The sequence below is a fragment of the Podarcis tiliguerta genome, assembly GCF_965153285.1.
Source record: "Podarcis tiliguerta genome assembly, chromosome: 3".
Taxonomy (NCBI): Eukaryota; Metazoa; Chordata; class Lepidosauria; order Squamata; family Lacertidae; genus Podarcis; species Podarcis tiliguerta.
In genome coordinates, this window is record NC_139536.1 from 54,236,112 (window position 1) to 54,380,290 (window position 144,179).

Sequence of the window (144,179 nt, forward strand, 5' to 3'; positions counted from 1 at the left end):
TAAAGGTGCTGAGAGTTGTTAGAAGACCCCCATTTCCCTCACAGAGGACTGGAAAAATTCATTGGAGGATAAGCCTTTCAATGGCTACAAGCCATGATGGCTGTGCTCTACCCATCCTGTCAGAGATAGTATGCCTCTGGGAGAATCAGTAGGTGGGGAAGGGTTAAGCACTCCTTCCTGCCTGCCAGCTCTCCCTTGTCCTCGGGAACAAGAGGAGAAATCCTTATACCCATCTCTGGTACAGCAGGCATGTGGAATAAAGATTCACTACATTTACCATATCTAGGCAAGTACGAATACTGTAAGCCTAAAAAAAAAAAGTGTTCTGTAAACCTGAACTTGGAACAACTTCAAAGAAACTATAAAACTATTGTTTTCTTTCTGCATCTCCACAATGAAAAATGCTGTCTGGGTAAGTTTCAAGAAATTTACAAGTGTTTGTCATTCCTGGTTCAAACCCTGAAGCCCCTAGAGCTAAATGAACATCTTCTTTCAGTAAGCACAGGTGCCTGTCTCCTCCCTGTTCAGCCTCTTTCTGCCCACAAGGACAAATGCACAGAAAGGGTTAACCTTGGCACTTTAGGATGAGCTCCTTGCAATTATGAAAACTGCTGGGGATACAGCAAGAGGTAATATAAAGAACAAAAATCCTATTAACTTCAACGGGGTTAGGGCTGGTCGAGCACTTTGAGGATCAATGGGCACTTCAGGGCTATTATTCAGTCTGAAGTCGTTGACAGCAAATGATATTTGCCTGAATAAAAATTGATTAAAGATCAAATAAGGGCCTAAGAGCCTGGCTCTGGAATCTTGAATTATTTGGTTTAATAGCCACTTGCCATGCACAGATTGCAAAGAAGGTTCGCCTTTTTTTCTTTGCAGAATGAAATTATAGAGCTGGAACAAGATTTGGGGATATTCTGAAAAATGAATGACCATTAAGAATGCCAAGCATGTGATAAGGCAGAAAGATCTAACGGCACAGTTCCCCATTTCAAATTTCATTATAAAGTTGGAAGTATTATGTAAATGAAACGCTCTTAAAAGTTGCAAATATTAAACGGAGGCTTTGGATAATCTGCTCTTGGCCTGTACATTTGATGCAGCCAGTTAGGTAAGACACCCAGTGCCTGAACATTCCTGTCTCTCTGATGAATGGTCATGGCTCGTTGATAGTTTGCATGCAAGAGGTCCCAAGTTCAGCCCCAAAGATCTACAGGTAGGGCTGGGGAAAGGCTCCTTTGAAACCTGTCTTGAAGTCTGCTACCAGTTGGTATAGACTTACATAGAAAATGATCTGACTCCATGTAAGACTTATTCTACAATGAAAGACAAAAGAAGCAGTTCACCAATATCAGAAAAAGTGAATCAGAAAAAGCTGATGAGGTGCAATTTTAATTTAATGAAGACTACCCAATGCATGTTCAGCAGAGGAAACAGTTGACCATATATATATATGGAAAATGGGCTTCTTTTGCCCAGAGGGAACAAGTCAGATCACTGCTCAGCCTTCTTCTTTATCCTATCAGCTCCAACCAGCATGGTCATTGGTCAGGAATTCTGAAAGTTGCAGCTCCAGATGTCTTAACAGTGCCACGTTGAGGAAGGCTCAATCATATGAACTTCCTGAGGTGCTACAGTTGCAAGAAGGCTGAACTCAGTGCAGTGTGCTGCATGGTGCTTCTAGATGGGCTGCTCAGCTCTCCTCTTAGCTTGGGGCATGAGACTGCCAATTTCTGTTGCAAAAACAAAAATTTAGCACATCTACAAAGCTGCAAACGAAAAGCAAATATTTAATGAGAAAGCTCATTAAGACGTGTTTTTGCTTGCAAATAACTTGAAGGTCACGTTTCCTTTGCAACACATCAGAAGGGCTACATGAAAATATGCAGCGGGTGATTTTGTTATTTGCATGGAATCGTTCCATGCCCTCCCCCCCCCCCCCCCCAAATACTTTCTGTCAAATTGTCATAGGGTTTCAGGGCTATTTTTAGCATCCAGGAGGCTCCAAAAAAAATTTTTTTACAGGTCAGAGATTCCTAATGGAAGTAATTGGATTTTTAATTAGTTCTTTCAAGTTTCTAAATTTGGCATTTCCAGCAAATAGCCAGTTGCTATACAAGCAGAAGAAAGCAAAGCAATAATTATGAACAGTTTGGACCCCTCTCTGCAGGAAGCATGGTTCACTTCCTAGTGTCTTTGCTGACCCTTGGAAAGAACATGAATAAAGCAGTTCAGAGTGTTCAGCCAATTTAAGGGCTTGGTTGACTGAATAGTCAAAGCCCTCTAATTGTGAATTGCAGATACCACATATTGTGTGGGGCTTTCTTTACCATGGTGTATCGTATGGGGGGGGGGACACATCCTAGTCAATTAGTGGTGGTTGGAATGATAATAAAACATGCACCCATCTTTAAAAATAATTCCCCCGTCCATTCTGATTGGGAGTAGTCAGGGACTAATTTGAGATAAACTTGAGTTTCCCCCCTGATTGGCACATATTTCCAAAGCCCCTGTTTTCAGTGCCAGGACAATGTCTGGGAACATGAGAAGTGATCACTGAATGTCTTTCAACATCTACAAAGCTCCTTCCTCTTTTCAACCGCCCCCTCTCCCCAATTCTGGTTTTGAACAATAGGATTTGGCAACAGGAGGCATAAGCTCCAAGTGAACTGGAAGCCCAATGCCCCCCCCCAGTAGAAATGAATCATTGTGGATTTATTTCAAATTTTTGCTGGGTGTTTCCTCAAAATACCATGCCTGAAAGTCAGGGTTGGCCTTCCAGATGTTGATGAAGACCAAGTCCCATGAGTCCCAGGCAGCATGGCCCATGGTCAGGGATGATAGCCATTGTAGTCCAACATCTGGAGAACCATGTTTCCCACCCAGCCATGAATCTTGAACTTGTACTACAGCAGCCTGCCAGTGTGAAGTTCTCCTCTGCAGCCCTCTGGCGTAAACTAGATCACTAAGCCTTCTTAGTCGAAATATAAAATAAAAAAATAAAATAAAAGATTGTCCAGTAGCACCTTAGAGACCAACTAAGTTTGTTCTTGGCATAAGCTTTCATGTGCATGCATACTTCTTCAGATACACTGAAACAGAAGTCACCAGACCCTTATATATAGTGGGAGGGTGGGGTGGGGGTTTTCTCAGGAGGGTAGTAGGAAATGAGTGATTGACTCAATGGGTATGGTAAACCTGTTGACGACTGTTAAAGGTAAAGGTAAAGGGACCCCTGACCATTAGATCCAGTCGCGGACGACTCTGGGGTTGCGGCGCTCATCTTGCTTTATGTGGCCAGCATGACTAAGCTACTTCTGGCGAACCAGAGCAGTGCACGGAAACACCGTTTACCTTCCCGCCTGAGTGGTACCTATTTATCTACTTGCACTTTGATGTGCTTTCGAACTGCTAGGTTGGCAGGAGCAGGGACCGAGCAATGGGAGCTCACCCCATTGCGGGGATTCGAACCGCCAACCTTCTGATTGGCAAGTTAACAACTGCAATTAGTCCTACAGGAAAAAGCAAGGGGTAGTATGCATCCAATATGTCTATGAAGACCAGGTCTCACCATAGTTTTCAGTTTAGTGATAAGTTGTAATTCAGCAACTTCTCTTTCAAGTCTGTTTCTGAAATTCTTTGTAATAAGACAGCTGCTTTGAGATCCTGTATTGAATGTCCTGGGAGATTAAAGTGTTCTACTACTGGCTTGTCTGGCTTGTGATTCCTGATGTCAGATTTATGTCCATTTATCCTTAAGCCTTCTTAGTTGTAGCCCCCTGGGATAAATGCCTTTCCGGAAGAAGCTTGCCCCGTGTCAACCCTGATGTCATCCTAGAATCAGGTGGTCACCTTTTTAAAAATAATTTGTCTGGGCATGTGATGTAAACTAGTTTTAATTCTGGTATTATATACTCTGTTGACTTCTGTTGATGTTCTGTTGGTTGATGTCAGTCAACAAGGCAGGTTCAGAGAAAGCGAGAGAGAACACAGCTCTAATTTTTCATATATATGCTGTCCTGAAACTCTTGCACTGAAGAGTGGCATAGAAATTTTCTAAAGAAACAAATATTGGTTTATTGATTTAGGTAATTTATAACCCACTCTTCATTAAAACTAGCCCTGGAGCAGAGTACAACATAATCATATATAATACATAATAAAAGAAAGCAACCTGAAATATCAGACCACAACATTTCAAATTTATCAGGTATCACGAGAGTGACAAAACAGCTCCTGCAGTCAACTAACCAAATGCCTGAACAAATAAAAAAACCTAAATTTAAAAGACACCTAAAATTCATTGCAGTTGGTAATGACTATCAGGGGTCAGATGGAATCTGCCCAAGTTTATCTTATCAGAATTCCTAGCACAGCAGAAGGATTAGATCAGACATAGGCAAACTCGGCCCTCCAAATGTTTTGGGACTACAACTCCCATCATCCCTGATCACTGGTCCTGTTAGTTAGGGATGATGGGAGTTGTAGTCCCAAAAATCTGGAGGGCCGAGTTTGCCTATGCCTGGATTAGATAAACCAGAAAACTTCAACTCTTGGTGCCAGCAGGAGACGGATGGGAAAGAAGCAAAGCTTGCTGCAATTGCTTGCAAACCACACACATTTTAATAAATGTATCTGATGCAAAGCTTTATTAATGGTGAGAAAATACAATTGAAAAGGGATGACCATGTGCTGAAAACTTGCCAGGATTGGGCTCCGGGTTAAAATGCACCACCCTCAAAAAATTATGATATTCACTTTGTGATTATTAACATTTATTTATTCAAAGATTGATGTGGGACGCGGGTGGCGCTGTGGGTTAAAGCCTCAGCGCCTAGGGCTTGCCGATCGAAACGTCGGCGCTTCGAATGCCCACGGCGGGGTGCGCTCCCGCTGTTCGGTCCCAGCGCCTGTCAACCTAGCAGTTCGAAAGCACTCTCGGGTGCAAGTAGATAAATAGGGACCGCTTACTAGCGGGAAGGTAAATGACGTTTCCGTGTGCGGCTCTGGCTCGCCAGAGCAGCAGTGTCACGCTGGCCACGTGACCCGGAAGTGTCTTCGGACAGCGCTGGCCCTCGGCCTCTTTGAGTGAGATGGGCGCACAACCCTAGAGTCTGTCAAGACTGGCCCGTACGGGCAGGGGTACCTTTACCTTTACCTATTCAAAGATTGATATGCCACTGTTCATAAAACATATCTGTTTTGCTTGGGGTTTTAGTTTTCCAAAGAAGAACCTCAACACTTGTTGACTATCAGAAAGCCACCGTTGTTGGGTCTGTGTGTCTTTGAAATACAGCAAGACAATGTTTTCATATAATTTGTAATGGTTTAATAGTGAGCAACAAGCATGGCTCCTTTCCCACAAAGAACAAAGGCCCTGGTTGGTATCCTTATCTCCCATCCACAAGGCTCCTCATCTGCAAGAAAACAAAAAACAAACATGCAGAAAGCAATATTATTACAGGAGGAAGAAACCCAGAAACCACAGCAAAAAAAGAAAACAAACACAAAAGCATGTGAGCAAATGAACAAAAAAATGATAAACATGGAGATGGACAGAGACACAGAAGAACAAGCCAGGAAACAAGCCAAAGGATGAAAAGGAGGGACACGATCCTCCGACCTACTAGCTCACACCTGCATGGGACATTTGAAGGGAATGTGTTTATGTCATTTCTAATGGCTTTAATGTCTTTGTCCTAAGAAGAGGCCTTTCTTCTGTGGTTCTGAGTGCAGCGCGTTAGTCTCACAACAGCTGTGTGAAGATATGTGAGGCTAAGATGTTCGGGCCAGTTTTTACAGATGTACAAATATCAACAGGTTTCTTCTCCATGTTGTGATTGCTCTCAGCCAAATGTGCCGTGCCGTGCTGTTAGGGATGCTGCAAGCATTTGGAAAGGGGTGCTCTAAAATGCAGATTTTCATATTACTCAGGGCATGGAGAAACTGGACCGAGGAAAGCTTTCCTCCCTCTCTCACACCCTTAGAACTCATGGATATCCAATGAAGTCAGATGTTGGAAGATTCAGCACAAATAAAAGAAAATGCTTCTTCACACAGCACATAGTGAAACTCTGAAACTCACTGCCACAGGAGGCAGAGGTGGCCCCCAACCTAGATGGCTTTAAAAAGAGGATTAGACACATTAATGGAGGAGAGGGCTATTCATGGCTACTAGCTAGGATGGCTATGCTCTTCCTCTACACTTAAGAGGCAGCAACGCTTCCTCTAATACCAGTTGTAGGAAGCCACAGGAGGGGAGAGCGCTCTGGTGCTTGGGTCCTGCTGGTGAGCATCTGTTTGGCCATTGTGAGAACAAGAGGCTGGACTACTAGACAGGTTATTTGTTTGTTCAGATGTCCCTCTTGGAAAGCCCACATGCGTTTGCATGGCAAATGCAGCCTTGATTGTTGTCTGATATGGAAGCAGTCAGGCTCACTGCTGCTCACCTTGCAGCCACATGCCACAACCATTTGTGCCACTACCAGGGAAAAGGCCGTCTGATGTTCAGACAACTTGTGCTGTGCTGCTGTATGGGATGCAAGGTGGCAATCATATATATATATATATATATATATATATATATATATATACACACACACACACACACACACACACACCATATTTTTCCATGTATAATACGATGCTTTCTGCTTAAAAAAATTAAGCAAAAATTGGGTGTCATCTTATACACAGAAAGTGAATGCGGGGGGGGGCATGTGATTAATGGCAGCAGCAAGCAAGAGATTGGCAGTGGTGATGGGGCGGGTGATTGGTGGCTGTGGCAAGGCCTGCTGGTGATTGGCTGTGGCTGCGGCAATTGGGCAGGCGATCGGTGGCTGCGGCAAGTGTGCAAGTGGGCTGTTGGTGGCAATGAGCAGGCAGACAATTGGTGACTGCAGCGAGGTGTATGATCGGCAGTGGCTGTGACTAGCGATCAGCAGTGACAGGCAGGCAGGTGAGCAATTGGTGGAAGTGACCTTCCCCCCCCCCAAAAAAAAGCTAAACAACTTAATTTCTTAATTTTGGGTTAAAAAAAATAGAGGTCATCTTATACATGGGGGTGTCTTATACACGGAAAAATACAGTATATCACATGTGTTTAATAATCATGAAACAAGCATGATGAGATGGCTGTGCAATTTCTTTGCCTGTGGTTGCATGAAAGAACAAGGTTATTTGGAAGTCAAAGTCATTTTGGAACTGACTTCCTATGCAATCTACTTAAGAAGAGAACCCAAATGCTTTTACTTGAATTCCACTGGAATTGTTGTAGCCACAATTTCACTAGTTATTGCTATAGAGTTTTAGGTAACTTTGGTTTTTTAACCGCATTTTTTTGATCTTCAGTTATAACAGGACTAAGGAAACCACAATAATGTTATTACCATTCATCCCACTCCCCGAGGTACGGAGACAGCATTAAAGGATAGTATATTGGAATCAAGACTTTATTTAATAAAATGGATATACCACCTGATTGTTTTTAAAAAGGGGGAAACCCTCTACAGAGTTTACAGCCGTATAAAAGAGAACAAGGAAAAACTATTGATAAAAAAGTTAAAAACAGGAATTAAAAATATTCAAAAGGAGCTAAAGATATCAGCAGCAGCTAAAGAAATAAAATACATGTTTGGGTAGGCTTGCCTAAACAAAATGTTTTAAGCGGAAACCAAGACTGCAGTGGAGGTGCCAGCCTGATGTCAATAGCCAGGGAGTTACAAAGTGTAGGTGCTGCCACCATTTCTTACAAATGTGGAATGGGTATTATTGGCATGTGTAACAGTGTCAGTTCAACGCTCTGTAAGAAATCTCTAGTCTGCCTCGTAGAACTAAATGTATCATTACTTCCTCAGCCTTTGTCTTCTAAATCAGGGATGAGCAGCTCAACTTGATATTCAGGGTTTTCTAAAATCCATCATTTCCCAGGTGGATCCAACTCCAGCCTCAGGCACAAGATGGAAGCCCTTGCTGCAAGTGCTGCCAGAATGCGACAAAAATATATGTGCAGAAATGTATGGTTGATCATAAGGATCTAATATCAAGATTTGTTAGCCCATGGTTACATTATTGCTTAATATATTGCATTATATTATGCTGTTCATGTTTTATTTTACTCTTCTTGTAATTTTGTGTGGTGGTTCATTTTTAATTGTGGTTGCTATCACTTTCTGGCTGAGACAATAAAATCTATATCAATTCCAAATCACGGTCCCTGTTGAATCTTCACCTTGGCGTCAGACAGAAAACATAATTTTTGTTGTTTCCTGAGTGGCATTTTTAAAAATGCCTTAGAAAGTCTGGTGCTGGGATTTCCAGCCCAGGAAGTATCTGTAATTGAGAGTTTGCCAACCTGTACTCAACATAGATTTTTATTTTTATATGGCTGTTTTTGGTTTTTCTTCAACAATCAGGGTGTTTATTTAAAAATAACAAATAAGAGGCATTTAATTAACAGCCTTTCCTGTCTCTTCCAAAGGCTTTCTCCAAGTTTCAGGCTCCGCTCCCTTTCTAAATTACTAGGATAGAACAATGGGGCATAATTAGAGCATGCACAGGACAGTTTATTAATAAAGAACCCAATCTATTCTTTGCAGAACACAGCAGGTCTGGAGGCCCTTTGTATAAGCACTGTGTGTACAGAAGAGGGCAGCATTATGTGGCATGTACTTCCCATGAGTGCAGTGATCTGGATATTATTGCACAGGTGCCAAAGCGTGCAGGATTTTCAAGCACACTGCAGCCAACACTGAGTAAACTGGGTCCTATCTATGTGTGTCCCCTACTGTACATTGAAGCCTCTAGGTGACTTATAAAAGGATCAGAAATGCAAGAATTAAAATACATAAATGCATCTCATCAAGCAATAACTAAAAAAACCACCACCCTGTATGTAACTGTATATAAGAAGAGATTTCCTCATGCCAAGAAGGTCAACTCCAATGATCTGTATTAAAACTGTCTACTGAGGGAAAGTGTTCTCTTTTAAACCCAAGCACTGTTGTCACTTAAAACTAATAAAACACTAAAAGGCACTAAAACTGTGGGGCAGGGAGAGAGAAACCTATTCGAATGGCACTGTAGCAGGGCTGCTACCAAAAAGGCCCTGTCTCTCATCACTACCCTCTGGATTCCACTCAAGAGGGCACTTTGAAGAGGTCCTCTGTAAATAATCTTAGGCACACATGTGAACCCATGACCCCATGAGTTCATGATTGTTGTTGATTTCTGCAGGAATAGCATGGAGGACTTAATCTGCTGGTCACCCACCACAGACACTACTACTAGCCTAGTGTATCTGAATGCACTAGCATGGCTTGCAGTGCCTGGAGGACCAACAAATGCAGGAAATTTCCATTGCAATATCAGTCCAATTGAGAGTGCTAGTGATAGCTAGCAACAGCTAGATTCTTTTCATTTAAAAAATTGTAAAATAATTCCCATCAATATTGTTGAGTTGATCCATTGAACTGCACCATTGATTCCACATGTATGAACTGCCCATACCCCACTCCCAGCCTTCCTCTGTGTACGAACCATTAATGGACCAATATTATATTCCACATCTATGCACTCCTCCTGCATAGCCTGGAAACACGTCCATGATTTCTTAGGGCCGAAAAAGGAGCAACAGAAAAACAAATCCATGTGTTGGAAGCGGTTCTACCACCTCACCCACTATAAAGCAGGGAGGCCACTGGAAGCAAGTGTCCTGTTTCACACAACAGCTTCAGCAGTGCAGGGGATCTCTGACCCAAGTGGAGAGCTCAGGTTCGGGTGAAGAGCAAGGCAAAGTAACATTAGGTCTGGGACTAGTGTTGATGCCAAGTAAGGCACCCTGGACAGCTCCATGCTGGGCTCGAGCTGCAGGCTCCATAAAGGCACCACTGAGCAGCCCACCTTATCGTAGGCCCTTCTTTGTGTGCCTCCTTGAGAGGTCCAGAGGCTGGCAATACAAAAACGGGCCTTTTCTGCAGTTGTTCCCCGTTTCTGGAATGCTCTCCCCAGGGAGGTTTGGCTGGTACCTTCATTATACATTATACACAAGGTATGTCCCTGGTCAGATCATGCCACCATGATGTCTGGAAATCCCCTTGTCTGACAGAACACAATGGGAAAGATATGGTTTTCTCATTGAAGGAAGCACACCCTGCCCCACCAGGAAAAAAGGAATGGTATTGTAGCCAACGCATAAAGAAGCACAAGGGGTGTGTGCATCTCATTTTCTGCAACCCAGCAACCACTGCACGGTCTTGCTTGCAGTGCCTTCGGAACAGAGCTTTTCTATGAAGAGACTGGAGCTGGAGCTGAGCTGAGCACTCAGGAAGAGGAGCAGAGCTCTGAAGAGCGAACTTCTACCATTCTATAATATTTGTGAACTTTTCAGTGCACTTGGGGCCTCATTTGATTTTAATTCTAAATTACGTATTGAACTGCCTTGCATCCACCTACCTTTAAAGCACTTCCAAGATCCTTGCCTATCATAGGGCAGCCACAACTGATAACAAGGGGGAAGAGCACAGCTCAATAGCACAGCACCTGCTGTGCATGGTGAAGGCCCTGGAGAGCCACTGCTGCTCAATACAGACAATACTGAGCTAAATGGATCAGTTGTCTACATGGTTTAAGGCAGCTCCCCATGCCCCTAACTTCCTTCAGATGCAGATATACATGAATGCTAGTGCATATCATAGAGCTAGGAAGAAGTGAGACACAGTGCAGTTCATTTCCGACTGCCCATTTAGACTTTACTCAAGCAAGCATCTTCTCATTACTTTCCCGAGACTTTTAAACAAAGTTTATAGCTTACTTGGGCCAAACTTAAATGCTCTTTCTCTGTTTTCTGCTGCCAAACTGCAAACAGAGCTATTTCCCTGTTTACTTTCAGTTTAAGTGTTTGTGTTCCCTTCATGTTTAATCTTCCTTCTCTGGTGGTGCTCCTGAGTCATGTGTTAAGCCGCCTTATGAAGTTTCTCCATTAAACGATCAGGTCATGCATACATACATAATTTTATGTGTATGCTGCCTAAATCCTGCAATTTTTTGACTCTGAAGATTACACACAACCAAAATTACAGTGGTACCTTGGTTTCCGAACTCAATCCATTCTGGAAGTCTATTCTACTTCCAAAACGTTTGAAAACCAAGGTGCAGCTTCTGATTGGCTGATTGGCCCCAGAAACAATGCCGACAGCCGAAATGGGCATTCAACTTCGCAAACCGGAACGCTTGCTTCCGGGTTTGTGGCATTTGGGAGCCGACTTGTTCCTCAACTAAGCCATTTGGGAACCAGGGTACCACTGTATGCAGATAAATAAAAGAGAAGAATATGTAACATTACATAGCTATTTATTATTAGACATATTTGCATCCTATCAGTCTTTCAATTTGCTGAGGACAATATGCATGAGATAAACAATCATTTTATTATTTGGGGGAAGTCCCCTCAGGTGAGGGCAGCCTTTGCCAACCTGGTGCCCTGCAAGTCCTTTGGACTACAATGCCCATCAACTTGAACTAGCATGGTTATGCTGTTAGGGGCTGATAGTTTGTAGTGCAAAACATCTAGGGTGCACTAAGTTGGCAAAGACTGGCCTAGAGGTATTGGTTAATATCCAAAGCTCCCTCTCCTTGGATTTGTCTCTCCTCTGTAGCTCCCAACTCAACATCCAGAGGGTTGGGAGACTTTCAGGACCTACAAGGAGAGGAGACAGAAGTCCCATCATGTGAGTGGACTCCTTGCATGCAGTGCTGGGTGCACCCTATGTTCCTACAGCAGGACTCAAGCCCTTCTCCTGGGCTCTCCATGCTGAGCCTGTACTTGCAGTACCATTGTAATTTGGACAGGTGGTGTAGTGCTATCATTACTGGGTTGTAAATTGTGCATGGAGTATAGAGCTAGGTGACTCCATGGTGTTGTTCAGCCACTGCTGCGCATTGATTGATGCATGGGTACTGTGAGCGTAGTGTCAGTGTGCAAAATCATGATTGGTGACAAGAACTTCCAGGAATGATGTGGGCATGTCTATCAGTGTTGCTAGGTTGACTTGAGTTTCTTCTACTCTTTGTAGTTTTGACCTTGTGGCAAGCTGGGCAAAGGATGAAGATTATGTTGCACTGGTGTTAGCTATCATTATTGAGCCCTATGTTATAAATGAGCCACAGGATCGCCCATCCTTCTATCAAATGCTAGGTGCTACTCTGGCTAGAATACAGCCATTATCAAAGGCCCCGCTCTCCTTCATAACCACTTCAGAAAACGCCTGCTCACAAAATGTGAAAATGAAACTGAACTATACCAAGGTTTGTTGGAGGAATGTGAATCTAGATCCATTTTTTAAAGCCATTGACCAGCTCTCTTTAACATTACATTGCACTAAATGCAGAACACTCCCAGAATGTTTTTCTCCCTAACAAAATTGTCACTTGATTAGCCCTGGAAATTAATCTCAGCTTGCTGAAATGCCCCCCTGTATATATTTAATAGCAGCTCTTGAGAAGGGACAAAAATGTAACTCAGTGCTTCTCCATACTTCGCCAATGTGCAGCTGGGTTGGAGCAGTTTCCGTGTTTTGGAAAGTGCACAGAATATCGGTCACAATATTTTCTTTTCCTTCTGGGGTTGCTACAATGAAAATCCGCAGGCCTCTCACCACATCAGGTAAAAAAATAACAGCATATCCATTTTCTGGTTGACTTGCCAGAGGCAGCTTCACAGATTTTGACTGTGTGAAACATCATGGTTATATTTGGATTTCCTACAGCTGATATGTAGCATATGGACATCACACAGATCTGCAACTGGTACCACTGTATCAAGCAGTGTTGAATCGATTAAATTAAATACTTTAAACTGAATTTCAAATAAATGTGCAATTAATTGTAACTGTTTGGAATTCTATTCTGTTGTTATCTTCCTTAGTGGACAATGCTTTTTGATAGGGTAGGGAGAACTGGTTCATGCAACCAAGGGTGGCCCAAAAAGCTTTGGGACCCACTGGACTAGGTGGACCGTAGAGCATTCAGTCAGAGGCTGCCCCTGATGTCGTGTCTGAGGGGTGGTCTGCTCTTTATTCCGCGGAGCCATCCCAGCAGGAGAAGCTGCCGGACTTCTCAGCGTCGTCCGGGCTCCGGAGACAGCTCCTCTTCCCGACACGGCCGCCCGCTGCGCTCGGACGCCCAAGTCCGAATCTAGATCTGTTGCCCCACCCCACCCCCCACCGGAAAAAAGGCAGCTCTTCTCTCTTGCTTGGCCGAAACTTAGCCGTTTCCTCTCTCCGATATGAAACAAATCAATGAGCAAATAAATCTGGAGCGGCTCCGCGCTCCCGCCACCTCACAGGGGCGCTCACCTGGACGCGCGCGCGCCCCGCACAAACACGTGGCCCGCTTGCCTGCTCGCGGGGATCTTTTCAACGTGCCGCCTTCTCTCCTCCGGAAAACTCAGTCCGAGGGTGGAGGGTGTACGGTGGGGGGGGGGGGCTCGTCTGGGTGACTCCCCTCCCTCCTCCCCCGCTCGCCAGACAGCCTCCTCCCCCACCTCCCCGGAATCTCCCCTGGGAGGGGGGAGGCGGCGCGTGGGGGGGGGGGGACCGTGGGCGGCGGCGTGTGTGCGGGGGAGGGGGGGGCAGCGAGGAGTGAGTCACGCTCGGGAGAAGCGGGGAAACTCCAGCTGCTGTGCCGGGGCCAGCGCTGGCGGCAAGGCGCGTGCGCAGACTGAGGTCTGGGCTCTCCACCCTCCTCCTCCTCCTCCTTCCCTTGCTTTGCTCCCTCTCTCTCCTTCCCCCCTCTCCCTCCCTCCCTCCCTTCCTCTCTCTCTCCCTGCCGGCTGGGTGCTGAAGTTGGGCGGATGGCAGCCCAGCAGCTCCGCTAGGGACCAGCGGCGCCAGCCTTTTTCGCCGGGATCGCTCAGGGCGGAGCGCGCGCAGCCAGGCGGGGGCGGGTAAGACGCCGGAGCGCTTTCCCTTTGGCAATCTCGGCCGCGCACGGAGCCCCGGCCCCAAAATGTCTGCTTTTGGAGGGACCCAGATGCATGCAGGGGGGAATGGCGAGAGCTCCAGCAGGAGCTTGGCGAGGGGAGAGGGAGCTCCGCGCGGGCGGAGGGCGACAGGGGGGCTGGCGGCGCCTTCAGAGGTGCGCGCCTCCGGGTGTGTTGGGTGCCGGCGGGGGGGGGATGTTGTTTCTCTCCAGTGATGCAGAAAGGGGTGGGGAGCGAGAGAGGCTCGCCGGGGTGTCTTCCCTGGACCGACTGCCACACGCACACACGGGGGCTGCAGATGGAGGAGAAGGATGCTGCCGGGCTTGGCGAGCGAAGGGTTGGAAACGGAGCGAGTCAGGGAGGCAGAAGATGGGGTTGGGAAGAGGAGATTTATTTTTTTCCCGGGTGGGTGGGAAGAAATTTCGTAAAAAGGGGTGTAGCGCTGAAAAGAGGGGTGGCAGAGCTCCTGAAATGTGCACATGTCCGTTTTTCAGAGATGAAAAGACGCTGGGTGGTTTGGTTTGGTTTGGTTTTGTAATTCCCTCAAATGCCTCCCAGAGAGGTATCTGGGTTGATTCACACCCCTCAAATCTCTAAATCATAAAGATCATTGCAACGTGTAGAGCCATTTAAGAAAAATGTTGTGGGGTTTTTTAAGCGCTTCCAAATCTTCGATTAGAACTCTTTCCTTTTAAATAATCAGCATCAACCCCTAACGGAATTTAACATGCCACCAATTTCAGAAAGAGGGAGGGGGGTGGAAAGAGGAGAAACACCCGCTGAATCTCTAGTAGCTGCTTTGGTGTGAAGGGGACACCACGGAGGGATGGGAGGAGGGGTGAGAGGGGGTGACAGACAGCCTCTTTGCCTTTCAGAGGGAGAGCCAGGCATGCTTCCCCCCTTTCTATACCAGGCAGAGCCTCTCCTGGCTGAACGCCACCCAGCCACCCTCTTCATGCATTCTGCGGCATCAGCAGGGGGGCTTGGACTTGGCCAGATTCTTCTCCCCATTTCTGTGAAAATGTTGGGGGGGTTGAGACTGGAGGAAAGACACACACAGAGAGAGAGAGAGAGAGAGAGAGAGAGAGACTAGGCTACAGCTAGCAGGATCCTTGCCAGCCTGCTTAGGCTAGGAGGGCAGCAGAGCATCTCTGCCCAGGTAGAATATGCCCACCCACCCATAGCTGATACGCTGACGGAGTGATTGAAATCTTCAGTTTTTGCTTAGAGTGTCCTGGCGGAATTGCTGACTCTGCCAATAGGCATGTGTGTGTGTAATGGGGGGGGGGCAACGACAATACACAGGGTAAGGAGAGAAGGGTGGCAGATTGTGATGGATGGGATCTTCCTTTCAAAGTCAGCTCTCCCTCCATCTTTCTCTCCAGGAAGCCATGAGATCTGATGTCTCAACACTCTTTTCTGCTTACCTCTCAGCTTCTAGGATTCCTTTCCTTCCAGTCAGCTTCTGGTCTCTCTGGAGAATTTTTAGGTAGATGGGCTACTCAGGTCAGGACCACTACTTCTATGAGCTTTTAAAATTTGAATTAATGGGATCCTTCTTCAAAGAGTTGTAAAATGTTGCAGTTTCTTAATTTCCATTATAGCGTTGTATTAGGAAGGTCTCCAGGGGAGTAGTGAAGGGGTATTTTGGGCACTCACCCAAAATGTTTCCTACAAACCCCAGCATATATTTGTTTGTAATTTGTGTGGCAAAATCCTTACTCCCTTCATAATGGCCTTTGTACTTCTTCACTCCCCCAGTCTAGCTTTCCAGCATTGGCCCTGACAAGTAGGCAACCTGCCTTTGTGTTTCTGTACTTCATTCATACTATGTATGTTAAATTGGAATCAATCAGAAAATTATTATCACAGGGATGTGGTTATTCCATAGCATTCTTCATTGCCCAATCTCTGCACTACTTCTGCTCCACACCTCCTTTTTGCCATTCATAGCCTAATCCCTACGCATAGTTAGTCAAAAGTAATTCCCTATGAGAACACAGGAGAGGAGCCTCCTGTGATCATTTGCGGAAAAGGAAGGTCTGGATTTAAACTAAACCAAAAGCTGCGCTCAAACTCCTAGAATACTTCAACTTTCAGTTTATGAGTGGGCAGTCTGTTGTAATTCTTTGGTGATGGAAATACACTGTATACATATTCTGAGGCACTCTTAGTTCATATGTTCAAGGGCCAAATCTTGGCGTGGTAAATAGATTCTGGGTTCAGCCCTGGTCAGGCTAGTCTCAAACTAAACTCTCACCCCTCTTACTCAGAATATTATAAGTGTCAGGGGACTAATGAAACGTCAAACAAAACTATAATCTGTTCTTATCAGTTTTTTTCTTCTCTCAATAACTTCCTGGCTCCTGTATCATGTGTTGCAGCTGAATGGGTGAAGGAACCCCATATGTCTTGTTTGAAAAGCAGAACATGAAAGATGCATAAAAATAAAGCAAAGCAAAGCTGTGTGTTGGAGGTGATGTGGAGGATATATGGAAGTTCTAACATACTGCATGAACCAGGCCTATATTTATGGCATGCCAAAGTATTGTCGGTGTGGAATGGATCAGAGAGCGAGGGATTTTTTTAAATTTCAAGAGCCACATTCCCTGAGTGGTAATTTATCTGAGGCTGTATGCCAGTAGTGGGGAAGGAACCAAAAGTGGGAAGAGGTTACAGGATTGCATGGTCCGCACACTCTTTCTATGCCACCTCTTCTCTCTCCTCTGTCTTTTTCTCTTACACGCACATGCACATGATCTGTAAGAAGAATCAGTTCTAGGTATCCATCCACAGCATGCATAAGAATGTACTAAATAAGTCGGGGGGGGGGGCATCACTGCCCTAAAAATTCACTCCTTTATACTGGGTAGCAAATAAAATTATAACACAGAAATGACTTGAACTCATGTCTTTTCAACAGGGACAAACATCTCTCTTTTGCGGTTTCCAATCTTCCTGGCATAACTGCCATGGTTTGTACATAAGTAGCCCCATTTCTGTGTGTGTGTGTGTGTGTGTGTGTGTGTGTGTTGACATTTTCATGAGCTTCCTAAGGAAGGACTAGTTTAACTTCCCCTCTCATTCCTACCTTGAAATCAGAAGTATTGGGATTGAAAGGCATGTCATGCATTCTCTAAATATAGGACATGCCACAAAGAGGAAATAGAATGCCCTCCATGTTACCTTGGCCTGCTCCTTTGCCCCTAGCTGTCAGGGAGACATGCTACTTATCTTGGATGTTGGCTGGAGCTCTGGGCTCAGGAAGTTATAAGCATGTGGTTGAACCTCTGGTTGGCCCACTTTGTTGATAAACTGCTTGGCACCCTTCTTCCTCCATTCCATTCCGTCAAGATGGCTTCCTCCAGACAGTTCTAGCATCTAAGCAGAAAGAACTAAGTTGTGTGTCAGTGAAGGAACCCAACGAATCTTCACCAGGTGGAGGGAGAATGGAGTTTGAGGAAACAGTAGAGAACAATGGAAGGAAGAGCTTCTAATGAAGATTCAGGAACCATATTTTCCAATCAATACAGTGGTACCTCAGGTTACGAACTTAATTCATTCTGGAGGTCCGTTCTTAACCTGAAACCATTCTTAACCTGAAGTACCACTTTAGCTAATGGGGCCTCCCACTGCCGCTGCCCCACTGCCGCGTGATTTCTGTTCTCATCCTGGGGCAAAGTTCTCAACCCAAGGTACTACTTCTGGGTTAGCGGAGTTTGTAACCTGAAGTGTTTGTAACCCGAAGCGTTTTTAACCCAAGGTACCACTGCACTTCATCAAACTTCCTTGGTCTTCAGCTTAGTTTCCTGGTGGTCTGCCCTAGAGCAGGGACGGGGTACCTGTCATCCTCCAGATTTTATTTTTTGTTGGACACTGGCATGACACCCATCAGCCCCAGCTAGCAAGTTTAATGGTCAGGGATGAAGGGGGCTGGTATTGGCTATGTTGGTTGGAGTTGATGGAGGCTGCTCTACTCTAAGAGTCATCCATCTTCCTAGCTCTCATATATTTGCTTAGCTCTTGTCTTGCTGATCAGCTCTATGCTGTGATCGTCTACAGAGGAAACCCCTCACTAGAAAACAAGGACAATATTTTTTTACAAATGTGTAAGAATAATGATGTAGCTGCTAGAATAGTGACATTCAACTATAGAGACCCGAGTACAAAATCTCTGCTCAGACACAAAGCAAAAATGAGAGAATTTGGTGGTGATTTTGGGTCTGAGTGATTGGCATCTGCAATGGAATTTTGTAGAAAGGAGACTCCAGAATACTTTTGCCTTGAATTTGGCTTCCCATTACACACAGCTATGCTAGGCCTATTCGGCAGGGTCCAGGCTTTGGTGTGTGGTAAAGTTATCATCAGTACTTGCCTAGAAGTCAGCATTCCTCATTCATGGTGCCGATCTGGCCATCCCTGTCTAGTCATCCAAGGCTCTTGTCTATGCCATGCAATCTGCAGCAGGCCCAGGAATGCCCCAAATGTGCAAGGAGGAGGCTTCTAATATTGTTGTTGTTGTTAAAGAGTAAATAGGATACTGTAGGCAGCATCATCTGTGTTCTGTAGTTTCAATCCACAAATGCAGCTTTTTTTCAATAATCAGAAGGTTCAGCACATCAGCTTTTTATTTAAAGTATTTTAAAAGCAAGTTTCTGTCTTTTAAGGCCACAAAGATGTTTTCAAAAACATGGGGTGAACCAAAATCCCAGCAACTCGAGAAAAGCAGAATTTCTGTGAACGGTCAGACTGGTTTTCAGTTATCCTCATAGCTCTTGCCCCTTACCATGGCTAGCAGAAACAAAATATATTTGGTAAAACATATAAACATATGAAGATGTATATGGGATGGAGAATCCAGCTTTTATTGGAACAGAATTGAAGGGAGAATTTAACTTTTTTTTAAAGAAAGAAAGATAGAACACAGTTATCTGATAGATGCATTGGCAATGATTTTTCAAAACATCCATGCAAAGCTATCAGCAGCCTGGTCCTATTGATCATTTTTACCTACCATAGCACAAAAAGTGGTTTGCGCCATGTAAAGTGAAGCAGTGCCTTCTGCTGAGCCTGCTTTTCTGAGTATCTACAAATGGTGACCCACCAAACTAGCATCAGCCCACCAAAGACCTGATAAACCTTCTGTTTTTTGCTGCTTGCCTGACATTACTAAAACAGGATTGTCAAGCAGCTGCCAAGCTATGTGTCTGATGGCAAGGATGCATTTCTTGGCACAATGGAAGAACCAGATAGATGCCTTCTTAAAACTTTTCACTCAGGCATTTCCTTTGGGGTGATCCAACTATATTGATTTATTAATCCAATCTACAGGCTTGTGATGTATTTTGTATTTATTTTCTGGGTGTTGTTTTGTTGTTTGCTTTTCACCATCGTGACATTTTCTTGAAGTTGGCAATGTAGACATTTTTGCAAATAATTAAATAAATAGGAGGGAGGAAGAGTTCTTCGTTGCCATTGCTGCAAGGAGGCTGCCGGCAACCAGATTTTTAAAGGCACCATTGGCAGTTAGGTTCTTGGATTATTTCAGTGCTGGCTGGCGAGTTGTGTTTCAGTTGGTGGCTTTCAAATTGTGCAGACCGTATGTGGAATCTTTGTGCAAATGAAAATAAGGCTTGGTTGGCCTATGAACTAGGACAGAGATGAGCGCCCCCATCCTATAATGTGAGGCTTAGTTTAAATACTTCATTAATAGGGCTGTGAGACTTGAAGTCTCCTGTTCACAAAGTAGTTAATTTAGTGCACTGTATTAAAGCTGCTTTGGTACCACTGAATTTGTTTAATCTAAATTGGCATACATGGCTTGCACTGTTTGCCTTCTGCCTTCCACCCGTCTTCATGAAGACTGAATCTGAAAGACAAATAAGAATCCGCTTTAAATATTAAAGAATGTCTTAAAATGGAGAATTTATGTGTGAACTCTTGACAGAAAATAGCCTGATATGTGGGGTTAGAACTATTGGAAAGGTGGCCCATCAGTATCCTTTCACTTTGCTTTGTCTCCTCAGGGATGTAACTGGTGCCTTATCCTGAGTCAGACCATTGGTCAATTTAGCTTGGTGATGCCTACACAGGCTGGAATCAGCTTTCCAGGGTTTCAGGCAGGCAACATAAGAATATAGAACATTAGAAGATGCTGCTAGTTCTAGTCAAGGGCCATCTACTCCATCATCCTGTTCTTGCAGTGGCCAACCAATTGCCTGTGAGAAATCTGCAAGCAGGACCTGAGCACAAGAGCCCTCTCCTCTCCTGCTGTTTCCAGAAACTGGTATTCAGAAGCATTACTGCCTCTGACTGTGGAGGCAGAGCACAGCCATCATGGCTAGCAGTCAGCCTTACCTGAGTATGGGACCTTCGACATACTAAGCAGATGCTCTGCCACTAAGAAATTGCTTTATAATGGATTTAGCGTTGAAAAAACCAGACCCAATAAAGCAATTTATTGAAAAGGAGTGTTCATGCCAACAAATTGGAATATCTGGGTTAGTCTGAGGCAATGAATGCTGGCATTAGCCCTGTTCAGATATTCATTAAGCAACAAATGAGCATATGGTAATGTCTCGTGAGAGTTGCATCCCCTGAGCCTATCCTGCACTGAGCCCAAGCATATCCACCTACAATCTGGACTTGGCGCCTTTAACGGCTACTGATATACCACCCTCTCTGCTGCCCAGTGGCTTCCCTTACTAAGCTGGCTGAGGGGGTCTCAGGTGTGATATTTGACAGACTCAGGGTCTTAGACTTGGGGCACTTCAGTCCCAAAGTCCAGCCCTACTGTATATGGCGAGGGAAAGGCTCTTGGCATGAATTTTGGTAGAGAAGAAAGCATGGTCGATAGTATAATGGAGATGTGTGGAGTCCTAGCATAGGGCTTCCATATCCTTTGATCATATCCTCAAACTACAGTCATACCTTGGTTGTCAAATGCCTTGGTACTCGGACCTTTTGGCTCCTGAACGCCGCAAACCTGGAAGTGAGTGTTCCAGTTTGCGAACGTTTTTTGGAAGCTGAACGTCCGACGTGGCTTCCGCTTGAGTGCAGGAAGCTCCTGCAGCCAGTCTTGGTTTTTGAACCATTTCAGGAGACGAACGGACTCCCGGAATGGATTAAGTTCGACAACCAAGGTACCACTGTATATTTAATAAGTGGCTTGCCACTATATTTAGCGATTCCTCCTGTGTGATTAATTTATACTTAATACTGAGGTTCAGTTGGCTGGATCAAGCTGGGCCATTTTTGAGAGCTAAAGGAACTTTCCTAAAGGTGGTTCAAGCCATATCATTCCACCTTAAACATCTGTAGCTTTCCCCAAAATCCTGGCTGGGGACAGTAGTTTGTTAAGGATGCCGAAACTCCTATTCTCAATCCAGAGCTACAGTTCCCTGGAAAGAGGGATTGACTGTTAAACCACTCTGAGAATTACAAGTCTGTGGAGATGAAGCCTTCCTAGGGAGTAAGCCCCAATGAACACATGCCCATTTCTTAACTTGGCTAGTGTTGTTGTATATAATGAAATTCTGACTGTATTCAAGTATGAGTGAGTAACATAGAGAATGAGAGGAGCAAATAACAAATTAAGACCCTTCAGTATAGTGTGTGTGTGTGTGTTACATCTTTCAAAAAATTGTGGTTCAGCATGCCCCTGAACCTTTTAGTAGTGGATTACTCATATATCTCATGAACTGCTATATTATTCTTTCCTTCATCACCATTTAACATGAAGCCTGTCCCTATTTTCCTTGTATGTTTCATTTGAATATGACCTCCAATAGCCGGCCGGCTTCGTCCAATGAACAAATTACGTTGCATGATTTCCCCAATTCATTTTGTCCCTCTTTTGTCACTTTTAAAACACTTTTAAAATTGGAGAGAACAACCCCAGTCTGCATCTCAGCGAAGGCAGCAGGTTCAACAGATGTTGCTGAGTTTGTTCAGTCGGGCGTTCTCAATAACCGCAAAACTGCTAATTGTGACAGGCAGCAGATTTTATAACCTTGTGCTGGCATCCAGTTACAGTGTTCCCTGCCTAAATCAGCTTTGCCAAATGTATTCCTACGGCTGCTGCATGCTCAAAGCCCACAAAGACTGGAGACCGACAAAAAAAATCTTATTTATGTAAAACGTTACTTAGCTGCTCTTCAGCTGTAGCTCCCTAAACATAACTTCTTCTTATTATTTAAAAAAAACTAATATCCAGATTTTCTTCCATCATGAAACCCAAGGCAGCATATATATGAATATAAGGCAAGACTGCTGGATCAGAACAGTTGTCCACCTAGTCTAGCATCCTGTTCTCACAGTGGCCAACCAGATGCCTGTGAGAAGCCTGCAAGCTGGACATGAGCACAACAGCACTCTGCCCACCTGCAGACCCCTGCAACTGGGATTCAGAGACATGGTGCCCCGGCCGGTGGAAATAGAGCATAGCCAAATGGTTCTCTGCTCAGCATAGTTCATAGCTTCTCTGAGTTCTTCAAGCCCCTTCGCCACGGCAAGGCAGTGATCCATGAAGGGGTACAAACATGAAGTCTGACCAAACTGTGGGAGGCAGTGGAAGACAGGAGTGCCTGGCGTGCTCTGGTCCATGGGGTCACAAAGAGTCGGACACGACTGAACGACTAAACAACAACAAAATGGTTCTCTTGCATACACCCCTCCCTTCTGAGCTTACCTTCTACTTGCATTGGGGTAAAAGCTCTATTTACACCAATGGAAGTTTTTCTTCTAACGTGAGTAGCAGGTGTGAGGGACCTCTGCGTGGTGCAAATGGACCTCTTGCTCCACTTGCTAGGGTCGTGATCCAGACTGATAACTGTATGAATGGTGTCTAATCTCAAGGACCGCCTCTTTCCATATGAACCAACCCAGACCCTGAAATCATCTTCTGAGGCCCTCCTTCCTATACCTCCTCCTCGAGGGGTCTGGAGGGTGGCAACATGAGAACGGGCCTTCTCTGCAGTGGCTCCTCATCTGTGGAATGCTCTCCCCAGGGAAGTTCGCCTGGTGCCTTCATTATACACCTTTAGGCGCTAGGCAAAAACTTTAATTTTTAACCATGCCCTTGATTGACCTGATTGACATCCTATACCCATTTTAAAATGTGGCTCTTTTTGGGAGGGGGTGTTTTTGGGTTATTATTCTTATTTTAATTTTATATATTGTGATATTTTCTGTGAACCGCCCTGAGAACTCTAGGTATAGGGCAGTATATAAATTCAATAAATAAATAATCTAGCTTTGCCCTGATCAAGGCGTCCTCAATTTAGAAAATTGTCTGTTGTATATTTTTCAGCAGAAAACCTCCTGTTTTTATCAATGTATGGCTTCATAATATCAATTAAAAACATAATGCAGCTCCCGTACAAGACAAGCTAGGTGGCTGGAATGGTTACACAATACCAGCGAAATCCAAAATTAACTTTTAATTAATTAACTTTTCTCAAGTTAATTAAAGACAGGCACAAGAGACAGGGCCTTCTTAGTGGTGGCCCACTGCTTATGGTACTCCCTCTTCATAGGAGTATTTGTGGCCACATTGATACCAGACTTTTTTAATTTTTTAAAAAAAGTCTTGAAGACCCACTTCTTTCACTTGTCTTTTGGTTCAGACTTGGTTTGGCTTGATGCTGTTTTAGAAAATATTAGTTGCAATCAGTTGAATTGAGGAAACTGGCTTTCTATTAACTCCCTAAAATTGTTGCACTTCATGAGGTTTGGTCACCAGGGGGATGTATTGAAGATCAGGCTACCACAAAAAAGCAAAGAAGTGCCAGGAATTATAGACCCAGGTCATGTTATCTTTCACACAGCCCTGCTGGGCCTGGTTGTTGCACTTCCCAGCAGGGGATTCCCCCAAACAGAGCCTTCTGGCACTGAATCTGCTCTGCCATTCTCAGGGGAAAAGGAGCCGTGTTTTAGACTGGAATGTTCAAGCGACAATTCCTGAGTCTTTGTGCACGCACTGATAGGTACGTTAATATCTGGGTGAGGAGAGGCGGAAGAGAAATGCAGACTGAATGAAAAATTCAGTGATGAGCCATGTTTGCTGTAATGCTGCTTTTTGAACTCGGGAGAGGTTCATCTAGTGTACGTTTTTCTTCATGGCAAGATCATCACAGGCTTCACACTGCTACCGTTTAATTCCTGCCATGCTCAGCCTCAAGCAGATGCAAGCAGACAATCGGACTGATGCTGATTTGCCTCATTTGAAGAGCGGATTCGCTGCACGGAGCTTCTCTCCATCAGTAAGTCCCATTGTAACAGGCACAAGCGAGAAAGCAGGTTCAGTGCATTTATTTAGTGCATGCATTAAGTACCTAGATACTTGGGCAAATCCGCTGTTTGATTTTGTTCCAGAAATGGCAAAATGCTATATATTAGCTGGCAGTTCCTTGCAAAGTGAGATCGCGTTTTAACGTATCGCTAATATAATTTTGTTTGTACGGCAGTTCCAAACTGTTATACTGGTCGGCATTCATGAGGCAATTTAGGGCGTTCAAAGCATTTCCTGCACATTCTCTTGTTTGTAATCCTGTAATCTTGTTTGTAATTATATGGCAAATAATCCTGTAAGGTAGATCAGTTTTATTCTTCTCAGATTGCAGGGGAGGGTCTGAGTTTATGAGAATGTGGAATGCCTATAACCATCCACTGTATTCAAGGCAGAGGTTTGCTTCAAACAGGGTGGGGGAGGGAGGCTGATGCTTCCTGATTTGCCACTCAAATCTCTCAGGGTGCTTCCAGATGGGGGTTTAATATTTCAAACACATGAATCAAATAGATCATTAGATATATAGAGATAGGTAGAGATAGAGAGATATAGTTGGATTTTCTGACAAAAGGGTATATCCAAATTAAATCAGGGGCGAGGGGAGGGATACAAACTGGAATTTTGATACCAATGGCATTATGTGGAGACTGAATAACTGGCATGCATGAGAAGCACCAACCACACAATAAACACTGATTTTGAAGCACCCTTAACTACATTGGTATTTGTACAATATGTTGTGAGGGCATCTGAATTAGCGTCTCTAGGAATTCAAATAGCCTGATTATAGCTTCTTAAAAACCAATGTGGAGCAGTGGTTAGAGTGCTGGACTCGAATATGAGGGACTAGAGTTCAAATCCTCACTCACAAGGAAGCTCACAGGTTGACCTTTGCCAGTCACTGTCTGTCAGGCTAACCTACTTCACAGGTTTGTTGTGAAGATAAAACTCAGAGAGGGGAGAAACATGTATGACATTTTTATCCTTGGAAGATAGGTGGAATATAAATGCATCTTAAAAAAATAAATAAATCACCTCTTAAATACCCAAAGTGTGAAGGGAAGATGAGAAATTTCAGTCCTGTAGGAATGTGTTATTCTGTATCAGGAATAATCCCTGGTAGATTACTCTCACTTGGCTTACTTTTTTTGCATTTTGAAATGCCTTATTAACATGTTTGTTAATGTGAGTTACAAGAGTTACCAGAGTCGGCATTCTTCAGTCCTCTACCCTGTCCCAGAAGTCTCCAGAACAGGAGAGGGGCCCCTGCAGATCTTGTTGGACTGACTCCAACTCCCATCAGCCCCAGCCAGCAGTGATCAGGGATGAAGAGAGTCATGAGTCAATCCGACAACATCTGGGTGTCCACCAGTTCCCCACCCCTGCTCTGTAAGTTAAATATCTGAGTGAAGACTGGATGCATCTCGTCTCTAGTCCACATCCATGTGACTCAGGTGTGGGAAACCTTTGGCACATGAGACCTCATTGTACAACAACTCCCATCATTGTTGGCCTTGGCCATGATTGCTAGGACTGATGGGAGTTGTAGTTGTGCAACATCTGGAGGGGCAAAGGTTATCCACTCTCATGTACAGCCTGCTATATGTGTTTCCCAATAGGCAAATAAAGAGGCAGACACATAAACTAGGCCACTTTTATATAACCTTCAATTAAAATCGGCAGAAGGGGGTTGACTGTGGGGCGGGAACTGACTATACTGGATAACTATAGCCTTTGGGAGACCCAGCCTTGCCCAAGGAATTAGGGAACAGCTCCCTAGCCTACTTGATTTGAGTATGGTTTCAAAGGAGGCCCCTACCTCCTTTTTAACCAGGCCAGCCCTTTGGTTGATCTTATTGACATCCAACACCATTTTAAAATGTGGCTTTTTTGGGAGGGGGTTATTGGATTATTGCTTTTGATTTGATTTTATATGTTGTGGTCTTATTGTGAACTGCCCTGAGACCTCTGGGTATAGGGCGGTGTATAAGTTCAATTACTATTATTATTAATAATAATACCTCACCCTCTGAACTGTGGAGTCCAAAAAGTGAGCCTCCGAACTGACTAATCTCCTGAAAGGTGCTGAAAGGGTATCACCAGGCTAAACCGAATTATTTCTTTCCCCACATCTAAACTGCCAAAAGTGACAAAATCAAGCAGATTTACCTATTTAAACAACACAGTAGTCTGACTGGCACCCTGTCAAGTGTGAATTAAGCAGATGGGGGAGGAGGAATCCTACATAGTCTCCTAGTGGCGACCCCAAAGCACACTGGGAAGCTGCTGCAAAACGGAGAGGCTGGAGGGAATACAGGCTGTTCCTTATATAGGGATCAAGCCCTCCCTCCCTCCTTGGACCACATTTGGAATGTGCCAGTCAATGCCAAGGGTTTTCCCACGCTGCCTCTCTTGCATGCCGCTGTCTCAGCAACATCTGGGCTGCTTGGCGGAATGTTCTTCAGATGCTGCAACCGGTGATTTAGATTTTGAATGATTGAAAACACTTACTTTGTTAAACCAAATGAACAAATGCCCCCTTAGCTTTTAAATGAGCATTGGACACAGGCTCTTTAACAAATATTGCTCACAGCAAGCAGAGTGGAACCTACAGCAACAAGTAACGGTGGTGGATGGTGGAGGAGGAAGCGTTGGGTAGTGGCTCCCAGTGTAGGAATGCGTGCAGGAATAGGGTCCTTGGTGTGTTACATTCAGGCTCCTGCTCTCATCTGTGAAACATTGCAGGGTGTGTGAATGCCTTTGCTGAATTTGCTTTCTTTTTCTTTCATTTTCAGACCAATTACCCAGTTTACCAGGATAATTATGCACCCTCCTGATAAACTCAAAAGTATTGGCGATCCTTCCAGTTTAGCACAGTGTACTAATTTGATGAGCACACTCGCTCTCTGTTCCTGAGTCCAAGTCATTAATAAAAATGATGATCAAGCCCTGGCCTGGGAATGATTCCTTCGGGACCATGCTTAACTTCACTTAATTATTACTTGATAAATACTCAATTGATAATTGCACTTTAAGAATAGCTTGTCATCACATTATGTACATACCTGATGGTAGCTTCCTTTCCTGCCCCAACCACAATCACTTAATCAAAATTTATTTTTACTTACAGAGATGCCCTTTAGAAAAATTAGCAAGAAAAATAGAGAGTCAACAGTAGGTATTTTAGGATGCAATCCTGCACAAAATTAGGCTCCTTGAATCTGGTACATGAAATTCATGATTGTACTTCATGGAGGGGCGTCTGTGATGTTTACTTTCAATTCATTAAATTAGGAAAGGAATTCATGAAATTCAATTCATGAAATTCAATTCATGAAATTAGGAAATGAGGAAATTCATAAAATTGGGAAAGGAGGTGTGTGGCATTTGCCTTCCTAGGTGTGTGACATCATACTGGGTTCATGGGGAAAGGGTTAACTAATTGTAAAATGACTAACCAATGGGAACCCAGGGGGCAGAGTTAACTGTGTATAAGGTTTAAGCACAGAGGGTTTTTTTGGGGGGGGGGGTTGGAGTTAGAGTTAGGGTGGTAGAGAAGACAGTCTGGAGTTAGAAGAGACAGATAAGTCTGTGGGTTGGGTTGGGCTAGTCTGGTGTGAGAGAGTGAGAGAATTTGTTAAGAGGAGTCAGTCAAACAGTTGAGATAATCAGTCAGAAGGTATCAGGAAGGTATAGGCCGGTAAAGAAACTAAAGGTACTGACAGGAATATTATTGGAGAAACAATAAACTGAGTCTGGACTCAGTGTTTTACCAGAGAGTAACTGGTTGGTGGCAGCGGGGAAGCAAGCACAGTGGCACAGGGATCAATAGACCGTTAAACGTCCGGGGACCTTGTGTGATCGCCACAAGGTGTTAACTCTTTTATCCTTGATTACAATAAAAATCACACACGCACACCCCTCATCTAAGTTGCTGTTGCTGAAGGATTGAAGCCACAGGGATTAACTGCAGGTCCACAAGAGTTTTAGATTTATTTGATCAAATTGCTGAATTAAACCAAATTAGTTTATCCACAAAAGTAATGGGGACCACATTGTGATTTTTTTATGTTTATCTATTGCATTTATATCCCACCTTTTCCTCCAAGGAGCTTAAGATGACACACATGGTTCTCCCCTTCCTCGTTTAATCCCCACAACAACCCTGTGAGGGAGGTTAGGCTGCGAGGCTGTGACTGGTCATCCAGTGAAATCCATGGTCTAGTGGGGATTTGAGCCCTAGGCTCCCAGGTGCGAGTCCAACACTAACCACTACACCACAAGGGCAGGTTGCATCTGGTTCAACAATCTTGTCACTGTTTACAACATATTCCTCAGTGTCTTCACACATTTCCCAGACACACATGGTTCCACTTCCCAGAATTTCAATCTCTGGTTTTAAATTTTGGTTTCTCTCTTTTCAAAGGAAAATAAAAGTAATAAGGGATGCAGCCCAGCCAAAAGCACCAGATTATTTTAAGGTGCAATAAATTAAATGGGAATCGGAAAAAAAATAGGTTTTTGTCACTTACTGGAAATGTATGGAATTTTGCAACTGCGGTTATTACTGACTAATTTTGGCCAGTTCTGCTTGTGGTTCTTGTGGCTATCATTGCTGGGAGGTGATGTTGGATTTCAAAAGGTGTTGAAAAAGTCTGAAATTGTGTAAGTCTCCTTTTCAGACATGGGCTGAAACTATTGAGTTTCAGAGGCCACAGGCACGTGCAGTTCTACATGCGTATATCTTCCTAACATGCAAAAATATGATAAACATTGACATTGTTGTATAAACACTGACAAATCCAGATGAATTTTTGGCTGGCTGACAATAGATACATCTTTCCTCATACATATATTTGTGATGTAAATTTAAATACGATATTGTAACATTTCAACACTTGTTGTAACATCCAGTGCTTTTTTCTGGGGGAAAATGATCATTTTCCTACTCGTATTGAAATACTGCCCTCAGTGAGGCCAAACTTAGATTCACAAAATGTTTAAGGGTATGCGTACCCCAGCGTACCTCCCAGAAAAAAAACACTGGTAACATCTATTTTCCTAGTCCATGTTCGTTCAGAATACATTGAGGTTCTACCATCCTAAACCTACACAGAGACATAGAAGCATAATCTGACTCAGTGTAGGAAGCTGCAGTGAAAGTTGGTCCATTAGAGCAAAAGAGACATAAGTCTGCCCCTAGCCAGACGCTGCCTGTCTGCCTTTTTGCTTGCAACCTGATGGCCCAGCGATGGCCCAGAGAGGAGGATGGGGACAAAACTAGAATTACCTTATTTTTCTGTCTATAAGACACCCCCATGTATAAGGTTTTCTCCGTAGTGATGTATGGAAGTGAGAGCTGGACCATAAAGAAAGCTGATTGCCGAAGAATTGATGCTTTTGAATTATGGCGCTAGAGGAGACTCTTGAGAGTCCCATGGACTGCAAGAAGATCAAACCTATCCATTCTTACGGAAATCAGCCCTGAGTGCTCACTGGAAGGACAGATCCTGAAGCTGAGGCTCCAATACTTTGGCCACCTCATGAGAAGAGAAGACTCCCTGGAAAAGACCCTGATGTTGGGAAAGATGGAGGGCACAAGGAGAAGGGGACAACAGAGGACGAGATGGTTGGACAGTGTTCTGGAAGCTACCAGCATGAGTTTGAACAAGCTGCGGGAGGCAGTGGAAGACAGGAGTGCTTGGCGTGCTCTGGTCCATGGGGTCACAAAGAGTCAGGCACGACTAAATGACTAAACAACAACAACAATATGTATAAGATGCCCCCTATTTTTGGAGATTCCAATTTAAGAAAATGGGGGGAGATGGCCCCCGTGTATAAAACGTCCCAAAATTTTGGACATTATTTTTTAAGGAGAAAACCTAGTCTTATACAAGGAAAAATACGGTACTTGGCTCTGGCTCCACCTACAGTTGGTCCCCCTGCCTTCTGCCCTTCCAACTGTCATAGGCACATTTAAAACAGAACTAAATCCCTAGCAAGTGGACACACATGGTCAGCAGTGGAGGAAGCCACTTGGGCACCTGGGGCAGGGTGAGCCGCGCATAAGGGTGGGGCACACTGCAGGACCTCTGGGGTCTGCCTGCCTCCTCCCACTCAGCCGCCCTACAGCTGGGTGGGAGGCAGCGGGCGGACCGTTTGTACAACGTGAAGCTTGTTCGCACCCAAGCCACCGCGTCACTCACAGGAGAGACGTGTGGCTCAGGCGCACTGCAGGCCCCACGGTGACTGCCGCCCCACATTTTGTCATCCCCCCCCAGTGGTGACACCCGAGGCATACCTCACCCACCGCACCCCCCCTTCCTCTGCCCCTGCACATGGTGAAGGCCCATTTATCCAGCTGGGAAAGCCTGTTGGAACAAAAAATGTCTTAAATTGTTTCCAGAAAGGGCAAGTAGTGAGTGCCTGTCCAATCTCAACAGGAAGGCTATTCCACAGAACAAGGGCAGCCACACTAAAAGCCCTGCTCCAAGTTACTACTAGGTGTGGGTGTGTGGGTGTGTAGTATTTATATGCTATGTTGATGGTTTTCAACATAGAATGCCCTCCCATCAGATGTCAAGGAGATAAACAACTATCTGATGTCTAGAAGACATCTGACAGCAGCCCTGTTTAGGGAAGTTTTTAATGACTGATGTTTTAATGTACTTTTAATCTTTTGTTGGAAGCCGCCCAGAGTTGTTGGGGAAACTCAGCCAGATGGACGGGGTATAAATATATTATTATTATTATTATTATTATTATTATTATTATTATTATTTATTTATTTATTTATTCACACTTTTGTGAAGAAGGCATGGTTATGAAATGCATTAACCGATGGCTCTCTCCTGCCTCTGCTTACAGATAACTATAATTTTGTTTGCTTGCTTGCTTCTATTAGTGTAGTACAGATGATAGGATATAGGGATTTTTGTTTCAAGGTGGACAGCTGAACTAGATAAATGTGGAAGATCATTTGAGTTGGCAGTGCTGTGTGCTGCTACACACACACAAGGAAGAATTTGGTAAGAAAGGGACATTTTCTTGTCACATAATGATACGTACAATAAGTGTCCAACAGAGCAGAGAAAGAAATGATGGTGACAAATAGAAAACTACCTATTTCTGTGTAGCTTATTTGCTACTTTTAAGCCATAAAATGGAAGTCTTTAAACAAAGCTTCTGGCACTTGTCTTGAAAAGAGAATGTGTTATTAGGCTTCCTTGATAAAGAGATCCCGCAATTTGGCAAGGCAAATAACTCTTCATTAACTCTATTACACCGGCAGCTCTCCCTCACACCTTCCTTTTGATCAATGAACCAGGAACTTCCCTGAGAGATAGATCACTGGATTCAATTTAGGAAGCTTGTCAGTAGCATAACTCAGTGATTTGCTTTCAGCAAAGAGCTGGGGCATACACACAAGTGACCTGTTTTCCCTCACTATCACTTTTGTGAGTTCACAACTATATGGAGAACTGTTCCTGCTAGTGTGACCTCAGTTTGACCTCCTCACCCCTAGCTTAGCCTAACATATTTTTGCACATGGTTATTTATCAGCCCAGCATCAGCCCCTGACATCCTTGAGGTGCACTTGCTGGGTTCACAGCACAGGTGTCTGGTCTGGTCCTGAGTCCATTCCTCTGTTTGGATTTACCTAGTTACAGTGGCAAGTGGCTATGAATGATCTGCCATTTTAAGCTTGTCACAGTATGTCAAAACGATGCTACATCAAGTACCGTATTTTTCCATGCATAAGACGTCACTATGTGTCAGAGCTGGCTCCTGGTCCCAGCTCACCAAGGACCAACGCTAGCCGGTAGTAAAGTATCAAGTCTTTATTGAAGAATAGTTTCCATTTCAAAGCCTCAGCGTCCCAGCTCTACATCTGGAGTCTAGACCGGCGAAGCTCCGTCTGAGTCTCCGCCCCCTGTGCACCAGTTTAAGACTCTAATCTTACTCCACCTCTTCCTTCTCTCTCTCTTCCTCTGGATCCTACTACCCCCCGGGGTCTCCTCCCTCCTGGACTCTTCTGACGCAGACGTTGACCCCTCTGACTCCTCCCCCTCTCTTCGGCGGGCTTTAGGACCTGGCTCCCTACCCGGGCTGCCCACCTTGCCGCCCTCCTGTACATTTGAACTTGGCGCGCGCGCGCGTTTAACTTTCCTGATGACCGTTTCCTCGCTCCCTGACGAGGGTGTGGTCACTCCTGCCTCACGTTCTCCTGCTGCCCGCGCGCCACCTGATCCCGATGCCTGGGACTCCTCCCCCCTACTGCACTCTGGGGGGGACGCTGGTCCGGATTTCCAGCTGCTACTCTCTGAGTCCCCTCTGGCCCCTTCTTCCCGAGGTGCCCCCCTGGGCACTCCCCTTGCCCTGACTATGGGGGCCCCTTTCTGTGAATCCTCCGAGTCACTGGAGAGACTCAGAGACCTCGGACTGCTGTCATAGCTGACATTTCCTTCGGACTCCTCCCCCTCGCTCTCCATTTCCTCCCTCTCCTGTGACTCTGCTCCTGAACCCCTGACACTATGTATAAGATGACCCCTATTTTTTGAGCCCAAAATTAAGAAATAAATATTTTAAACACCAAACAGAACAACTCTGATATTTTATTAAATATTCAAAACACTGGTATATTTAGTACCGTATATTTAAACATCAAACAGAGCAACTTTACCGATATATTTAGTATTGTAATTATGGTAGGTAATTTTATTTTTTATTTTTAGGGAGCTAGTTAGCATTATTATAACGTGCAGTATAAGAACAGTCATAGGGCCAGCAAGGACTATAATGTCTCATTTGCCTACGCAGAGGCATAGAGAGTCAACAGAAGGCAAAAGCAAAGCAATGGAACCTTCACAGAGGTCCTAAGTGACGGTAATACGGTAGTTAGTGAGTATGCATGTAAAACTATGACTGCAGCAAACATGTGCACAAACAGAAGAGTGCATACAGGTAGGTAACACTAAAAAACTATACCTCACTCTCAGTTCCAGACATATCACTTTCTTCAACCTCTACTGTATCACTTCTGTCTTCTAAGTCACTGTATTTATATATGAGATCATCCTCAGTTCCATACATGGCATTGCTGCTTCCACATTTCTTGAAGGATTTCACAACCACCTCTTCTTTGACTCCACTCCATGAGTTTATGACCCATTTGCAGACCTCAGTAATGGGGTTTCCCCCCCACTCTTCCCGCTGGTGTCAAGTTATTACCTGCCCTTTGCACCCATTTATTCCCTTCTTCTTTCATCAGTGCTTTAAATGGCTTTTTGATTGAAACAACGAGTGGCTGTAGCTGACCTGTAAGTCCACCAGGAATAACGGCTAGGTGTGTTCGCAAATCCTTTGCAACCCCTTTTTGTCTTTTCCATTAAATGGGCATGGAACTGATCATACATGAGCAGAGCTGGCTTCTTCAAGAGCCCTCCAGGTCACCTGCACCAAATCTTTGCAAACAAAATAGCCATCAAATCTTCATTTATCCAGCCCTTCTCATGAACTTGGACAAAAATGCCAGGTGGTATGGTCTCTTTAGGATACGTTTTCCTCTTTAAAATGAGCATAGGAGGCAGTTTGGTACCATCTGCACAACATGAAAGGACAGCAGTAGAGTAGGTCTTTTCATGACCACTTGTTTTGATTGCCACTGTTTTGATCCCTTTCATATCAACATTTCTGATGGAAGGCACATCAAAATTGAGAAGCACCTCGTCCATGTTTGTAATCTGACTTGGTTCAAAAGCATATGTTTTCCGGAGTTTTATGACATAGAAGTGAAATGCTTGAATTTTATCCTCATAAGCAGGTGACATTTTCTGCACTAACTTGGTTCATGTTCCCATAGCCAAGCCTTCTCTCCTCCTGAAGTTGTAGCACCATTTTGCCTTTCCTATGAAGTCAGCAATGTTCATTTCCTTTGCAAACCTTTTTGCCTCGTATTGTATCATCTTGGTTGACACACTTATCCCACTTTGACATTGCGCCATAAGCCTCTGCTCCAAGTTTGGCCATTTTGCTGGTTTTTCTCTTAAGGCCCTTTTCTGTTTGGGCATTTTGAGTAGACGTTCTTCCTGTTTTCCCCACTTTCTGATCATGCACTCAGTGGGGGGCCAGTCCAAACTTTCTATCTGAAGCTTTATTTCCATGTTTTTTTGCCTAATTGATGACTTTTAACTTGAATTTGCAGAATATGTCAATCTTTTTTATTTTCTGACATTTTTATGGGCTAGTGCTAAAAAAACTGTTAATGCATTACAGTGGTACCTTGGGTTACATACGCTTCGGGTTACATACGCTTCAGGTTACAGACTCCGCTAACCCAGAAATAGTACCTCAGGTTAAGAACTTTGCTTCAGAATGAGAACAGAAATTGTGCAGTGGCGGTGCAGCGGCAGCAGGAGGCCCCATTAGCTAAAGTGGTGCTTCAGGTTAAGAACAGTTTCAGGTTAAAAACAGACCTCCGGAACAAATTAAGTACTTAACCTGAGGTACCACTGTACTCTGAAGTTACAGTAATGGCTCCACAGTGCATGCTGGGAGACAACAGGTCCCACAATACAGCAGGTGGTGTGAGTGCATGCTGGGATATCACAGCATTATTCCCTCTGATCCCCATTTCAGCCCCCATAAACATCAGAAAGCCAGACCTTTCTCATTACAAACATTACAACCTAGAGCATGGATTTAAACTTGATTTGATGATTCCAGAAATTCTGTTCTAAAATCCACTCTTCCTTTTTGCTACTCTTTTTTCCCCCTACTATTTTTATCACTTTTAGATATGTTTTATTTTGTATTATATATGAAGTTTATTTGACATTGTGGGAAATTGAGGCAAGCTGTGTAAAGAATAGCAATTCTATCAACTAATACTAACCCATTTTAGAAAAGACGTCCTTATAATCATGCCTGAGGATAGTGGAAATGATCCAATCTAGGAGAGTGTAAACAACCCCTAGGAAAAAACATTTCCTTAAGCATTCTTAGCATTCCCAGAAGTCCTGTGGGGATGACACACACAACATATACTATAGTTTCCTTACCCTTATTAAATCAAATTATATAAATGCAGTTTTGATTGTCTTTCCTTTGATCATACAATAAGAGGCATCACTATGTCCATGGAAGCAGCAAATGCTGAGGAATGATTGTGATTGGAATCTCTGGAAACTGGAACGAAAGGTTTACCCGATGATTTATTATCATGAAAATTTGTCTATGGAACCACAAAGAAATAATTCCTTCTGTGTCTGATGTGACGTAAGCTTATTTCTTTGCTAACTTTTCAAGCAATTATAGACTTCCATGTTACATTGTACATTCATTCACAGTCCGTCTTTCTCAGCATCACTTTTAACCGCACTAATAATTTATCCTCACGGGATAGGTCAAGAATCCCTCCTTATCTTTCAAAAGCTAATTTTAGTGAACCAGAGAGAGAGAGAGAAAGGGAAGGAAGGAAGGAAGGTTGAATTCCAGAGTCTGATGGATGGTACACAATTTTAGTTGATAGGATTATTGCACAGATAATGCAGAAATATGAATGGAGGGTTCTACTACAGTCATACCTTGAAAGCTGAACAGAATCCATTCCGGAAGTCCATTGAACTTCTAAAACATTTGGAAACGAAGCCACAACTTCCGATTGGCTGCAGGACGCTCCCACAGCCAATCGGAAGCCATGCTGGATGTTCAGCTTCCTAAGAACGTTCGGAAACCTCCAGGTTTGTGGCATTCGGGAGCCAAAACGTACAAGTGCCAAGGCATTCAGCTTCCAAGGTATGACTCTATTTGTAAGATCATTGGAGAGACATTGCTTTTCTCAAACTTGACATACACAAACAGAAGATGTATCATTCATACATTTCAGCATCTGAAAGAAGAAATATTTAAATGCTCCCCTTATTAATGTCTGGACCCAATTCAAGATGCTAGTGCTGATCTTTAAAAAGCTAATACCAAAGGGCAAATATTATTAGTAGCATTAGAAAAATCTTTGCCTGTCACGTAAAACTAGATAAAGTTGGTGTCAGGTGTACCTCCCTAGGGAGAGCATCCCACAAGAATAGCCAACATGCCTTATAAGAAGGTCCTTGTTAATCTGGCCCTGCTGGGTTCAAGGAAACACTGGAATCAGCTGCAATCTTAAGTCTGTGGTCCTCATCTGTGGTTCAGTGTTGTCCAAAAATTCAAGGTACAAATCTGAAAGCAGACATTGCACCTACAGCTTCAAAAAGCAAATCTGATTGCTGTGGTAATGTAATAATGATTTAGGAACCTTAAAAAGAATACTACGGAGAAGAAAAAATCCAAAATTTTGTCACTGGTATATTCCCCTCCATATAGAGCTACAAATGTTCTAGTTTTGTGGTTTTAAATTTTCCCATTTCATTGCATAGGATTCTGGGATATATTCTAGTGTCCCCAGACCAGTGGCCAGCCCTGCTTTTACTGATAAGTGTGTGTGCCTTTGCACACATTTATTTGAACATGTATTTTACACGTGTACTCACAAAATGGCTAATTTGGGCGAATTAGCAATACTTATCTAGGGATCTTTAGTGGAGAAAATTGGATGCTACAGACATGATGGCATTAACTGGGATTGGCTTGTTTACTTTGCGGCTTTTAGCGGTAATCAGTAAAACCCAATAAAAGCAATAACCACTCTTGCTGTTGCAATTGCAATGTTTGTTTACAAATGAATAATGGTATTTAGGGGTAAGATCATGCCAAGGTAAAATGATTTAGAAGCAATGGCAACTGTTTTTGTGGCTCAAAATACCGTATGGAGCATATAATTTATTACTACTGCAGAAACAAAAGGGGAAGGACTAGAAGTGAAGCATTTCTGAACATGGAATTAAGAGACTCAGCTTTGCTATGGCGAGAGCACGAGAACCAGGATGAGAAAATGTTACATGCAATAGTTCTTTCCGTCTCATGAGAGCCAGAGCTGGCTGAGATAATGGAGATGCAAAAGTTAGAGAGAAACTATAGAGTCCAGTCAATATATTGGCCTACCTTTACGTAAAAGGAATAGGAAGAACACTTTGGATCATGGTTTCACAACAGTTTGCTGTAGCAGCAGGGTGAGAGCTACAACTAGTCTTGGATGCTTCAGCAGGAGTTTAGGTATTTAAAATAGTGTTTCCACCTGTTGGAACAGTGGCAGAATCCTAGCTTTCACTGGGGAAGCCAGTCACCCAACTCCAAATCGATTCACCACCACCATTGCTTCCCTTGGTTCTTGCGAACCCACCAAACCTTGGTTCTGAAACAAAACAAAATCCCTTTTAGGAGCTGTGAGGGTTCCCAGAGTAAAATAACATGGCGTCCAGGGAATCAGTTAGATAATTGCAACCTGCTTGTGCCTGACGTATGCTGAAATCAAAGCAGGCTACTAGCACAGCCGGTACCATAACGGCACATTCATTGCTCATATTCTCGAGGCGTGTACAGAGTTCCAGCTGAACTCATTGACACTATTTCCCATTTGACAGCACTATGTGACTGAGTGTGCGCAGTGAACTAGAACACACTCAAAACCTCTCCATAGCTGTGTAATAAAGGGACAGATCAGCTGTGGTGAGCAAGCTATATTCAGGGAAGCTCAGCTTGCCATTAAAGAAACTTTTAAGGATATACTTTCAAAGAACCCCAGTTTCCTAGAAAACAATCTGAAAACCACCAGGGCTCTAATAGATATCAAATTTTATGGTCTATAATTCAGGAAATGGTGCTGGGCCTTCCATTTTTGGACTGAGCACATTGTCTATGCCAAAATTCTGGTTTTAAATACAGTATTCTCTTCACATACTGTATTACAAAAGAAGGCATAGAATGGCAATGCAGTACGTTATGCAGTCCATAACTCTTATAAAATGGATTGCTCCCTGTAGTTTTCTAAAGCCTGTAGTCATGCTACTCAACTGAATTTCATTGCTGCAAGTCTAATATAGAAAAATTTGGTGGGAAAGCTATTAATAATCAAGTTTGTATATTAATAGTGGTCCACTGGGATTTGGCTGCTGTGTTGAAAGTTTTCTGGTACTTAGGGAACCCAAGTCCCTAGAATACCTAAAGAAGCCTTGAAGTGGGGTGGGATATAATTTTCCCTGTTTTTTGCTGTCCTAAAAGCCACTCATGTAAGTGGTATATTCTTGCTTACTTACTTTATCAATCATAACTGTTCTGAAATGCTAAAAGGAGCACCTACAGCATAGTCTTGTGCACATTTAACAAAATAATAATAATGAACCTGGCTGTATTTGATGGGTCTCACAGCAAAGTATTGGTAGCATTGCATGAGTTAGGAGCTAGTAAGAGACTGGCTGCTTAAGATGAAATTCCACTTCTGATAGCTATCCTTAGTGCTAGTTAGCACAACTTTGTGTTTTGCTTCAATACAGATTGAGTGTTTTGTTTGGGGCATATTGTGGTTGATGATGATGTGTTGAACAAACAGCCATCTCAAGGCACTTGACACATAAGATGATTAAAAAGCAGTTAAATACAAAAACATCAGATACATTTAAAACAAGACAAAAGCCCTAATACAGTAGACATTTTCAGCAAAGACCCATATACCCAGCTGGGAAAGCCTGTCAGAAAGTGCAGACAGTGGGTGCCTGTCATATCTTGATAGGAATGCTATTCCACAGAACAGGAGCAATGTAGTGGGAACTGATGAGCACTCACATGAATAAGTTTGCCACACATTCTCACTCCATGTGGATGCAGAAGGTTACGCAGACACTGAAGACCACCTTAATAAGTATGTCCAGCAACCTATTCACTCCAGCAGACACAGAATAAATCCAAAATGGATGACCAAAACCAGATCCCTTCTTTCCCTGCCCAGGGAGAAAGGCTTATAATGTTCATTTGATTTCTGTCTTCACTAATACATTTTCCATGATCCAATAAGGAAGAAAATTGCAATTCTCTAACTGTAAGACTTCTGCAGCAAGAAGCACGGCTGCAGCAGGAACTAAAATTGTCCCCAGACCTCCAGTTTATCTAGTGTATTCCTGAGTACAGCCTTTAGCTTTTAAAGAATGCTCAAATGTGGTTCATGTTCCTGTGCGTTTGCTATAGTGCTTTTAAGGATGTGATTTATTTCTAACCATGATATGCCCTGTTAACCTGTATGAATAGAAATATTTTCTACTTGAGTGTGAATCTCTGATACAGATACAGTGGTACCTCGGGTTACATACGCTTCAGGTTACATATGCTTCAGGTTACAGACTCCGCTAACCCAGAAATAGTGCTTCAGGTTAAGAACTTTGCTTCAGGATAAGAACAGAAACTGTGCTCCGGTGGCGCGGCAGCAGCAGGAGGCCCCATTAGCTAAAGTGGTGCTTCAGGTTAAGAACAGTTTCAGGTTAAGAACGGACCTCAGGAAAGAATTAAATACTTAACCTGAGGTACCACTGTATTTAGATTATATTATTATTTATCAATAAAAATTCATCAGATTGCAACACAAAGAAGAAACTTGTATTACCTTGAAACACATTGTTCTGAAGTGAAACAAATTATGGAGACATGTTTTGAAAGAAATTGCTGTCCTCTTGCCTTTCTTCGCTTTGGATAGAACTAAAGCTTACTGCAAACAAGTGGCTGCATCTCTGGTCCTCTGCCTCCTCCTCCTCCCTCCACTGTGACTTCCACTACTACAAAATATGTAATGTAAAATCAGCATACTACATGCTTCCTGAATTTCACTCCACTCCACTGGGTGTTGCTTGTTGTGGAGGCAGAGAAGCACACAGTGAAATCACTTTACCTTTTTTGTGACTTACCAAAGGAGAGAGGAAGAAGAGGCATGGGCTGTTCTCTTGGGGAGCAGTCAAACTTTGAAATGGGGGACAAGTTTGCTTCAGTTCATATTTAGGAACAAAGCAATCTAATTTGCACTATTTCTGAAACAATCTGCAAATCAAAACACAGACCCCTCTGAGTTTTTTCCAGTGCAGTTTTCCAGGTATGTGCCAAAAATGTATACGCTAGGGCAAATACATGCCTAAAATGCATGTATTTGTTGATGAAAATCGTATAGGAAGAGCTTTTCAAAAATACATATACTAGGCAAAATTGCATGCAGAAATGTGTACATCATGAGAACTTAAGAAGGGCTTGCTGGATTGGGGCAGTTACCCTTCTGGTCCGCCAACCTGTTCTCACAGTGGGTAACCAGATGCCTGTGGGATGTGCGCAAGCAGGGCTTGTGGGCAAGAGCACTCTGTCCACCTGTGATTGCCAGCAGCTGGTGCTCAGAGCCATGCTGCTTCCAGCAGTGGAGACAGAGCATAGCCATTGTGGCTAGCGATTAGCACTTAAATGCTGGCAATGGCTTTCTAAAAATAAATCGCAAACTGATGGGGAATATCAGAACTGAACTTAAGCTTCGGAAAATGAAACATGAGAGAAACCTCAATTAATTCTCTGTTATCCATATGACATTCTTCTCCAAATCATTGCCTTCCCACACTCTCTCCTCCTCCCTCGGTCTGGATTTTCTCTCAGTCGTCTCCTTTTCAGTGCATCCCTCATATGAGAGAATCCAGACTGCGGGAGGGGAAAGTGTGAGGAGGCAGCTATTTGGAGAACATCATATGGATGATGGAGAATTAATGGGGGTGCAGGAAGCTTGCTGTCCACATTAAACAACAGTATGGATGAGTCCGTAGTAAAATTTATGTTTGCGGTGTTGCAAGTTTTCCACTTGACAAGCCTTTCTCTTCTGACGATTATCAACTGACATTTTTGCAGCTGCAAATAAAGTTGTAACAGGCTGGACTAAAATGGAACTTGCTCCTGCTCTCATGCTAAACACATTTGTGTAGAAATAAGCAAGATTTTGTTGTAAAAAAAAATGATAATATGTTTTAAACGTTAAGTAATATAATGAGTCTCTACAACCATGTACAGTGGTACCTCAGGTTACATACGCTTCAGGTTACAGACTCTGCTAACCCAGAAATAGTGCTTCAGGTTAAGAACTTTGCTTCAGAATGAGAACAGAAATCATGCTCCAGCGACGCAGCAGCAGCAGGAGGCCCCATTAGCTAAAGTGGTGCTTCAGGTTAAGAACAGTTTCAGGTTAAGTACGGACCTCCGGAACAAATTAAGTACTTAACCTGAGGTACCACTGTATGTGCCTAGCTGGCTGTCCCCCTAAGTATGAAATGTTGCTTTTTTTTATAAAAGGAAGGAAGGAAGGAAGGATACTTCAGCAACCAGTGTCAGCCCCATTAGCTCCTGGCATGCTCATACTGGCCCAGTTGCTGACACTGGTCCTATTCGCTGCTGTCCCCATCTTCTTCCATTCTCTTGGAATTTGGGGTGGTGGGGATTTGGGGTTTTGGATTTCAACCATGAGGTCTAGCCTTAGCTGCATCACTGGGCTGTGTTGTTGATGCAACTGGGCTGATATCTCTTACACTCAATTCAGCCATGCAAGGATGGCTAGTTAGAGAAGAATGTGACTGAAGATGCTCACTTGGAAGGATGCCCATTGGAATGCACATCACATTGAAAGTGACATGGTGGAGGAGGAAGATAGCTGCATATTGGTGCACATCTAGAAATGCAATGTGATGTAAAAAGTAAAGGTAAAGGGACCCCTGACCATTAGGCCCAGTCGTGGCCAACTCTGGGGTTGTGGCGCTCATCTCGCTTTATTGGCCGAGGGAGCCGGCGTACAGCATGACTAAGCCACTTCTGGCGAACCAGAGCAGTGCACGGAAACGCCGTTTACCTTCCCGCCAGAGCGGTACCTATTTATCTACTTGCACTTTGATGTGCTTTCGAACTGCTAGGTTTGCAGGAGCAGGGACCGAGCAACGGGAGCTCACCCCGTCACGGGGATTTGAACCGCTGACCTTCTGATCGGCAAGTCCTAGGCTCTGTGGTTTAACCCACAGCGCCACCCGCATGTCCCCCGCAATGCAATGTAGTTGTTTGCTATTTGCAGTGCACGACTTTCAGTGACCCGTTCAGGTGCTCTCTAACTAGTTATACATAACGTACATAGACTTGAACTAGACTGAGGCAAAGGTCTGAAAATAGTGCAGGACATGAAATCAGCAAGGCAAGGCAAAGAATGGTTGCTTGGGCAAAGAGAATATGTTCCCTTCTCATCTACTGCCTCACTGAGAATGAAGGCAATGGGAGGACTTTGCCCCTTTGTGATATTGCCACGAATCTGATTGGTTATATGGCACTGTGAGGTCATCAGGCTCACTACATGATGTCTGATTGGCTTGGATCATGCACTGAAATAGAGAACATCCCTAAAAATGGCCATGAAACTGTGAATGTGGGCAGTGGGAGGGGAGGGAGATTGCAAAAAGCCACTATGGTGTATGAGGCTTCCTTCCCCTTAGAAGTCCACTTCTCAAGACAGAATATCAAACCTCGTGAAAATTTAGCACAGCACTATTTTAAACTGTTAAATTAGCCAGTGAAATGTCAACCAATTCTAAAATGTCAGATTCACCTGAACTTGGAGAGAGAAATTATATTTCTGAAATCCAAACTTAAATTGCCCCAGCCTTCCCTATAAAAATGTAGCAAGTTAAATAGGAGTGAAACTGTGAGAACACAAGTCCTCTAATAAATGCAAGACGTTTTATTTGAATTATAAAAAGGACGCCATAGACCCGCTGTGTTTGTTCTATTAAGATTTAGTGTTCTAAAATACAGGACATGCAGCGTTTTCTATGTAGCTGTGATGTCCTGGAACAACAGAAAATACTTTAGAAGAATGCAAAATCCATTAGAAGCAGGAACATTTGGCAACCTGTAGTCTGGGAGTAATCTAGCTAGCTGTTACTCTGTCTTGATTGGAGCTATCACTCACTTGTAGTTCAGCTACCTCCCTGAAGGCCTAAAAGGTAGCTTTGAAACATAGTTTCTCCTTATTCCAGTATTCTTGATAGGCAGCAATAGTAAGATACCAGCTTAAACTGGAAAACTGCCTTATACTAGGTTAGGCTATTCATCCATTTATGTATTGCCCGCACATACTGGCAGTGGTCCTCTCCAAGAAGCCAGGCAGAGAACTTTCCCATTACCTCCAGTGGAGAAACTAGAGACTGAAACTGGGGCATTCAGCATGTGCTGGGTCACCAAGCTATGGTAGGGTTGCCATACATCCAGAATTTCCAGGACATATCCAGAATACTGCAGTCGGAAGCAGCGTCTGGGCAGAAATCGCTAAAATGTCCAGGAAAATCCAGCCATATAGCAACCCTAAGCTATGGTTCCTTTGCAATTACAGTCAAAGCTTGGCTGTTGAACGTAATCTGTTCCGGAAGCCCATTTGGCTTCCGAAATGTTTGACAACCGAGGTTGCAGGAGTTTCCTGTACTCAAGCAGAAGCCGTGTCAGACATTCAGCTTCTGAAAAACGTTAGAAAACCAGAGCATTTACTTCCGGGTTTGCAGCGTTCGGGAGCCGAAATGTTCCAAAACAGAGGTGTTTGAGAGTCAAGGTTTGACTAACGGATCTGCATTATAGCTGCCAAGTATTCAATGTAGGCATCCTTGCAAGAGGGTAACAGTCATAATTATGTTTGTTTCTATTATTATTATTATTATTATTAAAAAACCACATCAGGAGATGCCCATTTTAGCGTTGGATAAGAGGAGTGCTCAACATCAACCCTGCTGTGTGTGAATCCCTTGCAAATGGCCACAGTGCTTTAGACAGGCAGGTTGTGTATCTATAGCAGTGACCAGAGAAGGAATGGCTGCTGGGAGGAGCACAGATACAGTGGTGCCTCACAAGACAAAATTAATTCGTTCTACGAGTTTTTTCGTCTTGCAAAGCACCACTGCGTATTGACGGTTTCCCGTAGGAATGCATTGGCGGTTTAAAAAAAAAGGCGCAAGACGTTTCGTCTTGCGAAGCAAGCCCATAGGGAAATCCGTCTTGCGAAGCAACTCAGAAAACGAAAAACTCTTTCGTCTTGCGAGTTTTTCGTCTTCCAAGGCATTCGTCTTGCAAGGTACCACTGTAGAAGAAATGCCATGGTGCATCTGCAGCAGCACAACTGGATGCCTTCATCTGCCCCGGCTGCAATAAAACATGTCTCTTCTATATCAGTCTCTATAGCTACAGCAAGCGCTGCAACCTTCCAACAGTTTGACTTCACCTCCATAGGCGCAGTCCTCCATTATCTCCCAAGATAGATGGATGCCAACAACGGGGGAATGCTCAGCCTCTAAAAAATAGGTGGGAAATCTTCAGCCTTCCAGATGTTGTTGGACTCCAACTCCCAGCAATTCCAGTCAGCATGGCCAATGGGAATTGTAGTACAGCAACATCTACAGGGCAAGAGGTTCCTAACTCCTACTCTACTGATCTTCCAAAAAGTTGAAGAGACTTGTGAACTGACAATATACATTGCTGCCTTTTCTATAGACAGCTGTAGAAACTAACTTCTCCATTCAGTTTTGGGAACCTGTATTCTGTTCAGCTATAAGTATTTCAGACATGCTGACCTAGCACTGAATCTGATTTATAGGAGAATCTGTGAGATAATTGACACTCCTGTCATAGTTTGTTCAGCAGTCTATGAAGACAACATTCTAAACAGCCTCATCTACTGATCTTGAGGGTCCTATTTGTCAAAATTAAGTGGATATGCTGACTTCCCCTGCCTTTGCAATTGGAGGAACTTCTTAATAGCTTCCTGTATAATAGCTCAGCTAGGGGATTGCAAATTTGTGCTAATACTCAAGGTAAGATTAGAGAGCTGGGAATTGCACAGATCTGACAAGCCACAATATTTATGTGCTGTAATTTCAATGTGCCCACAGGATTTAAAGGACGAAGGTTTGAGTTTGGATAGCCCATTCTTAATATACATCTTTGGAGTATGAGATTAGTCAGTAGTGATGCAATAAACAGAAATAGGCTAGAGTTAGTCATGGAATTAGATCACTGGAAAGCAGCTTTGGAGTTTCTTCATCTCCTTAAACATCACTAAAGCAAGAGATACTACATATTTTTGAGGTGTGTATAAAGAAAGGAAGAGGAAAGGCATCCGTTGTCCCCAAGAGATTTCTGAACACTTTTATCGGAACAACTTGAGGGATACTAAATTTGATATGGAAACTATGAAACTGAAAGTTCTCAATGCTAAGCCCTGTCGAATTAAAATTAAAAAGTCTTCACCTAGTCCGGAAGACCATATTGCACAGTGTCAGATGAGCCTTCCTGGGAAGGGCATTCCACATGTGTGGTAACACAACTGAGAAGGCCTCTGGTCATCATCTAATTTTGGAATGTGACAGAACTCAGAGGAGCCTCAAATAATCAATGTAATGTCTGCTGAGCAGGTGCAAAGAAAAGTTGGAGCTTGGTTTTGCCTCTCCTGGTAGCTGTCAGTGCATTAGGTCCAAAGACGTCTCTTAATAAGATTTCACTTGTGACTTTTTTTCAGTAGATACAGTAAGTATGGAATAAACCCAGTCACATGGGTGGGGTAAGGTAAAGGTAAAGGGACCCCTGACCATTAGGTCCAGTCATGGCCGACTCTGGGGTTGCGGCACTCATTTCGCTTTATTGGTCGAGGGAGCCGGTGTCCCATGGGTGGGGTATAAGCATTAATAATAATAATAATAATAATAATAATAATAATAATTCCATTAACATGTGCTGTGTATGTGCCTGACTCTCTGCACCAATGAGAAGGAGAAGAATCCCTTTTGGGTTTTCTTCAATACAAACTGGAAAATTTGCGGATTCTTTATAACTAAGTATCATGCCCCAATCTAGGGCATTTAACAGATTAAGCGGCGACTTTCTGTTTCTTTACATTTCTTATCTTTTTCTCCCCAAATGTATCTCTAGAAGATCATGGTTTTATATGCTGGTTAGTAAACCAAAATTAAGCCAAATTTTCCCAGTTCAGATCTAATAGGAAATGATGAATTCATTAAACAAACCAAGATAAAAGCCGCAAAGCTGACACACAAGGGGAGGATTAAGGAGAAATCCCAGGACTGTTCTTGACTTTGTCATGGCCTGTTGGTTTTCTTTGTAGTAGATGGTTGCAATGGAACCTCTTCCTTACCTGGCTAAAGGAAAAGACTGAGCAGTGCCAGCTACAGCCACGTATTCATTTGCATGAAATCTGGGTATCCTGCTCTGATTCGTTAGTGTTCAAAGTCAGCACACAACAATTTAACCGCGACAAGCATGTGAATTACCCAGAGCAGTCTCTGTGATGAGCATACCTTGTTTTGATACTCCCCACCCCCGAAAGCTTTGAACTTAAAGATGACAGAGATATATGCCTTGAATAATCACAACAAATTTTGTAGTCCTTCACATTCATTAGCTTCAAAGGAATACAAAATCACAGGAGTCTGTTTTATTTGCAGCATACACTTCAAAATTCAAATTGATTTACAAGTAAAGGGGAAAAAGTAGCAGCAAGAAAAAGGGAAAATAGTTAAAACTTGTAAGCGTTTCATGTAGAGAGCTGGAAGTGAAAATATGCTACAGATTAATCTGTGATCTCTCATTCTCACCTTTCCAATCATGAAAGAGTGTCATGATTTTCAACAGATACATATGCTCCTTTATTTACCGCTAAATCTTACTGAGTTCAAAGACTATCTCCAGGTAAATATGCAAGGGATTAGTTTTCTCCAACTTGATTGTTGTGTTATTTGAAAAATGTGGTATTTCATATTCCCCTCACAAAGTGCAATGGGTGGCCTGTGTGGAGAGACTGGTTGTTAAGCCACTTTGAGAACTGTAGCTCTGGTAGGAGTATAGGGGTCTCCTCACAACTTTCAACATCCTTAACAAACTACCACTCTCAGGATTCTTTGGGAGAAGCCATGACTCCTTTAAAGTGGTATCAGAGTGTTTTAAATGCATGATGTGAATGTGGCCGCAGAGGACTTCAAGGCTAACTCCAATTCTGTGATTCTAGACATCCACCTGCTTTAATAGAAATAGCAGGTTTTGGGGGGGGAGGGGAGTTACCTACACCTTTAGACTGGAACCGTAGCCATTCATTTTGTTACTAAACAATTTAAAGAAAGAATGCGTTTTCAGAAATGGAAAACTTCCAGCCGAAAATCATACTGGTGGGAAGTATTCCATGCACATTGATAAATGGAGGCAGGATGGAGCATAAATTAACCAAAGGCTACTGCAAAGTTCCGGATTAATTTTGAAAATTCTCCTACTTAAATTGAAGCTCCAAAAGAGTGTGATGCAGGGCAGATTTATTGTTTTTTAGTGATTCCCTCCCTAGGGGCGGATGAAGGGGGTGCGGCGGGAGCGGGTCGCCCCAGGTGTCACCACTGAGGGAGGTGACAAAATGCCGGGTGGCACTCACTGCTGGGACTGCAGCACGCTCGAGCCATGCATCTCTCCTGGGAGTGACGCAGTGGCTTGGGCACATGCATGCTCTGCGATGCCCCAAACGGTCCGCCCGCCGCCTCCCCCTCAGCTGTAGGGCGGCTGAGTGGGAGGAGGCAGGCAGACTCCTCGGAGGCCCCACAGAACGTCCTGCCCCAGCTCGCCCCACCCCGCTGGCGGCTGGCCCCGCCCCTGGGTGCAGGGCACATGCACCGCCCCAGGTGCCCGATCGGCTTGCTCCACCTCTGTCCCTCCTCCCTATGTTTTAGCTCTTCCTATTCTATCTGTAAGCCACCTTGAGTCCCTGACAGATAAAACAGCAGGATATAAATAAATATAATGGTGATGATGTGGAGGATAGTGGGGTACTCAGCCTCCCTTTGACTGCCTCTGCAGGAAAGAGGGAGAAATTCATTCCACAGAGTGCCATTATTATTATTATTATTATTATTATTATTACATTCCACCTTTTTCCCTGACATGGACTCAGCTTACTGGACTCTTTTCTACGATCTTTTGCTTTTCTCATATTTTCCCCAAGATATATTCATTCCTTCCAGAATATTTTCCACCACAGTAATTTCATGCCACACCAGTTTTCATTTGGAGAATATACATGCAGTTCTATTACCTTTTCTACCACAAGGCTTGGGCTTGTCATTGCCTTTTTTAAGGTCTACTCAAAGGGCAAACCAAGTGTTACTTGCAGAGGAGAGCAATAACCTGCACAGCATGTGGAAGCTGAAAGAGAGTGTTTAAATTTGTGACTTCTGCCAGGAGGCTTTCATGGTGTTATTTGAATGGTCCTCTTCAAGGAAACCCGGATCAAAGCAAGTTCCCTTGGAGCCAAGGAAAAATATTCCAGGTCTAAATTACTGACCTATGCCATTTTGTCACCTTGAAGCATGAACATTAATAAAAAGAAAGAAAGAAAGAACAGCACATTTAGAGGTATTTTTCCCTGTTAAGAATAAATGTTCATTTTTCCTCTTCACTTGTCTCAACCTTTACTTATTTGATAAGTATATGCAAATTTAATATTGGCAGGCCTCTCTTGCTAGATGGAAGGAGGGAGGGCGAACTGGGTTTAGACAAATCTCTACTCCTGAGGCAAAAGTGGAATGCCTGAAACTTGTGGTCATTGCACTTTGCTGGGGAGAAATCTCGATGGCTTGATATTAGACTGGTTTAAAATGGGTAGAGAACTTTAGTTAGGTCCAAAAGATGCTCTGAAATTGGATGATGCAGTTATGCTGCCAAAGCTGAGCAGGCTTGAGCAGGAATACTTACTGATTTGAGCTTTCTGGAGGTCAAATGGGGCGCAAGTGTAATAAACAGAGGACTATAACTATAGTGGAAGTGGATGGAGGGGGTCAGCGGAGGGTAGGTGCAGTTCTGCGTGCTGATAAAATGCAGGTGATAGGGTGCATTTGGATAGGATTCTTTAGATGATTCACTATCCCAGTCCTGGATTTGTGTAATGGAAGTGTATAGAAAGTAAATCATATAATGGGAGTTGCTTTCTAGTCGGCAAGGCAATTGTTCAACTCAGAAATTGTCTGTTGCACTTTGCTAGTCATAGAGTTGTGCCTAGTTGTGTGAAAGTCTGAGAATGTGCATGGATACGAGGAAGAAGCAAACATTCCTGCTGCCAGGTGTGGATCTTCCAAGGTCCCATCCCAAGGCATTGCTGTGTGAGCATGGGGGGAGGGGGATTGCTAATTACTTCTGTGGGCGGAGTGCAGTCTGTGATAATTAATTCTCCCTAAATATGGTAACAAGCTTCTGTGGGGCTTCACTTTATGGCGAACCAAGCCTCAGGAGATAGCTTGTGGTTTAATTATAAAAAAATCACGCGACTCTCTTGGCCTGTGAATAATAATAATGATAATAAAACTTTTCTCTTGCTTGTTTCTGTTGTTTAACACTGACCATTGTTGGCACAATTGAATGATTGACTCGCTAAGTGAAAACAGCAGCACACTATTTAATGAAGGGTGGTGTTGTCATCAACAGTATAGAGGCTTGTGCTTCTCTGTTGAGGTTTCCAGTGTTTCGGGTGTTAATGAATCTTAAGTAAATAGTCAAGCTGTGCCATGGAACTTCATATCTAAGTTAGAAATCATATGCAAACTTACTTAGGTGCAAGTCTTGTTGAATTCAAAAGGAGTTATTTCTTTGTATAAGCATAGGTTTGGGCTTCCCAAGGAGGTTGTTTTTGTCCCACTGTTAAATTTTGTAGATTTCATTAATCGAGTTGCAGAGGTTTCAAAATAACAACTCTCAGAGCAAGAGAGAGAAATGCCTACCCTGCCATGAGAAAAATGTGGTATTTTGTGCATCGACTTCAAGATTCAGCTCAGACCCTAATCCTGCTTTTCCAGTAACAGTTCAGCTCAGTCCAAATCGCTTCAGATGCTACTCAGTTCAGATTAAGGTTCCAGACCAAGTTTGCTTCAGGAAAAACTAAGTTTCATTTCATCTCCCCCCCCCCCTTGATGATTTCAGAATTTTTAAAAACAGGTATTGCTTTTTCCCCTTTTGGGGAGAAGTGAATGAAATTTTCAGGCATAGCAGATAAAGCCAGCCAAATTACAAACAAGTAAGTCTTGAGGTTTCTGAACTGGGCACCTTAACATTTTGATTTTATATATATATAAGAGAAAATGTCTAACACTTTTACAAAGCCATTCCAATAAGTAAAACAGATAACACAGAATTAAATTATCAGATAAGAGTTTGCTCCCCTGAAGAATTTAACTCATATTTCCCCACAAACCTTTTCTCTTCAAATTGTCACTTTTTCAGCAGTGTAGTGTTTCTGAATTCCATAATTCCTTGTGAAGAAATTCTCAGAGTTAACCAATTTTAACTTTATTGTATAGATAGCTATGACATATCCTGCAGAATTCAACCTATCAGTGACCTATGGTGCTTCACCAGGGCTTGCAATATATGTTTTCTGCTTGCAATAACGAAAACCAGCGAGACTGGCAAAGATCCGGCAGGCAACATAGTGAGATGCAATGAGGCACATTGATTTCATTTTTCACAAATTGTTCCAGGCTCACAATCAAATCATGAAAGTAGTATTGTCCATGTTGCCTGGGTACAATATCTACTTTTATATGAACCCAGAAGAGTGGCCACTTAAGCACTGCAAAAAAAGTAAAAGAAATCCCCAGGAAATATATTACCAACACAAATTTGCCTTAGCTAATTTACATGTCTAAGTGCAAATTTATTAATAATTTTATAAATGAGATAGAAATAGAATACATCTCATCATAGTGTGGAAGACTGACCAGGTGCTCACCAATAAAGGGCAACTTTCAGGCTCCTGCTCTCCATTCTTTTTTCTTTAAAACCGGCTTGCTTTGGCCAGCCCTTCAAATAGATGATGTTCCTTTGCAAAGTAAGGCATATATTGCCACGCTGTTTAGAGTAAAACAGGGAATACGTCTGTGTGTCTTCAATGACATTCTTTGCAAAAAGAGAAGACGGAAAAGCTGTGATAGTCACATTGTCATTGGCATCTTAAACACTACCAAGTGCTATACAAACTGTGAGGTGCGTACCACTGAACATGGGTAACAAAAAGAGTTTCTTAAACCAAAGGAATATAAAACAGCAAGATGGGATCTGTGAACATCTTTTAGGTGTTAAGCCTTGTGGCAAGCAACCCTGAAGCACTATCTCCCCAGATCCACACTTCAAAACGTTTCTGGCAGTGAAAGATATCTGCCCTTCTCCCCACATCACTACAGAAAATATATTTGCTGGAGAGGGAACCGTTTTCAGGAATGCACACTGAAGAGGGAGCCCTTTGAACTCCTTCCTCTGTTCTCCTGATTAAGTCTAGAGGCCATCTTTGCTTCCAGAAAGGTTTAGGGAGATGGAGACTGGCAGGTGGAAATTTGCCCTGTCCTCATTACCTTCTGTGTAGCTTCTCTTCTGCACTCCTTCCTCCCACTTAGGGTCCCTGGGAATCCCACTTCACCTGAGACATGAAGTGGCAGACAGGATGCTTTGATTTGTATTTTGAAGTTGAAAGAGGGCGTGAGCCGTTGGCGTCAATTTAGAAAGAGCACAAATGCAGGTTGCGTTTCCTTCATGTTCTTTTATGTCTGTGTTCTTGTAGCCACTGGGGTGCTGAAGTAGCTGAAATGAGAAAAAGGCAACAGCCACAAAATGAAGAAACATCTGCTGTGTCTCAAGCACCTGGAAACCAAAGGCCCAACAACACATGTTGCTTCTGTTGGTGTTGTTGTTGCAGCTGCTCATGGTATGTCACACAGTCTATTTGATACCATAGCTAGTGCAGGTAAATGTCAACCCAAAGCCATCAGTTGTCAGGCTTAATGTAAAAAGCTGGGGGGGGGGCTTTTCTGTGCAGTAAGGTTGTTGCACTATAAACGCTCATTTGATTCTCATTGCCTGCACACAGACTTCATGTCTTCTCTCAACGTTGTGCTCATGTTGCACATTTTAAAAGAGAAAGTAATTGAACAATGTGATTCCTAAGCCTCTGTGCACACATGCGCACACACAGAGCTCCCTCCTGATAATGCAACCAGAGCGAAGCAAGAAGAACATTTGTGTGCATTTGCTTTTTGCATATAATTTGACCCTCTCTAAAGTTGTTCTAGGAGAACTGGCTTCCCCCTAACCAATTTTAAAAGATGGGCATTTGAAAAGACTTTCCAAATTTTATATCTATGAAAACTTCCAACTGTAGAAATAAAAAAAAAACAATGTAGCAAATATGTGCAAAAAAGTAGTTTTCTGATTATTTGGGGAAGCAGGGCATGGGGAAGAGAAAATGGATGATGATCTGTGCATTTTGAATTAATGGGAAACATGAACAAAACTGCCTTGTTTATTTCTACCTGATAATTTGACGAATAACCTACAGAATGTATTTATAGTCAGGATGCATTCGAATTCCACTGAGATCCTTCAACTGGCAAAGAGCCGTCATCTTAATGGGGATCAGGCCAGGAAATAGTTGCTGTTCAGCTCTTCCTAAAAGAATCATCAGCTCAGGAAATATGAGACTGAAATTTAGTGTTTATTTTCCTGTTTTTAAAATAACCTCAGATAACCATGTGATCTTTCTAGGCTGGGATAGCCTGCCTAGGATGCCTGTCACAAAAGTGTATATATAAAACTTTTAATATAGCAATATTTATATGCATGTGAACAGCTGAGTGGCATCAACAGGGCTGCAGTTACAATACAGCTATTTACTTGCTTAGATGCTCTGGGTTTCCCATGTGTACACATCTGTCTAGAAATGCCAGTAGCTAAAATTTCATAGCAGGGATATGGACCCTCAGCCCCATGAGCCAAATGTCATCCTCTGAGTCTTGGGAATCTCCCCAGACCAAACACTCTCACAAACCACACCCCTCACCAGCCCTGTCTTGCACCCTCCGTGAGTGTTTTTGCTTGGCTGAAATGTGTCCTTGGACTCTGATAACATTGATTACTTGCTTGTTTGGGGGATGGAGAGAAATGTGTCAACGTGAAGAAACTGGGCTACCAAAGACAAAGTTTGCATTTGTTGCTCTGACCTGGCAATGGCATATCACCCCAGGAAAGCTACCAGAAGGGAATGTGACCTCTGGGCTAATTAAAAAGGTCCCCTGCCTTGCTGTAGTGTGATGAAGAAACAGACCCCAAGATGGAACAATGGTGCCATTAGGGCAGAACCTTGAGACAGAAATCCAGAACCGTATGAAGTGTGAATCGGGTCAGTCTGCTTAAAAATGCAGACCGAGCAAAATCCCCACGCATCCCTGTCTGCACTGTGTGGTTTTATAAGCTTGAAAGAAACCATTATGTACAGAGAAGATTTCCTGCTCCATTATTCTGCCATTTCTCTTCCTAGGGGAAGATGGTTTCCAAATATTTCTGGCCAATGGCACCTATGCCATTCGCCTTTGCAAACCGTTGTCCATATCACCGTTCATGTGTGTGAATTGTGCCTTGGATGTATGGGGAAGCCATCATGTGACCATTTTCTCTCGTGGCCAAATGCAGTCCTCACACTAGCTACCAATTCACATCATCATCAACAACTACAATTTATTTATACCCCGCCCATCTGGCTGGGTTTCCCCAGCCACTCCAGGCGGCTCCCAAGAGAATATTAAAAACACGATAAAATATCAAACATTAAAAACTTCCCTGATAGTCAGGTAGTTGTTTATTTCTTTGACATCTGATGGGCGGGCACCACTACCAAGAAGGCCCTCTGTCTGGTTCCCTGTAACCTCACTTCTCTCAGTGAGGGAACCGCCAGAAGGCCTTCGGCACTGGACCTCAGTATTCGGGCTGAACAATGGGGGTGGAGACACTCCTTCAGGTACACTGGGCCGAGGCCTAGAAGGGCACTTTGATGTCCATGCTATATAGTCATGGACATCAAAGTGCTCTTCCAGGGTCAAGCCAAGTGTTTGTTTGTCTGGGAAAGGGGTGGGAAAATTGGTTGCTATGAAGCTTTCTCCTGATTGCTTTTGCATGCTGGATAAAGAATAAAAAAGACTTTTTAAATATAGGTGAATATATAGATGAATAATAGCAGTAGCAGTCAGTGTGGTGGGTCAGGAATATGGAGCCACCCTCCCGACACTGACCTCACCTCAGCTTACCTAGATCCTGGATTTCCACTGGTACCCGTACAGTCCTAGCTTGGCAACATCCTTCCCCACTCTATACCCATCCAGGTAAGCTGCATCCCTCCCGATTTTGGTAGGGCAAATCCACATCTCTGCCTCACCACACACACACTGCTAGTAAATAGTAGGGATAATGCAAGCTTTTCTCTGTGTTACGCAAGTATCACCCATGGCTGTCAGCTAATAGAGTTGTATTTTTGCTGCTCTTTAAAAGCAAGCTGAATTTATTTACATTATACTTCTCTGGGAACTTTTCTTAGCTTGAAGTCGTTCTCAGATGGTATTTAAAAACAATGTTGCCCTTGGCAAGACACCAAAACTCCACAGTCCCCATATAGTAGCTTGTGAGTATTTAGGATCTACGCATCAGCATTCGTTGCTTACATCCCCCCCAACCCAAGTCTTCAGTGTGTTTGTAAGTTGCAATGCTGTCTGTCATCACAGATTATGTGCTGCGTTCTTGTGAGAGTTTGGGCAAGCCTGTTACAGCTTGCCTGCTTTAAAAAATAATAACGTTAGAAAGTTAGGATCAAAGTTGTGGTGGAAATGCCATTGCTTGCGATTCTTAGAATTAGATTGGACAAAAGTATGGAAAAAGAATGTAAGGAGAAACAGATTGGATGGCCTAATAACTTTTTCTTCCATCTCTAACATTTGCAGTGGAAGGGTTTTTTAAAAATTGGTTTTCTTTCAGGAAACAGGGAAAGATACAGCACAGATCTTTGAAGACCGAATGAATCAAATATATGATTCTAAAGGCTACTAAAATTACAGCAGCACATCCAACTCATACTAAGGGGGGACAATGATGAAGTTGCATCTTAACTCTTTACACAATGACTGCTGTGTCCATATAGAAACTCAGGTTGACTCCTGTGGCCATTTAGCTCCAGCAAAATAACAGTTGTCATTTTCATCTTAAATAAGCTCCTTGAATGGTGCAGGTGACCATGGAAATGACCATCATCATTTACGCAGCACTTTCAATGTACAGCCTGGTCTGCAAATAAAAAGTCCCTACCTGAAGGGTTTTCAATCTAAAATAGGCCCAAGAAGCAACAGGGGAAAGGGAAGATGAAGGCAGAGGAAGAATGTGTGACTATTTCAATTACACATACTCTGGCTTAGTCTCCACCTTACCATAACTAAGCAGATGATCCAAAGGCTTCGTGGGAAAGCTGAGCACAGCAGCACTAATGGTGGGGACTGTGGTTGCCATTTTCTCTGCAAATATCCATTTAGTGTGGCATTATCAAATGGAGTTGTAGACCCACTGAAATGAATAACTAACTTTCACCCTCCCCCCCCCCCCAAGCCTTAGTTGGATACAATCCATAGTGTCAGTCCAGGGCATTTGCAGGTGGAGCAAAGGCTGTCAAGAGGTGATTCATTGCCAGAACAGCCACATAGGTACCAGTGAAAATGAAAGCAAGCAACACCCCGCTTTGCCCAACCGATTCACTTAAATTATCCCATTTTTCCACCTGCACATGGTGTGGGGACAGAGAATTTAGTGCATTTTGCAGCAGCATTTCCCCTTCCCTCCCAAAGCCCAAAGCCTCTTATAAAATCTGCTAAGGTCATTTTGATGCCCATTTTATAAATGAAGAATAAATTCTTTTTCCAGACCATGCAGGCTGCTGTTGGAAGCCAGTCACTTAACGTCCATGCCCAATACTCATCCCCTGGACCACACTGTAATTCCAGTGGATTGACGTGCATGCTTCTGTTCCCGGTAAAGGCTTGGAAGACCTTTGTACCCTTGAGCCGGAACCTTTTTAAAAGCACCAGTCATCCTTAAGGCTGCATCTGTTTGACTGGCACATTTCATGTCAGGTGATGTTTAGTTTTCGCTTTCACTGCAGCCAACATTTGAATCAGAATGAGGATTAAGCCTTTTGTTTGCACAGCAACTGATAGTTAAATACCCACACCTTTGTTCAGTGGATAGTAAATTTATGACATCAATCAAAGCATTAGATATGGCATGAGAACAATTAGCTGTTTAAGAGAGGATGTGCCTCTTCTGTCATTTATGCCTCTTTAATAATAGGCATTAGGCCACGTGGTACCTATTAATACTGCAAGGTTTCTTAGCTGGAAATATAGACCTAAGAGTGGATGTTAAGGAATAAGCAAAAATGTCATTTCGTAGAAAGACAGACATCTCTTCTCATTAACTTTCTTCCTGCTGGTTAAGTAAGTTCACTGATGAATCAAGATTTCATTTGCAGTGAACCTTCACAAAGTAAGGAAAGATTAGTCAGAGCCTCTCTAAATGTAACTAAGTGTGATCTACACATTTTGTTTTGTTTAAAGCATGATATGGTTATCCTAGAGGCTGTGCCATTTCTGGAGGCAGATGGGGGTGCAGGTGGGACTGAATGCTCCTCCTCCTGGTCAGAAAACCTTTTGTCTCTGGAAAGCTAGGGTGCATGAAATAATGGTTGCTTACCTGCTTATTTTCTATGTGCAGGGAAGTTTGGCATAAAACTGCTCTACCCCAGGATTATTTCACATGTTTACTTAATATCTTTTTTAAGAAAAAGACATAGTATTTGACTGGTGGGGCTTGCATTCAATCTGGATACCAAGATCCAAGGAAAGAGAAGAGCCAAGGATACTTGTCTGCCTTAAGGGACAATGGAAGCTGATACAACTCGCTCCCACAGGAGGCAATGGTGGACAACAACTTGGAGGACTTTAATAGAGGAGGTTGTCAATGGCTACTAACCATGATTGCTGGGCTTTGTCTCCACCATCAGAGGCTTAATGCTTCTGAATACCAGTTGCTTAGGAGGGGAGAGTCATCTTGTGCTTAGGTCCTACTTGTGAGTTTCTCACAGGCATCTGGTTGGCCACAGTGAAAACAGAATGCTTAACAAGATGGGCCATTGGCCTGATCCAGCAGGCTCTTCTTATGGAGAATTCCCATCCCACTAAAAAAGGGAGGGAGAGAGAGAATTGCCCAACCTGCCCTCAGTTCCATTAAAAAATAGATAAGAAGGCATCCAGGTAGTGCAGCTGGGATATGGGAGGAACTCAGAGATGTAAAAACATATGCTGAAGTGAGATACCCACAGTGAATTTTTACCTCCCTTATCTCTTTCCTTTCCACCAATCCATTTTCCACTCAAGCTCTATCCACAAAACAATGCAAGAAAATGTATGCATGTGGTTGCATAGCCTGTGGGATTCTAAGAAAGTTATGATGACCTTTGGTTTTAGCAAATAAAGTGTTGACTGACATTCAGAAGAAACCGTGTGAGAATACCCTTGCATGATATTTTTAAAATTTTGTTTATTTCAGCTGGCAAATTACTGCATTTGTATTAATATTACATCGCTAGTTGTCTAAGAGAGGACCGTAGTCCATTCTTTAAAAATGAAAATAACTTGTTTGACTATGCACTTGCCTAGTCCTAAGAATCATTCAAGTCTCTTTTACCAACCTTTGAAGCAGATTGGATCCATATTTTCATATGGATATGTCCTCCAAACCCTCAAATAAGATGACTCTCTCCCGTTAGACTTCTTTAGTTCAGATGTTTAGAAATCTGCACCGTATTCAATATATGCCTGGCATCTAAGACACACCTCATATTGCTGCCACCTCCATCCACACAAAGCATCAGAGTGAGCATTTTTTTTAAAAGAGAAGCAAGAACAACTGGTTCGAATTATGCAGCCTCACAACCTCTTATTCCCTCTAGCCAGAACAGCACTGACCCCCTGCTTGGCTGACCCTTTAGAGATGGTTAAAGCCATCAGTTATATTACAGCTGTAACAACTGCAACTATATAAGTAAGTTTCAATAATGACCTTGGCATCAGAATCTTCAGTCACACCATCTTCATCTCACCTTGGGGATGGGGAACCTGTGGTCTTCCAGATATGTACTAAAATACCCATCATCCCTAATCACTGGCCATGCTGGATGGAGCTGATGGGAATGAGAATCTAACAAAACATCTAGAGAACCACAGCTCCTCATTCTTGCTGTAATGGCTTGGCATACTTTCCTAATGTATTAGGACTAACAAAACTCCTTTTCCTTGGGGATTATAATTTTAGGGGGCAACTGATGAGCTGAATTTGTGAAATATTTTTAAAGCCGCTAATTCAGACCCTCCAAGTGTCCCTATTTTCTGGGGTGTCGCTGATTTAGAGAAGCCGTACCAGTTTCTGATTTGATCCCGGAATGTATCACTTTTCCTTAGGATGTCCCTATTTTCATTGGAGAAATGTTGGAGGGTATGGAGTTATCTAACCCCTAAGTCATCTGAAGGCAATCTTGTGTAGGGAATGTTTTTTTTTTTTATGTTTAGTGTTTTATTATGTTTTAATATATGTTGGAAGCTGCCCAGAGTGGCTGGGGCAACCCAGTAAAATTATCATAATGGAATGGGACATCCCTATTTTCACCAGAGAAATGTTGGAGGATATACTAATTCCATCAGGTGGCAGAAGAGCCTATTGCGACATGTGCCTTGAAATTTGAAGAACCCTGCATTTTAATAGAACGCTAGGCCCTCCCGTCCCTGAACATGCCCTATACTAATTAAATCACACCACCCATCATGAAACCATACCAAAGCTCAAAAACTTTCCTTCTGCCACGGTGTCATAAACGTAAGGTGGATAGATTAATTCAGAAACTGACAGTATTTCCACCATTTCCCCCCAGTAAGCAAGCAAACAAAAGTTTCACATTATTTTAATAGAGTGAAGTACAATACAAGGTCTTAGTTCTTCAAAAATTGGCTGTTGGCTCCTGACCTTCAAAGTGAAAAGTCAGACTTGGGCATGGAAGTGTAAGGCCCAGAATGGCAGCAAGCCAGCACTGGAACCAGGTGAACTCAGCAAGCCTTCGGGCTGCTCACTAAAGTACTCAGAGTCAGCAAAAGTCACTGTTGGCAAGAAACCTCTTCTTTCTGGTTTTGTAATTTGCCTCGATAGTCTGAAAGCTCTTGCTTCTGACCTTATTACACAAATATTTCTTTTTATTAAAAGGAACATTTTTTCCTTGTATGGGTTTAACAGCTAACTTGGAGTTATAAAAAAAAAGTCACAGCGTCCATGCTTTTGTCATTATTTTTACAGTGAATTTGTGAGGTGTCTGACAGCTATACATGTATTTTGGTAAAGACCTACAGAGAGAGAGAGATTAAGCGTCTTGTTATCCATCCCACACTAGGAGCCAGATTTCTCTCCTGTTATTTAAATGTAGCTATCACTATAAAATTTGAGGCTGTCACATTATTTATAAAGATGGCTGGCTATATTATCACACATAGCTGTGGAGATTTTCCGAGTGGAAAGCAGTTTGAAACAGGGAATGATCTTCATTGGTATATATACTCTCAGTCTCATCCCACTTCTGCCCCTGGTGACCAGTTTTTGAAGAAGAGGGGGGAAAGAACTCTGTGAAATGTATTTGACCAGAGGCAGCTGGGGGGCAGGATCCATTGGAGGAAATGCTTCTCTTCAAGCAGTTTTTAACTCCCTTAAGAGCTATTGCCTGCGCTCAGCCATACTTGGATGGAAGAAATTACTGAGCTTCACACTAAAAAAAAAACCTCAGCAGCAGGCCTACACAACTTGTGACCCATCAAGCTGAATGAAACCCACCAGTCACATATGGCAACCCACCAGGGGTTCGTTTCTACGTCCTGCTGGGTCTAGCCTACCCAGGGCTTTAGTAGGTAGCATCATCTGTTCATGTCTCATTGAGTAAATCTTCAGTAAGTAGCAAAGCAGGTTCATTAATCTGAACATTTTCAGTTTGTCTATTTGAATGCAAATAACTTCTTCGTACACTATTTTGTGAGGCTCTGGGAGTATGCTTTGTGTTCCTTAATAGCCAAGTGATTCTGATCTTTAAGCAAGGGGTTGGTTTGAAGCTTGGTAGTTCTGCTCTCCGCTACATAAAGATTTTGCATCGATTCATCCTCCAGCACTGAATTATTGACCTTATCAGTTGCATTTACAATTAAGGGAGTAAATTTTTCAGGAGCCTGCAGCCTGGAGTAGCTGCTTATTCTTTCCCAAGTTCTAGCACTTGTGCCTCCCTGACAATGTCTTAAATCCTTTCCCTCGGAGGAGGACACCAGCTTTTGAGGATTTTAGAACAACCACCTGGCCAACTGCAGAGATCATAGCGGTTGAACAGCCTCCACCAACCTAGTGTCCTCCAGCCAGTACAGCCAGATTTGCATATAATTTGCATTGATTTATATAATTATTTTTAAATATGCCTATCCATTAGCTAATGTGAATTATATGCAAATATGTGCCCTGTGCTTAGTCCACTGTACCTGCTCAGTCTGCTGTCCAATTGCTCACCACTGCTGGGCAATGTCAGGGTATCCCTCTCCCTACTTATTGCCCTATGTCTGTGACTTGGCCTGGCAGCCCATCAAACAGAAGACACCTTCAAATGGAGGTCTGTCCTCTGGTAATCCTTCAACTAGAGGGCCATCCTCTATAAAGTAGGACACATGGCCACCCTACTTAGCTGGCAGCCAATGGTGGGCTTGATGAGCTTGCTGCATTCTCTTCATTAATCCCTAGGGATATGGTACACCTGGGTTGCATCAAGAGAAGTTGCCAGGTGTTAGTAGCGACATAATGAGGTTATGGGACAGACAGGGTCTGTAGAGCAGGTATCTACAATTCAGTAAACAGAGAAGCCTTTGTTGGAAGCATGCAGAAGAGTGATGGAGACTGTAACCCTATGCCCACTTACCTGGGAAGATGTTTCATTGACCTCAGTGGGACATACTTCTGAGTATACATGTGTAAAAATATACAGTGAGTGTGTATGATAACACTGTTTAGCCTTCTTAGAAGGCAGAGATGGAAATGCTGTAACTTGCCTTTTCCTTTGGTCTATGTAGTCAAGCTCTGAACACAGCCTGCTCTGCACACCTAGAGTTTTCTTTCTCACACCTAGTATCACTTAAGTTGATGTGTGAGGAAAGATTTTATGTTTTGTCCCAAAGAAAGCCCCATGCAAAAAAAAAAATAGTCTGCTACAAAACTGCTCAGGATGCAAGATGTGGGAAAGAAACAAAACCTCAGTGTCCTTTTGGCTTCTTAAATTGGACACCCCTCCCCACAAGATGCATTCTCTTTCCCATAAGACTTCACACTGTTTTGAATGTCAAGGTGCATTATGTGAAATTAAGACAAGTTCACCTCAGGACATAAACAATTACAAAACTGTATAAGGGTCAACTGAAGGAACAGGAAACAGTGGCAGAGATGCCAGAGTTAAGGTTGTCAATCCTTTCATATGTCTTTATTCAACAACTAGAGTACCAAGTATAAATGTGATACATCCACACATACAAAAGTATCCTTTGCAGAGTTAGAGTTCTCACCACCCTTAAACTACAGTTCCAAGATCCTTTGTAGGACGCCATGTGCTTTAGATGTGCATTAGATGTATGGTGTGGCTGTGACCTACATTTCATTTCGTTTTACTCTCTTTTATTCAGAAGACTGTAGTGAAACTCAAGTCCATAAGACAGATACAGCATTGGCATGATTTCCCCTATTTTTCAAAAAAAAACTTCCATTGCTAGAAACTGTGAAGATAATGTGCTTTGCCAGCGCAGACCAACAATGTGTCATCTGTCAGTAAGTTCCTATGAGCTTGTATAGACTGCATTTGCCTAACAGGGGTGACATCATCTTGGTACACTCTCGACTCAGCTCAGGAACTATGCAAAACTCATATCTACAAAGATTGGCCACCTGTGTATATGGAAGTGATGTTTTCTCAGGCATGGTTCCTGACTGCTATGTATAGAGCCAACTTAAGTCTTCTTTCAGTTGAACGACCAGCAGCAGCTTGGGTGTGGTGCTCTTATTGACGGGATCCAGCTCACCCCTCCTATCAAATATTTACCCTTCAAACGGAAAATGATTGCAGTCAAGAAACTGTTTTCAGGGAGCTTGCTTGAAACAGTGTAATTGGGCTCACTGAAAATAATAAATATATTAGTCTCTTCAATTTGATAAGGACTGGGGAATTTTGTTTTTTCTGACTTCATGGGCATATTGCAAGATAGTTTGGAGGGATTCCATGTTGTCATTTTAGCGAGGTTGGCATGTTGGCGTCATTGGAGACCAAGAATACCTGTTTAATCCCTTACTAGGAAATTCAGCTACTGTCCTTGCACCTTTATGAGTGGTGTGATGGGCAGCAGTTAGCAGGTAATGACATTGAACTCATTTGTATTGGGAGAGAGGCAATGGGAGTGCTACCCTGTTGGTTCTCTTCACATCTCAGGGGCTTTTGACACCGTTGCCAATGGTGTTCTTCAGGAGCAACTGAGGAAGGTGGTGGTACTGTCTTACAGGGGTTCTGCTCCTACCTGCAGGGTCGCTACCAGAAAGTAGTACTAGGCGATGGTTGCTCAGCTTCTTGGCTTTGGACCTGTGAGATCCCTCAAGAGCCCAAGCTGTCTCCTTTGCTATTTGACACCTATATGAAATCGTTGGGAGCTGACATCTGGGGATTTGGAGCACGGTGTCATCAATATGCTGATGACACACGGCTCTATTTTTCCATTCCATTGGAACCAGGAGAGGCTGTGAAGGTTTTGGACAGACATCTGAATGGGAGGTCAATAAACTGGGGTTAGGGAAGGGAACAAGTGCTTGCGGGGTTTTCTGCCATAGGTCCCAAAATAACTTGTTTGGCTTTGGATATTTTGCACCTTGACTTGGTGGGAAGCCTCAGGCAGCAGATTGTCTTGGGTCAGTCTTGCCAGTGAAACTATAAATAAAAAGCAGCAGGTAAGAGAGTTGGGAATTAGACCAAGTATCAAAATAAAACTCTTGTTTTGAGTTTCCGAAGACACATCTGAAAGTTCTGACTTTAGTGACTGAATCTAACTCAGCGGCCCAGTTCACATTGGGCAAACCCTGACTTCTGGTTTGTTTGAAGTGAAGGAACCATGATCCCCAGTTCAGGTGTAATGACACATGAGGGATCATGGTCTGTTGCTCCCTTTAATTAGGGGGGGAAGGAGTGAGCTGAGAGCCTTTTGTGCATTCACAATAATCCTCTAAGATTTTCTGCAACATGCAAACACTGCCAATGTTTTGATAATGGAATTATAAAAAATAAAAATATCCCCTTCACCCCCTATAGTGGAGGATGAAAGATATAACTTCTGGCTGATATATTAGCTCACAGAATAATTTCCTGCTTGCAGAGGGTTTATCTTCCAACTATGTATCATTCCAAATCAGCTTAAAATGTCAGTTGCACCAGGAATAAGTGTCTGGGATTTTTAAACAGAACTCAAGCACTATCTCTGGACTCCAAAGAATTAAGCAACTCTTTCAAGACTGTCTCCTTACTTAAAACCAAGATGTTGTGGAATCCTTCAATTAAAAAGCAGCCCTACTCTTTCTTAAGACAGAAGGCAAAGAAGATAAACAGCCTTTAAAATCTGGCAGAATATAAATATTCATCCATGTGGAGGCCCTACTGATGTGCTTAGGCATCCTTTCATACAGAATGTGCATCGTGTCTCCTTGTCTCTCTCCCCTTTTCTTCATTTTCACAATTTGGCTTCATGGAATTCTATTTGTACCTCTTACCTTCATTTTTGCTTCTCCTGTAATGTTCATTCGCATGGAGGGATTCATCCCATCATTTCTGTTTCCAGATGTTAGTTGATTCCAAAGTGCCCTCTCCAAAGTATGTTTTAAACCTCCCCTGGTGCACTTTATGTTCCACTTTACATGATTCAACTTGCAGTTGGTTGGAGCAAACATTATGGATGGCCACTTACCTGTATTAAAATGGCCACAGTCACATACTTAAATGGGACATTGTGGTGGACCAGTTTTCATCACTTGGCTGGCAGTGTCCGAACAGCTCACATAGCAATAATCACATGATCACTGAGAAATGCGATATGTGATATGTGTTATGTACTTAGTGACATACTAGTCATAAACATTTGGCTTGTGATATGTTCACAGTACTGATCTGACAGTAGCTCTAATGTGGTCTGGGGAATCCACGTTTAGTTTCATTCTGGATCAGGAATGAATCAAATGTGTGGGGCCGGCTTCAACTCAATAGTTGTGCTGGCAGGAGCCAGAGCAACGAGTCCTGCTGGCACAATGGAGCTTGCTCATTTCTGCTCCCCTATATGCCCCTGCTTTCCTCAGCTCAGTGGGGTCGGGAGAAGCCCCAAAACAGCACATCAAGGGAGGGGAGATAGTTCCATCAGCAGAAATGCTTATGCTGATGGAAGAATCATAGTAGCATGATGTTGAATTTCATCCATGGTACCTCTAGCTCAGGCTTCCTCAGCCTCGGCCCTCCAGATGTTTTAAGACTAGAATTCCCATCATCCCTAGCCACTGGTCCTGCTAGCTAGGGATCATGGGAGTTGTAGGTCAAAAACATCTGGAAGGCCGAGTCTGAGGAAGCCTGCTCTAGCTGGATTGTCACATTCATTGCACATGGATAGATACGTTCCAGTTGTTGGATGAGAAAACAACAGTGCCAAGAAAATGATCAGTGCTGTATGTTTTTCCAGCACAGATACTCTGTTTCCCCCAAAACAGGCAATCAGCTCACACTCTAGATAGAGAGATAACGCTAAAAAAAAAAAAAAGAGGCTACATATTCCCTTCTAATAGATAAGGCATGTTATTTATATTATTACTGTATCATGTTGAAGTTCAGTATTTACACTTTAAATACTCTAGGGGGTGCATTTACTCAGGGAAAATCAATAGTTAAGACTTCTGACTCAGTCCTATGGCACAAGAGCTTTCCACACATTTTTCAAAGGATCTGCTGACAAAAGAAGCTCAGCGCTTCCCCTTGCTGTTCCACCTTCTTCCCAGTCCCCTGCATGTTTAATTGGTGTCAAGACTTGCCCCTTCTTCCCCATTGCCACTGTTCACCATTGTCATTTTTATGTTTTGTGTGCAGGCACATACACAGACATTTTAAAATAGGCAGCAAGGAGAATAGCATGGATCACTTGAAAAGAGTGGAAGAGGAATCAGGGAGCTATCAGCAGTGCCATAGATCAGTGGCTGGGGATTACATACCTGCCAACTACATGCATTCAATAAAACTTTGTCCAAATACGAATCAATGAGAAATGAAGAACTTTCACAAGTTTCATTTTCAATCATTCCATTGTAATAGATTGGCATTCCCTAAACACTTCAACCAGCACCTCTGCCTATAAGCCACATTTATTTGACTGTATTATAGCGCACACAGCATCTGGGTTACAGCATGTTGCCATAGTGCAATGCATGCTGCATGCTAAGTATATACTTGCTGACATAGCAAATATATAGGAATGGCCCTTTTGCTTATTATCCTGTACATGCTCACCTAGACAGTCATTGAATTCAGCTGCTTAGCAAGAACTTGACTAATATGAATGTGAGTGATGGACAGGTACATCTTCATCACAATTTTGTCCCACCTTTCCTCCAAGCAGCTCATATGTTTGGGGAGGGAGAAGTACATGATCCCCCCACCCCTATTACATCCTCACAACAACCTCCAAGGATATCCTAATGCAGCTTTAAAGTCTGTGGAGAGCCCAAGGTCACAAGTAGGATTCTAAATAGTATTGTACCTAAGTAACTCTGCTCCACGGTCCATGCTCTCTGCCTACTATATCACACTGTCTACAACACAAGTTTGTGATGTTCAACATTTACTCCCAAAGCAGGTGCCTTGTTTGTTCTATTGGCGCTTTCCCGTTTTATGAGTCTTCAGAAAGTCAACCGGTGCAAATTTCTCTCTCACACACACACAGTTCTGCTTCTCCATTGAAATCATAGTTACTGCTGCATTACTGAATCACTGCTGAATCATTGTTGCAGACCAAAGACCAATGACATAGTAGTATTCTTATAGTGCCTGTAAGACAGAAATATGCTCGGAAACTGACACATTGTGGAAAAGGGGAGTTCTGGCCCCCTCGGTTCAGTTTTTAGCATACAATTCATGCTACAAAAGGGTTAAGTAATTATGGGAAAACACACTCTGTTTCCCAAGGGCAACATTATAAGCCTGCTCAGTTTCTTAGAAACACTGGGTACACATGAATGGATATTAGTCCTGAGCCAGACTAGTGGGCTTATACCCCTCAAACATTTACATACCCCTCAAAAAGTATGCTCTGTGCTCAGCAGGGACACTTGAAAGGCACAAAGCTGTTCACCAAGAGATTTTAGGATTCATTCATTACTCTTAAACTGAGCTTTCAGTGTTTATAGCTGACTACTTTTCTACACTGCTTAGGATGATTGGCATGTGTTGCAAATGGCTGGTACTGTAAGGCTGAAATCCAGTGCACACTTACCTGGGACTCTGAAAGTCCCAGTAAACTTATTAAGACAGGTAGAAGATTTCACTAAATTCTTCACCAAAAGCAGAAGTCATAATTTTGAAGGCTCACAGTGTTATTGAAAATGGTGGCTGCCATTTCTAATTTACTAGTCAGGTGACCCATTAACCATAAACATGGATTACTGGGGGGGGGGGGGGGCATGGCTGGCCACAATTATAGAACTATCCCTAACCCTATTGAAAATCATTTTGGTTCTGTCAAGGCTTAAGGTGGTTTCCCTGATGAAATCTCAAAAAAATCAACTTTTTGCTTTAAGTAAAATTGCATGGATCCACTAGTCCCAGGTTTTCCCAGTTTTATCTTCTGTATGGTGAGTTTCTTCAACAGCCCTTGACTCCAGTGCTGTAGAGAATCAGATGGTGCCCACAGAATAACTTTACTAACAACCTACATGAATGCTTTCTGTGGGTCCTGGTTAGGGCTGTGAGCAGCCCCATAGAGGGGGGGATCTTGTCTTTGTTTTCCTTAGAAATTCATTCAGCAGAAACTATCCCAAACTCCATTTTTTGCCTAGTGGCAACTATAAATTAGCTTACTGTATACCTACTGTTTTGTTGTGAATAATATACCTATTAGGGATCTTAAGCATAGTCATAGAAACCTAACATACAAATTTGGGAAGCAAATATTATTTCACAGCAAATATTTTTGTAGGAGAAAAAAAATCCCCCATTGCTATCCATTAAGCATTATAAAAGAGAGAAATGGGTCTTTGGGTGCAGAAATGTACATTGTTCTCTGCATCTAGTAATTGGAAGTAGATTTGATTTTTATTTTTTTGCTGGAAAGCAAACATGCTTTTATTGGCTTGAAGAGATTACTGGCCAAAGTGCCATTTATCACAGTGGTACATATTGAACTCACAGCCGAGGAGTATTCCTTGCACCTTAGTATTAAAACGATGGCTGGAGGCTCAATACATATGTTTTATTCATTGAAGATGATGTATAGTTTGGATTAACTCTCTGGACAATGTCATCAATCATCATAAGACAAGCTCCCAGTAGTGCTAGGGTATACTGTTGTACATAGATATGTTTTTACACCCGATTACATTGTGAATGATAATATGACTTCTTAAAGATATATACTGAACATTAATGGCTCTAGTTGAAATAAATAGATGTTGCATAGTAGCAGTACCAGATTTGCTGGATTGTGCCCCTGTTTAAACCAGGCAGGTGCGCCAAGTATTGGGGGCTGAGGGCTCTTCAGCCTCCCAAAAAATTCAAGGAGGGGGCTGCCCCCCCAAAAAAATCCTGTGGCCCTGCTCTGCCTCCTCCTCCCTGCCTGTTGTCGCACAGGTAGAAGGAGGCCAATTGTGGAGCCCGGCAGCTATGCTCCAGGATTGTGTGGCAGCAGCTCCCAGCGAGATCTCACAAGATCTCGCCAGAAGCAACACAATTCTGGTAGGTGACGTTTTGGCCAGGTGGAGGTGACACCTTCCTGTTTCACCTCAGATGGCAAAACGGGACAGGCTGCCCCTGCATAGATGCCATACTGATACAGTATGTCTGGCTTTAAATACAAATCAGACAACTAGGCAGGTAAGGAGCTTGAACAAAAAGGGAAAACAATCAGTCCTACTATTTTTAACAGGCCACATCGTGTCACAGAGAGAGCATGGGAGCCAATGTTACAAGTTTCTATACTTGAACACTGAATGCACAATAACATTTTGAAAGAGGAGCCATCTAGTGGCTAGTAGCATTGCTGAATCTGAGCTGCCAGAAGACATTGCAAGAAATGTCTCGCTTAGAATTTATGAAAATAACAACTGTTGGGCCTTGTAAATAATGACAATATGGAACATCTTTTCTTTCTTCTTTTCTGTTCTGTTCTTTTCACATATGTGTTCCAAATATTAAAATATAGACAGAGTCAGTTTATTGTCAGGACTTGATTACTGAAACAAATAAAGATTACAAAAGTTACAATTGAGGTGTTGATATTAAATATACAATCTGTCTCCCTTGGTGTTCCTTTGAGTAGAGGAGATGGAGGAGTCTTACAAGGTCAGGGGAATCTCTTTTTATGATGGGTATTCCAATGGTGGCCTGCATTTGCCACCAAGACAATGTCTCCTTTAAGAATGCAGGTTCACGTTAAACCTCAGTGTTGTTTTATATATTGTATATTCATTGTTTTAAATTAATTCTCTCTAGACAAAATAAAGTGTTGTACTACATTGCAGCCTCACTGTTAGGAATGAAGATAGAGGGGACAGTACAGGAAGGCCGACACACACAACTAAAATGGAGAGTATTCAAGTCATAGAAGAGTGGTAAGTTTGCTGTTTGTCTTCTCTAATTGCCTCTTACCATAAACTATGATGGCCGCAATCTTCTGCACACATACTTGGGACCAAGTCCCACTGAACTCAATGGGCGGTATCAATGGCTACCTTAGCACAAAGATCTCTGTATGTGCCATGGAAGTTCCTTCCCTCTCCTCTTCCCAAATCTCCTCTGGACGGTTGGGGAAAACACAGAACAAGTTGGGGAAGAAATGAGTAGAGGGGAGGGAAGTTTCATTGTGTAGCCAGAATAAGGTTACCAGATTTTTTTCAATGAATCTGGGGACACTTTTCAACTTCAATGGATTTTGTATGGGGACTGATTTGTAAATCCGGGGACTGTCCCCAGGAAACGGGGACGTCTGGTAACATGATGGAACTACTTTGTTGTGGCTTACTTCTGAGTAAACATGTACAGGATTGCACTGTTAGTTGCTTCACTGTGTGTGCTTTCCTGTAATTCATACAAAAGCAACAACCAGAAATTTGAGTTTCAATCAGCTGGTCTTCATGTAATATAACAGCAAAAGAGCATTGCTGATGCATGGTTGTGGTATAAATAAAATAAAATCAAGCATGCTTTCTCCTTTCTGTCAGCATATCATTGAATAATAATGAATTTTTTTCTGTGCAGAAAAATAACTGTAAGAAGCGCAATTAGATTCAGGGCTGTGCATGCTCCATGCAAAAATAAGTGTGTGTTAAAACTCCTGTGTTATGGAAATACAAATTCTGTGCCAAGAAAAGCTGAACTCATCATCATGTATAAATTAGGAAATTGAATAAATTTTGCACACTGTCTCTTTTGCGTAATTTATTTTGCTTTTGCTTGTCATGGTGAGAAGCAAATGACTGTATGGAGCCCTGAGCTCTGCTACCAAACTATTGGCATTCTTATTCATCCATATTTCTATGCCTTCTTACAGTTTAGTAAGTCACTGTTAATTTTATTAGGTATATTTGTTTTTAAAACTGTTTATCAGTTTCTGATAATTACTATAATTACTTGCTGTTCTTAATATCTGTTTTTAGCATTATTTTAATGTATATTTTATACTCTTATGTAAACTGCTTATAGGTATGGGCTTGTGTGTGTTTTTGTCCTCTCTCCTCCTTGTGCAATAAAAGGGGAGTGAAAGCTTCCACTTTCGCTGTTGAATAAACCACAGTTCCATGTTATGTATGAACCTAGAGAACTGTGGATAGTTATAACCAATGTTAGTTACAATGGTTTGATACATAACAGATTGTGAAACTAACAGGTTGCTTATTAGTTAAGTAACAGGCTGTTAGTTTGTTAACTAACAGGTTGTAGAAACATGCTGGCAAGCATGGGGGCAATTCCTACTGAAATCTCAGAAACCAGATCTTTTAATTAATGCAAGTGGAAGGCTAAGGAAGACACAGTTGAAATTTTCTTGGTCATCTGAGCTGGGTCTCTCTGTTGCATCATCCATTGAGGATTCACACAACTGACAACACTCAGCTGAGGTTCTGGAAGAGCAGGGAAGTTCATCCCTTGTTCTGTCGTCAGATACATACCCATGTCACAATTACACTGATGTAGTTACCTTTCAGACATACATGCTGCTTTATACTGAGTCAGACCATTAATCTATCTAACTCAGTGTTGTCTACACTAGGAGCAGACAGCCTTCTAGGCCCCAAGTGGCAGTGTGTGAGCTTTTGGATCCAGTGAGTGTGGTTAGTGATAGGTGTGGCTGGAGCCAGTGTTGACATGTACAGAATTCACATGCACACAATTTTCTTTTTCTTTTGCCCCCGTTTTTCCTTTCATTGGTTTTTCATTAGCCTCCCTACCCTCTTTCATTTGCCTCCCTTTACAGCATCAATTCATTTTTGACATTATACTGCTGCTCCTCCCTTTTTATATTAGTTCAAGTTATTGGCCTAATCCTGTCTTATTGATAACCTTACTACATGCTATAAATTACAAACCTAAGAGTATTGGAGCTTACTGTTGTTGTTGTTGTTGTTGTTAAGTTAAACTATTGCACCAATTCAAGATCTGAGATTTTAAAAAATTGCCTTCATGGTTTTCAGTCTAACTTTTTTCTTCCCTTTCCACTTCAAGGTAATGCCATCTTGTGGACAAGAATGATTTTTCATAACATAGCATCCATTAGTTTTAAAGAATGGTATCCCACATTTCTGGTCTTTATAAGTTGAAGAAAGGTTTTAATAATCCATTGCACAGCCATTTTGTTTATAGAAACAAATTTTAATATCTTTTTTAGAATTAATTCACACGTCTCATGTTTCACCTCTGGCCAACTCAAGTCAAAGAGTGCAGCTCTCATTGGAGAGGGTGCATGGTGTGTGGGTGTGTAAATGCATGCCGGGGGGGGCATGCACCTGCTCTCCATCCATGCTTGCTGACTTGTCAGTTTGAGGAAATATTTGTTTTTGTGAGGTCTGTGCTTTGGGATTGGATAAGATTTGTATTTCCATGGAAGGCAAAATGTCTGTCCCTAATCCCAGCACTCATCTCTGACTCCTGTACATAACCTGACAACTTACTTCTGTCTTCTCTTTCTAATTTTGAATTGTTTGACTGCTAGCTTTTAGAATTAGAAACACTGAATAGTGTTGAATTGTTGCTGTTGTTGCTCTTGTCATTGTTTGTTTGTTTGTTTTGCAGCCAAAACCCTACAGAAGATGAAATCCTGTCTTGGGCTCAAAATTTTGACAAGATGATGAAAACACCAGCCGGTAGGAATATTTTCAGAGAATTTCTTCGAACAGAATATAGCGAAGAAAACTTGCTGTTCTGGCTAGCATGTGAAGACCTGAAGAAGGAACAGAACAAAGAAATTGTTGAAGAAAAAGCAAGGCTTATATACGAAGACTACATTTCTATACTTTCACCCAAAGAGGTAATACCATAAATTCCAAATTGGCATACAAGCTTGGGGTCAAATGTGGCCCCAGGCCCCTCGCTCTCTCTGGCCCTTGGAATTCTCTGAGGGCCATGCCCTTCATCTGCTCTGCTCTGCATTCTCCTTGAGTGTTTTGACTGGCCTGAACTATGATAATTCCTCTTGCTTGTTGAGTGAAGAATGGAGAGAGAGAGATGATTTGTGCAGCTGGAATGCAGTCTACAAAAACAAAGGGGAAAGTTCCAAACCCCTGCCATAAAGGCTTGCAGTTACCTTTAGGTTAGAAAGCATGAAGTAAACTCCTTCACAAGTGGTTGGGAAAGGCACCGTAATTGATAAACTCTTTGCTGTAATGCTCTCTCACAATGGGAAGTGAAAAAAAGATGGCAGCAGTTGTTCAGCAAAGTGATAGTGCAAAGCAGGCATTATGCCTGACAATGAGAAAGGTTGAGGCAGAGGGTCAGGCTTGCTTTGCAACCAAACTGGACTAACAATTTATGGAACAGATAAATAAATACAGTGGTAACTCGGGTTAAGTACTTAATTCGTTCCGGAGGTCCGTTCTTAACCTGAAACTGTTCTTAACCTGAAGCACCATTTTAGCTAATGGGGCCTCCTGCTGCCGCCACGCCACAGGAGGACGATTTCTGTTCTCATCCTGAAGCAAAGTTCTTAACCTGAAGCACTATTGCTGGGTTAGTGGAGTCTGTAACCTGAAGAGTATGTAACCTGACGCGTATGTAACCTGAGGTCCCACTGTACCTGAAATGGTCCTATGTCTATGCTTTTCCACCCAGGCCAATGACTCAGTAGTTCAGGCAAGAAATGCATAGGTTTGTATCATTCCATTTTCATTTGCTTTGATTTAAAGAAACACAGTACATATCATATCAATCATACAACTGATAAAGATGTCAAAGGGTTTAGGACAGTCCTTCCATGTAGGCAAGATCCAGTTGGGTGCAACGGTGATTGACTAAGACTGAAACCTTAAAGTGAGATCTGTATACCTTTCTTGAGTGAGGGCTTGATCAACTTCTCTTCCTCTTCTCTTTAGGTTAGTCTAGACTCACGGGTGCGAGAAGTGATCAACAGAAATTTGTTGGATCCCAATCCGCATATGTACGAAGACGCTCAACTTCAGATCTATACGTTAATGCACAGAGACTCTTTCCCAAGGTTTTTGAACTCTCAGATTTATAAGTCTCTTGTCGAAAGTACTGTGGGCTCTACTTCTGAAACTTAGGTCTATTTGAGAGGGGCTGAAATCTTGATTTAGCTTTTGGGGTGGGGTGAGGGTGGGGATACTATTAGGATGAAGACAGAAGAAGCATTTTTAGAGTGGCGGGGCAGCTCTGGAAGCACCCTTGCTGCATTCAATCCAAAACGTACCTTTCTTCTCCCACGTCAACCTCTGGGGGGAAAAAACCAGTTCTGCACCTTTGAAGCAGAGTCTGGCTGTGCACGGTGCTGATTTGCAGAGCCCACCCCCCACCCCGAAAAACCTCCCCCGCAATAGCTGGAGCAGTTTTGCACTTTAAGAAACGTATCCTTTTTCAATGAATAAGGTGACAAATGAGCAGATTGAACGCTGTGCTTTTTTAAAAAAAAGAGAGAGAAAAGGTGGATGGCTCATCCATTAAATGGAGTGGGGGGGGGGAGAAAGACTGACAGCTGAGCCAGGCTTTACTTTGCTGGCATGTCTACGTCTGTCTTTTCGCTTGTGAGGCTGAGAGGAAGCCAGGTTCACCCCACAGCCGAGAGACACGCTACGCGCTCTCTTTTTGTATTCCATCTGTCTTCACCTTAGTAGTTTACTAACATCTGGAACTGAGTTCCTGGAGAACTGCAGTTTAGCACTACTCAGGCTACTGTGAAGAAAACAAATACACACAATGGTCTTTGTCTACATTTTACCAAGGTCCTTCATGCTTGAGTTTGGAAGGGGGAAAGAGTAGATTTGCTAAATAACCACTCGTTTCACACACTTTTCACAGCTGCAGTTGAGATTGCAATGACATGCGTGTTGTTTTATGAAGTATTTCCTTGTGTACCCTTCACACAGCATGTGCAAAGCAAAAACTGCTTCATTTACCACTTTGTTGTTGCAATATTTAATCCAACAACATAAATTATATCGGTATTTAATAACATTTTGTGCAATATGGTCTTACAGTACACACAGGAATCCTCGGAACAGGCCGAAAAGCAACTTGCATTTTTAAACAACATATGCGAACACTGTCAGAAACTAGCCCTGAAGTGTAGCAATGTTATTCCAAGTGCTCTCTGGAGGAAAATCCATTGCTATGGAAGACAGGCAAGCTTTCTGTGTAAGATGGAGAGAGAGATGGAGCATGTGTGTGTTATTTATCATTAATTTAAAAATTCAAAACAAGGGGTTCCTCTTGTTGACTGCCATAATTGTGGCATTTTCATTGCAGAGTTCAAAATGTCAAAAAAAAAAATAAACATAAACAAAGCACAATTACATGAAGGGATCCATGTTGGGGTTACATAGTATATGCGCTGACATTGTTTTTAATTGTTATAAGAACAGATAATCAATGTACATTTCAGATGTCGGATAATGTAACAGATTTATTAAAGACTGGCTATCCAGTTATCTCACGCTGCTGTGTAATGTTATGTAATTCAGCAAAGCAAAACAAAAACCCAGAAAACAAAAACAAAAAAATAATGCATACACACAACCATGGTTGATAATTTACTTTTTTTAATTAAGAAGTTTAAATTTTTTGAAGGGAAAAATGCCTAGATGTAGCATTTCAGTCCACACTGAGGACTACTATTTGTCTGTCAGTTATTTTTTTTCTAAAAAGTGCTATCATATGAAATGGAATGTTCGTGTGTTTTCCAGAAACTGAAACCAAATTGTTATTAAAAAAAAAAAAAAAGGCTGAAGAAGAGTATCTTCTGACCTGCCTAATTTTGAAGAATTTGTTGTGGAGTCGAAAAAGTTTACAGAGATTTAAATAAATATTAATTTTTTAAAAAAAAAAAGTGGCCCAAGAATGAGATCAGTGGGTGTTCTATTATCTTTGTTCAAAAACAAAATCAGACAAACAAAAGGACTTCTTTTAAGCGCTAAAATGAAAGAGTGAACAAAGTAGTTCAGCCACCTTAAGCTCAGTTTACTTGGGCCATCTTTTTGCACAAGCCACTCTAGACTGAACATGAGCGCAGGCAGTGAGTAATGGGGCTTTTGTGGAACTCCCATTCATTGCTCTTGTGCGATGGTCGAGATTCCGGGGGGGGGGGGGAATCTACACACTCCCTTTGCTGCTAGTTTAGTTTTGTAGGTAGCTGCTTAATGTGGTTTTAAAAAAAACACAAATTCCTGATTTAAATACGTGCTTGGACCTTGCGAATAAATATCTAATCTAAAAATTGAAAGAAAACACCACACATTTTTCACAGCTGTTCAAACCAGTGGTGCGTGTTGACATATTTCCTTTGAGGAACTTTTTTAAAGCAGGCCATAGAGTTTTGAAGAGTAGAGTTTTGTTTTGGGTTCTTTGACCATCCGAAACCTCAGTGATGCTTCTCCCTTAATGTCAGCCAGTTGACGTGGTTGGCCCTCGTTTAAAATAAACCTCACTGTGGTGTTAACTGAGTAGACTTTGGTTCTCAAATGTTGGCCTCTTGTCTGCAAGCTATTCCTAAAGGGCAACATCTCTGAAGGGACACCAAGCATGCTGAGGTGCAGCCCCCCTCCCATCTTTAGGTGACATTTGACCCAGGGCTGTGCTGAATAGGATGTCCTCAGAAGCTCCATTGCAGTGGCCAAAAGTACTCTCTGCCGGAATAGGTACTGATTGGTGCAGAATAACTTTCAGAGCTGGATAGTCCTACCCCAGTCCTAAACATCTGCACCAGAAGTCCTTTTATCCATGCCAGCAGAATGTCAGAGTACCCTAAATACCCCCTTCCTAAATCCCTTTTTGCTGGTGATTGGGCCATTCATATGTTTCCAAAATGATCTTTCTTTCTTTCTTTCTTTCTTTCTTTCTTTCTTTCTTTCTTCCTCTCTTTCCTTTGCTACCTCTTCATTTTTAATTTATTGAACACATGTCAAAGGGCAGACTTGGGAATTTTTGCTTATTATTTTACTTGAAATCTGTAGAACTTTTAGGTGGGGGAGAGGGAGGGAGGGAGGGAGGGAGGGAGACGCAGGCAATTTAGCTGCTCATTTTCTTAAGCTCATTTGGTTTTTTTGTAATTTATATAGAATTCAGGAGATAATGACTTTAAAGGGCTATTCTTTATTCCCTATGCAACTCTTTGGATAACTGTGGTAGTGTTTGACAAAATGGGAGTTTTAAAAAAAGAGGAGAGAGAATAAATAAATAAATAAATAAATAAGAGGAAATTCTGCAAAGCAGAAAACATAAAAGGTCTGTTTACACTGGCGTTGCTGACTATCCTACCATAATCAGCACTTTTAAATATTGTTGTTTATGAAACTGTAGTTTAAAATGCAAGATGAATTATTTATAAAGGTCATTCTTTTAATAAATATCTGTTTTGTCTGAAAAGTGTTATTGTGTTATGATATACTTTATTCATGTTGGTTAGTTATTTACCATTATGAATAAATTTTAAAGATATATTGATAGAATAATACCTTTGAAGATGTTTACAAAGACAGATTTTTTTTCCCTGAAGGGGGGTGGGAATGGGCAAGGGGAGTGGAACTGACAAAGAAATGCCTCCTCCTACTGTGAAATTCTCATTGTGAACGAAATAAATGTAAGATATGTGTTTTTTTTCCTAACCAGAATTGATTTAACTGTGGTATTGCATATCAAGAGCACCACAGTTAACATCATATTTACTATGGTACTCTGAATATATAGCACCCTTTCTGTATATATATGGTGTGAATTCAGGTTTGTTACAGTGTTTGAAACACAATTATCTCTGGTGCACACAACTAGGTACTATGTAATTAGAGAATACTGCATGTATACAACTTTCAATATTTAGACTTCATATTTTGATGTTACTATTTGATGGTGACCTGTTAATCAGAAGCTATCTTTATAAGATACTTTTAATACAGTAGGCGAGTTGTCAGTTTGACAGAATATATCTTCTGAGGAAACTTAATGAAAACTAACTGTAAGGGCCCCAAAACACCACCCTGAATTCTAGCATAGGATTTCATAGTATCTGTATTTGGGGGAGGGGGGGAATGTATAGCATTTAAACAAACTTTTCATAAATTGGTTAGTGTGTTATTGCAATGAGACTGTGTTAACATTTCAGTCTATGTCCTTCTTCTTAAGGGGTCAGTAGACTAACCATACAACACTCCAAATGTTCTTCCTAGGAGTAGATGTATATTTTAAATGCACAGGATATATATGCCTTTTGCCATTTTTTTTTAAAAAAAAACAACCATGCAGGTTGTTGGTGTCAAAATCCTGTGGCTGCAAAAACAGCCAGAGTTTCTTCGTGCCACTTTTGCATACCTCAATCTGTTTTATGAAATTGATGCCGTATTGGCAATGTTTTAGACGGTAACATAATCTCATTGCTCTCAGTATATTTGCAAAATGTGAGCAGCCAATGATTAAACTTCTAAAAAGATTACCGTATTGTGCATGCGCTATACAATAACTTTAAAACAAACAAAGAAACAAATGCCTACCTATACTTAACTACTTGCAGGCGAAAATAGATTTAAACTGTATTTACTTCCTGGATTTTGGATTTTCATGAGGCCACACATATATGAAATAAATATGAAACTTTTTATTTAAAAATGGCTGTGAATAAATTATCTATACACTGTGGTCATGCAAAAGCCCACACATGTCTCTCATTCATCTAAGTGCTGTTGATATTTCTTATTCCAACTAATCTTTTTATTGATGGTTTATAAGTAAGGGTGCTCTATGGACTGTAGCTTATGACAGCAACTTAGCCTTCCTAGGCATTTGGGGGCATAAACCTGAATCCATAGATGCAGTTGTATTAGCAAAAGGTGCTTCTACTCACTCAAACCAGGGGGGTCCTTAATTTCACTAGTTCTCCGTTAGCATGCTAGCCCCCTTGGCATTTCCTGTGCTATTCTGGAGGATCCCCAACCTAAAAGAGTGGCTTTTTAGGGGCTCAGTGCTGCAACAGGAAGGAGGCAGAAAAGTGCCACTCTAGGAGTAGAACCAGATCCTGGAAGTTAAGATCTATATTGTAACCCACCCACCCCATCACACATGCTGCCCACTTCATGCTTCATTTATCCTCTGGATGGAAGAGGATTGATTGTTTTGTACTGTTTGATCTCCCCTTTCCTATACTTTTTATATGGTTTCTGATATATCCCAGTTAAAGTGAATTGAGGAATGGGGGAGGAATATCCAAGGTCTTGGGATCTAAAGTGTTGACAACTAGTAAAATTCTTAACAACACTTGCTGATACAGCAGGTAATATACAAGACATGTTAATAATTCGTTATTGGTGTTTTTTTTTTGTATTCACACTTCTGAGAGATTTTGAGTTGAAGGGGGAAATGTGTGAGAGCCCATAGGAATTAACACTAGCGGAGGGTGATTACAGACCACAGATACTCTCTCTGTATAGTTGTACCCCTGTACTATGAACAATAATTATTAATAAAATTTTATATTTTATACTTCAAATGGGAGTCATTGTCTAATAAATCAGATTTTTTTCCATCTCTGACTTAAGAAAAGGGACTCATTTTAGAATATACTGTTATATTTTCAGTCACACACCAAAATAGGAGTTCATATACAGGGCTCAAGTATATTAACTATTTCTCCCTGGTAAACAATTGCCATGTTAGGGAGCAGCACAGAGCCGGATCTGGAAAATCCATAGGTGAAACTCTGCTCACAGTACACTCTGACTAAAGGAGGGGTGGAGATGGGGCTTGGGGCTTCAGGAGGAAGTAAAGACACACGGTAAATTGGTGGAAATCCAACACATACACCTTTTCCCAGTATGTCTCCTCTCCAGACCTTGGTCCTTCCACCGACAGAAGGAGCTGTTCAGTTTGCACAAGGGCAAGTCTGAATCTAACCTCATGACATAAACTTTCACCAACTAGAGTCCATCAGATGCATGAAGTGTTATCCCTAAGTTGTTAGGTACACATGAAGGTGGAGAAAGAAAAATCTAAACAATATCAGAGAAAAATGAAATACAAAAACCCAGATGTTGAAAATTACATCAAGGCTAAATGTATGTAAAATAAGCACACTGGTCATTCACAAGGCAGCATTAACGGTAGTACTTATTCAGCTGAAGCATTTGTGCATGCCACTACAATCCCCAGCACAAAAATCATATACTGTAGTTTACTTCCATGGGCATAGGCAGTGCTCTTTTTAGGGGGTACTCAATGGTACGCAGTACGGCACCTCTTTTTTTGTTAAAAAGTGTGGCACGTACTGTAACAACTTCTTGGTGAGCCCCGGCACCTCATTTCTAGAAAGACAAAAAAGCACTGGGCATAGCTAGGATTTATGTCATGGGGGTCAGGCTTTATGTTAGGGGGCAGAACCGAGTTATCTGCAACACGATTGGCCCGTTAGTTAAGTATTTTTATTTATTTACTTGAATGGGCGGGGGGGGGCAGCTGCACCCTTCTGGCTACCCTCATCATATTTACTTCTGCTGGAGAGGCGCTCCTTGGTTGGCTGTGAGTAGGGCGAGGTGCAACACACACTTAATTTTTTTAACCTGCTGTTTTGTGCAAATCTAGTATGCCGTTAAACTGGTGTTTCAAAAATAATAATAATCAAAAATTGACAACCAACACAGATAAATACCTGTGTTTGTCAGTCATCCCAGCACCTTTCAATTAATTGCCCAGAAACCGGGAGGCAACCATTCTGGTTGGGTTACCTCTCTCTAATGTTTCATTTCATGATGTTTCATGATGCGTCGGGAGTCGCATCGTTTCGGCTTTTTCCGGATTTTGCTGCCGTTGCAGTGAATGGGAACTAGCAATGCAAGCCCTGCACGACAGTGCCCAATTGAACACATGACAACCCGTACCAGCAAAAGAAGCCCACGCATTATTATCCCCCTCCATCTATCTCCCGCCTTTTCTCCGTAGAGCTCGGGGCAGCACGAGCGGCTCTTGCAATTCCCACTCCCCCCTTATCCTCACAACAACCCTGCCATGTAGGCTCGGCTGAGTGACTGCACAAGCCCACTCAGTGAGCCTCGTATCCGGTGTGTGCGTGTATGTGTGGACTGGAACCCGGGTATTCCCCGGTAATGGTCCAACACGCTTAAAGAGGCTCAGGAATGAAGCGCTTCCGTGATTTGCCAACGCGGTTCCTACCCGGCATAGAACGCCGTCCAAATGTGAACCCGAAGTGAGGGCGGTTCGCATTGCCCGCTTTTGTTTTAACTCTATGCTGGACGCGGGGCCGGGTCGTTTGTTTCCGGAAGTTGTCGGCCTCGTGACCGGAAGCGGAAACTTTTCGGGCAAGGGAGGGCGTGGTTTGCCGTCGGCATGTGGCGGAGTGTTGGGCGCAGTCTGTTGTGGCGGCGGCTGCAGCAGGAGCAGCAGCGGAGGTGGAGGTCGCGCGCCTCGTCGTCTTCGCCGCTCGCCGTTGCCCTCGCGCCGGGGCGGTGGGAGGCGACGGCGCCTCGCCGCTCCTCCAGCAGCCAGGCTGGCTTGCGCGAGCTGTTCCAGCTGCCGGCGCTGCAGCGCTTCCTGGAGCGGCAGCAGGAGGAGCCGGGGCTGCTTCGCGGGGTTTCCTGGCCGGACTTGGCAGCGCGGATTCGCCTCCTGCGGGAGAAGGAGCAGGAGCTGCGCGACACGGAGCGCCTGGCGCAGGAAGGTGAGGCCGCCTCGGCAGACTCCATAGCCACAGGCCGCTTGGCGCTCGTTGCCTTAAGCCGCAGCTTCAGTGGTGGCTGCCACACCGCCTGCACCAGAGGGAGAGAGGCGAGTCTTCCCGGGCTTGGTTCTCTCCTGCAGGGACCATCCCATCTCGCTGTCATGTAACGCTATTAGTACTTGCATTTAGTGCATTGAAATTCTTGTACAGGGGCCGGGTATTTTAGTTGTATTATCGTTACAGGCATTATTTGCTAACAATAGCTGTATTCTAGATGAACATGAAGATTTGCGGAAGCTGGCGGAAACAGAAGCTGTTTCCTGTCGGGAAGAGATAGCAGAATTGAAACACCAGGTACATTGCTTCCTTTTTTTATTCCTTTTATTTAAAACACTACTTTTCATTGTGGGAACAATTCCAGAGTGGAATATGATATGCAATATATTTCATATACAGTCATACCTTGGTTGCTGAACGCCTGGAACAGGTTAAGTTTCGGCTCCCGAACAATAGAAAACCAGAAGTGAGTTTTTTAACGATTTTCGGAAGCCGAATGTCCTTCTGGTGTCTGCAGCCAATCGGAAGCCGCGCCTTGGTTTTCGAACCGTTTCGGGAGTCGAACGGATTCCTCAAACGCATTCTGTTCGAGAACCAAGGTACAACTGTATATATATTGATTATTGTTCTTATTGCATGTGTTCCAGCAAGGTATGTGATAGGATACTGTTGGCTGAAGATTTTATTTGGGTAGAAAGGCATCCCTTTTTCGTTACAGATTGTATTGCTTTTGATTCCTTCAGAAGAAACAGATAGAAGTGATCTCATCATGGAAGTGACTGCTGGAGTTGGAGGGCAGGAAGCAATGCTGTTCACAGCAGAGATGTTTGATATGTATCAACAGTATGCTGCATATAAAAAGTGGAATTTTGAAGTTCTGGAATATGCTTCCAGTGACATAGGTAAGTAACCAGTGCATATACCGGTGTCACCCTACACATTACATTGCTGCAGGGGACATCTTATTTTTTCTGCTGCTAAATATGAGTGTTGGAGTATGAATGGTTATATATCATTGAAATCCAGCAAACATGTCTAGGAATCTTGTAGAGGTTTGCCCAGTATGCACTTAGTGTTTAAAGATGCATGCACTCTTGTGTATGACAACCACATGAGTAAAATGAAAATAGTAGCATAAAAACAGTGTGAAGCCGCCTTCAGTAACCCTCTTAGAATACTCTGCTGAAGAAATTGCATCCAACAATTACATCCAATTAGACCCAACAACAATTGGAGGGCCAGTTCCTTAACCAATTATATGTTGGTTATAATAATGACCTAGTTTATAGGATTATATGAATTAATGAGAATTTTCATAGGTTGGCTATGATAGGCCTTTCCACAGCTGATTGCACTAAGGAATGGACCAAAGATATGGACCGGAAGAGTGTTGGAGGCAGAAAACTGTGATTAATTGGAAACTTCCTGGTTTGATCGTTGTGGCGTTAAGGGGCTGCATGTGCAGGCAAAGGCACAAACCATGGGCATGAACATATGTCTGGTTAATAAGATCAGAGATGACTGTCTGAACTTAACCAGTGTAAAAGCAATAATATACATGAGTGGGACCCCCAACAAAATACTGTTGTGTGGAATGCTCCTGTTTGGTGTTCCAGCCAGCTCTTTCTTCTTTCAGGATGTTCCATTCTCTTTCTTCTCCTGCTGGTTTTCTGCCTTTACTACTCGCAGCATTCTTTGGCTGCTGTTCATGTTCAGTCCTTAATGGTTTGAATTTATTTGAGGGTGAAGTGGGGTGGGTGGTGGGCATCTTAGGTTCTTTATGCTGATGAATTTTTCTACTTCTGCCAACCTTAGGGTTCTCCTTAGCATGGTGATACCCCCTTTAACTCAATAACACACAAGTTTGTTATTAGTATATCCGGTTATTTATAAACTTTCTAGGAACGGGGCAAAAGTTAAGAACAAAATACAAACTCTGGTTGCAAGCTTAAAATCATCAGTCACAATATAAATCCTTCAGCGAACTTTTCCAAATGGATTGTACTATACAGTTACAGTGCATTTTTATTTTTATTGAAGGTGGTTTGAGACATGCATCTGCTGTTATAGGAGGCCTCGACACGTATAAACAAATGAAGTTTGAAGGGGGCGTACATCGTGTCCAGAGAGTGCCTAAGACAGAAAAGCAAGGACGCATTCACACCAGCACAATGACTGTAGCAATTTTACCACAACCAGATGAGGTATGATACAGTTACACAGTTGCAGAGTTGTAGGACTAGATGACGCTAAGGTCCCTTTTCAGTGCTACAATTCTATGATTCTAAGTAGGTGCTCAAATACTCTGCTTTCAGATATGCTCTTTTATGTAGACTTGCTATGCTCAGAATAATTATTTATTTTATTACTTGATTATTTCATTTATAATCCACCTTTCCACCAAGGAGCTCTAGGTGGTATACATAGTTCTCTGCAGAAGGCAGCTTATTGTTTCGGAAGAGTGTTTTAAAGGGTGGTGGGTGCCCCAGGTGTCAGTGAAAAACTTGCTTTGTCATTTTAAATAAGAATGATTTGTAAATAGAATTATCTGCTGTTCATTTACAAAGCATAAGTTGAGTGTGTCTCTTTCACGTTGCAGATAAATTTGACAATTAATCCTAAAGACTTGCGTATTGAAACTAAACGAGCCAGTGGAGCTGGTGGTCAGCATGTAAATAAAACTGATAGCGCTGTAAGAATAGTCCATATTCCCACAGGTACATTACAGCTTTCTTTCTGCCTTGATGAAATCTGTTTCTGCATATTATGATTTACACAAACAATGAGCATGGCTTAGTAGCAGTGCAATGCTATGTAGGCAGAAGATTCCAGGAGTCAGTGTGGATACTGCTGCCAGTCAGAGTCGATGGCCTGAGTGGTCTCATTCAGTGTCAGGGGTCACTGTTGCTGTCCCCTTCTTACTGCCATTGTTGGGCCAGCTCTGAGTGGCTGCAGACTTCTGTGCCTGCCAAGGACATAACACACAGGTGCTAGGAAGCTGCGGACAGGCTAGAAGTCAGGTAGAAATGGTGGGGTGGAATTAACTGGAAGTGAGGGCAGAGACACAGAGGGCTTGTGGCTGGAAAATAAACCAATAAGCTGAGCACAGGGTGAGGTGGAGGAAACAGGATACAAGAACATGAGGAGATGGAGAGGTGGGCAGGAAGTAGTTAATAGTGTGTAGGTGGGAAGCAGGTGGTGTGTGAGAGGGAGACAGTGGAAAAAGCATGGACGTAGGCAGCAAATGCCGTTAAAATGAGAACTGGACAAGCCACCAGAGGGAAGCAAATGGCATGCAAAATGCAGAGGTCACAAAAAGCCTGCACACATTACCACTGCTAGATGAAGGTGTTTGGCCCTGAGATGCTGACCCATGGAAGAAGCCACCTGCTGACCAACCCATGCAGCTAGTCTTGACTATGCATTACCCACCAGGGATCACTACCCTAGAGAAAGCTCTGAGAACACCTTAATTATATAAGGTGTTAAAAAAACATACGTTGAGTAAGCTGGCTTTGTGCTAGGGAGATTCATGGAATGGGGAGGTATTGCGTCCACCTGAGTGACACTCATTGTAAGGCAACTTCATATATACATGTCAGAAAACCTAGGTTTGCCACCAGTACTGCTTCTCCAACAAGTGTATTTGGGTGACTAACACACCCACAAATACATAATTTTTCCATTCATATTCAAAACGTTTGCATGTACAGGTAATAAATGTGGCATTAACCTGTGAATTCAGTGATACCTTAATCATTGCTTTAAAAAAATAGATTATCAGTGGCCTTTGCATGAATTTTCACTTTGAGCTACAGTTTTTACCAACCATAAGTGTGAATTCTGCAGATAGTATTTGAATTCCTGGAGTATGTGGGAATTAGTTATAGTTAACAGTGCAAAGGGTTTGTGTTTCCACATTTAACCTCTTTTGATGCTATTTGCAACAGACAGTGTACCTTCTGAATAGCCTACCCGTAGTAAAGCATAAACACAGCAAGGTCTTTCCTTTCTTACAAATCTACTTAATATTTAGCTTTTCCTATTTCTCTTTTCCAGTCCTCAGTGCCTTCCCTCTTTTCTGCTTAAATTGCAACATAGCATAGCAATGTATTTGGTTTTTTTCTGTTTGGGGCTAAATGCCTACCAGACGTCCTGCTTCTAGTGCAGGGTTGACTAACCTTTGAGTATCCAGATCCTTTTGGATTCCAGTTCTTTTCGCGTAGTCGGGGATGATGGGCCCTAGGAACAGTGCTCTGTTCCCACTGGAGCTTATTGCTTTCGTTTTGCTATCTTGGTAATCACCAGGCTTCACACTGCTGCCATTACAGTAGCATATACTTCCCCAAGCCCTGAGTTCAGAAACTAGCAGTTGTGTAACTTAAATTGCTTGTCAGATCTCACTGTGCTCCTTGAAAGCTGGCCTTCATCCTTCCCTTAGCACTCTTTGTTTTGTTTTTGACTGACATCATTTTTCTTGCTGCTGCAGGTGTTGTGTCTGAGTGTCAGCAGGAAAGATCTCAAATAAAAAATAAAGAAAAGGCTATGAAGATCCTTCGTGCCAAGCTATACAGTATCAAACTTGAAGAAGAGACCAGAAAAACAGAAATTGCTAGAAAGATTCAGGTAATGTTTAATTTACTCTTCATCAGTGCCTGGAAACTTGAGTTTAAGTTCTACTGGGACAAGTACGTACATCAAACATGACAAGAAGGCATGAGCTGATGATATAATTGGGCTGGAGGGCGCAAAAAAGAAATCTACAGCATGAAGCTTGGAATTTTAATAGGCATTGTGTGGTGGAGAAAAAATAGGTTTCTTAAACAGCACAGTGAAGTAGAGTAATTTAACAATTACCACCTCACTTAAAATAAAATAAAGTGAGCATAAAGCTTACCAGCATGTCTGTTAATACCCTTAAGTGTATCCCTGAAACTAATGACAGTACTTATTAGTGTGCACCCCGACTTTTATAGCTGTGCTCAGAAGGCGAGGAAACTGCCCTCACAGTTCTTCTGGTAGCACCTTGGGCAGAGAAGGTGTGGTATAGTAGTTAGTGTATTTGTGCAGGGAAAATAAGTTTCCTATAGTGTTTTCCTTGTTAACTCTTCATGCCATACATTTGCATCTCTAATATGTTTTCAGTTCAATCCATGCATGTATATGAGCTCTTGTTCGTGGCATAATAACCCAGTTAGTCGCCAAGGAATTAGATACAGCATGCTCTTGTTTTCTTCATATTCTGGCAAGGTGTCTCTGAGAGACCAAGGCACCTCCAAGTGCATCTGCTCTCCCTCCTGTTCCCTTTAAAAGTTTGACTGGCTGAGAGAAGTGATGCCTCAATTTGTCAGAAGCAGGAAATGTTATAAGAGATGCAGTACACATGTCCTGTTTCTCCTACTTACAGTAGTTGCTTTTTAGGTGTAAGCATAATGGAGAGAGCTATAAGCCTCTCCTGTTACACTACATTTATTTATTTTGCTCAAGCAATTTAGAGCGTAAGCTATTCAGGGTGAGGGCTTATCTTCTGGGTCTTTTTGGTTATGTTAACTCTGCAAAGGATTAGGTATATATATAAAAAAAACCTGATCAAATTTTTCTTTTTCTGATTAGACTGGGTCCAGAGGAAGGTCGGAGAAAATCAGAACCTACAACTTTCCCCAGGATCGTGTTACTGATCACAGAATAAGCAGATCAGTGCATGACATTGAAAGGTTCATGTTGGGGGAGGAACTGCTAGATGACATGATAAAGTCCCTAAGAGAATATGCTGATTATGAGACTGTATTGGAAGTTATTTCTGAAAGTGATCCAACCAGGCTGAGATGATCTGCCCCACAGGTACAGAATGCAACCAACTAGCTTGCTGCATCTGCTAGCTTTGGACCTACCTGACATTGAAATCTCTCTCTTTCTGTGAAAAAGGGTAAAGTTAGCATTATTCTCAAATTGCTTCTTGAAGCAGACAGCTATGATGGTGCTAAGCAAATTGACACTTGAGACAGATTTTTGAATGGATGCTGGTGCTGTACTCTTCAGAGGTGGGCAAGAAATTGAGAACACACTGTCAATGAATAGCTTTTTTACAGCGAAAATCATTCAGTGCAATAAGAAAGCTAACATGATGTTTTAAGTTATTACAATGTTGATACCTTAATCTAAAACCTGGAAGAAATTCTATTGTTTTCAGTGGCACTTGGATTTGTCACCACTTGTAAATTTGAATTTATTTATTGTGACATTGTTAGAAAATTATACATAAGATTCTAACAGCTGTGGTGCCATAGCAAGTCAGAGGACTGGGCTTTTGCTGGTTGCCCCTCTGTTATGTTAAATGAAACTTCTTTGAAATCTGAGCCTACTTGTGTTGAATCTTTGGCCAAGTTATGCACATGGATCCCATGAGTAAAGAGTTACACTTTCCATCCTGCTGTCTAAATAGCTGGTCACCCCATACTTACATGTCCTAGTTTTCCACCACGCATGGAAATTTGACTGGGAACTTTGGAACCTTAGAGCCTGCCTAGAGGTAGCCAGCTGGACCTCATTTTCTATCATCCATGACCACTGGCCAAGCTGACCAGGAATGATGGGAGTTGGAGTATAACAATGCCTGAAGGGCATCACATTGGATATCCCCTAGAGCCTGCCTTCAAACAGAAGAGTCTAGGTCACTGGTATTTTAGCTGCTGTCTCGTAACCCAGAAATCTAGAGGAAATGAAGAGCCTTATGGTTCACAGGCAAGTGCCTAATGGCTGGTTTGAAAAAGAATAATAAAAGTCCTCACTTTATATGGCAAGTCTTTAAAAGGACACTCAAATACTCTACTATTCCCAACTGAAGAGGTCCAATATCATCTTCACAGCTTCCCAGTTAGCTGCTTAACTCCTTGCGCTGAGGCAAACGCCAATCAAATTGGCTTTCTATATAGGGAGTTCCTTTTTCTGTGCTTTTCACACCTGTGACTGTGCTGTGAAAAAGAACCCCACTAGATAATCTGCTCTGAAATTCTATCTACAATGAGTTGACAGGAATTTGTTAAATAGGGATGGAAATGTTGGGGGACATCCAACCAAGTTGGATTAGCATTTTTACCCTTTTCACAGTGCAGTAGGATCAATGTCTTTTACCACTTGTACACTCTCTAACATAAGCTCTCTGGTAAGAAATGTGTGGGCTTTTATGTTTGTTTGTTTTTTAAAAAACACAGTTTTAAAACAACATATAGAGAGCCAGAGAGCCTTACTGAGATAGCTTTCCTTTGCTCAGAAATTCTTTTCTGTCCTTGGTAGTTGTTATAGGTCAGGGGTCAGCAACCTTTTCCAGCCATGGGCCGGTCCACTGTCCCTCAGACCATGTGGTGGGCCGGACTATATTCTGGGAGGGGGGAAATGAACAAATTCCTATGCCCCACAAATCACCCAGAGATGCATTTGAAATAAAAGGACACATTCTACTCATGTAAAAACACACTGATTCCCGGACCATCTGCGGGCTGGATTGAGAAGGCGAATGGGCCGTATCCGGCCCCTGGGCCTTAGATTGCCTACCCCTGTTATACCGGTATGTGGCTTGTTTTTATTCATAACATTCAAGAACCATGGCTTACAGCACAAAGGCAGAAGGATTCAAAGATGCCCTACCTTTCTGTTGGGCTGCCTTCCTTACTGCCCTGCCCTGAAGGCAGTTTGTAACAATTAAATCCAATGGAAGAGCCTGACCCCTTGCCCTCAAGACAGCTAATTCTATCACTTGGCATGATTACATCAAAGGCAGGGTAGAGCCCTGGTCTTTTTTTGTTGGGGCAGTAAGCTCTAGTAAGTTCCTTCTCCTTACCTTTCGTAGGGCTGTTCTCAGTGATAAGATTTATTTCTAATCACTGAGAAAAGATGAAAACCTACCCTAAATGTAATTCCCATATTTCTTTCCTGTCTACGTCTACCTGTTGCATCACTACAACGAAATAACTGAAGCATCTCAACAAATATGCTGCCTATTTAGATTCTAAACACAATTATCCAAAAGCAAGTCTCTCTGAATTCAATAAATGTTGCTTTCTTGTAACTGTGTTTAAGATCAATTTTAGAATCAATCCTATTCACATTTACCTGGGAGTAAGTCTTATGGAACTCAATGGGACTTATGCATACGACTCTTATCTCTGCACAAGTATCCTATAGATGCTGCTTTATGTTTAGACATGGAGGGGAAATAATGTATTCTTTTGATACTAAAATTTGTGGCAGAAAGATCCATACTATCTTATTATACCCTACGCCAGTGTAGCAGATAGCCTTATCTAAGGGCCAGTATTTCTTGTTAACCCTGTTTGTTTTTTAAAAAGCAAAGTATTACATTGATTTTTATTCAACACTGATAGCTTTGTAGCTGGAGGCAAAGGTAATGTGTTAGTGTTTGCTATTTATATGTAAAGATCTGCATAAACACTTCAGAGGCATGAAGTGTTATGTGTTTATTCATGATACATTATTTGTTGAATGAATCTATGGATAGCTTTGAGGCTCTATGAACAAGCTAATAAAAATTGTTAAGAGCTGGTCTTCTAAGAGTTGGATAGGAAAGTATAGCTGTCACAATTATTACTTAGTGCATCTATCTAGGATTGTACCTAGTGCCTCTCATGCACTTCCATGCTGCTTTTGTAACTGATGTGTTTGGGGAGGGGGTGAAAGATAGGGTAATGGTACATTCCTAGTCCCATACAGTTAACACTCTTGATAGCTGTGGGAATGTATTAATATATTTTGCAACAAACATAAAACTGCTGCAAACTGATGACCTGGAAAGAGCCTTCAACTTTCACTAAAACCAGTGGGAAATGGCGTAGACATGGCAGAAGGAATCTTATTACAATCTGTAGCTTTGAACTGAGGTCTACTAGCATAATGTGTCTAATTCTACTATTGTAGAATTATTGTATTCTATTATTCTATAATTCTATTATTGTAGAATAATGGTAATAACAAAATTAATTGTAATGCAATTTCATAATGTTTATACCTTTGATAAGGCTTTACCAAGCTGTCCTTGATTCAGAAATGGGAGCAATTTCCATCAGGTAGCTGGGGAAGTTTCAAGAGAGATTAAACTAAATATTGGGCTTCATTGTCCAAGACCACTGCAGCAAGACATGATTGCACCATTAGAGTATCAGAATAGAATGTACTCCCATACTTGCAGCTTAAATCTGCTTCTCCTCCTGAATACATGCAAACTTACAATTAAAGATAATAGCCCAAGGCTTGTTTACAGGAAAACCCTCTGCAGTGCAGGGGATTGGACTAGATGACCCTCATAGTCCCAACTCTACAAATCCACGCTTTCATGTGTGGAGGTGTAGGAGGCCAACAAAGTAGAGTCATTACTGTTACGAGCGTGCTTTTTAGGGATGAATATATTGGGACGTGGGTGGTGTTGTGGGTTAAACCACAGAGCCTAGGACTTGCTGATCAGAAGGTCGGCGGTTCGAATCCCCGCAACGGGGTGAGCTCCCGTTGCTCGGTCCCGGCTCCTGTCAACCTAGCAGTTCAAAAGCACGTCAAAGTGCAAGTAGATAAATAGGTACCGCTCCGGCGGGAAGGTAAACGGTGTTTCGGTGCGCTGCTCTGGTTCGCCAGAAGCAGCTTAGTCATGCTGGCCACATGACCTGGAAGCTGTACGCCGGCTCCCTCGGCCAATAAAGCGAGATGAGCGCCGCAACCCCCGAGTCGGCCACAACTGGACCTAATGGTCAGGGGTCCCTTTACCCTTATATTGGAGCAAGCTCTGGCTTTAATTCCAAATTTACTTAGACTTAAAGCTACAGCCTAATTCTGTGAAACGGTTTAGCTTTAGGATTTGTTTACAGCAGCAGGGTTTAAAACTAGTAGGCTTTATAAAATACCTGAGAAGCTGAACAATGAAATCTGCCTCCTTCCTTAAACCAAGCCAATCCACTCCAGCCCGCCCCCGGTCCCCCCAAAAAACCAGGTATCATAGAAGGAAATACTGTACTCCCAGGTCAGTTTCTGGTCCCTGTTTCTTGCCTGTGTTATAAGAACCCAATTAATTTAGGAAATTGCTGCCAAGTTAATCATACTCAGGATTGTGAAAGCTCGAGTTTTAAGAAGGAGGCTTAATTACATACCAGTTTCCTGTACCTGTTATATTAAAAACCGCAGGCCGGGGGAGATGGAACATGTCTAAGAGGCGGTACAGTGTTACGTGTCTCCTCCTCCTCCTCCTCAGTTATCCTAATACTATAGTGGCAAGAGGTCTGGAGAGGCGGAGAGCCCGCCAGGCCCGAATGGTGTCTCCTGAACGCGCAGGAGCCCGGGGCTGGGCGCCAGACTCTGACCAATAGAATGGCCCGGGGAAGGAGAGCGCGAGCTCTTTCGAAATCGTGGGCAGGCGCCACAGCCTCTCCCGCGCTCCAACGCGTCTCCCTCCAAAGCTCGAGAGAGGCAGCGCGCGCGCGGGAGGGGCGGGGGATGGGCACGCCTTTCCCCCGCCCCGCCGCCTCAAGGCCCCGAGTAGCACAGGCTCGCGCCCTCAGCCTTTAAAACCTCTTGGTAGTCGAGAGAGAGAGAGAGAGGGAAAACCACCCCCAACGGCAGCTCCGCCTCTCGCGAGCAGGCATTGGCCTCCGCCTCTCCCTTTCCCCGTATTGGCCGCCGAGCTTCAGCGGCGGCTCCCCATTGGCTCCTCTAGTTTTGGATACCAGATTCAAAGTTTTTAAAAGTACCCGGCAAAGAAATTCCGCCCAGAGCAGGCAAGCGGGCTAGTGGCGGCTGGGGGAGCAGCGCCGAGGAAGAGCCCCGTTAGGGAAAAGGACGGAGGAAGAAGGAAAGGGAAGGAAAACGTAGGAAGGAAAACGTAGAAGTGCATCGACTCCTCCGTTCCAGGTACAGGGGAGGGAAGCAGGGATGAAAGAGGCGCCTGCAAGGCTGCAATGCCCTCTTTGGGGTGGGGGCGATGTGGGGGGCCCAAATCCCCCCAAGAACGCCTGATAGGAATGGATGGGAAGGGATTAGGATCCAGCTTGGTATGGATGGGCTGAAAAAGTCCATATTTCCCCCTCTTCTCCCCAATAAAAGGGAACTGACGCTGTAAAGGAGTCCCGCCGGCGGGAGAAGCCCTGCGTCGCTCTCCCGCGTAGTGGACGGGGAGCTCCTTTAAAGTGCGGGAAATGATCCCCTTTACCCCCTTGGCTCTTCTCCGTTTACTGAACTCGTTTATTATCCCGCGATCTGCTCAGGAGATGGGCTTCTCCCCACCCCGGCCAACCACCTCCCCCCACCCCAATTGTGCCTTACAGCGCACGTGGGATATGGATTGGGGAGCCCGTGAAAAAACACCGAATGGTCTCTTCCACCCACCCGAGATCCTTTTCTCCACCTCGCCCCGCAACCTCTTATTCTTCCTGCCCTGGGGGCCTGGCGGGCACCATTTCTGCAGGGCGCGGGCGCCTTTGCGCCTCCCTAGCTTCTGTAATCTGGAGCCCGCCAGGGTGGGAGCAGCCATTAAGCGCGTGCTCGAGCCTTGAATTGGAGAGGGGGGGGGTAGGAGGTTCGACTTAATATCTGCCCCCCTCCCCCGAGAAAGACATACATTTATTAAGGGGGAAACCAGGCAGGGCGGGCCTCCCATGTCCATTCTCCCATCTCCCGCGCTCCTTGAGAAGGCGCCTCCCAACCCCTCAGAGATGGCAGCGGGCTGAGGAGAAATAACAGCGATTTTGGACTGCTCTAACCAACGAATGGGGGGGGGGTTGGGGGGTGAGGCCCGATAGACAGAAACTGCCACTCACCTTGATATGGGGAGGGGGGCTTTTTCTCGTTCCTTTGGGGACGGCAGTGTGAGGCAATCTTCCCTCACATCTGAATATATTTTGCCCCACAGCATATATACTGCCTTTTAGGATGTAATGCCCACAACAGCATCTAGATTTCCCCACCCCCTTCACATTATAAACTGTACCTCAATGTTGAAGGGTGCTTGAGAAAAGGACTGGCGGTGTGCTTAATGCACCATAGGTGTATTTTTTTTAGCCACCACTAGGTTCCAGGACTGCCTCGCCTTGGAGAAAGGCTATTTCTCCTGACCTTTCTCTAGCAGCATTCTGAATGAAGGGGAACCCCCTAATAATCCTTGAGAAAGTAGAACCATTATTTCCCCAGGACCCAGCTGGAAATGTGACTGATAATGCTTTAACTGTACAACAGGGAATTGGACAAACATGCCAATTCAGGACCATCTATCCTGATCTGCCATTTTGTAGCCCTCCTTTTATAGCTTTCCAAGTTGCTCCATACCCGGCATACAATATGTCTATGCAGAGTAAATAATTTTTAGTTTGGCAGTTTATCCTCATCTTCGCTGGAGGTAAAATGCCTTGTAAAATGTGTTTTGTAAGTTATTTTGTTCATTTGTATTAAAGCGAGCTGTCTGTAAACAGTAAGAAATAATCACATGTATAAAAAGCCCTATATTTCTGCAGCGTAATTTTATATTAACATGAAAGTGTTGAATTAAATGTTTTAAAACAAATGAACAGCCCTTCAACAATGCTTCCAGATTGTCTTCTGAAACAATTTTAACGCTAATGTCTTTTTATTTTTGTTTTAGATACAAATCTGACAATATTTAAAAACAAACCACTTTGAAAATGAAACGTGATGTTAATTGTTACTATGTTCACTGTGGATATTCACCATTAAAACCAGGTGGAACAGAGAAAAGATCAGAAGAGCTCTGTATTGCTAATTATGATAAAGACTTTTGTAAAGACTGCAATAAAGACTATCAGAAGGTTTTCTACAGTGACCTGCACCATGGAAGTCCCAAGAGTGTCAGCATCCAAAGTGGCGAGGAACCTGTACATAACAACAAAGAAAACCAAGAAATATTGTGGAGGCATGTTCAGAGTGTCAGTGAAATGGACAATGGAAATGAGGACAGTGGGTATTCCTCTTTGTTGGGCAATCAGCACGAATCTACCGTCCACGATGATAGCATGCCTTTGGCAGGAAACATCAATAATACACCAAATCACCATCTTAATCAAAGAAAGAATTTGCTTCCAGTCCTCCATTTTGAAGAACTTGTCTGCTCAACTTTAAAAAAAACTAGTAGAAGAAATCCAAAGACATGGGCTCTTGTCTTAGATAAGATTGTTTCTAAGCAAAACATGGAATTTAGGAATCTAATTGGCAAAAAAATGGGACTAGATAAATTAGACATTCTTGGTGAGCTGTTCCATGGAAAGTTCAGTCATCTGCTAGCAAGTATCTTAAAGCATCTCAGCTATATGGACTTGATAAAGTGAGTTCATTTAATATGGTGTTTGTACATTAAGCTGAATTATAAGGTCAAGCTCAAGAGACCATTTTTACTGTGTGGTGCACTAATTTTCCTCATGGACGAATATTGCATGATGACATAACTTATGTGTCAGCTAGCATACCCATGTGAAGTATTGTGCGAATATTCTCTTTTACTGTCTGTTCCCAGTGCTCTGGCAATAAATATTAATAACTCAGAATGACCTTCGTTGGGTGACGTCCAATCAGTAGAAGAGACCTGTTGGTCACGCAACAGGGTTCCTCTTTTTATTCCCCTTTGCAGTTGCACCACACTCCAAAATATACTCTGGAGGATTGGAAGACCTTCTGAGCACATGAGGCGAGGAAGGGGAAGTCTGTTCACATGACAATTTTATATTTGTAGATGTTAGAACCCTTTATCATTTTTCATTTCTGCTTTCCTTTATTTCATTTCAAACTATTCAGAATAGAATAGGAAGCTGTCCAACTCCTATGCTGTGCTAAGCTTAGAGTAGACACTTCTGAAACGTGCACGTCCTTTCTAAAAGTGCATAGAAGGGAGATGAATGTACATCTCTGCACTGAGGTTGCCTATAGTTTTATAATAATGGAAAGGTTTATAAATGGTGCCTTGGAGGTATCTATAGGTAGAATTGTTTACTTGGTTAAGCAACGGGATTTGATCTTATTTTCTGAATATAACTGATGGGTTTTTTTCACAACAGTGTGGCTAAAGTGAGCACTACATGGAAAAAAATTCTACAAGATGACAAGTGGGCTTTCCAGATGTATAACAAAGCACTGAAATTGACTTTGGTAAGATTCTCTACTTTCCCCCATTCTAAGTCCTGTTTTTATTATTGAAGCACCTACACATCTAGGAACTGGGGCAGGGGGTTCCATCATTTCTGTTGCAAGCCTCTGATTGCTAACACAAGCTAAAAAGCAGAGGTGGAGAACCTCAGGCTCTGTCTGGCCCAGGGTACACACCTCACAGGCTCTCCTGTACACTCCCAAGTGTTCTTGCATGCATGGCTGAAATGCCTCCATGAATTCTGATGATGCCTCTTCCTTCTATGAGGGTAGAGAGATACATGCATAGGAACTAGTCTACTGTACAAAGGCACAATTTGGATGTGTTGCTCCACCCAGTTTTGCCTCTGGCCCCACCCACCACTGACATGTTGGCCATTGGGCTGAAAAGGTATATGCACCCCTCCTATAAAGGTAACTTGCTCGTTTTCTCAGGCCCGCAAGTTCTGGCTGGATTTGTTAGCCTGCTTTTATTTGTGACAGATAACTTGGTAGGGCCTGATTAATATATGTGGCAAGGCTCAAGAGTAAGGGCTGGGCCTTGTTCAGCTTTGCATGCAGCTGTTTTGCACCTCTAATTGTGCAAGCAGCAAAGCATGCCAGGAGTCTATATGCTAGATTGCCAGTGGCAATGCCTGTGCAATCAAATCTTGTTTTAATCATCTGAGATATTCCGAAACTTCATATAACCAGACACAGCGCTTTGCAAACATACAATCTAGGAAGCAACAATTAACTAATTTCCCATTATGTCCAAACCAGGAGACAGCAGATAATGGCTTCTAAACAAGTCAGAATATGAAAAGGTGGCTTAAAAAGCTGGTTTTCAGAACCTGGTTTGTTTGGGCGATATTAACCATAGTTTCCAGTTCGGTTGGAATAAAAATGTATGACTAATAGAGGCTTCCTGTCATGCATGCATGCTTACATAAAGGTGCTGTACGTGAATGCATGCACATTGGGCAAAAAGATTCCTGCGTTGCAGGGGGTTGGACTAGATGGTCCCTGTGGTCCCTTCCAACGCTATACTTCTATGAACCTCAGACATATCTCAGCTTACTAAGCCAACATCGGATTGTGAATGTGGCCAGTGGCTGTTGCTACTGGCAGTCCATCAAATGGATTTTTTTTTGAAGCCCTGGTTCCAGTCTTGCAAATAAATTTGGGGAAGATACTGGCCTACACATACATTTAGTAGCCTGCCAGCCAATCCATATTTCATAGAATCATAGAACTGTAGAGTTGGAAGGGACCCTGAGGATCATCTAGTCCAACCCCCTGCAATGCAGGAATATGCAGCTGGTCCATACAGGGATTGAACCTGCAACCTTGGTGTTATCAGTACCATGGTCTAACCAACTGAGCTATCCAGGCTATTTGTATTGCTCTCTTTGGAAGTTCCAAAAGCAAAAAACACTAATTTTTAATCTAATTAGATTTTTAATATAATTTTTAATACCTCAGTTTTTAATAAGGTCCCCAAAGACACATTTGGAGGCTATTGGGCCATATGCCACCTGGAGGGCTGATACAAGCTGTGAGTTAAAATGCCGTGTTCTACACCAGAGGTCTTTTATTAATGAAAATTCCTGAGAATTTGGCAAAGGTGCTGAGCCATCTATTGGTCAGATAGTAGATTGTCTTTTGTAGGAATACTGCCAGAAACTAGAAGGAAGAAGTCTCCGAAGTATCAGATAAATTTCCTTATTCTGCTTTTGTTTCTTTACTCCCTGAATACAAAAGCAGGTTCCGATGTGTGTGTATACTAACAGATAATTAGCACTTTACTTTCTTTTTCAATCCGCAGTCTTGTAATAAACATTATTTTCTTGGCAGAATAACAGCGTGAAGGCCTCCAGACAGGGTGATACAAGGGAATATGCTCTTTGTCGAGAACCATTAACTCACGTTCAGAAAGTATCAGCTGCACAAAACTCCAAAAAAGCATCCAGAATCAAGGTGGACAACCAGAGCTCTTCCTCCTACAGCCGGTACACACAGTTTTCCGAGGTAAAGTGCTTTTAATTCTGAGTGGCTTCTGGTGATGCCACATTGTTAGTAATAATTTCAAGTGCAATGGCCCCATATCATGTGCCAGTTATTCTTATACAGTACAAACCTTGTGAAGCCAGATTAAGCGAGCAACATATTGAACTGTTTAACAGGCTGTATCTTTTGACAATAGAATTTGAAGTAGAGGAAGCCTTAAATTCTTTTTAGAAGGGCAAGCAAGCTGTAAAAACATGGTGTGTCTATTTAAATGAGCTTCATTTTGATTCAGGGAGATGTTTACAAAAGCAAAATCCATTTAAATTTTTTTTTTATTTTGCTCAACAGGTTGCCATGACTTTGAAAAACACTGAAAGCTTGAAAGTCTGCAGTTACTGTGGTTCACCTGCTAAGTATGATTCCCATCTGCAGAGGGCAACATGTATCCGTGAAGGCTGTGGTTTTGACTTTTGCACAAAGTGCTTATGCAGCTACCATAGTGCCAAGGACTGCTCAAGTGGAAAGTCTTTGAAGCCCTCCTTCAAATCAGGACCCCTTCCTGGTACCAAAAAAAGCAAACAAAATTTACGCAGGCTTTAATGGGACCTGATTTGGAAGTCCAAAAGAGTGAATATGAAAGAAAGAACTGACTTGTTTAAAACCATTTTTTAAAAAGAATGAAAACATAAATGTATTTTGGAACTTTTCCAGTGGGTTAGATGCTTTTAAATTTTTTAAAAATGAATTTGCTATTCCAAATGTCCTACCTGCTGTTTTAAAAAGGGTATTCGCCAAAAAAATTTAAATTCAATTTGTTTTAAGGGGATGGAGAGGGTAGCAAGCTAGCATCTGGACAGAAAGTGGAATTAGGTTTTGAAAGTTCAGTAGAATAAATTTGTTTTAAGGAATGAGCTTTTGTTTTAATGTATTCAGACTTCATGCCTTACAAAAGCTTTTAGAACTTTACTGTTGAATGACAATGGATATGAAATGCATTTTTTGCTAAATACGCAATAATACCCTTGTATTTGCGGTTTGAAATATTTATTGACCAAGTTTTGTCTAATTATTTTCAAAGCATTGGATGTGACTGGGATTAATAACCACTCTGGTCTTCATAACTGCTGAAACAATACTGTTTTATCATGCCCCCATTTCATTCCGGGGCAAATATCCTGATGGCCAGTTATCCCTTTACTTTACTTTTCTTCAAATCCAAGATGCTTCTCCTGCCTATATACTTGTAAATACTTAAATATTTGTCTGTCTCTATGCTGAAAAATAAATTTAACTTTATAAATAATACCAGCACTATGTTTGTTACAGCACACAAATAACTAGAGACAGGTACATTCCTGCATGGACAGAACTCCATACAATGGGGGCAGCAGTCACACACACCATGCCAAGCTAGCCATGTGCACATCACAGCGCAGGCCCAATGAAGAGTCACTAGGGACAAATAGGCTTGGAGGGTCACATTTGGCCTCTGGCCTTGAGGTTCCCAACTCCTGGTCTAGATTTTTAGACAGGAAAATTGCCCTGAGCAATAGGAACAAGAACTGTGTGTGTTTTTTAATCCTCTCTCATAACAAAGAGTTCCATGACAGATATTGCACACATGCAGCTGGAAAGAACATTTCTTCGCCATGCTTAGAAATCAAGAACTTATCAGAGAGTGGGAGCATTTTAAGCTCTGTCTGGTATGTATGAGAGCTTATTTTACTGCAGGGATTCCTGTGGTACTTGTTATGCACAGTGGTGTGGCGCTTAGCCCATTTGAATTCTTGCTCATATACTTGATGTATCCCCTTGATTCCAGCTATATTGTGACGCTACTACCAACTTTTTGCACCTAACAGTGAAATGTTGCTCCCTCCAAATATTTTCTCTTCCAGTTTTTTAGAAGTTCTGTGGCATTGATTGTGTATTATATTGCACATAGCCTTAGCTTTGCCTTATGCCGTTTTAGGTACTTATTAGTAATTATGCCACAATCGAGCTTTAAAATGTAGGTTGCTCGAAAAATTGCATGGGGCTGGTATCTTTTCTAGGGTCCTTCAACTGGCCTAAGTTACACCATTTTCTTTTTTTACAGTGACTGCTTAGTTATTGCATAGCTTAAAGGAGACCACACGATGGGGCTGTTGCAGCATTACACAAATGTACTAGGAAAACATGTTTTTGGATGGGAGAAGAAAAACATTACAGTGCATTTTGATTCATTTTATGAGTTGTTATAAGGCATGATCCACAACTTTTTTCTTGATCCCACCACACCACCCTGGAGAACCACAGACATCCACCTGAATCCATTAAAAAAACCAACAATGTTTAGACTATAATTTTACAGAAAGCCCACAAAACAAGTTCAGAGTGAAAGGGTTCCAGGGAATGAAAGAGATGGGATCAGGAAGGAGAAAGGAGCCACAATGATCTGATGTGGTTCTTCTGCATGTCTTTATTTTTTTATGGCTGCTTACATTATTTGGTGTCAGGAAGGCATCTCTTATGAATCTTAATCACTTCATGATGGAAAGGTAAGTGCAAGATTTCTCTAGTGGACGGAAGAGGTCACCTTATTTTTAAAAATGAGGTCCTACTTTTTACCACCTGGGTATCATAGAATCAGAGTTGGAAGAGACCACAAGGGCCATCGAGTCCAACCCCCTGCCAAGCAAGAAACACCATCAGAGCACTCCTGACATATGGTTGTCAAGCCTCTGCTTAAAGACCTCCAAAGAAGGAGACTCCACCACACTCCTTGGCAGCAAATTCCGCTGTCGAACAGCTCTTACTGTCAGGAAGTTCTTCCTAATGTTTAGGTGGAATCTTCTTTCTTGTAGATAGAATGTGGCCTACTATAATAAAAAAAATGCAATATAAAATAATATATAAATTAAATTTCAAGAAGTTAAAATCTCAGGAATTGGAGCAAAGGACTTCCAAAAATCAAGGGGAATCCCATACAGAAACCCTGAAATAGTAAGCCATAGGAGCATGATAGTGCTATAATTGTTCACCGTGATGTGTTATAAATTTTGCCTACAGTTTTCAAGTAAACTGTCTTCAAGTCATACTGCATTACAGTTTTGGTGTACCAAGCAGGGATACAGAAAGTTGGAAAGTAGGTGCAGGGTGAAGAGAGATCTGTGGGTGCCCTTATCTTGACAGGAATAGCCTAACTACTGTTGTCCATGCTCTGGTAACCTAGGTTAGATTACTGCAACAGGTTACAGTGGTACCTCGGGTTAAGTACTTAATTCGTTCCGGAGGTCCGTACTTAACCTGAAACTGTTCTTAACCTGAAGCACCACTTTAGCTAATGGGGCCTCCTGCTGCCACCATGCCGCCGGAGCACGATTTCTGTTCTCATCCTGAAGCAAAGTTCTTAACCTGAAGCACTATTTCTGGGTTAGCGGAGTCTGTAACCTGAAGCGTATGTAACCTGAGGTACCACTGTATATGTTGGGCTGCCTTTGAAGACTGTTCAGAAACTTCAGCTAGTGCAGAATTCAGCACTCAGGTTTCTCACCAGGGTAAATAATTAGAATAAAAAGCTCATCAGCAGCCTTTTCATTAAAAGCAGTTAGTTCCCAAAAGCTTGCCAGCAGAAGGACAAGGAGGGAGCCAATCTAACTTCTCTAGGAAAGGAGTTCCAACGCCTGGGAGCAGCTACCAAGAAGGCCCTCTCCCACATCCCTATCAAATGTAATCAAACCAAAATCCATTTGCAAGGATGCCAGAAGATGGACTACTCCACATGCCCCCTTGGCATGTTCAAACACTGGAAAAGGCAACAGTAAATGCACGGTGCTACTTTTATCTAAATTTACCCGTCGTGATGTTTTCCCGTTTACTCTGCCTTCCCTCTTAGGGAAATGGTGTAGCACAGTAGTACAGTTGGTACCTCAGGTTACATACGCTTCAGGTTACAGACTCTGCTAACTCAGAAATAGTACCTTGGGTTAAGAACTTTGCTTCAGGATGAGAACAGAAATTGTGCCCCGGCGGCACAGCAGCAGCAGGAGGCCCCATTAGCTAAAGTGGTGCTTCAGGTTAAGAACAGTTTCAGGTTAAGAATGGACCTCCGGAACGAATTAAGTACTTAACCTGAGGTTCAATCTCCAGCATCTCTAGGTAGGCCTGGGAGAGAACTTTGTACCTTGAAGTGCTGCTACCAGTCACCATAGACAATATTGAGCAAGATGGACTTAAGGGATTGTCCTAGTGTTAAGTCCAGCTTCCTACATTCCTGGTTCTACCTGGTCTTGTTCTGTTATGGCGCTTTGGGTGCTTCAAGGCAACCTGTTTGTACATTCAACATCAGTCCTGATTTGTCCACATAAAGCTGATACAGAGGATTTATTGAGCATTTGATCTAATTTATTTTATTTAAATATTTTAAAACAGCTTTCAAATAAAATATCACAAGATACTAAAAAAACACAAATACTACAATAAAAGCATCAAGCACACAACCAAAAGCTGGCTGGCAAAGAATCTCAGGTTTGAAAGGTCTTTTTCAGAAGATGTCTGAAAGAGCAGGGGTGACTACTGCTATTGGCAGTAATTGGGAAATACTTCCAAGTAAAGATATGTAGGGTTGCACTGTAAGTGTGTTTAGGATAGAAGCCCATATCATCCATGGCCATCTACTTTGCAATAGACCTACTGTTGGAGGCAACGTGGTGCTCCCACCATCTGGCAGTTTGGTACAATAAAGTCTGCATTCCATAGGTTCATCAGAGGGGTGTGGCCAATTATCTCAAGGCAATTTGGCCTTAAAATGAATAATTGAGAGGATGAGGTTGGCCTATTCCAGGACAATGATGAGACTGAACGTTGGCTCTGTTCTTCACAACTTGTATTCGTTTCCCCCTCCTTCCCACTAGAGGGCAAACTACACCTTTTCTTTTTCAAGCAACAAAACAAGAAACAATGTCTCATTTGAGCTAATTCTGCAAGTTGTTAACAAGGCATGAATCGGAAAGGGAACCATACAGCTTGTTAGGTACATGTCTTCTACTCAGTATTGTTTTGTGAGGATTTAATTCAGTTTAACTTATTGCATTACAAATGCAGATGTGTCTTAGAACACCAATGAACTGGGGGAAAGATCAGCTACAATTTGCTCATAAATACATTTTAAGCAGCTCCTTTAAACAAGGCATGCTTCTCATTTTAAAGTAGAATGCCATTTCCAATCTAAAATCCCAGTAACATGCGGAGTAAATAATTCCATGGGAAGCGGTATATCTACATAGAATACATTTTAAAATCTAAATTCTGCTCCAAGAAAGACTGTATGCTGTGGTTAGTACAAATATATGCACACATTTCCTTATTTTCTATATTATATTCTCTCTGGGTTGGGACACAGCACTATGCAGGTGCTTCCAAATGCCAGTTTCTGGAAACTACTACCAGCAAGAGTATTCTTGTGCTCGGATCCTGCTTCCAGGTTTGCCACAGGCATCTGGTTGGCCTTTGTGAGAACAGGATGCTGGACCATTCAAAGTGTTGGTGCTGACCTTTAAAGCCCTAAATGGCCTCGGCCCAGTGTACCTGAAAGAGTGTCTCCACACACATTGTTCAGCCCGGATACTGAGATCCAGCGACGAGGACCTTCTGGCAGTTCCCTCACTGCGAGATGTGAATTTACAGGGAACCAGGCAGAGGACCTTCTCTGTAGTTGTGCCTGCCCTGTGGAATGCCCTCCTATCAGATGTCAAGGACAGAAACAACTACAGTGGTACCTCAGGTTAAGTACTTAATTCGTTCCAGAGGTTCGTACTTAACCTGAAACTGTTCTTAACCTGAAGCACCACTTTAGCTAATGGGGCCTCCTGCTGCTGCCGCGCCGCCAGAGCCCGATTTGGGTTCTCATCCTGAAGCAAAGCTCTTAACCTGAAGCACTATTTCTGGGTTAGCAGAGTCTGTAACCTGAAGCGTATGTGACCTGAAGCATATGTAACCTGATGTACCACTGCACAGTGGATGCTCGGGTTGCGAACGTGGTCCATGCGGGATGCACGTTCGCAACCCGCAGCGTTCGCAACCCGCAGCTGCGCATCTGTACACGCGCAGGTTGCGATTCGGCACTTCTGCGCATGTGCAAAGTGCGATTTAGTGCTTCTGTGCATGTGTGACCGCCGAAACCTGGAAGTAACCCGTTCCTGTACTTCCAGGTTTCAGCAGTCCGTAACCTGAAAAAACACAACCTGAAGCGTCTGTAACCCAAGGTATGGCTGTATTTGACTTATAGAAGACACCTGAAGGCAGCCCAGTATGGAGACGTTTTTAATGTTGGATGGTTTATTATGCTTCTGTATTTGTTGGAAGCTGCCCCAAGTGGCTGGGGCAACCCAGTCAGATGGGAGGGGTACAAATAATAAAATTACTACTGCTGCTACAAAATGGTCCATAGAATTGTAGAGTTGGAATGGAGCGCAAGAGTCATTAGTCCAACCCCCTGCAATGCTCTGTTCTGATCTAAGGCAATAGAGCACCATAAGACACGCAAAACAAATTTAAGAATGGATATAACTAAATCGTGTGCCTGAATAGGCCTGAAATGAAAAAAAGTTCAGCATCTAATTATGACTGAGTACAACACAAAGTGATGCCTTGCATAGGTGAAATAGCAAGCCTGTATCAAAGTTAAGCATACGCTATGTGTGCTGCATTTGGGGGGTGGGGATATATTACTACTCTGACATTCCAAGCATGGAATCATCTGTTGCATGTGTGGCTAAATGTCTGTATTTTGTATCACAAGGGAATTAAGACTTAATGGTCATGTTTGCCTTTTAATAGTCATGTTTGCAAAACATATGATTAACAACGGAGCACCTGCTGGAAAAGATTTTACTGTAGCCCAAATTGCAGAAGAAGAAGAAAATATTGTTATCCTGTTAGGGAAACAGAATTCTGCTCTTTGTCAGATTTCTTAACTAAGGAAATGAAGACTCCAAAGTGGAAGGTGCTCCCATCTAATTTCCTCCCTTGTTTCATATGCCTTATTAAATATTAAATTCAATTTGGAGCTTTGTTTAATTGAAATACACCTTTTAATCCCTAAATTTTATTCCCATCAGGCCTCTGCTGCAGCAGACTTAACCACGTTCAGAAACTTCCGTGAGCTTTCAAGCTAAGACTCTGAATCAGCAGACATGACCTCTGCAAAGGCCCTCTTACTCACAGCAGTCACAGGGGGCCGAGTGCAAAAGAGAAAAAATAACTTCAAACAGTTTTTTCTAACCCTACCTGCTCTCTCCTATGTATCCATTCCCTTGGTATTCAAGGATGAAACGGAAACAGAATACCCTCTCCACCTCCAGATTGGAGTGTTACGTTTCTTGCCACGGAAAAATAGCAATGTATTCCCTCCTAGGGAACTCCTGCCCTGCAGTAGACAAATGTGGTTCAAGAGCAGTATACATATAGCATAAACGCATAATTTAAAAGGTTATTCTAATAAATCAGTACAATTGCAGGGTTAATTTTTTAACAGAAGTCTGAATCAAGTTATGGTAAAGGTAAAGGTAAAGGTACCCCTGCCCGTACGGGCCAGTCGTGTCCGACTCTAGGGTTGTGCGCCCATCTCACTTAAGAGGCCGGGGGCCAGCGCTGTCCGCAGACACTTCCGGGTCACGTGGCGAGCGTGACGAAGCTACTCTGGCGAGTCAGCACCAGGGCAGCACACGGAAACGCTGTTTACCTTCCCGCTATAAAGCGGTACCTATTTATCTACTTGCACTTAGGGGTGCTTTCGAACTGCTAGGTGGGCAGGAGCTGGGACCGAACAACGGGAGCTCACCCCGCCGCGGGGATTCGAACCGCCGACCATGTGATCGGCAAGCCCTAGGTGCTGAGGTTTTACCCACAGCGCCACCCGCGTCCCTGCACTAACTTAACACTAACTTAACTCCCCAACTCTACTCATTTAACTCTGCCCCAAGCATTGTTATGGATGCACCCAAGACACAGAAAATTAGAGACAGGATCCAGCAGTGTTTTTACAGCTATTTCATCCACTGCTCAATAAAAAGGGAACTTCAGGATGAATTGCAAACTGGCATAAAGAGAGCTTGAGTATTGATTGGATGGGCAATGATCAGATACAGGGAAAGACCAAGTGAGAGAAGGTTTGAGAGATAGAGAATTTATATTTTATGAATATTTTTGAATTAGAGATTTTTTAAATATAATTGGTTGTGAACTTACAGAGAAGGATTAAAGCAGCCAAATAATGTTGAGAAATTAATTTGTCAAAAGCATGTCCAGTTTTTAAAAAAATATTCATATAGCACTCAGTACATAAGTGAACCATGTTATAAAATGGGAGGATATGACTGCATTGCAGGGGGTTGGACTAGATGACCCTTGGGTCCCTTCCAGCTCTAAGATTCTATGACTGGGACATCAGTCCCAAGAAATGTCTGGAAATATATATGGGAAAATATATTGCAACATTAACATTGATGGCTAATTCTATAAAGCTTTGGACAATGTGGCATTTAACATCAACTCAGATCCAGTGGTACCTTGGTTCTCGAACACCTTGGTACTCAAACAACTTGGAACCCTAACACTGCAAACCTGGAAGTAAGTGTTCCTTTGCAAGCTGTTGTTGGAAGTGGAATGTGCTCCATAAGAGTGTTATGCTTCCAATTTGAGTGGATTGCCACACTACCATTTTTGAGTGCCACGCTTCCGTTTTGAGTGTTACGCTGAGGTCTGTCTGTTTTTTGCTATTTATTTTGAGTTTTTGTTTTTGCGGATCTTTTTGTTTTTTGTGTGTGTGACTGAGTGGAACCCAGTTCAGCTACTGATTGATTAATTGTGTGACTGCAGTACATTTTTTATTGCTTTCATTTTATGGATCAATGGTCTCATTGTAAAATCCATGTTGAATTGCTGTTTTAAGGGTTGCTTTTAAAAGTCTGGAATGGATTAATCCATTTTGCATTACTTTCTATGAGAAAGTGCGCCTTGGTTTTGGAATGCTTTGGTTTTGGAACAGATTTCTGGGACGGATTAAGTTTGAGAACCAAGATACCACTGTATTTAGAGTATGTAAAAGAGGAAATGACAGATGATATAAACGAGGAATGGATAAAGCAGATTTTATCCACTGCTTGTGGAACTGTCCCAAAGCTAAAAAGTACTGCTATGAAATGGCATCCAAGATAAGCAATATTTTGAAGTATGGTTAGACCCAAACATATACTGTACTTACTAGTACATCTTCAGCATGCAGTCCCTAAAGACAGAGATAAGTTATTGCACTGGATTATTCTAGCAGCAAGGATTGTGTGTGTGGATCATTGGAAAAAGAAAGAATGCCCCTGCTTAAGGGAATGGTTTATAAAATTCAGGACCTGAGCATAGCAGCATTCAAGCCTGGGTTCCTCCAGCAGCTGATATCAAGAGGCATAACTGCTTCCATGACTGCATACCTGCCAAGTGCCCCAGAAAAAAATAGGACATCCTGTTTTTTCACGCAAGATTGCAGTGGCCACTTTTTTCAGGGTGCTTTTTGGGAGGTGAAAGTGGGGCACAGGTCATGTGACTAACCTGGGAGCATGTCCTGGAAGATGCACATCCTGGTTTTGGGTCTGAAAAAGTTGGGTGGGGGTAGCACATACTCATAATGACTAGAAGCCATGGGTAGCTTTATCTTTCATGAACTTGTCAAATCCTCTCTCGTGGCAGTGAATTCCATAGTTTCCTTAGGTGCTTGGGAGCATAGTGAAACAGAAGGGACATTATTCAGTCTCTGCTGCATCCTCCCAACCCCACACTAAGCGGTTGAGCCTCTTTGCCCCATTGACAGTCTTCCTTGTAGAAGGGAGGGCTGAACTCACCTAAAGTTGGATGTAAAGGACTGGGCAGCGTTCTTATTCATTTTCAGCAAATGAAAGCCTTTTCTGTTACCTTCATAAAGTCAGAATAGCAGCCTAAAAATTATAGCGATGTTTCAGAAGCATTATTGCCATGAATTCAAAGTTAAAGTCTTTTATCTTCCCCTTAACCTCTCTGTAACCTCCTCCTCCCACAGCTCTGCATTACCCAAAGACTGGGGGTGGGTTAGTCTATTGAAGCAGTGCTCCATAATGACATTGCCTTTCATTATCGATCTTAGGATCTCTTTCTTGCACACAGATGTATCCCTAATAAGATCTCCCCTTTTAAAAACGTTCTAGGCCAAACGTGTAAGTTATATAGATTCTGCAGGGGCCAGAAGAACAGAAAATGCAGCAAATAGTATCACCATAATTTGTACAAATTATTTTCCAACTTTATTCTGAAATTTTAAATGATTATGACTTCATGTGATAATTCCAATAGCCACATTAAACATGGGGTTGCAACAATTCTATTTCAGTCGGCTAATCTTAGCTAACCAAACAAGCTCTGCACAAAACTTTGGGTAAACATCTGAACCATAATGCTTTAGGTTTGTGTAATGTATCACTAAGGAAGAATCTTGTTCAGTCTAGTAAAACTGCAGAAAATATTCATTCTTAGGTGTATTTGAATTAATGATATTTTAAGGTCATGATCTAATAGTGTAACCTCCTATTTCCTCTTTACAACAACCATGGTTTCCAGCATTGTGAATAAGTCACATGAACCTTTAGCTTGTGTGCTCCTTGCTTCCTTTTCTACATGCTAGAGAAAAAAATCAAAAGCATCTGTTTCTGGTTGTAACCACAGTTCTCTATGGTGTGCATACACAGGGAACCGTAGCTTGTGCAAACCATGGTTTCAAAACAAACAAGGATATGAAACTACAGCTTGATATTCACTTGTTTTCGCTAACCAGTTTAAATAAACCATGGCTCCCTGAGTTGTTTAAAATGGGAAATGAAAGCTGTCACTCACCTCCTCAGAAAAGAAGGGAGGAGAGGGGAGTGTGAAAGCCTGAGGTTTTACGTAGCTTCTTTATGTAGTAAGAAACCATGTTTGCCTGTTACATCTAAGCTGAGCCTCTGTGTTACACTATAAACTGCTTTTCAACTTGAGCTGTGGAAGAATGTTTTGCTTCGAGGCCCCCAAGCCCTTCCCCTGAAAATAACTTCACACTGACACATAATTTTAGTTTAAGTTATTGGGCAAAATTTAGGCCACAACTTTAATGATTACAGCAAAGTGAGCAGTATTGGTTTAGGCATTGGCAACAGACTGACTCCTGCCTCTCTGGCTGGAAGTGTGAACGGGTAAACACCAAATGAGGGAGCAACATCAATGAAGACCAACCGAAGCTCACCCGGAGTTCCTGCGGTCCTGGCATGGCCCTAGCCCCTCAAGCAGACTTCGGATGAGATCCAGGACCCCCAGATTCCTTTACCGGAATACCCTTCTTCATGGAGGGGCAGGTGATGGCCGCACCTCCCCTCCCACACACTTCAATAAGCCAATGCCTAACTGCCAAACCTTACAAAGTTGTGATGATTGCTAAGGTGGTAGGCAAAAACCAAGTGGCTACAGCCAATCTGCCAAATGGAAAAATTCCTACCCAGCCCCTGCTCCAAAGCAGGCGACCCAATCCAAAGAAAGGCCAAAGCAGCAGCACCTAAAATTAGGGAGGGAGGACAGGCGTTTGGCAGTGCGAAGCAAGTACCCACAGTTACGCCGCTCCTCCGCTTTTATAGACCCCAGGAATCACGCCAACTGCCCCGATTGGCCCAAACAGCCTGGCGCGATCCTGGGGTCTAACGGTTAAGGCTTGGGCCACGCCTGGCGACAACTCTCTCAGCGGGGGGTGCCTTAGGAGCCCGTGTCAACCAGGACCCTCATTAAGGAGGATCCCATCTGTAAAAAGTAAACAAACCACAGATAAAAAAGGTGTACTTACATAGGATCTGATATATATGCACCTCTAAGGATCATGGTTCGGTCTTCATCTACTCCCTGCATCTTGTTATGTAAAATTCAGCCCATGCATGATTCTTGCAATAATAGATTTGTAGCTGAATCAGAAGGTACATGACCTCTTGCTTGTAGTATGATCCTGCTGATGTTTTTGCAGGGCCAAACACTGGTGAGCTGAGATAAATGAATGTCTTAAATGTTAAGTTTCATTGAAAGAGACAGGCTTTTCCAGGCAGAAAGAAAATGTGAGAGAATAAATATAATTTTGTTTGTAATAGTCTCCGGTGCTATCCTTTTGAATAATTCAGCAGAGAACTCTCATCAGTGCTGCAAAGGAGCATAATGATACTAACATATAATAGTCCTATTATGAAGGCATGATCTTGCAAAGTAAATTTAATGCAATATTAAACTGCTAATAATATTGGTACTACTCTGTGTGCAGAGGGAGGGCTGCATATTAGCTCCAAACAAGCCAGAAAATGGCCTACTGGCCATTATCATTGCCACCTCCTCAACACAGGGCAGGAGGAAAGGTTTAGACCAATACTTGTGCTGCAGCCCTGTCCAAATTGACTGCTTCCCACATGAATGCTCATAACTCAGTGGTAGACCACATGCTCTTTGTTCAATCCTCCGCATCTCCAGGTTGGACTGGAAAAGATTCTGGTGTGAAACTCTGAAGAGGCACTGCCAATCAGTGTGGCCCAGTGTTTCTCAAACTTGAGTTTCCAGCTGTTGATGGACTACAACTCCCATCACCCCTAGCTAGCAGGACCAATGGTCAGGGATGATGGGAGTTGTAGTCCAACAACAGCTGGAGACTCAAGTGTGAGAAGCACTGGTGCAGGCCAGATGGATCAGTGGTCCAGTTCAGTATTAGGAAGCTCTCTGTATTCCCATGTCAGGACAGGAGGCACAACCTCTACATTTAATTTGATCCTAAACAAAACCAAGAAAGTGATGTGTCTGGGTGTTCCCAGCTCTCACCCTCCACTACCAAGAAACATTTTAAGCATTTGGTGGCAGAGGGAGGGGGATTGTTTAAAAACATTCTAGTAGGATACAGAGAACAAATTACAGTGCAGTGGTACCTCAGGTTACATACGCTTCTGGTTACAGACGCTTCAGGTTACAGACTCCGCTAACCCAGAAATATTACCTCAGGTTAAGAACTTTGCTTCAGGATGAGAACAGAAATTGTGCAGCAGCAGCAGCGCAGCAGCACCAGGAGGCCCCATTAGCTAAAGTGGTGCTTCAGGTTAAGAACAGTTTCAGGTTAAGAACAGACCTCCAGAACGAATTAAGTTCTTAACCCGAGGTACCACTGTATTTGCAATGAGGTCCTGGTGGTTTAAGCAATTTCATTTTAGTTGGGGGCTATGAACAGGAATTGAATACAGAGGAGTAGACAAGACACTCAGAAATGTGTGTAAAGATTATTAAGCGCTTACAGTGAAATGTGGCTACGGCAGGGGCTTATTGTGAAATCAGATGGCAAGGAGATCCAAAACAGTCAAGATTCATTCAAATGGAAGAAATCTACCTGAAGTCACCCCTTACATATTTAACCTCCCTGGGTGGGCTTCCTCTGCAGCTTGCAGCGCAATTACATTTCCTTACAACATTAGATTACTCTACTTTTTTAGTGCTGAATTGGCAGCAGGAACCTCTACAGCTGTTAAATTACTCATCACCACCAATGCTATTATTCAAGCTAAGTGGCATTGAGTAAAATATGTTAATGCAATAACTTTTATGGTATCTAGATCGGCCAGACATTACTTGAAAATCAACACTCTGAGAACTTCAGATCTAGGTATAATCTGAAACTCATTGACACAGATGGCAGCTTCCTCACAGGACACACAGCAACCTGGCAGGGGGCTTGACATTCTAGTAGGAACAAAGGATTAAGGCCCACCCCTACTGCCATAGTCCTGATCCAGGCGTCTTCCAGTTTTTAAAAAATCCCATCTATGCAACACTCAACTACATGACTACATGGTCAGGACTAAAGCTGCTGGAACTGTATGTTTAATGCCATGTGGTGAACCTCTAAACTGCAGGTGGCAGCTTCTCAATGAAAAAAATTCTGACCCTGATCTGAGTCAACCCACACAGATGGACCATTAGTTCCTACATATAGGAGGGCTTCTTTTCTCAGCTGAACAACAAGGTCTTCCTTGAAAGTTGGTGTGTTGCTGCATCCTTGGTTATTCTTTGCTGCTACCTGTCCTGGTCCAGGTTGCTGGATGGTCCCCCTACTGCAGGTTTTCTGCTTCCTGGCCCAATGCTGCTGTCCATGGTCCTGAAACACAGCAAGTTTGGCCTTCAATATCCTCTCTCCTTACATTAACTTTCGGTTCACTTCCTCTCTACATAGCAAAACTCTGCTCCAAGGCACATAAATCAAGATGGTATATTCATTCAGTTGATAGGTTCCAGAAAATGGGCTATGCTTCTACGTTAACTACAACAGTATATTTTTTTATTGGTTAACTTAGGGGTCAGGAATTTAGGCCCTTGTCAATTTGAGGGAGGCTCTTGTTCCCTTTCCCCCCATTTTCTGGAGTCCCTGCACACCAACCTTTTGGTGGAGGAACACAAAAAGCCATAAATGAGAGAAGCCTTAATTTATATATGGAAAATATGCACAGTTCTTTGGATCACAGCCTTAGATTTGATTCTTCCTCCTGCTCAGGCTACGATTACTGCCATTCCTGAAGTTCTGTGTCTTTCTTAAATCCTGCTCTTTATTGCGAGTGTGCTGAGTACAGCTTGGTAATGTCAAACATCTCTGATTTGATTTGTGTGGAACCAGATGTCAACAAATTGGAATTTAATGTTGTTGAAGCAGATGACAATGTAGGAAGCATAAAAGGCCTTCACTGCCAGTAACAATCAAAAGCAAACATTTGCATCTTGTTGGCCAAATACTGCATCCTCTGTAATTTGTGTGCATTAGAAGAATATCAGAAAAACAGTTGAGACTATATTTTTATTTCTTCCCAAGGAACAGTATTAAGCTGGTGCATTTTTTAAAATTTTGCAACCTACCTGGCTGCTTTCCTTAATGGGTCTTAAGGAAATTGTATGGGGTCTTCCAGTTAAATATTTGACACCACCTACATCAGGCAGAGGATCGATGGGTTTCCCCTCAAAAACACTGGAATGAAAAAAACTGGTACAACAAATGGCCACATTTATGTGATGAATTTCTTGAGTGTGTGGAAGGGAATGTTTCCACTTTTTTTCCAGTTGGCTAGAATGTGTAAATGCTCTCTATCAGAAAGATCTGCATGCTCATTTAGATTTATTTTATACATAAAAAGTAACCCAGCTTTGTCACCATGGTGTGTTGCTGCATCCTTCACAAAAGGAAGCCACACCCAGTTTTCTGTACCTGCATGATACCTGTCTTTTCACACACCTCTATGTCACCATCACACTTTTTAAACATTTGGGTGGTAGATACTGAATCTTTAAAAAAACTACCTTTTTGAAATCTTTGGTTGTTTAATCTGTTTTGCAAGCCACTCTGGAAAGGTTTTCTTCAAGGACAGAGTATGAATCCATAAAAATAAACCAGCAGACAAGCAGTGCCTTTTTTAAAAAGTAATGTGTAAGGAGTGTCATCACCAGAGACAAAAACTGCTGCCATGGTGGCTTAGACAACTCTCCAACCAGACACGCTCCTGAAGGTTCCTTTTATTCTCAGTCTGGCAGTGGAATAGATAGCCATCCTTCCAAGGCCAAAAATATCGATACTTCCGCCTACAGTGCACCAGCTGGCTGGCAAGGAATGATGCCTCAAATGGCCATCTGTTCAGTAATCGCTGTGCAATCATGAGGGGCATTGAGGGCCTAGGTATTCATTTTGACTGTTTGGAAACCAGCGCTTAGTGGCTCCTGCTCACAGAATTGCTCTGTGCAAAAGTAAACGTAAAACCAGGGGTGCAAAAAAACAGGTGCCTAGTCATAACTGGCAGTTTAAAGATGGTGCTTGCAACTGGTGCCTGTGTTAGAGAAGGGCAAGAGGGAAGGATGTTTCTCCCCTTCCATACTTATTTAGTGAATAGTCTTTTAGAAGAATGTTCCTAAGAAAGCAGTGCACAGCAATATATAAATTAAGCAAATTTATCACAATAACATATCGAACAATACAGTTTAAAACTAAAGAAAAGGCAGTAGCAATAAAGGCAAACAAAATGAAACCCCAGCCAGTGATAACATCAGAATAGCACTTGGCCCAGTAAAATAATAAAATCACAATATAACCAAAGATAAAGCAAGCACCAACAATTTCAGGAGCTCAACTGAAGCCTTAGGTCTGCCTGGAGCCCTCCAGATGTGGTTCGACTGCAACTCCCATCAGCCCCCAGCTAGCAGCTGCAAAGGCTGATATGAAAAAAGCAGCAGCAGATAGATATCAGGGATCTGTGTACTTTATTGCAGAACTGGGCAGACTTCAGATTTGTGGGATCAACTTTGTTCTTTTTTACTAGAACTGTGAGTTGCACCAACTGGAAGCAAACGTGTATGAGAATGAGGGGTTAAAAATAGAAACCATTCACAGGAATATTTGGGACCTGACAAATCCAAAATGGTGAGCGCTAGAGGAAATGTAATACATGCCCCCAAGGTTTTTTGTTTTGTTTTGGTTTTTTTTTTTTTTTTGAAGTTTCTAGGCTGTTCCCCTTCCTTTCACCCTCTATCTAGCCTTCTCTTCCCTTGGTTATTATACAGGTTTCCTACTCCTCCCCCCCCCCCCCAGCATTTTAAAGGTCTGATATTGAGGTGATTCTTGAAGAAATGGTGAAGAGCAAATGAGCTCTGAGCTAGTATTTTCCCCATTTCAAATATCACCTCATATATAAAGCCCTGCACAATAACATATTGCTACAAATCCTCATCAACAATGTGGCTGCAGTAATAATATCTGCCTACTTTACAGGGTTGTTATAAGAATTGCAGAGAACAGGAATTACTTTTTGCACTAAACTATGCTATATAAAGGACGCGGGTGGCACTTTGGGTTAAACCGCAAAGCCTAGGACTTGCTGATCAGAAGGTCGACGGTTTGAATCCCCACGACGGGGTGAGCTCCCGTTGCTCGGTCCCTGCTCCTGCCAACCTAGCAGTTCGAAAGCATGTCAAATGCAAGTAGATAAATAGGTACCGCTCCAGCGGGAAGGTAAACGGTGTTTCCGTGCGCTGCTCTGGTTCGCCAGAAGCGGCTTAGTCATGCTGGTCACATGACCCGGAAGCTGTATGCCGGCTCCCTCGGCCAATAAAGTGAGAGGAGTGCCGCAACCCCAGAGTCGGTCACGACTGGACCTAATGGTCAGGGGTCCCTTTATCTTTTATACTATATAAATACAATACTAATAGAAATGTATTGCATCTCATCTGTTTTCACTACTGTGTGAAGCATGGTTTCCCCACAGTTGTGCCCCCAAGCCACCATCCTTTTTCATTTGGCAGTAAATATTGTATCCTTTTCAACATTGCTTCCATAACACTTGAAACTTCAAGATGTCTAATTTTGTGTTCTATTCAGGGTATAGCTCAGATACCAAGCCCTATCTGTGTCCAAATCATTTTCTTAAGAACGAGAAAGCCCCTGAAAGAAGCCAGATGAGAAAAGTAATCCTGCTTAAGCTCTCTGTTATTTTCACGTTGAGGGTATTGCATAGCGTAATCATGCCAGTGAATGATCTTACATGGTAAAATCTTATTACAGCTAATGGGAACTGTGCTCTTGCCTGTCTCTGTATCTGTACACACCAACCCATCCCACCACTGAAAAAGCAGTTTGGGAAGGGTGATCTTTAGATGAAAATGACTGGGAAGAAAGGGGTTAAGCAGCCCTTCTCTGTCCACTTTTCCTTTGCTCTGACTCACAACCTGCCCAGGGTGATGAGGTGTGTTTTAAAATACATGTTTTTTATTGTTTTTTCACTTGTAGGGCAGGACTCATTACTCTGGGTATAATGACTAGTCTGAGCCAGAGGGAGTAAGATACGGCTGCTTTCATGCATTGCAATGGAAAGGGTAAAAGAAAAAGAAAAAAAACTTGTCTAATGGACACATAACCAGAGGTCATATATTTCCCATTGTTATTTTACTCCCTAATTAAATTACATTTCAAATCATTTCAGACAAAGTAAGTTATCACCGTCGAAACAGCTACTGGGGGTAGATATTTTTGTTATAGCCATTGAAACATCGCTGCAAGATTATAGAGACCAAATGTTGTACCTAAATTTAGAGATGGTCAGAGCCACAGAGAGTTCAGTCCAGTTCTCCAAAGGGATGGGACTAAGTCCATCCTTTTCTTATTTCCAGGAAGATTTTCAAGGGGAAAGCCTTAAAAGTCTGCACAGAAACACATATTGCAGATACATCTACTGCCCTGGACTCCTTCGGGAGGAAGGATGGGATATAAATTAAATTAATTTTTAAACAAAAACAAAACTTGCAAGGTTGTGCACTGCCTTCATATTCCCCCTTTCACCTTTGTGAACATAAAGAACTTCCCCCTCTGAGTGGCAGGGCTTGGTGACTCCCAGGGGTAATTGCATGGAAAACAACATGGCTGCCTCCAGTGTTTACATTACAGAAGCCTCAGATTGTCCTTGCAAAATGGGTACACATATAGGAAAGGGAAAGCCATCAAGGCAGAATTCTAACTGCAGTTTATTCGCTTTTCCTGACTTTTTCCTAACTGATATTCTGTGCATTATGTTGAGTTTTCATAAGACATAAAAGCTACTTCCAGCCAACTAAAGGACTGTAGTGCACGTTTAGCGCTCATTTCCGTGTTATATTATTCCAGAAAAAAAATCTGGAATTTGCAGCCTCCTCGACCCAGTTTTGTGTGGTAATTTTCCTGCCTTTTTCAAGGGTTCATGCCACAACCACTCAGGGGACAAGCTGTCAGGTAGCATCCTAGCATGCTCACTTCAAAGCTTTCTCTTTTTGCCTAATGAGAAGGCTGGTATTTTGACACTGAATGGCAGAATGCAGAGGGAGAGGGATAACACATTGGCCCCTGTTGATGTTTGTTGCTTGTTGTTGCTGTGCGAATGAGATTTAGTGCAGCATGGCGGTACAATGGTTGAGATGTGATGGAACAGGTTTGTGCAGTGTGGAAGGAATGTCAGAAAATGGGACAGAAGTGCCAGCCTTATATCAGTTAATGTAATAAACCCTATATGTGAATCAAGCCAAGGCTCTTGATTCTCCTTTTGCACCAAAAAGTTAGCTCTTTTGAACTTCATGCCTTTTCCTGTTACCATGAGACTTGGGTGCAAAGGGGCAGCTGGGACTGCACTTAGAAGGTGGGAGTGTTACTGATTCTATTAAAAAAACTAATCTCTTCCAGATATTGAGAATTGGAGCACTTTTCTTCTGCGTAAGAGAAAGGAAATAGAAAAAACATAGCAAGGGGGAAATAGCAACTGGGAGGAAATGGGGTAGAAGGTTTTCCTCTAAATTAGCTAAGGTCCAAACAATTCTTTATTTAAGATGTTTAGACTCCATATTTCTATAATAAATTCTTTCCTTTTTTTATTCTTCCCATTGAAAGATCTGACCGACCACCCCTTCAATAATTACCTTTTTGTCCTTGAACATATATAGAAGGTAAGAATGTGTATCATTTTGTAGCTCTCAAGCTTTAATCTTCAAAAAGAATCCAAACTAGGCTAGCAGCTTCTTGCCTACACCTTACACAATAACAAGAATGAAATAATAATTCCATTTCATCTTCCTCACCTATGTACAGCATTGCTATAATTATATTATTAAGAGTGCTAACAAAAGCATATTGTAGCCAGTCCCTTGATAAAGAAAGCTTTAGTCTTCATTTACCTCCTCCAGAATCTATTGACTTTGGGTTCACTCTCTTCCAGATTTCACTCTACTTATCGCTCCTTTAAATAAAGACCTAAATTAGCTGGGAAGTGAGCCTTTTTATGCCTCACTATCCCCTTCTCCTAAAATAATTATTACAGAAACCCATAGCACTGGTGAAATTTTGATAATGGCCAGCAATGTTACATTTGGTGGTGGTGTTAAAATTTATTACCCGGCATTCACTCTGAGTGATGATATATATTCATCCAGACACAGAAGTTATTTTAACTGATCATGTGAATGTACAGTTCAGATAGCTCAGGTTATAATTGTTTTCACCTTACATATCGGGGTGGAGAACAGGGTGGCCCTCCAGATGTTGCTGGACTGCAAATCCCATCACCCCTGACCTTTAGGAGCTGAAGTCCAACAACATCTGGAGAGTAACAGGTTCCCTAGCCTGTTTCATCAAAGCCAACCAGGGATCATGTAGTGAACACAAGATTGTGATGCCCTGTAGCTAGTAAGAATTGGTTATGTGGCCAGCAGCATTGCACAGGTGGCATTGCTCTCCTGGCTTCCCAACACCTGTGTGTCACTACCAGTTACCGAGAAGGAAAAGGGCAAGGCAGTGGAAAAGTACAGGCACAGGAATACCAGATTGACTCCCCCACTACACCCACACTGACCGAGCTTCTTGCTGCATTGCTTCACCCCCTCCAACCTTAACAGGCAGCAAGACACAGAATTCGGAAGCCAGGAGAGCAATGCACCTGTCTCCCCCGCTCCACCCGAGTGCAGCCCCATTGGCCAGTGCTGTATGTGGCAATGACACAGAGGGCAGATAAAGCCCTCCCTTTTTCTTCACTCTGAATGCAATGGGAGAAAGATGACATTCCTGTTACCCATCTAGCCTCACTACGCTGCAGATTTTGTAGCCTGTCCGCACTGCAAGGAAGACACCCAGCATTAGTTCCCTCCAATCCTGTCTCTTGAAGACCTTTCAGACTCCCCTGGGGATGAAAATGTTCACAAAATGCACCTTTACCATTCTGGTCCTGTGCTACTTCTGAGTTCTGTTAAAGTAAGCCTTGTAAGGCCCACAGCCATGGTAACACCTTAGTAACCAGCATCCAAGTTAAAATAAAATCATATATTAGATTTCAAATGTTTCAAGGTCTCTCACTTGCTTAAGAATCTATTCCTCCCACAAACCAAGGAACCAGGAAAAAGGGAAAGGAGAGCATTGGCATGCTAGGTGTTGACAAAATAATGGCTGCAGCCTAACTTAAAGGATTGTGTGCATTTCTTAACTGATTAGGCAACGCTTTGGACTGTGCTCTGAAATATTTGTATTTGACCCAAAGTAGAACTGATTCCTGTTGTTTTTTTTAAGAGAGAGTGTGTTACATGTACCATTAATATGCCAGTTGGGGGTGGGGGTGGGATTTCTGCTTCTAGAACTGTTATTCTTCTCGTACAAAGGGCGTTTTCATACTGCACAGCTAGGGTAATCCAAACCTTCTTTGCAACAGTCTTGGTGGTGGTGGATTGAGCATATGTATCCCTCCGCCAAGCCCTGCCACCCTGTACTAGCCTCCTCATCCCAGAATCATTCTTGTGGTGTGGATTTCCTCCTACTGTCTGGCAAATGAGCAAATGGACAGGTATGTTGCCTGCTGGTGGTAGTCAGTGAAGAAGAGCTCTGGAATGGGGTGTTGTGAGGGTGGGGAGGAGCTGAGTCAGCTCAGAATCTTGTTGAATTCTCAGCTTGCTCTGCTGCCATCAAGTGATATCATTGAGAGTGATAAAGGCCCAATTGCTGTGCCAGCTCCAGGAGGGTGCAGTGTCCCGAAACCCAGCATAACCCAAGTTGAGTCCCAATTCCAAGGGCAACACTAGAGAGTAGTTAAACAAACCAAAGGGTCAAATGCCAGTCCAGGTTCAATACACCAAGCAAGGTCCAAAGTCATTCGTCCCTCCTCTGAAGAAGCTCCAGGGTTGGAAAACCTGGAGTCAGACCCAAAGGCACAACTCAGTGGAGTTCCCAAAACAGCCAAGCAACAGTCCAACAGTCCATCGAAAGAGCCATTGCTTTGCTTCCCTTGTATCCTTCCAGTTTTGATTGACTACAAGCTGGGTTTGCTGCAGCTGAGCAGCTGTGCTTCTCCACTTGATGAGGCATGGGATACTCACCTGCCCTGAGCCTCATCCAGCTGAGTGACTTTAAACCTCCTCCCAGACCTAACAAGCCCTATGGTCTTCACCTGGTCAACTAGTTAGACCTTCCATTGTTCCTGATGTTTTGGAGTCCGTCATGTCCACGGAGATGGGGCACCTCTGGTTCTGGAGATGTATCTCCTTCCTTTGGCTCCTGTGAACTTTTAGCTGCTCCCTCCCTCAATATCCTCTGATTTCCTGTAAGTACTTCCTAAGCCCCCCCCCCAAGCTCCCCATTCCCATCTTCAGTTTGCCCCATGGCTACACCGCTCGCCGGGATCCTCTTCTCCTTCCTCAGCATCCTGCCAGTTCATGACATGCAACGATCTGCCTGCTTCCCTTTCACCCCAGTTGTCATGCACAAGACTGAGGATACAGTGATGGCAGCACCACTCCATTCAGCCCTGCCAGGCAGCGGCCAAGGTTAGGATTGCACCATTTGTTGTGTTAATTTTGTTTTGAGATTATGTCAATGAGCTTCAACAGACTGGGAAAGTGTTGTGTTCCATTAGCAGCCTTCCCACATTATACATTGTTATGTACTGAGTTGAATAGGATCCAAAAGGCAGCAGTCTGATTGGTCCTAGAACAATAGGATTCAGAATGCAGCAGTCTGATTGGTCCACAGGAGCCACCCAATCCAGCTCCAGGTGGAAGGGAATCCACAACCTGATTGGCCAACCGGAGAATCCTGGAATTAGCCAATCACGTGGGGCCCATTGTGTAAATAATGTATATAAGGCAGACATTCTGGGGGAAGTCCCATTCCTCCTCTCCACTATGAGCTGAATAAAGAGCATGAAATCCACTCTCAACTCCGAGTATATTTCACACATCCTGCTTGTATTTGGGTTCCTAGAATGTAGTAAGAAAGCACTTAAAGATTTGTATGTATTAAGGAAAGACAAAGTATGTGTGGCCAATGTGGACCAAAGAAAAATGGTATCCAGTTCGTCACAAAACACACACATTTAGTCATGAGTCCTGAAGCTAACTGCAAGGCCTGGAAAACTATTTCTCCATCTGATAACAAACATCACAGAGGTGTGATTAAATGAGATTCAGCTGGTAAAGCAGGGACAGAATATGGTGTCTAAATAAACTACAGTGGTACCTCGGGTTAAGTATGTAATTCGTTCTGGAGGTCCGTTCTTAACCTGAAACTGTCCTTAACCTGAAGCACCATTTTAGCTAATAGGGCCTCCTGCTGCTGCCGTGCCGCCGGAGCACGATTTCTGTTCTCATCCTGAAGCAAAGTTCTTAATCCGAGGTACTATTTCTGGGTTAGCAGAGTCTGTAACCTGAAGCATATGTAACCTGAAGCATATGTAACCCGACGTACCACTGTATCTGAATACAGAGATTCACAATCAAGCAGAAAATATTTGCATCAAATAAGGCCACAAGTGCCTCCTTGATTTCAATGGGATATAGCAGGCTTCCTCATCCTCGGCCCTCCAGATGTTTTTGGCCTACAACTCCCATGAACCCTAGCTAGCAGGACCAGTCCTCAGGAATGATGGGAACTGTAGTCTCAAAAAAAACTGTAGGGCCGAGGTTGAGGAAGCCTAGAATATAGGCATCCTTAATTGGCACAGAAATGCAGATCATATAATGTGCTTTGCTCTGTCAAAGCCTCGTCATATTCTGCTCTGTCATTTTGGTTCAGCACAAAGCACACCCCAAGCACTTTTGGTGCTTTGGCTTGCCAAGTAAATGTCAGTTTTCCACTGTTTCCTGTTTTATGACAAACTCCTGTAGGGTTCCTGATCATCTAACCAATGTCATTAGATACCTTTAGTCAACCATGAATACTGTTGCTATATGTAGCCTCTGCTCAGAAAGTTCTCTTGCTTGTCTGGAGTTAGTGACGTCAGATCCTTTAGCCAGTGGGATTCAGAGATCAGATATTTTGAAATCATGGGCTATGCGAAGCTTGGAAATGCTAGATTCAAGCTGTATTCCTTAGTGCATGCCACTGAATTCATTAGAAGGCAGCGTTCTTGTAAACAATTGTTTCTAGTCGTCTTAAAATTATTAGTTCCACTTTTAAAGTGATCCATGAGTAATAGAGGACTGGGAGCACGAACATAAATAAGCCCATGTTTGGAGATTTTGTCTGGAACATAAACAAAAGCAAGATGAAGCAGCTGATTTGTTCCTGCCTCGTGCATTGAGGGTTTCTTGGCATTTTCACTGAGAATCTCTTATTAAAGAAAGATTTTAGGGAGCATCCCATCTCGACTGGTTTACTGCACCTTGCAGGACCTTATTGTAGAATTGCGAGCAACATCCTTTGCAAGCTTAATTTAAATATGCATTCCTTCTGAGTACTTGTGGATGTGATTGCCTAAAAAGATCCATTAGTTTGACATACTGCAAGGTAAAATGTCTTTGTAAATAAGCCTGCTCCTTGGGCAATTGTGTAAGGCTTCCCACAGGCATCTGGCTGGCCACTGAGAATAGGATGCTGGATTAGAGGAGGCATTGGCCTGATCCAGCAAACTTGCTTTATGTTCTTACGTAAGTAGTCCAGTAAATATCAGTTCAGCAGTGCGTCAGGCACATGTTGAAGCAATCGTACACATAACCACTTCAGCCATGACAAATGTTCACAATCTTAAAATATATAGACGCAATCTTCACATTAATATATTAAAAAGGAAATTCCTGAGATGGATACGGCCCATTCCGTGAATAATTAATATTTGTTTTATCTTCTGTTTCCCATAAAAAGTTAAATGGAAATGACTTGTTTCAAATCTACTTTAATTTTTCTTGTCTTTTAATTTCCCATTTAAATTAAAGTTATTTTAATATATTCAGTCCTTTTATCCTACACCATGTCTTTCCTCTTATCTTTTAGGGTCCATAAAAATGCATAGGCTATGGGCCATAAATATAACTGATGACTCAGCCCTGCTCCAGCGTTGGCACTGGGGTAATTTTAAACACATACGTGCGGAATTAGAAGGCAGCCATTGGAGACACTGAAGCTTTTGCTGTAGAAATGTTGCAGTCCACAAGGGGAACCCCAGGTCTGGAGGCCAAATGCAGCTTGTTGAAAATAGGTCTTCAGGGGGCACGAAAAAGGCAACAGAGATGGTGCCTGCCTAATATTCAGGGGAATGGAGGACACACAGGTAGGTACCACCATATTAAAGGCCTGACTTCTTTATTGTGCAGAATGGACCTCCTGATAAAATGCTGTCTACAGGAGGCCCTCACCTGAGGAGGGCAGTGATCAGTTAGTTGTATAATGGGTAAAATGAACTTTCATAGAATCTTAAGAGTTGGAAGGGTCCAACCCCCTGCAGAAATCTCAGCTGAAACATCAATGGCAAGTGGCCATCCAACCTTTGTTTAAAAACCCCCAAGGAAGGAGAGTTCACCATCTCTGTTCCACTGCTGAACAGCTCTTCCTGTCAGAAAGTTCTTCCTAATGTTTAGTTGGACTCTCCTTTCTTGAAACTTGAAGCCATTGGTTTGAGTCCTACCCTCCAGAGCAGGAGAAAACAAGCATGCTCCCTCCTCCAAGTACCTTTCAGGTAAGCCTGGCCTATACATATAGCAGAATGAGGTGATAGATTGGACTACACCACTTCAACATGGCGAGATGCCATATTTGGAGACTCCCCATGTAACAAAGATTCTGGTAAGTAGAAAACTGTCAGCTCAGGGAGATTTCAAAGATAGGACTTCTGCCTCCCCACCTCTACCCCTGCTGGGTATGCTACACTTATTATTATTATTATTATTATTATTAGCCAAAATAAATGTGCTATTTTGTTTTTAAGGCAGTACATTGCAAGATGCTATTCCCTGTCTGCAGTCTGAATTGCTAAAGTCCACCATATACTTCAAGCAAAGGAAGACGAGGACCTTAATGCTAAACAAAAATGTCATTCTGCCTAGTGTTAACATTTTAAGCTAGCTAGATTATTGCAGGGTAACCCACAAAATGGCCGTCATGTGTTGCTGGACTACAACCCTCATCAGCCCCAGCTAGCATGGCCAGTGGTCAATAATGATGGGCCTTGTAGTCCAGTGGCATGTGAATACTCCATGATCTGAGACACTTAGGCTGCAATCCTATACTGTTTGCCTGGGAGCAGGCCCCAAGGAACTCAATGGGGACTTACTTCTGAGTAGACATATAAGGGATCACACTGCCAAATATAACTAAACTCAATTAAACCTTTGCCCCCACAGCTGTTCCAACAGGAATTGCTCCCCTCCCCAAAGCATGTCAGCTATTCACAATGGAAGGCTCCCATTGCTGCCAGTGGCAGATTCTCTCCCATTGTGAATAATGCACACTATTTGTTTTTTTAAAAAATCAACTACATGCCAGACATTCCATATACTTTGATCCTTATGCTCAAGCATCAATGTGCCAACTGGGACCCTGGTGAAGAGACCGAGATGGCTTGACACATAGGCACACATAGGCTAAACCAATGACATCATTTGCCATTTTTATTTACTAGTATAATGTTTACAAATATTTGCCCATTTTTAATTAAACTCTTTCTTTTAAGGCATCCCATAGGCTTGGTATCTAGGCTCTTTGGGTTTTGCAGAATTTATTATGCCATCAAGCAATGTCTCTTGCATGGTCAGCCTGCATTTGCCTTTGCAAGTGAATGGGCAGCAGGCCTGTTGGAAAGGGCAAAAATAATCCATCAGGGAACCTAATCAGCTTCTGTGTAAGGAAGCATCACCATCCTTTTCATGAGTCTCCCACTCGAGTGGCAAAAAAATAATAGTCATACAATTTTGTGACTTAACGTAATTTGTTTCTGAGACAATAGACAATTAATCATACTCTTGTCCTTTCTTCAAGAGATGGCCTGTGATTGAAATTGCATGCTCATTAGAGCAATTAGATCATGAAAGGGCTTCATTTGGCTTAGGAAGTTATGTGGCCTGATACGTAGCATTACTTTCTACATTTAAAACTGCACATAGTTCCAAGAATCTGCAAAGTAATTGGCCACCTTTCTTGATAGTGCACTAAAAACTCTGCTGTTTAAGTCATTTCTCTGATGTCATTGTGTAACTCAACTGCTCTGATCTTCTGAGAGACGTCTACAAATGGCTCTATATTTAACTCTTGCCATGAGTAGGAGATAGTTTCATTCTGGATGAAATAAGGAATGAATATTATCATCCACCACAACCAACTAAGGAAAGGGCCATTAAACAGTATCTAAAATTTAGATTTTAAAAGAAAAGCCACAATTTGCTTGACAGAATTATCAATTAATTCTAATCATCATACATTGCAATCTAATACTGAGCTATGCAGAATAAATCAAATTCAGATGCAAAAATAGTTGCTATTTCTAGATTAATACAATTCACATGCCATATAGCAAAACTATCAGCTAACATATCAGCTACTTCATAGACAAGGTGAAGGAACACTTAATCCAAGTATCTGGTGAGTTTAACATAGTCAGAAAAGTATTCACACACTCAACTGGAATACCGGAGGCTACATTTTATGAATACTTTTTATGAATTCATTTTATGAATGAATGCATTTTTGTGCATGCTACTTGACTGGAGAACTATACTGCAAAATTATGAGGCAAGTGGATTCTAAAAGATGGTCATATTTCAGTTCCCATATTGTTTTGGAAAATGCTGATTAGATAGGTTTCTCTATAAAAGCAAACTGAATCAAATTTCTTCCCTATCCTTAGTTAGGATTTTTAAAGAAACGCTTCCTTGGAAATAAGTTCTACGTAAATCAATGGATCATGCATCCAAGTAAGTATCTTTAGACCCAAAGCGTTAGTCTAAAGAAATGAATTAAAGCTGGGAGATTAGACTAGGACAGAGAAAAACGCAGCATTGTGTTTATTCTTCCAGTTTGTCTGCTGACAGAAGGTGTCAGGCTGGACTAAGCAGTTGTATGGACTGCAAGGCCAATGTAGTCATCAGTGGCTGCTTCAGTCAAATGACAACAGCCCCCCATCCAGTTTCATTAGAATTGTGCGTCCCTGGACTCCAGCTCTAACAGCCATACTGCCAGCAGCCTAACTGAGAGTGGAAGTTCAGTGACATTTGGATGAGGATGATTCAGACATACATTCTCTGAGGAGGGCCTTGGATGCAATGCTTCCTAATATTTGAAATATATTTTTAAAAAGAGAGTTGGTAACTTTTTAAAAATAATAGATGGGGGTGGAGGGGATGGCTCACAACTGTACACATCGGTTTGTCCAGAAATTTATTTTTGATCACAAGCAAATTTCACAGAAAATTAAAAACTCATGATTAATCTATTACAATTTATTTAATCAAGTTGAAGCTTTACTTAGAATGTCTCCATGTATTGCCTCGCATTGTCTTCTGCTGTTTACATATGAACTCACTACAGCTGAGTTAATGGTAAATCAAATTTTATTCTTGATGAGGCCTGGGAGTCTGTGGAGAGCAGTATATCACTCCTCCAGCCAGGCTGCACCTCTGAGTCAGCTCTCCAGAAGTTGGCTTCCTGGGCTATAGTTGTTTGCTTTAACAGGGCCAAATGCCAGATATTTAATGGATAATACATATGTTACACTCATATTCTCAATAAACATTAAATGAAAAAATCCCTAGATATTTCCAGTGAGCAGGCAGGTACGAAGCTAAATAATTCGTTCTAGGGTGTGACATAGTCCTTCCACTTTGGGGTTTGAATTTTCTTCCATAGCTTGAGTGGATACTTGCTGATGCCTCTGGAGAGCAATGTGATAATGGTGCTTCTGCCCACGGCACTTCTTGCCATTACCTCTCCCTGGCTACTATATGGCCTTGTGCAGGTGTCCAAGTTGGTTACAATTTCATCCCCCTCAGCTGCTCCCTTTGTCTCATCTGCTGTTTCAGCTGCACCTTAGTGTCTGCCCACTTTTCATTTATATTCTATATGACCTGGGATCAGGGCTGAGCCTCCCATGAGGTGAGGTGGGACAGCCTCTGAGGAGTATGCTGCTTGCTTCTGCCGCCCATCACCACCGTCCTCCATCTTCTCCTCTCGGGCCTCATTTTACTCCCTCACCACCTTCACCCGGGGGGGGGGGGGGGTACTGTGAAAAAGAAGGTAGCACTAGGGCTGTGAAGAAAGAGTAGGGGCAGCGAGGAGAGTAGAAGAGGTGGCAACATTTCTTATTTTGCTTCAAGCAGGACCTCTCTTCCTCCCAGAGGGGAGGAGTTGTGAGCGGGAGCAGACCCTGAAATGACTCCCCGCTGAGTGGGGTGGAGTCACGTATTGCTGTTTTATCCAATGCCTAAGCCAATACCACTCACATGCTGTACTCAATAAAGTTGTGGCCTAATTTTGCCCATTAACCTAAAATAATGTGTCTTTGTGTCTTATTATAATCCTATGTGGGTGGCGGGTCCTTGACTCACAACAAAACATCCTGGGACAGCCCTGCTGGGGATTTCCTAAGTGCCATTGCCCATTCTGGCTTTGAACAATTGCATTTACATTTTGGGAGAAGAGTCTTGATATTTTGGCTCTTTTATCATAGTGCAATTTCTGTTTTACTTTTTCATCAAAGCAGCTTTGTTTCGCCTTGGATGATGATCTGATGCTCTTGTCTGCAACATGAAGTCTTTGGCATATGTCCTGGATTTGAGCCTTCTGCTCATTAGCATTTGAGCATATCCTCATTTTATGGAAACAAAATAAAAAAAAAATCCTTCCAGTAGCACCTTAGAGACCAACTAAGTTTGTTATTGGTATGAGCTTTCGTGTGCATGCACACTTCTTCAGATACCATCCACACGAAAGCTCATACCAATAACAAACTTAGTTGGTCTCTAAGGGGCTACTGGAATGATTTTTTATTATTATTTACTATGGCAGACCAACACAGCTACCTACCTGTAACTCATTTTATGGGTGTGCCAGATATTTAGTTGATAAAGCATACATTAACACTTGTGTCTTTCTCCACAGTTTTCATCTGATTGTTTTGTTCACAATCTTTAATTCTTGCTCTACAGAGTATGGAATCATAAAGGAAGAAAACTTTAACTACCAGCCATTTTATTTGCTAGAGCTGCTTATTTTTAAATCCAGGTGGCTTTCCACACATATGCTGCACAAAGTATCATTCAAAAGAAAAGCAACCCAGAAATATCTGCCTCTTAGCTCCTTGATCTTGGTTTCTCATTAAGCAGTCCACTCTCTAAGCTACTTGAAGAGATTTTATGCTAATTTCCATATATTATGGTTCTTACCTTTGAACAGAAATGTTTGGGAAAAGGAGAAATCCAATATTGGGAAGGACTAGGTATTGTGTGGGGCCAGTGGATGCCTTACTGTTGCAATACAGACTTGTGAATCTTATGGATGATGCCATCGGGAGGTCAAACATTTCCATTTCAAGGATAATCTGGAGATGGAGGCTTGCAAAATAACAAATATCCTATTCCAGAAAGTGATTGTGAGGAGGAAAAAGTCAAGTGGAAGCAGAAGCTGAATAGTGGGCACCTCCAGACTGCCAGTATTTTGCTGGAGGGAATCAAGCATTTATATATCTTCATATATAATAAGATTATAATAATGTTGTCACACTGCAGTTTGCATAGTCCTGATAGGTGGCCACACAAATTGCACCTTGACAGCAGCGCAGCCGGTGGTTGGTCCAGAGAGACGAGTGAGCAGCCCAGGCAAGCTGCAGGGGGACAACCAGGAGAGACGGTGACAGCTCTCCAGTAACTGTATATACATTCAGTTTTTCTCTATCTTATCTTTCTTCACGGTATAGGTGTGTATATTGTATCTGAGAAGCAAGCAGATGCCCTTGGCACTTATTGCCTTGTAGGATCTTGCTCCAAAGAAGCAAACCAGAGCATTCAAAGGGACTTCTTCTAACCCACCGGCATCAGCTTGACACTCCTTATTTCCTTGGACATCACCCAACAGGTAAATCTAGTTTTGAACATGCCAAGATATAAAATTACTAACAAGAGTTTAAACCAACCACAGCCTCCTTCCCCCCACCCTGAATTGGAATATAATGAGCAATTGTGGCTTCTTGAAAAGTTGAAATTTATCTTATTTAAATGCTGTTGGTTTCAGTGACAGAATTATGGGATTTAAAAGTGGCTGGATTATACCCAAACCTTCCTGTGGTTTTGCATGTAAATTCGATTGGAGCACTCTTGTGCTTGTACAGCAGATTAGTGCAGAAGTGTGAGCACTTAATGTGAGCTGTTCACTCAGTGAGAGCAGCAGGTATGCTTTCCTGCCTTTTGTTTTTCTTGACCTGCTGACACACAGATTTTGTCTATTTCTTATGCCTTTCAACTTGCAGTCTCCTAGGAACAAACATAATGCACACATATGCAAGAAACAAAAACAGGTGTTGTTTTCGCCACCTTTTATCAAAGCTTTGTAAACGCCTATTTGCTGCAGCTATTACCAGTTTCCTGCGTTTCCTTTTAATTTAGAAAAGAAATTCTTAGAAATTTGCATTTTCTGAATCTTTGCTAATTGACCAGAAGCCATTGACCTTTCTAGCAAGCAAACTAAGACAAGGAGTCACTGGCCCTGAATGAGTACTATAAAAACTGTGTTTCACTTTTTGAAATAATGGTTGTTGTTTTTTTAATTTATACAGCATATAAGCCTTGGTAAGTTTCATAGGCAAAAGCAGACAGGCCTGTGCTCCCCAAGAGTTTACAGTCTCAGTTAGATGGTAGGGAAATGATGGGAATAGGAAGAAGAAACAATGCTAGCAAGAGACGAATGTGGGAAAATGCCATGTCACATTATTTAATAAGTTAGGAATGAGGATCAAGTCAAAGGTGAGTTTTGAGGGATGGTTTTAGAGCGGGGGCAACACACATTTGGGGGTGTTCCATAACTCCCATAGTTCCATAGCAGCAAGGGAGAATCCTGCTAGAGTTATGTTAAAGGACCAGAGACCTTTGTGAGGTTCAGATGCCAATCTTATACATTTGTGGGATAAACCCGACTGAACTCAATCAGACTTACTTCTGAATAGGCATACATAGGATTGTACTGTGAGGATGCAGAGTTGAAGAAATGGGGGTCATGGGTGGGGATATCATGACAAACAAAGACTGAAAAATAGGACTCCATTTCATACTGCAAGTGGGCCTGCCCATGTAAAAAGCTCCTTGCTTCTGGAAAGCTAGCAAATCAGGGAGAAGGCTGTGTCTCCCAAAAAGGCAACTTTGAGTGAATGACTAAAGTATTTTAAGAAGAAAAGTAATAAGCAAGAATGCCAAATTATTAATGCTATGCCTCTGATGTTAGTCATCCTCAATGAAATTTGTGAACTGCATTACATCAACCAGTTCAGTATGCAACTGGGAATATTGAATTTTGTGATTCTCTAATATTTCTTTAATATTTGACTGTTTCTGAGAGTGATGCTTTGACTAAATTCGCAGACTGTTAACATCTACACAGAAAGTTAATTACCCGATCTTTTAATGACATTCAGCGCAGCTTTATTACTCTAAGGAACAGGTTCCCATGGAAGGAAATGCTATTAGCTCCTCAGGGCACAATATGTAATTCTATCTGTGTTCCATCATTCAACGTCACTTGCATGGAGAAATTGATTTGTAGTTATGGTTCATCAAAACTATATCCATTATCTAGTTACAAGTGTGAACGTAATTTCATCCTCTGGTGCCAAAATGCTCATATTTACAGTATGTCTCCAAAAGATATTTGACATCTAAGAGTTTGTCCTGTATTATGTCTTTCAGCCAGATCTGAACCATGTTTACATAAGAAGTAAGCCCCACTTACTGTCATACTTAATTTGCTTACTTTGGATTTCATAGGCCTTTACTATTTTATGAATTTGAGAGGATTCATTCCCCTGCCTGAGATGAATCAGGTATAGTGTGTAGAAGCTGTTTGGATTTTATAGGAATTGTGAAACTAATTATGCAACCGATAAAAGCAATTTAGAGTGACAGCCTAAAAGTCTTTCCTTACCCTGTTTGCTGAAACCGCCTAGCCCATCCAATAACTGTTCAAGAGCACTGTCATGGCACTTATGACCTGGGGGGCGGGGGTGGGGGGTAGGGAGAGTGGACAGTGTGCCGGGAGTGGCTGCTAACAGTTGAGTACTGTTGTGCTCATGTCCTGATTTCAGGCATCCCATAGGCATTTGTTGGCCACTGTGAGAAGAGGATGCTGGACTAGATGGGCCTCTGGCCTGATGCAACAGGCTTTCTATGCTGTTGCACTTGTCCTCATTTGTGCACTTATGAAACACCTAAAGATTACTAGTGTCCTCTTTAAAATGTGGCACTGACAACCGGATGCAGCCTGTATGTATGTGTGTGTGTGTGTGTGTGTGTGTGTGTGTGTGTGTTTATTTCATAAAATTTATACACTGCTTGATTCTAGGAAGGAGAAAAGCCTCAAGCGGCTTACAAAAAAGATAAAATAATAAAATTATCAGTAAGAAAAATTAACAACAATAATTTAAAACCAATGCATACAGAAGGTCATCAACTGCCCTCACAGTAATTGAATCACAAATCTGCAAGACTAGAATTTTTGGGACCCCAGAGATACACCCTGAACACAGTGGAACTATTACTTTTTACAACCTAGACACAGGTGTGAAGCTGCATCACACAAGTAGCTCATGTTCAGCTTGGGAACAACTTAGGGAGGGGTAGCCAATGTAGTGCCCTCCAGATGTTGAGGACTACAACTTCCATCGTAGCTGAGCACTGAAATTGTAGACCACATCTGGAAGGCGCCATGTTGGCTTAGCCAGACTAAGTCATGTAAATACTTTTCATATGCAGTCAAGCCAGGTCTCCACAGGCTAATATTTGTGCTTTGTTTTTACCTAAATCCAGGTCTTTACCATTATCTTAATCGTTGGTTTTGGCCTAGTGTCCCAGCCTGTCAAGATCATTCTGAATCTTAATTCTGCTTCCTCTGATGTTGGCTATCCCTCCCAGCTTTGGGACATCTTCAAATCTGATAAGCCAACCTATGCCCCATCATAGAACAGACCTCCTGCCAGGTTGATGCAGAACCATCAATGAGCACTCACTGGATATGCTTTTCAACCAGATCTGGATCTACCTAGCGGTAGTATTAACAATAGCCCACATTTTATATTGTCAACCAATATATATTGAGGAGAGATCTCAGGGGGAAAGATCCTCATGGACATAAGTGGCTCACTCCTTTTTACCCCAACCATACATAAAAGTCTTTGGAGAAACTGGACTGTTTCGGACCCTTTCAACTGAGGACTGAGACATTCAAGCCACTTATACCTCAACCTATGGGGTCCATATGGTATACACTATACCTGCTCTTTAAAAAGAGAGACTGAGAACAAGGATTCCCAAGGTTCCTTCAGGAAGCTTTGTTGGGAAATAACTCTCATATCAGGTACATGTTCTCCTGTGTCTGCAGCACTGAAGTGACCTCTCCGGGGCGCAAGCCTGGGTAGCGCAGTAGTATTCCCGACTATTCACGCATGATAATAATAGCAATACTAGTCAAACTCTTCTGCTTAAAGTCAACAGTTTTGCATTGATTTTACTTTTAAAAAATTAACATTTCATTAAAAATGCTCCAGTGTTCTTGTGACTCATCGTCTATGATTCAGAACTTCTCAGGCCATTTTGTAAAGGGCAGCATGCTAATGTCAGATTAAAAAGGAGGGGAGAAATCTAATTTGGTGCTACTTCACAAGCACTGCTGCTAGATTTCTCCCCCCCTTACACACATCCCTCTTACTCATAGTCTTCTTCCCTCTTGAATAACATTGCTTCCTGTACTCCAAGTTTAAATACCAAGCAAAATTACTCTCAGGTTGGTGAATAGAAAGATGCTTACGGATTAGGTTAAAGAGTGCCAAAACTCAATCAGTCAGAAAGCTGCCTGGTGTTATATCCCCCTCTGTGTGAGCAATACTCAACAGCTTAGTCTCAGTTTCTCCATCTATAAAATAATAATAACAGTGGCTATTATTATAAATAGTAATAACAAAAAGTCCATTTATATAGACTGTCTGAGTGCCCAAAAGCCTTCACATTTTTTTGTATGCTGTATGTTGTTTTTGTATTTTATACAGTAGTAACTAATAAGGTTTATCATTAATTTATCTCAGTAATCCTTATAACACCCCTGTAAGGTAGGACGCAGATGGCGCTGTGGTCTAAACCACTAAGCCTAGGGCTTGCCAATCAGAAGGTTGGCTGTTCAAATCCCCACGACGGGGTGAGCGCCCGTTGCTCGGTCCCAGCTCCTGGCAACCTGGCAGTTCGAAAGCACATCAAAGTGCAAGTAGATCAATAGGTACCACTCCGGCAGGAAGGTAAGTGGTGTTTCCATGTGCTGCTCTGGTTTCTCCAGAAGTGGCTTAATCATGCTGACCACATGACCCGGAAGCTGTATGCCGGCTCCCTCAGCCAGTAAAGCGAGATGAGCGCCGCAACCCCAGTGCCGTTTGCGACTGGACTTAACTGTCAGGGGTCCTTTACCTTTACCTTTTTAAGGTAGGACAATACTATAATCTGTAACACAGATGGAGGTCTTGGAATGAGGAACAGTGTCTTGCTTAACACTGTGCTCACATCAGAGGTATTAACTAAATGTTCATACTCTTGATCACTATGCTATACCCAGTGGTATAGTTTTTTTTTTTGGGGGGGGGGGACATAGCAGAGGTTGTCCCAAGCACAAAATTGTTAGAGGTGCAAAATTTCAACACCTGTGCTGCCACAATACAGCTGTGTACATCTATTGCTGGGATCTGTTGAAAACGGCTTCTTCATGTGAAACAAGAAGTGACCTCTCCAAACAACCGAACAACCCTTCTTTTTTTATTTCTGTGGCTGCAATCTCCTGGGTGACATCAAGCAGTTAAATGTGCATGCACACTCCATTCATTTCCCTCCCACCCACCTCACCTCTACACAGCCCCATGTGCTGGTGACCAGCTCTACACCATTGGCTATGCCAACTCTTATCTTCCTTACACCTTATCTACTTGACCAAATCCAAATCCTCTACTGATATTCAGCCCAGAAGAAAGAAAATGCTGTGATTCTGGGAACAGGCTTGGATTCAGGTTCCATTGCAACCATGGGCTCACAGCAACTTGGCCGAAGCCTCACAAGCTGCCAGACTAGTTTTTCATCTGATGAGATGAGGATAGAAATCTAACTGACATGCTTGTTGTGCAGGGGTAGCACGATGGACTGGATCATGACCCCCCAGCTCTTCCATGAATGGAAAAACTCTTCCGTTCACAGAAGGAGCTGAAATCCAACTGAGGCTCCCCACTGGAGGAAGGGAGAGGAAGTGATTTTTGCTCATTTTCTTTGCAGCTACCTACATGGGCTTTCGTGCAGCTGTAGAGGGTCCTGCAACTCTCTGGAACAAAATTTCAGGAGCTTGCCAAGGGGGAGGGGAAAACCAGTGAAAATCTTCTCTCATCCATTCCTGCACAATTTCAAAACATACTTATATAAATGACTGATAGGAAGGATATGTGTTGTCACTAGTAGTGAACAACATAACAGTTACTAAGGTTTTGCTTCTTACAGATGTAGATATAAACGATTAGACTGTTTCTGGACTTGAAAGCTTTCTGTTTCACCATCTCCTCTGACTCACTGGCTGGTGATTTTATTTCGTATTGAACACTAGTCAATAAATTCACTTATAGTTCTTTCCATGTCCCTAAAGAGGAATTTTGAGAAAATGAGGGTTGAAGGTTCCATATGTCTAAGCTGCAGTGGCTGGTTAAAGTGATTTCCATTGAAAAGTTAGTTGATTTGCTTGGGCTTAAATTCAGGTTAGGGTATATTTTTCTTCTGTTTCAAAGTCTATTAAATTGCCTTCATTATGTTTCCGCAGCCAGCACAGCTGTCTTTTACTACTGAGCTTTTCCATCTTTTATTAATTATGCACTCAGACATATGAACAGACCATTTGTAAATGATGAACATTCCAGATCTGGTATTGTATAAACTTGCACACTTTATATTGCAACAGACATGTGCCCTTCAGATGAGGTTGAGGTATTTGTAAACCAATTGTTGAAAAAGGTTATGAGTCCTTTTTCTTTTTTGAAAACAGAAATTGCAGCATTACAATTATTATGAAGGCTGCACGTGATCACATGGCCTACAGGGTAAGCACAATTATCACCTGATACTTTGGTGGTTTGTAGCGTCTGTCACATACTAGCTCTCCTCCTTGAAAACCTCTTCCAGTGATTTCAACCAGCTGTTGTCAATAACGGCTTATCACATGACCCTTTTACAGTTATATAAGGAATATTTAAAGGCCACACCTCTTACCATGTGAGCCTGCCCAGTCTCTCAGAGGTCTTGTTGGATGCCCATAGCCATCTAAGGTTCAGCTGGTGAGAATGAGGTAGGGCCTTCATGTTGTTGTTCTGGAATATCTTGCCCGTGGAGATCCTCTTTGGTCCTTCTTGTTGAGACTGAATACCTTTTTGTTCCAGTAGGTCATCCTCTTGCCAGCAGTGTAATTTACAATGCAACCCAGTGGGGTAGCAGAGGGGGGAGTTGGGAGGATATCTCCAGGACTATTCTTCTCAGAGCAGGACTGATGATGCAAATGGACTCACTTCCTCCTCCCTTAACATCCCTTGTCACACCATGTGATATCTAGATCTCAACCAACTTATTGCTTGGTTTGCCCATTCACCATTCCAGCTGCAGCAGACAGTAGTGACCCATATGGGAAATGAACACAAAAGAAGCCTGTCTGTGGCTTGGTGATGGCTGCTGTAGCCCACTTTAAAATCCTTGCAAATGGAAATGCACTTTAATGAACAGCATATCTTCCAAAAGTAACCATTGGAGATGGTTTTCTCCAGGGTGGTACATGGGATACTAGCCAATGTTAGTCATACTTAGAACAATCTCATGGAAATCCGTGGGTGGTATTCAACTAGGTTTTACTCAGAATACACCCACTGAAATTAATGAACATGTCTGAATTAGATCCATTAATTTCAATGGGCCGCCTCTGAGTAAAGCTGAGTTGACTACCACCCATTGGACCTAAATAACAAGTTCATTGTTTTAAATGGTGTCTTCTAAGACATAGTTGGATGTTGCCTATAGGCTTTAGAGTTCCTTGCAGTAAGAGGCTTGGTTTCCCTCCTCCTCCCTCTTTTCTGCTGGCAACTAAAAACATTACCTGAACTGGTATTTGCTTAGTTTACTTTCTGAAATTTGGTCTCCCCCTAAGTTCTATTATAGGTGATGGAATATTGTTCCTGCTGCAATGTGCTCCATTTTAATTGTTTTTTATACAGTTAGTTGCTTTAGTTTAGTTTAGGTTTTTTAGTCACATTGGAGGTCACAGTTTTAGGACCAAAAAGTGAGAGACAATTATTTGAATAAATAGAATAAAATATTCATACTGTAGTTTTCCTGGCTCCCACCCACCCACCCAAACACAGCATAAATAAACACAGCAGGTGCCCAAACAAGTTCCTACACCAGTTTCCCAGAGAAATGCACAAAATAGCTATATGCAGAAAGACCGTTTACTTTTTGCAAGCAGCAGTAGCAACTGTGGCCCAGGGGAGGTGAAGAAGATGATGTCCACATGACCAGCTAATGTTGCTGTTGGCCTCGACTGGTTGCAGGGGTGGGTGGGATTTCCTGCCAACCTTCAAATTCAGATGGGCGGTGCTCTGGCAGCAGATGTGACAGAGCCAGTCTTCACTCGGGTCCACCGCCACAGCATAAAAGCCGTATGCGCTGCAAGATTTTTTGCCCCAGTCTGCATCACTTTTTACTTACATTTGTGGGCACAGCTGCAACCAAGTTGCTTTTCTTTAAATGGACAAGAGGTGATTTGCAGTGGGGGGTGGGGAGCAGGTTGAGTGCCAAAGTTTTACAAAATGCAGACTATACATGCATGAAGACAGAACATTTCTCACCATATAACAGTGTAGGGAACCCCTCGCTTAGTTTTGAGCCCTGTGGATCTTTGGAAAGGGGCTTACTTGTTATAAAGCACTATTTATGGCATCTTTTCCATTTGAATGTGGATGAGTCTTCTGATTTGTGGGAATCTACCAGTCAAATGAACCCTAGCATCCTAAAAAATATACATCAGATGGAATAAGCCAAGGGGATGAATTTTAATTTTCTGAAATACTAGGATTTCTTTGCTAAAATGATAGAGGTGGAGCGGAGAGTAGTTGTCAAAGAAATAAATTATTTAACTCTCAGTTATGAATCCAATCCATAGGGAGGCAAATATTTTTAGCTACTGCCTTTTTACATGCACTGGTAACTGACAGCAGCCAGATCCTGTAATTAACTAACCTATTAAATATTAATTTTTCAGTAAAATAGTAGTATAGAAAATGATGATGATGGTTTAATGTTGGGTGGCAAGAGGGGAGAAACCCAGGGAATGGAAGGGCTGCTGTTATGAGCTTGTGGGGAGGGGAGGAAGTAAACTGTGTGTAAGATCCTTCTAACTCCTGGATCCAGCAAGTCTTAGAATATAAACCAGGCTAGCTTCCTGTCTTGAGTTGATAGCCTGGTTGATGGGCCATTAAGAGAACAAAGGTAAGGGGCCTCTGGGTGAGATAGCAAATGTTTGGAGTCCCTCTCTCAACTCAGAGACAGAGGGACAAAGCTTGAAGTTAGAGTTGAAAATTTGCAGTGAAGTGACCTAGAGGTAAAGCAGCAAGCTGGAGAGAGAGTCAGAGCAATGGTTGATTTCTGTTTGAATCCAAGGCCATGACTATGGGAGAACCAAGACCCTTTGGGGTGATAATACTGCAAACCCCTCCACCACTTGCTCAGTTTGTATATATGTGAAAATAAAGCCTATACCATAAAGACACCACAGTCTCCTCTGTGCCTTATTCCCAAAAGGAAACACGAGCCCCAGGTAAGTGCCTGGAACCCCTGAAATCCTGCACTGCTCAGAGATTGGGGTGGCGTGCAACAGCTACCTTTATATACATTTTCCTTCCTGCACTCAAGAGATGCAAATGAAGATTAAGATGTTCGTGCTCTTATAATTACAGTAGACAAGTGAGAGTAGAAAATAAGATTCAAAGACGAATTGGGAATACAGGCAAGATGTCTGAATTTTTTTTCTTTCAGTTCTAAAACTAGAGCACTTTGAGGTGTAAACAAGAAGCTAGATTGCCGGGGCATCACTGTGCCTGCACATATAGACACCCTTTACCATGCCATATATATATACTTTAACTGAGCCAGGGGCATATGCACATACACACACATGTGTAGGTTTGTGGTAGAGCTTTCTGCATTGTCCTTGCTGGATGGAGAGCTGCATATATAAATTGATGCTGGCTGCACGATTCCTGATCAAGTAATTGGAGCTGCACCTGCATGACACTGTTAAAATAAAAATGCAGCCCCCACCAACCACCTTTCTGGAAGAGAGTGGGAAAGAGGCTAGATTTTGCTTCTTCCTCCCCACCCATCCCCTGATCTGATATCACAGAATCATAGAATTATAGAAGAAGAAGAGGAGTTTGGATTTGATATCTCGCTTTATCACTACCCTATGGAGTCTCAAAGCGGCTAACATTCTCCTTTCCCTTCCTCCCCCACAACAAACACTCTGGGGGTGAGTGAGGCTGAGAGACTTCAGAGAAGTGTGACTAGCCCAAGGTCACCCAGCAGCTGGATGTGGAGGAGCAGAGACACAAACCCGGTGCACCAGATTACAAGATTACAGATTACTCTTAACCACTACACCACTCTTGAGGACCATCAAGTCCAACCCCATTTTACTGGACTTTTCTTTGATGGGTAAAGTTTTCCATATATGAAGAGAGACATACACCTTGGGATGTGGGGGCAGACCTCGGCCTTGGTCTTTTATGCCCAAAGACCCCTATTCAGACAATATCAGAAACATACAGTTCTGATGCCTCGCCTACTTTACCTGGCATTTCTCCAGGGGCACCGGTGGGGTGAGAGTAGGCCTCTCCTCCTACTCTCAAGGTTCAAGTCTTGATCTCTCCAAACACCATGCCCAAATCCAGTGATCGCAAGGACAAGAAAACTCCCACTGAAGAGTGAGCCCCTGCTGACTTTACTGTTCGAACCCACAAAAAGATGGTGTTGCTACATTTCTACAGGATCCAGCTGTCAACGTTTCCCTTTTTTAAAGGGAAATTCCCTTATTCTGAATAGGATTCCTCGCAAGAAAAGGGAAAAGTTGACAGCTATGGATGAAGAAGTTGCCAAAATAGAAATGACCAAAAAGAAACAGAACGAGAGCCAGCTGTTTTCAAACTATGATGTGTGTGCACATCCCCATATGCTGATTCAGAGAAAGATGATGAGCTGGGAAGCCCAAACTTCTCTCCTTTCATGCACCTACTTCACCTGGGACATCAGAGACTGCTATAGTCAGGGTGCGGGGAAATCCTAGTGAGTGTAGAGTAGCATCCAAAGTAACATTCTTTTTCATGTGAATTTTGCTCATAACCAGGGTCATTGAAAGCTTCCACTACAACATATGGATTGGCTTTCCTGATTCAGCTATATGAAGCTAGTTTGTCTGGATGTGTACTTCCAACAGTTCCTGGCTTGCAGTACACTCTGTTCTGGAACTAGTATGTTGATGCATAGGAGGTGCCTTCCAGCTCTATTCTTCTCAGGGTAACATTTATGTGTCTTCATCATTTGTTGACTGCAATATCAACAATGAGCAATGACCAGACCCAAAACTGTAGAGTCATTGCTCAATATTGGGAGACTCAGGTTCAATCCAGGAAGCTGAGTGCAAACAAAATCGTGGTAAGAGAAAATGCCTCCCTTGCAGTATTAACTGTCTGAAATAAACTGAAGACCAGATTTGCATATTACATAACTCAAGGCCCAATCAAAGCCTATTCCCCTTTTGCTAACTGTCATGATGGGGGAAATAGTGCAGGAATAAGAACTGTGCATTTACGTAAAATCATTAACATTCTTTTGATTTTTTTCTGAAGGCAACTTAACGTTATTGAAATACAGATCTGGCCTAATTTCCCAGCTGAAAATAAAAAGCCTTGGAGTATTATAGAGAACTCACACATTTTGAAAAGCAAACTACTTTTAAAAAAAGAAGAGAGTTGTTGCTAAATATATATATACCACAATGTTAAAGTTAAAAGTGATGGAACTGGACCCGCAGTTTGCTCCTCATTCCATGAGGGAAGCTCCGCTCTGGATACTCTGGCTGGTAAAAACAGGGAACCATTGGGGCCAATTTCAGTTTTCCCCTGCCACCGCCATGCCGCTTCTTACACTGTTCCAGAGCCTCCTCCAACCTTCTGGTGCAGATTTGGGGGGGGGGGGTATATGGGGCTGCAGTTGGAGGGAGAAATCATCAAAACCCATCTCCCCCCAAATAGGGCTCCTCCACAGAAGATCAGAAATCTTCTGTAGACAAAAGAAACTCTTCTGTTTGTGGGAGGCATATTGCCGATGCAACTCAGAAACAGAATATTTTGAAAGTCAGCACTAGATATCTTATTTAGTTCGTTAGGAGTAAGTGTAATGTGTGTGATTTTGCATGCATTTCAATGAATGGTTATTTATACTAACCACACTGCAGAAGTCTCCCCTCTATATTGTGGTGGAGCAGGAAGTGATTCAACTGGCAAGCACAGCTAGAATAATTTCTGGCTATTCCAAGGATCAGCTTGCAGGTCAAGGTCATGTTGTAACAAACATGTTATTCAGAAACTCTCTAAGGTGAGGCTTTTTCTTCATGATGCTCTGAAGTCAAAGTGCAACAGTGACATACTGCTTAATTATAGCATAGTGTGAGATCTTTATGGCTTTTAATACCTGAAAATGTCATTATCCACATTTATAGAGAAAGGAAGGTGGAGGTCTTTGTGGAAAGTACACAAAGAGTTCTAAAGGGCAAGGAATAGTTGACATATTAAACAGTCTCATTCAAAGGAGTTCAATAAGAGATGTTAAGAACTAGAGTGGGTCCCCCCCCTTCCTAATTCCCTCATCCCCCCCCCCCCGAATGCTGCTTCATAGCTAATGTTCTCTGGGAATTTCCTGAGCAATTGAATATTTACTCATATTGAATACCTGCATTCAACAGTCAATAATTTATGGTTTCAGTATTTGGCATATAACATTATATGACACCTGGCACAAAATGCTAATAGTATTTGACAGTTTTCATAGCTACTACAGTCATACCTTAGTTTTCGAACGGAATACATTCTGGAAGTCCATTTGACTTCCAAAAACGTTTGAAAACCAAGGTGTTACTTCCAATTGGTTGCAGGAGCTTCCTGCACTCAGCCGGAAGCAGCAGAAGCCGTGTCGGACATTCGGCTTCCAAAAAAAGTCCACAAAGCAGAACACTCACTTCTGGGTTTGTGGCATTCGGGAGCCAAAACGTTCAAGTCACAAGGCGTTCGAAAACCAAGGTAAGACTGTACTTGAGAATTCCAACCTTTTTCTCTTCAGGGAACACTTTCTAAGATTACATCTACATGTATGCAGATGTTAGGAGTCTCTGCATGTTGCAGAGGATCCTGGAGCATATTTTAGGGTGTGAGAACAGTGTCCCCATGGAATAGAATTGGGACTCATGCATTGTGAAATGAGTTTGTCTCAGAACACACCCAAACATTCCCCAACTGCAGCCAACAGGAGAATATCACTGGGCTTTTCCCCCTGAGTCAGTGATGGGTTCTTTGTAAGTTGATTACGAAGTCAATCTACAAAGAACTGCATTTATCAGAAAATATTTGAAAACCACATGGATATCATATTTGACAGTATTTTATGACTGGTTCTGAGGTGATTTTGAGAAGAGTTAGTTGAAGAGATTCAGCTAGGGCGTTTAAGAGTGGAGCAGTTGCAGACAGTGGGGTGGTAGCACTGAACCAGCAGGTGAGTCACTGCTGCTTACGAGGGAGAAATAAGGTGGCAGGGAACACACCAGTGGTGCCAATACAGTGTTCCTGCTGGTGTCCTTGCAAAGCATCAAGCTCCCTGCTGCCTTCCCCTTCCCACTATCCCTTCCAGTAAGCAGCAGCTTCCCATCTGCCAGAAGCTCAGGTAAGTGTCCCATTCTGCTACTGCAGCCTTTCTCAATATCTGGGTCCCCAGATATTGTTGGACTACAACTCCCATCATCCCTGACCGCTGGTCCTGCTAGCTAGGGATGATGGGAGTTGTAGTCCAGCAGCATCTGGGCACCCAAGTTTGAGAAAAGTCGGATTAGAGAAAGAAGAGAGACCAGGGGCAGAGATTGTGCACAAAACCTTTTCATTCAGGGAGGACTGTAGAGGAGAGAGCAGCAACTTACTTCCTTCACACAGTGTTTGTCCAGCAGGTGCCCAAGGGTCAGGCAATATCAGAATGAGGTATGATATAGTGGTTTGACTGTTGGACTAGAACCTGGGAGACCTGGGTTAAAATTCCCACTCAGCCATGAAGCTCACTGAGTGACCTTGGGCCAGTCACCATCTCAGCCTAACCTACCTCAAAAGGTTATTGTGAGGATAAAATGGAGAGAGTGTGGGTGGGGAACCAAGTTGGTGCAGACCTTGAACCACTCAGAAAAGCTCCATTAGATTGAACTATGAGAATGCTAAGAATGGGTTCTTAGTGAGCATTTCCTATGTTCAAACAAATTTACTGCATTTTGATTGATGCCTGCATTTGCGCCATCTCCCTGGTAAACCAAGAAGCTGATTCAGTAGGAAGGGAATGGGACCAGGGCAAAGGGTGGTCTTCTTAACCAGTCAACACTTCCTATTAAATTGGTTATTCAATGGCAGCTTATGTTCTGCTATTACCTTGTGTCCTTTACACAACTCATTATCTGTTTGCACAAAGGAAGAGTTAGGGAAGCAGCTGCAGTTTGACTGCTTCTCAATACACACAGAATATTTGTAAGCAATTACATCTCGGCATCTCTTCTGAACTCATCTTCTTGTTGCATAGCAAAGAGGGCAGATTAATTATTATAATGATCCCCTGTAAAGTGGGTTAAAGTATATAAGAAGTTTCTTTCCCGCAGTCCCTTCTCTTCACAAAGAGAGAGAAAGAACGAGATGGCAGCTCACCCCTCCACAATGAGCCAAAATTAGTTCAGACCCTTACATATACAAAATGCTATCTGAAGAAATTGTGCTTTATTGTGAGTTAATTGTTTTCATTTAACTCGGCGGAGAGAGCAGACGCACATGGCAGAACGGAAGACGTCAAAAACAGAGGAAAACAAGCAAACAGCGATGCTTAGCTGTCTCTGACAGTACCAACAGATTGACCACACACCCACACCCACACAATAACTTAACTGCAAATGTATCCAGCATTTTGGGTTGCCACTACCTGTTCTTATGTCTTAAAGAGCTATTAATCAAGGAAGATACAGTACAGCAAAGGGAGCAATGGGTATGCACACCCCACCATACCACCAAGCTACCAAGTCAGAAAACAGACTGAATTATACTTAGGGTATTCACCATCAGCACCTCATAAATGAACAAGGGTTGCCACTAGGCTACACTCACAGGAACACACTACTGGCTCCTCTCTATGGAGGGCGTCAGCCACCACATGAATGGCTGCATGGCCAGCCATTACATGGAGGCACCAGTTCTCACACACTTTGCCTCAACTGCAAATGGCTTGCTGGTGCTCCTAAGCTCAGTTGTGGCACATGAGGTGAGGTGCTGCTGATGGACCACAGTCAGTCACCAGGTCTCGGATGGGGTGGGACAGGGCAGGTTAGCAGCAAAGGTGGAGAGATGCTGAGTGGGAGATGGCAGACACCGGTGAAGGCACACTTGTGGCCAGTCCCTTCCCCCACCCTCATCACCACTCTGCCATGCTCTGCGCTAGCAAGTGGACGCAGCACTACAGCCAGGTGGGCAGCACAGGGGCGGCAGCCCACCTCACATGGAAGGAATTTGCGTAGGGCAGCTACTAATGTGAATAGACCCTTGAGGAGAAAAATGGGCTTCCATCAAGTTTCCTATGCTCCACGCTGGCCTAGCCACAGGATTTTGTATAAAATCTGTTCGATCAGAGACAACCCTGAAACAAAAGCCATGAGACATCTATCATAATCACTTTCAACCCCTTGAAAAACAACAACACTGTTGTTTATTTCCAGCCTTAGGAAGGAATTTGCTTTGTCTAAACTTGATTGACTGAAGGGCAGATCCATTTCTCTATTTCTTTTCTATATTTCATTACCAGCTGGTCATTTTATTGAATTGCATGTTTAAAATCCAGCTGAGGAATGTATCTTTGCATTCAGTGAGGCTTTTCATGTTTTTAGATAAAAACCTGTTAAATCCCTAATCCAGGGATACCATGTGTGCAGCACCGTTTATTATTTCAACATCTTCAAACTCAATTTGTGGTTTTTATTCTATTTCCTTTTGCAAAAGGCTAGCCTTTTCCCAACAAATATGGGCCAGGCTAAATATTATTTGCTGGGGGCAGAAAAGGGATTCACACAGAATTTCAGCAATCTAGCCTTTTTCTTGAGATGCCTCATTCCATGTCCAATAAGTGTGAGATGCCTTTGCCTGTGGTGCTGGGTCCCATTTGTTGTTGTTGTTGTTTAGTCGTTTAGTCGTGACCCCATGGACCAGAGCACGCCTTAACTTAAAAAACCCTCTGCTTGTGCTTCCAGTGTGGTTGCACTTCACCCACTTAGCATGCCTCCATACAATGGCAAGAAAGTGGAGCTATAGCCCATGATAAAAGCTTAGTAGAAAAATTATGGCTGTAATAAATGCACTCCCCTTGCTCTATGCAGAGTTTCATAAATGTACTCTTCTAAATGCATTTTATCTTTTCCTATTGCTTTCTCCAAGGTCGTCATCATTTTGGAGGCGGCTGGAAAAGAGGATATAGTGAATCCCTTAATTGGTCTGACCACTGTCACCTTGCACTGCCATTGTTGCATTTACAGGGGAGGAAATCCGTCACAAAGCTTGCTGCTCCTTCTGAAAAGAGCATTTGGATGAGAATGCTATTCATGCAGAGGATGGGAGGAAAAAATGAAGTGGTATAGCAGCTAATAGAGTTTGAATCAGACATTCTGTGCTAAATGGTGCAGGATGCTCTCATATGATTTTCTACCTCATCTATTGCTATTTAAAGCATCTCCTTTTTTGGTTTCCCA

At 42.6% G+C, this 144,179-nt stretch overlaps 3 protein-coding genes and 2 long non-coding RNA genes across 10 annotated transcripts; 3 read left to right on the plus strand and 2 right to left on the minus strand.

Moving 5' to 3' along the window:
• The first annotated feature begins 13,668 nt into the window (after positions 1 to 13,668).
• RGS17 (regulator of G protein signaling 17) lies at positions 13,669 to 76,141 on the plus strand. Of its 6 annotated transcripts, none has more exons than XM_083434304.1 (5): positions 13,843 to 13,945; positions 51,826 to 51,969; positions 68,985 to 69,074; positions 71,749 to 71,983; positions 73,044 to 76,141. In XM_083434304.1, exons 2-5 carry the CDS (start codon positions 51,851 to 51,853, stop codon positions 73,230 to 73,232), a joined length of 633 nt encoding a protein of 210 aa, XP_083290430.1. In that variant the 5' UTR covers positions 13,843 to 13,945; positions 51,826 to 51,850; the 3' UTR covers positions 73,233 to 76,141. The 6 variants fall into 6 exon arrangements, with proteins under 6 accessions (XP_083290435.1, XP_083290430.1, XP_083290431.1 ...); XM_083434305.1 differs by having other exon boundaries at positions 68,997 to 69,074; XM_083434309.1 differs by lacking the exon at positions 51,826 to 51,969 and having other exon boundaries at positions 13,669 to 13,945; positions 68,997 to 69,074.
• On the minus strand, positions 16,878 to 19,946 carry LOC310674711. The gene is made up of 2 exons (XR_014509725.1): positions 19,311 to 19,946; positions 16,878 to 17,362 (listed from the first exon to the last, which is right to left on the minus strand). It is a non-coding gene; the product is annotated as an uncharacterized lncRNA (long non-coding RNA).
• A 4,332-nt stretch (positions 76,142 to 80,473) lies between the features above and the next one.
• Positions 80,474 to 87,249, plus strand: MTRF1L (mitochondrial translation release factor 1 like). The gene is made up of 8 exons (XM_083434218.1): positions 80,474 to 80,836; positions 81,111 to 81,190; positions 81,612 to 81,795; positions 82,934 to 83,097; positions 83,493 to 83,610; positions 85,383 to 85,519; positions 86,507 to 86,734; positions 86,819 to 87,249. The coding sequence occupies exons 1-7, from the start codon at positions 80,506 to 80,508 to the stop codon at positions 86,720 to 86,722; spliced, it is 1,230 nt and encodes a 409-aa protein (XP_083290344.1). The 5' UTR covers positions 80,474 to 80,505; the 3' UTR covers positions 86,723 to 86,734; positions 86,819 to 87,249.
• On the minus strand, positions 82,933 to 91,359 carry LOC310674702. The gene is made up of 3 exons (XR_014509716.1): positions 91,055 to 91,359; positions 89,916 to 89,977; positions 82,933 to 83,026 (listed from the first exon to the last, which is right to left on the minus strand). It is a non-coding gene; the product is annotated as an uncharacterized lncRNA (long non-coding RNA).
• A 151-nt stretch (positions 91,360 to 91,510) lies between these two features.
• On the plus strand, positions 91,511 to 98,324 carry FBXO5 (F-box protein 5). Its single transcript, XM_083434223.1, has 5 exons — positions 91,511 to 91,798; positions 93,522 to 94,217; positions 94,945 to 95,035; positions 96,869 to 97,042; positions 97,370 to 98,324. Exons 2-5 carry the CDS (start codon positions 93,562 to 93,564, stop codon positions 97,619 to 97,621), a joined length of 1,173 nt encoding a protein of 390 aa, XP_083290349.1. The 5' UTR covers positions 91,511 to 91,798; positions 93,522 to 93,561; the 3' UTR covers positions 97,622 to 98,324.
• The last annotated feature ends 45,855 nt before the right edge of the window (positions 98,325 to 144,179 follow it).

What these genes read in the sequence shown, in the direction of transcription:
- MTRF1L (XM_083434218.1), top strand. Translation starts at nt 80,506, where the DNA reads ATGTGGCGGAGTGTTGGGCGCAGTCTGTTGTGGCGGCGGCTGCAGCAG. An exon ending in TAGCAGAATTGAAACACCAG is followed by an intron (nt 81,191 to 81,611) that starts GTACATTGCTTC and finishes TTTTCGTTACAG; the next exon opens with ATTGTATTGCTTTTGATTCC. An exon ending in AATAGTCCATATTCCCACAG is followed by an intron (nt 83,611 to 85,382) that starts GTACATTACAGC and finishes TTGCTGCTGCAG; the next exon opens with GTGTTGTGTCTGAGTGTCAG.
- FBXO5 (XM_083434223.1), top strand. Translation starts at nt 93,562, where the DNA reads ATGAAACGTGATGTTAATTGTTACTATGTTCACTGTGGATATTCACCA. An exon ending in AGCTATATGGACTTGATAAA is followed by an intron (nt 94,218 to 94,944) that starts GTGAGTTCATTT and finishes TTTTCACAACAG; the next exon opens with TGTGGCTAAAGTGAGCACTA. An exon ending in AAGCACTGAAATTGACTTTG is followed by an intron (nt 95,036 to 96,868) that starts GTAAGATTCTCT and finishes TTTTCTTGGCAG; the next exon opens with AATAACAGCGTGAAGGCCTC.
- RGS17 (XM_083434304.1), top strand. Translation starts at nt 51,851, where the DNA reads ATGAGAAAAAGGCAACAGCCACAAAATGAAGAAACATCTGCTGTGTCT. An exon ending in TGTTGTTGCAGCTGCTCATG is followed by an intron (nt 51,970 to 68,984) that starts GTATGTCACACA and finishes ACTACATTGCAG; the next exon opens with CCTCACTGTTAGGAATGAAG. An exon ending in CTATACTTTCACCCAAAGAG is followed by an intron (nt 71,984 to 73,043) that starts GTAATACCATAA and finishes TCTTCTCTTTAG; the next exon opens with GTTAGTCTAGACTCACGGGT.